This window comes from Zootoca vivipara, chromosome 2, assembly GCF_965207765.1.
Source record: "Zootoca vivipara chromosome 2, rZooViv2.hap1.1, whole genome shotgun sequence".
NCBI classification, from domain to species: Eukaryota; Metazoa; Chordata; class Lepidosauria; order Squamata; family Lacertidae; genus Zootoca; species Zootoca vivipara.
This window is the reverse complement of record NC_142584.1, coordinates 105,459,403-105,600,509: the sequence shown is the minus strand read 5'-3', so window position 1 is coordinate 105,600,509 and position 141,107 is coordinate 105,459,403. Positions and strand designations below refer to the sequence as shown.

Sequence of the window (141,107 nt, the reverse complement as noted above, 5' to 3'; positions counted from 1 at the left end):
GGGGCTAAGGGGGAGGCATTGACCATACGCAATAGGCTGTCATTGCCCTCCCCCTCCAGTGGCTGCAATCGATAAGGGGCGGGCTATCTGCTTGAACATATGTTCTCCAGAGCTAGCCCAACTCCCTCACATGCTGGATAACCCTGAAATTACCCAGATCCCCGACTGGGGGCTGGGAAGGATATACACCCAATGCCTGATCCAAGGTCTCCCTACATCTGAATTCTTAATAAAGTTGTGGCCAATTTTTATCCCATAGAATGTGGTCTTGTGTCAGCATTCCTCTCGGGGGCTGCCTGGGGCTTTGGCAGACTCCGCATGGCCGCGCAATGCTGAAAATCAGTACTCCTGATTGGTGGTCCGTGGACCCTATGGGATCCACGGCACCATTCACATAACAAAGGCTGCCATAGAGATATTTAAAAAATTCAAAAGTAAGGGCCCATTTGAAAAGCAGAGGGTCCACAGTCCTCAGTGCTGGATTACCAAATAGGCAGAGTAGTCACCGGCCTGTGGGCCCCATGTCCATAGTTTGAGCTCCCCTCGAACTAAATCCAGTTCTCTAAATGTGACACCACATGAGGTCTGCAAACAGCTAATTGGAATACTCGGAAATATCAATATGCAATGAAATAAATTTCTCCAACCAACTTTGAAAGTTTCCGCATAAATAGATAATCCAAAGACTTTTGCTCCCGAAGGAGTTAAGTAGTGTTTTCTTTTCCATCCCTTCCCTGGTGCAAGTCACAGCCTCCAGAGGACGCTGTGCAAGGGAAGAGGAGGCAGGTCCTTTGGGGCTTCTTTGCTCATGACTGAAGGGTAACATGTAGTTTCACCTTAATTATTGAGTCTGAGTTCTGGCCCTTATGGGGCTTCATGATGGTTCCTCAGAGAGCTGCTGAAGATGGGGAGAGAGAGCAATTTCCTCCACCTCTCCCACCCTCCTGGATAACATCGTAAAATCATTGAACCTCTCCCCTGAAGGCCCCTTTAGAGACAGAGAGATCATCTTACTATGGTCATGTAGATGTGCTGGTACCAACAGATAGTATGGGACACAATGCTGAGGCAGAAGAGCCCAGGCGCTGGACTGAATTAGGCAAGCTGCCCAGGGTAAGAGTTGCGGGGAGCATTTCTCTTTTCCTACCAACGTTTACACTGATCATTCTGGAGATGCCTCCAGATGTAAGAGAATCTGCATTTCTTTCTTTTTCAGTCTCCTCCTGTCCTTTTCCCCTTGACCCTCTCCCCCTTCAGATACACATACATACTGCTCTTTCTCTCTGCTTTTTTAAAAAAGATTTCTTATTATTTGATTTCATTGTTGTTGTTTAGTCGTGTCCGACTCTTCGTGACCCCATGGACCATAGCACGCCAGGCACTTCTGTCTTGCACTGCCTCCCGCAGTTTGGTCAAACTCATGTTCGTAGCTTCGAGAACACTGTCCAACCATCTCGTCCTCTGTCGTCCCCTTCTCCTAGTGCCCTCAATCTTTCCCAACATCAGGGTCTTTTCCAGGGAGTCTTCTCTTCTCATGAGGTGGCCAAAGTATTGGAGCCTCAGCTTCACGATCTGTCCTTCCAGGGAGCACTCAGGGCTGATTTCCTTCAGAATGGAGAGGTTTGATCTTCTTGCAGTCCATGGGACTCTCAAGAGTCTCCTCCAGCACCATAATTCAAAAGCATCAATTCTTCGGCGATCAGCCTTCTTTATGGTCCAGCTCTCACTTCCATACATCACTACTGGGAAAACCATAGCTTTAACTATACGGACCTTTGTCGGCAAGGTGATGTCTCTGCTTTTTAAGCTGCTGTCTAGGTTTGTCATTGCTTTTCTCCCAAGAAGCAGGCGTCTTTTAATTTCGTGACTGCTGTCACCATCTGCAGTGATCAAGGAGCCCAAGAAAGTAAAATCTCTCACTGCCTCCATTTCTTCCCCTTCTATTTGCCAGGAGGTGATGGGACCAGTGGCCATGATCTTGGTTTTTTTTGATGTTGAGCTTCAGACCATATTTTGCGCTCTCCTCTTTCACCCTCATTAAAAGGTTCTTTAATTCCTCCTCGCTTTCTGCCATCAAGGTTGTGTCATCTGCATATCTGAGGTTGTTGATATTTCTTCCGGCAATCTTAATTCCGGCTTGGGATTCATCTAGTCCAGCCTTTCGCATGATGAATTCTGCATATAAGTTAAATAAGCAGGGAGACAATATACAACCTTGTCGTACTCCTTTCCCAATTTTGAACCAATCAGTTGTTCCATATCCAGTTCTAACTGTAGCTTCTTGTCCCACATAGAGATTTCTCAGGAGACAGATGAGGTGATCAGGCACTCCCATTTCTTTAAGAACTTGCCATATTTTGCTGTGGTCGACACAGTCAAAGGCTTTTGCATAGTCAATGAAGCAGAAGTAGACGTTTTTCTGGAACTCTCTAGCTTTCTCCATAATCCAGCGCATGTTTGCTATTTGGTCTCTGGTTCCTCTGCCCTTTCGAAATCCAGCTTGCACTTCTGGGAGTTCTCGGTCCACATACTGCCTAAGCCTGCCTTGTAGAATTTTAAGCATGACCTTGCTAGCGTGTGAAATGAGCGCAATTGTGCGGTAGTTGGAGCATTCTTTGGCACTGCCCTTCTTTGGAATTGGGATGTAGACTGATCTTCTCCAATCCTCTGGCCATTGCTGAGTTTTCCAAACTTGCTGGCATATTGGGTGTAGCACCTTAACAGCATCATCTTTTAAAATTTTAAATAGTTCAGCTAGAATATCATCACTTCCACTGGCCTTGTTATTAGCAGTGCTTTCTAAGGCCCATTTGACTTCACTCTCCAAGATGTCTGGCTCAAGGTCAGCAACCACACTACCTGGGGTGTACGAGACCTCCATATCTTTCTGGTATAATTCCTCCAACCTTCCATTTCCTACCACACCACCACTCTTTAGTGCTCACCCTGCCTGTTGGACTTCAACTCCCATCGCCCATCACCATTGGCTAAGGTGTCTGAGGGGTGATGGGATAGTAGTCCAACAAAAGCCGGCAACTCAAGCATGGAGAATACTGTATAATACTGAGATAGCTGGACTAATGTTCTTATTGGCTATAAGGTAATTTAATGACTGGCCAGGCTACCCCTGGTATTTTCCACACAGTACCCTCTTAGAATCATAGAATCAGAGTTGAAAGAGGCCAAAAGGGCCGTTCAGTCCAACCCCCTGCCGAGCAGAAAACACCTTAAAAACATTCTTGACATATGCCTGTCAAACCTCTGCTTAAAGACCTCCAAAGAAGGAGACTCCACCACACTCCTTGGTAGCAAATTCCACTGCCGAACAGCTCTTACTGTCAGGAAGTTCTTCCTAATGTTTAGGTGGAATCTTCTTTCTTGTAGTTTGAATCCATTGCTCCGTGTCCGCTTCTCTGGAGCAGCAGAAAACAACCTTTCTCCTTCCTCTATATGACATCCTTTTATATATTTGAACATGGCTGTCATATCACCCCTTAACCTTCTCTTCTCCAGGCTAAACACGCCCAGCTCCCTAAGCCATTCCTCATAAGGCATCATTTCCAAGCCTTTGACCATTTTGGTTGCCCTCTTCTGGACACGTTCCAGCTTGTCAGTATCCTCCTTCAACTGTGGTGCCCAGAACTGGACACAGTACTCCAGGTAAAGGTCTGACCAGAGCAGGATACAGTGATGAATACAGAATACTATTGATGACCTGGACTACAGAGTTGCATCCAGAGTGAGCTCTGTGAGAGTTTCCTTGGCCCAAGGTGGAGCCACCTGCTCCCTCAACACAGACTGTCATAGCAGACCAAGAGTCAGGGGTGAGCTAATGAGCTAATTCCCAAAATGAGGGGTGCTAAAAGTCCTAACATGACAGGAATTCAAAAGATAATTTGGTTAAATTAATACAATTTCGTTTTGCTTGATAAGTAAAATGGGTGTAAAATTGCATAGATAGCATTCAAATTGATTGCAAAGTGCTTGCAGTTTTATATTTTATATGATAATATTCGACTTATTTGGTTTTCCAAAAGTAGTTTATGTGCTTCTTCATCAAACGGTGACTTACCAAACTAAATGTTGCCCAGTCACAAAAATAATACACACCTTCACACACCTTGCAAAAATTAAGTTTCAACCCAAAATGACACTCCCTACTGAGGTAGTGTGAGGAGTGTCATCTTGAGAAAGGGACCATAAAATATAGGATGGATGGAAGTGAAATGAAGAGAAGAACAGAGATAAAATATTGAATACACATTTTTCAGAATGAATTTACTTCTCCCTGAGACAGAGGTGAGCTAAATCCAAAAATAAGGGGTGCTAAAATGTTGTAAAATGACTTGGAAATTCAACAGCTCTTTTGGTTAAATTAATACAATTTCATTTTGCTTGATAAGTAAAATGGGTGCAAGATTGCATCGATATCATTCAAATTGATTGCCAAGTACTTGCAGTTATATGTTTTATATGATAAAATTAGAATTATTTGGTTGTTGTGTTTCTGTTACTTGCATTTGCAGCTGATACAATTAGGTTATTCAACCTTTGTTAAGTTTTTCTAAACAGATTTTCCTAATAGGGGAGGTCTCCAACCCTGGATCATTTTGTATACTCTTTGTCTTTATTTTTAACCGCAAGTCTACATTTTTCTGAGATTTGACCACCAGAATAGTACACAATATTCAAAATGTGGCTGACCACAGGTTTACATATGAGCGTATGATAGCTGGTACTTTATTTCAATCTAATTGATGGTGTTTCCTGCTTGGTAGGGGGTTGGACTGGATGGCCCTTGTTGTCTCTCCCAACTCTATGATTCTATGATTCTAATTATTTTCAACTTTGAATGCACCTTCTTTAGATCACTACAAAACATTATCATTTTCAGTAAGCATTCCAACCCTTACATGTCCTGTTCAGAGCCAAACAACATTTCCCTCTTTTAAAACAGGAATTGGCAAACTCCCAGCTTGTGGGTTCCTGTCAGAAGCCTAACCTGCTGTATTTTGTATGAACTAAACTTTTCTGGTATGTTCTAAAGGTAGCACCATCTAGAGCACATTTAAATGTTTGTTTGAAAATACTTATATACCGCTACTCATAAAAATACCAGAGTGGTTTTCCACAGCTCTGTATAAAAACCATACAATAAAAACCGCATAGCAATCTTAAAATCCAAGATCAGTTACGTATTCTGTTCCATTAGCGCTATACCCCCCATCATTCCTGATCATTTCCCAAGCTTTCTGGGAGTTGAAGTCCAGTGTTGGCTATCCCTGTGCTAGACCAACCCGGAGCAATAATGTATGCTCATCAACCCTTCTGCTTGTCTCCTGTGTAGAAAGCATGGGTCCAAGTGATTTTCCACTTGTCCCGTGCTTTCTAGGCAGAGGTTTTGCCTTTGCCCTGCTACTTCCCCTGGAAAGTCCACACTTTAGTGCTAAATCAGAGCACCCTAGTCTTCTGATTGTAACCTGGTATAACTCCTTTTAATCTTGAATATTAGATTACCCTTGGCCCTCTAGACATCGCTGAACTACAACTCCCAGCTTCTCATGCTTTGGCGATGCTTGATGGGGCCAAAGAGGGTTACTAGTTCAGGAAGAGGGTTGAAGGTTCTCCATCCGTGCATTGCCATGTGAAAGTTAGAAGGTTTTCTCATTGTACACATGGTACATGGGTGATCTCAGCCATACCAAGATGCTCCTAAGGCTTTTGTGCCAACTGTTTATTCCAGCTCCATTTTGAGTAGATGTTTTGCTATTTTCGTTTCTTCCTTTTCTAGATAATGTACAGGGAAGCATTGTGGGAAGAAGGCAATCAGAGCTATGAAGGAGAATTCATCTTACTGGGAGTGGCTGACCGCCCACGCTTGGAGATGTTGCTCTTTGGCCTTGTCCTGATGTGCTACACGATGACCTTGCTGGGCAACACAACCATCATTGTGGTGTCGCGGCTGGACCCCCATCTCCACACCCCCATGTATTTCTTCCTCACCAATCTCTCCTTCCTTGATCTTTGCTTCACCACCAGCCTCGGACCATGGATGCTGGTGAGCTTCTGGAAGAAAAACAAGTCCATCTCCTATGGCGGCTGTGTGGCTGAGTTGTACATCTCCCTTGCTCTGGGCTCCACAGAATGTGTCCTTTTGGCTGTCATGGCCTACGACCGATATGCTGCAGTCTGTCATCCGCTGCGCTACACTACCATTATGAGCCACTCTTTATGTTTCAAAATGGCTGCCATCGCCTGGCTTTTTGGCTCCGGTAATTCACTAGTGCACACAGTGATGACTCTTCGGCTCCCACGGTGTAGAGAGAACCGAATAGACAATTTTTTCTGTGAGGTTCCAGCCTTAATCAAACTGGCCTGTGTTGACACCTCCTTCAATGAGGCTTTGCTTGTTGGTTTTAGTGCAGTGTTCCTTATAGTACCACTAGGCCTCATTATGGTCTCTTATAGCTACGTTGTGGTTGCTGTGTTGAGGATCCGCTCAGCGGAGGGCAGGCAGAAGGCCTTCAGCACCTGTGCTTCCCACTTGATTGTGGTGTCGCTCTTTTATGGGACGGCCACCTTCAGCTACGTTCAGCCCGCGTCCAACTACTCCCGCGATCAGGGCAAGATGGTTTCCCTTTTCTATACATTTGTTGTCACCATGCTCAATCCCTTAATCTATACCCTGAGGAACAAAGAGGTACACAAAGCTCTGAGCAGACTGACAAAGAGAACTTAAGACCAATGTCTCCCAACTCCATGCAGAGGCTGTGTGGTTATATTTTAATAAACATAAATAAAACATCGCTGATGTTTTGGCAACCAGAGCTTCTTTTTTGTGTTGGATTGCCTGCACTTGATTGTGGTGTCACTCTTTTATGGGACGGCCATTTTTAGTTCTCTCCAACCTCCATCCAGCTACTCCAGGGAAGAATAATGAAGAAATCAACAACTTGAGTCCAATGGCTGGCAACATCAATAAAAATAAATTGTCCTTCATTCAATGGTGACTTGCAGTTTTGCTTCTGTTCGTTTGTTTATAATGATTATTATTATTTTTTACGGATGTTTTATTGGTGTTTGGAATATTTCAGTGCTGTAATGTTGCAATGTAATAATGACATTATTTTTATAGATAGGTGAGGTGGAAATGCTGTAGATTAGTGCGCCCGATTGGTGGTCCTTGGACCCCAGGGTATCCATGGCACCATTCACATAACAAAAGCTGCCAAAGAGATACACTGTATTTAAAAATTAAAAAGTAAGGGTCCACGGCTTATCTTTTGAAAAGTAGCGGGTCTGCAGTCCTCAGTGCCGGATTACCAAATAGGCAGAGTAGTTGTGAGGAATATGTTGCCTTTCCATTGTTTTTCTAATTTTAAGGATGCTTTTAGTAATGCTTTTCTATAAAAGCAGGTCTAGAGACCTCATAGCCTTGCCATTTCAAAAGGATGTTTTTAAGCAACTGACCTGCTGGGAGCCTGAAGGGCCCTGCCCTGCTTTTCTTCACCTGGCTTGGGGCAGGGCCTGACAGGCTCCATAAAGGACGGCTGCTGCTGCTGCTGGGCAGAGAGGGCTCACTTACTGTTTTCTAAATTGCTTTTATTTTTTTATCTATGTCATTTTAAATTGTGATTGATATTAATGCTGTATTCTTAGTTTTAGATTTTATTCTTCATGTGGAAATTGTTTTCCATTTGGCTGTGTACTTTTTGATATGTTTTATTTATTGTTTATGACTTTTGTTATGTTGGTAATTATGTAAATCTTGTCATGTTGTAAGCTGCCTTGAGCATTGTTTTAACTATGGAATGGCGGCATACAAATAAAATGAAGATGATGATGATGATGATGACTGCCTGATAGAACTAGGACACATACAATCTGATAAGAGTTGCAGATTAGTAGCTTCCTAGTAGAACAAGAGGATGAATGCAGTGGCGGAGTGGCACCGGGGGCAGAGAGCAGGCAGGGGTGGGGCTGGCGCGCATTCTGGGGGCGTGGTGCGCCGTCCATGGAGGCGGGGCACGCATTCTGGGGCGGGGTGCGCTGCCCGCGGAGGCAGGGCACCCAGCATGGGCAGGGGGCAGCCGCGATGGCACCCTCAGCGCCCCCAACGCACCCCTCTTCCTACACCCCCTTTCCCCCCCAAATAATTTTTATTAACATTTTTCCAAATAAACAAAACAAAAAGCAATTTTTTAAATACAATTCATCTTATGTTCACCCATCTCAGTTCATTTCGCTCTGCCGAGCTGTGACTTCCCTCCCTCCCGTCATTCGGCTTTGTTTCTCACTCTTAGCTCGCAGTTCCCTTTTACCCACATTTTAAACTAACTTGTAGGATTTATTTCAGTCCTGCAAGTGTCTTTAAACTTCTACAGTTCTTCTCCATATAGTCAATTAATTTACTCCATTCCCTTTGGAAATTTGTCTCTCCCTGGTTACGGATCCCGCAGGTCAACTTTGCTAACTCTGCATAGTCAATCATTTTCGTCTGCCACTCCTCAATCGTCGGTATCTCTTGTAGTTTCCATTTTGGGGCTAATAAAGTTCTTGCAGCGGTTGTAGCATACATAAATAATCTCTGGTCTCCTTTTCCTATTTTCTCTCCCATTAGTCCCAATAGAAAAGCTTCAGGCTTTGGGGGAAAGGTATACCTAAACATCTTTTTCAATTCATTAGATATCATTTCCTACACCCCTGGATGCATGGATTTTGACAAGGTTTGCAAAATTAGCCGAGCTTGTGATAACCACAAATGGCTACAGATAGGTATATACTGTACACTTTTAGCAAAACTGGTGGTTAGAATGCTCAGAAAGTCATATAGCTTGCGGTTAGGACCCAGACGCAAAGACCCTCTTACACCTAGGACTAGAACCTTTGGTAAGCAAATTGTGGTTTGCCATTTTAGCTTTATCAGATATGAAACTAACTTGTGCTCGCATTAAGAACAAATGAAGCGGTTAACACATGTAAATAGGACCGCTTGTGGTAAGAAAATAGATACTGCTCACGTCAACAGATTTTTGTAAGGGGGCTTTTGACCATATCTGTACAATGATTAACAAGGGGAAGTAGGATGGTAATACGTTAATAAGGCGGATGCGATACGCTGTAAACATTGCACGCCCCTTCCTGGTGGGCATGTAGAGGAGGGACTTTTGCGCTCGGGGAAAAGGATAAAATGCTAGTGACTCCCTGAACGAGGTGTGCCTGCATTGGTCAGCTATCTTGAAATGTTTTTCAATAAACCTTTTGGCTACTTCACCAATTTTGTTCAGAATTCATTTTAAAGGGCCACGGGACATTGTCTTCAGAACCAGTGTTTGTTTTTTTATCCTGCAGTACTGTGTTTCTCACATTTTAAGACACCGTCTTATATTTATTTTACTTAAGAAAATAAGCCTACGGCTTATTTTCGGGGGTGTCTTATTTTTAAAAAATTACCTCCCCTTCCTGCTGTGGTTTGGCGCCCAGAACTGGCTGCTGCTGCTGCTGCGCTGCTGGGCACTTTGTTGGCGCTTCAGCAGGGCACGCTGCAGGGTCCCGCCGCCGGGTCGGGGCTCCAAGCGGTGCACGCTGTTGCCTTTGCTGGCTCCCGCTCCGTCGGCTCCCGACCCAGCAGGACCCAGCAAGGGCGGCAGCGTGCGCTGCGCCGAGCCCCAACCCAGCGGGAGCCGGCAAAGGCAGCAGCGCGCGCTTTGCCAAGCCCCGACCCAGCGGGACCTGGCAAGGGCAGCAGCGCACACCTGGCCGCGACCCAGCAGGAGCCAGCAAAGGCAGCAGCGCGCGCTTTGCTGGCTCCCGCTCAGTCGGGGCTCGGCAAAGCGCGCGCTGCTGCCTTTGCCAGCTCCCGCTCCGTCGAGGCTCGGCACGGCGCGCACTGCTGCCCTTGCCGGGTCGCACAGGGTCCTGCTGGGTCGGGGCTCGGCGCGGGGCGTGCTGCAGCTTCTGCCGGCTCCCGCTCCATCTGAGCTCCACACGGCGCACGTTGCACATCCGCTTCCGGCAAGGACAGGCATCTTCCTTTTCCTGTTCCTTACGGAAGCGCCATCCGGAACTGCTCCCAGCACGGTATAGTACCGGTACCCCAGAATGTCTTATTTTAGGGGGATGCATGCCTTATATTTTATTGCCTTGAGAAAATCGTGCCATGGCTTATTTTATAGGCACATCTTAAAATGTGAGAAACACGGTAGTTACTGGCCTATGGGCCCCATGTCCATAGTTGGAGCTTCCCTTGAAAAATTCCAGTTCACCACATGAGGTCTCCAAACAGCTAATTGGAATCCTCGGAAATATCAATATGCAATGAAATAAATTTCTCCAACAAACTTTGAAAGTTTTTGCATAGCTAGTTAATTCAAAGACTTTTGCTCCCTAAGGAGTTAAGTAGTGTTTTCTTTTCCATCCCTCCCCTGGGGCAAGTCACAACCTCCCAGAGGACACTGTGCAAGGGAAGAGGAGGCAGGTCTTTTGGGGCTCTGCTCATGACTGAAGGGTAACATGTAGTTTCACCTTAATTATTGAGTCTGAGTTCTGGCCCTTACGGGGCTTCATGATGGTTCCTCAGAGAGCTGCTGAATAATATCATAAAATCATTTATCCTGACCCCTGGAGACCTCTTTTGAGATAGAGATATCATCTTACTATGGTCATGTACCGTGTTTCTCCTAAAATAAGACATGCCTCTAAAATAAGCCATGGCACAATCTTTTAAAGGCAAAAAAATATAAGACATCCCCCCAAAATAAGACATGTTGGGGGTACCGGTACCTACCCGACCCAGCGGGAGCCGGCAAACGCAGCAGCGCGCGCCGCGCCGCACCCCAACCCAGCGGGAGCCCCAGCACAGAGACGTGCCGAGCTCCGACTGAACGGGCCCCAGGACCCGGCAGCGGGCGGTGCGCGAAGCCGCAGCAGCCGGCAGCAGCCCCAGCCGCACCGCGCCGCACCGCACCAAGCCCAGGGACCCAGTAGTGGGCTCAGCGGGCGGCGCGCGAAGCCGCAGCTGCCGGCAGCAGCCCCAGCCGCGCCGCACCGCGTCAAGCCCAGGGACCCAGCAGTGGGCTCAGCGGGCGGCGCGCGAAGCCGCAGCAGCCAGCAGGAGCCGGCAGCAGCCCCAGCCGCGCCGCGCCGCGCCGCACCGCGTCAAGCCCAGGGACCTAGCAGTGGGCTCAGCGGGCGGCGCGCAAAGCCACAGCAGCCGGTGGGAGCCGGCAGCAGCCCCAGCCGCGCCGCGCCAAGCCCAGGGACCCAGCCGTGGGCTCAGCGGGCGGCGCACAAAGCCGCAGGACCCGGCAGGAGCCGGCAGCAGCCCCAGCCGCGCCGCGCCGCGTCAAGCCCAGGGACCCAGCAGTGGGCTCAGCGGGCGGCGCGCGAAGCCGCAGCCGCCAGCAGGAGCCGGCAGCAGCCCCAGCCGCGCCGTGCCGCACCGCGTCAAGCCCAGGGACCTAGCAGTGGGCTCAGCGGGCGGCGCGTGAAGCCACAGCAGCCGGCACTAGCCGGCAGCAGCCCCAGCCGCGCCGCGCCGCGCCAAGCCCAGGGACCCAGCAGTGGGCTCAGCGGGCGGCGCACAAAGCCGCAGGACCCGGCAGGAGCCGGCAGCAGCCGCACCGCGCCGCACCGCACCGCGTCAAGCCCAGGGACCCAGCAGTGGGCTCAGTGGGCGGCGCAAGAAAGCCCCGTACCATACTTACGGTAACAATGCTGTACCATGCTTAATAAAAAATAATACATCCCCCGAAAATAAGCCGCGATGTGTTTTTTTATAGGAAAAATAAATATAAGACGTGTCTTATTTTAGGAGAAACACGGTAGATGTGCCGGTACCAACAGATTGTATATGACACAATGTTGAGGCAGAAGAGCCAAGGTGCTGGACTGAATTAGGCAAGCCGCCCAGGGTAAGAGTTGCGGGGAGCATTTTTTTTTTGCTACCATAATTTACATTGATCATTATCATAATCACCATCATAAACTTTATTGCACTACCGAAGGCCATGGCATCATTCACAATGGGAACAAAAAGAAAAGCAACAATAAGCGTAAAAACCATAAAAACATCAGGCACTGCAGATACAGTACAATAAACCATGATCATTTCTCCTAAAAAATATTTGTTGCATACAATAGAATAGCAAGGGGTCATCAGGTAGAATGTGCCAGCTTAAATGTCTGAATCACCTTTGCAGTTGACCGCTATTTTATCTAGTTCTTTTCTCATGATCCTCTTAGCTGCCAACGCATATACTGCTACTTTATAAGTTACAAAGTCATCAGTATCACTCAGCAGCCATTTCACCCTTTCCACGCTGTTCGAGTGTGTTCCATTCGTGAGCAGGGTTTTTTATAAATCGGTCCTCTATAGTGGGCATTGCAATAATTAGTGGTACAGGTCCTCTATACAAGGTTGCCCGCACAGGCAAAGTCTCTCCTTGTACTGTACCGTACCGACCATCCACCACCACCGAGGGCATTGATTGAAATCATAATTCTGTAAAAGAAGAAGAAGAAGAGTTTGGATTTGATATCCCGCTTTATCATTACCCTAAGGAGTCTCAAAGCAGCTAACATTCTCCTTTCCTTTGTGAGGTGAGTGAGGCTGAGAGACTTCAGAGAAGTGTGACTAGCCCAAGGTCACCCAGCAGCTGCATGTGGAGGAGCGGAGACTCAAACCCGGTCCCCCGGATTACGAGTCTACAGCTCTTAACCACTACACCACACTGGCTCTGCAATTCTTAGTACAGCAAGTGGGAGCTTTGTCAAATCACTAGCTCAGATTTGCTCCGTTTTGATAAGTGGGAACCATGGTGAACTTTGGGTAGAGGCCATTGTGGTTAAATCCCTTTCTGCATCAGACCTGAAGAGACCATCTCTTAAGTGCCTCTTATCCATCTTCATGATCACCTGAAGTTCTTGTAACTGATATTGGGTCAAGAGGCATTGGATACATGGATCATTATGGAGATGCCTCCAGATGTGAGAGAATCTGCATCTCTTTCTCTTTCAGTCTCCTCCTGTCGTTTTCCCCTTGACCCTCTCCCCTTCACAAACACATACACATACTGAATGCTATTACACTCTTTTTTAAAAAAGAACATATCTTATCAGTGTGGCTCAGTGGGTGCTTCTTTTTGCTTGGCTCATCCTCTCTGGGTGTCTCCCCAGTCTTCATCTTCCCTTCTGCCCCCCCTCTAGTCACATAGGAAGGGCCATAGCTCAGTGGTGGAGCATCTGCTTTGCATGAAGAGGGTCCCAGGTTCAATCCTTGGCATCTCTCGAATGGGCTTGCAGAGAGCCGGGTCTGCAATCTTGCACAGCTGCTGCCTGTCAGCCTAGACCCGTGTCCTTCAAGCTTCAATCCCCAGAGCTGTTGGACTGCAACTCCCATTGTCCATCACCATTGGCTAAGGTGTCTGGGTCATGATGGGAACCCAAGCACAGAGAATACTGTGTAATCCTGAGATAGCTGGACTAATGCTCTTATTGGCTATAAGGCAATTTCATGTCTGCCCAGGCTACCCCAGGTATTTTCCACACAGTACCCTTTTGATGACCTGGACTACGGAGTTGCATCCAGAGTGAGCTCTGTGAGAGTTTCCTTGGCCCAAGGTGGAGCCACCTCTCCCTCAACACAGACTGCCATAGCAGACCAAGAAGCCAAGCCATGGGCCACTCCATGGGATAGATTTTTGTTGTTGTTAATATTCTTCATTGCAAATCTTATTTTATTTCCCGCACCCAGAGATCTCAGAATACAGTGTGGGCTATACAAATATTAAATAAATAAAAGGATATCCAGTGTGTAAAACTGACCTAGACATAATGAATTTACTTCTCACTGTGACAGGGGTGAGATAGTAGGGTATACTGAATTTTTCAAATTCCAAAAATGTGGGGTGTTAAAAAGTTTAATATGGCTTGGGAATTCAAAAGATATTTTGGTTAAACTAATACAACTTAGATTTGCTTGTTAAGCAAAATGGGTGTAAGATTGTATAGATATTATGAAAATTGATTGACAAGTAGTTGCAGTGTATATTATATGATCAAATTAGTATTACTGTATTTGGTTTTCCAAAAGTAGTTTATGTGCTTCTTCAGCAAAGGTCACCATCAAACTAGATGTTGTCCAGTCACAAAAAATAATAGCAGGTTTTAATTCCTCACACTCAGAAATAGCCCTCACTGAATAAATTTGCAAAAATTAAGTTTCACCCCCTAAAATGACATGCCCTAATGAGTTGGTGAGGAGTGTCATCTTGAAAAAGGGAGCAAAAATTATAGGATGGATGGATGGATGTGAAATGAAGAGAAGAATAGAGAAATAATATTGAATACACTTGTTTTTAGGAGGGAATTTAATTATTGTTTGATTTTATACTAATGTTATATATTTGATATTAGCCGCCCTGAGCCCAGTTTCGGCCAGGAACAGGGTGGGATACAAATAAATATTTTATTATTATTTTTATTATTTCATCATCATCATCATTATATTTATTATATTTATTATTATATTTATTATTATATTTATTATTATTATTATTATATTATTTCATTTTATTATTAGTATTATCATCATCATCATCATCATCATCATCATCATTTGCTTGGAAATGTATATGGGGAAAGTGCCTTGGATGGATATTTTAAGATGAAGTTGGGGGACAGATTAAGCATCTTTAACACAGATTCTTCCTCCCTCCTTAAATTGATCCTTCAAACAGCAATTCATTTTAAAGGGTCATGGGACAGCAACAAAAAAGCATATTTTGTGTTTCTGTTACTGTTCTTGCATTTACAGCTGATACAATTAGGTTATTCAACCTTTGTTAAGTTTTTCTAAACAGATTTTCCTAATAGGGGAGGTCTCCAACCCTGGATCATTTTATTGTATACTCTTTGTCTTTATTTTTAACTGCAAGTCTACATTTTTCTGAGATTTGACCACCAGAATAGTACACAGTATTCAAAGTGTGGCTGGTCACTGGTTTACATATGAGTATATGGTAGCTGGCACTTTATTTCAATCTTATTATTTTCAACTTTAAATTTGCCTTTTTTAGATCACTACAAAACATTATCATTTTCTGTAAGCATTCCAACCCTTATGTGCAGGTTCACCATGCCTACATTAAGCCGTGAAAAAATTAGGTTTTCTTATTGTACACATGGTACATGGGTGATCTGCATAGCTGCCAAGTCTCCCGTATTCCCCGGGAAATCCCTGTTTTTCCAGCTGTTCCTAGCTGAAAAAACAGATTTTTTTGGTTTTCCCCGGTTTCTTCTGGCGCAGCGGCCATTTTGGAACTGGGTAAAGCAGCATCAAAAGTCACTTCTGAGCATGCTCCGCCCAGTTCCAAAATGGCGGCAGCGCTACTTCCGGTCTGCTACTTCCGCCCGGTCTCTTATTTCTCCGACAGCAACTTGGCAGGTATGGTGATCTCTGTCATACCAAGATGCCACTATTGCTCTTCTGCCAGCGGTTTATTCCAGCTCCATTTTCTGTAGGTATTTTGCTATTTTTTCTTTCTTACTTTTCCAGATAATGTACAGGGAAGCAATGTGGGGAGATAATCAGAGCTATGAAGGAGAATTCATCTTACTGGGAGTGGCTGACCGCCCACGCTTGGAGATGTTGCTCTTTGGTCTTGTCCTGATGTGCTACACGATGACCTTGCTGGGCAACACAACCATCATTGTGGTGTCGCGGCTGGACCCCCATCTCCACACCCCCATGTATTTCTTCCTCAGCAACCTCTCCTTCCTTGATCTTTGCTTCACCACCAGTGTGGGCCCGCAGATGTTGGTGAACTTCTGGAGGAAAAGGAAGACCATCAGTTACGGTGCCTGCGTGCCCCAGCTCTACATCTTCCTTGCTTTGGGCTCCACAGAATGTGTCCTTTTGGCTGTCATGGCCTACGACCGATATGCTGCAGTCTGTCATCCGCTGCGCTACACTACCATTATGAGCCACTCTTTATGTTTCAAAATGGCTGCCATCGCCTGGCTTTTTGGCTTCGGCAATTCACTAGTGCACACAGTGATGACTCTTCGGCTCCCACGGTGTAGAGAGAACCGAATAGACAATTTTTTCTGTGAGGTTCCAGCCTTAATCAAACTGGCCTGTGTTGACACCTCCTTCAATGAGGCTTTGCTTGTTGGTTTTAGTGCAGTGTTCCTTATAGTACCACTAGGCCTCATTATGGTCTCTTATAGCTACGTTGTGGTTGCTGTGTTGAGGATCCGCTCAGCGGAGGGCAGGCAGAAGGCCTTCAGCACCTGTGCTTCCCACTTGATTGTGGTGTCGCTCTTTTATGGGACGGCCACCTTCAGCTACGTTCAGCCCGCGTCCAACTACTCCCGCGATCAGGGCAAGATGGTTTCCCTTTTCTATACATTTGTTGTCACCATGCTCAATCCCTTAATCTATACCCTGAGGAACAAAGAGGTACACAAAGCTCTAAGAAGACTGACGAAGAGAACTTAAGACCAATGTCTCCCAACTCCGTTCAGAGGCTGTGTGGTTATATTTTAATAATAAATAACTAAAACCTCACTGATCACTTATATGACACTTTTTTTTCTTAACCAGAGCTTCTTTTCAATTTTGAATTGACTGCCGGATATGCCAGTGAATCAGGCTGGACACTGCAGTCAGTACTGCACCCCTCTGAGGTCTGTGCCCTAGGCAGTTATCTAGTTTGCCCCATGATAGGGCCGGCCCTGTGTGCCGGCCTCAGTCAAATTGGCCTGTTCTGACACCTCACTGAATGAGGTGGTGCTCTTTGCTTCCAGTGTTGTATTCCTTGTTGCACCCTTAGGCCTCATTAGGGACTTTCATAGCTACACTGAGATGCTGTGTTAAGGTTCGCTCAGCTGAGGGCAGTCAAAAGGCCTTCAACACCTGTGCCTCCCACTTGATTGTGGTGTTGCTGTTTTATGGGGCGGCCATTTTCAGTTACCTTCAGCCCCCAGTCCAACTACTCTTGTGACTAGGCAAGATGGTTTCCCTTTTCTATGCATTGGGTGTCACCACGCTTATTGCACTAATCTATATCCTGAGGTATAATGGGCTTGCCCCGTTCATTCCAGGCACACGTCCGTGTTTTAAAACTTTGTGTTCATTTTTTAAAGGATATTATTTTTTACATTTGGAGTTGTGCATTGAGAACTAATATCCTTTAAAAAATAAAGATTAAAAAGACTGCCAATAATACGACCGTTGGGTTGATGGGAATAAAATGGAGGTTAAATCAGGTCCTCCCTCACAAGAGGGCACATGTTGCAGTGGGACCTGGCTGTAAGGGGGAGGGAGTACAGAGTACCCCCCCCCATCATCAAGAGTAGCTCCTCACAGAGTAGCGAAGGAAACACAGACTCCGGGGAGGGAAGTCAGGACACGGAGAGAGAGTGCCCGGGCTCAGGCAGGATGAAAGAGCCCAGACTCCACAGACGGGAGGAGAGCGAAGGGGACCAGGGGGAGAGGGAAAACATGGAACGCAGACCCTTTCCGCCGGTTCCGGAATTACGAAGGAGGAGAAAAGAAAAGAGATTCAGTGTCCCGCGCCTTTTATGTTGGGGGCGTTCGTGCCGAGGGGCACTTCCGGATTCTGCATCAGACTGAGGAGACATGTTTCTGCACCTGCTTCACTGTACATATCAGCACCAATAAACACGTTATGGAAAAGTAACCTGAGGAGCGTCGTTACTCGAGAGTAGTCACAAGAAACCCCTGACACTGGCAATCAGGCCTTGTGTTGTGGGTGGGAACATTGGAGCGGCCACAACACCCTACTGGTGGTCCCTCGATCGTGGGAGAATTGGGCTAGCGGGACGCCAGTGAAAGCGATGAAGGGACCACTATTTAAGCTGATGCACGTGCCCAGAGCTTCCTCTTTCGGGCTCAGTGCATCGGAACACCCGCCCACCTCTCCCTATATTTAGGGCTTGCGCTTGACCTTGCTATGCCGTCATGTGTTGCCTGTCGTTGGGACAGGGGCAAAACAGGAATTTTCCCCACCTGGCTGATTGGCTGGTGCCATTTGGGTTTCATCTGCCGCATAGCAAGTTGTCACAACTTGTAAGGTTGCGGATAGGTTCTGGTTCAGGTGATAGGGGTGGCAGGAAGCCCAGCCATTTATTGTAATCAATAAAGTTGTGGCCTAAATTCTGCCAAAAACCAAACCAAAAATTTGAGTCCTGTCTGAATTTATTTCCAGGCCTGGTTAAAAGGACTCCTGTTGAAATATTCTATACCACAAATGTTTGATATAGGGGGTTTCTCCCACATTTGTTATGCTATACCCCCAGCAGTTATGGGGTAACACTGAGGAAGCATCACAGAACAACCTGAAGCAAATTCTTTATGCTACCACTAATCGGTGCTTTTTTTCCTGGGGGGCACAGGGGCATGCATACCCCTAAACATTGTGTGAATCTAAGTTTGGCCTCATTGAGGGGCAGTATTTCAATATGAGTAGGAAATTGAGAATACCCCTCAACATTTTTAGGGGGGGAGCACTGCCACTAATACACAATGAAGGCGTCAAGAACATGTTGCAGAATATAACTGACAGGGCCTTGAATAGCAGTACATCACCACAAGTGGGAGTGAACTGTGTCGTATGAATAGCAAGGAGACAAAAAGCAGAGGGGAAGGAAAACCAAATCATAGCTGCCAAGTTATCCCCTTTTTAAGGGATTTTCCCTTATGCTGAATAGGCTTCCTCGTGAGAAAAGGGAAAACTTGGCAGCTATGAACCAAATGCGGATCAGTTCCTAGTGAATTTTGTGGCTATATGATGATGCGAACCCAGACCACCCCCCCTTGGACTAAAGCTAGTTCTCTAAATGTGACATCACACGAGGTGTCCAAAGAGCAAATTGGAATACTCAGAAATATCAATAGGCATTGAAATAAATTTATCCGACCAACTTTGACAGTTTACATATAGCTAGTTAATTCAAAGTCTTTTGCTCCCTAAGGAGTTAAGTAGTATTTTTCTTTCCATGCCTTCCCTCATGCAAGTCACAGACTCCAAATGACATTGCGCAAGCGAGGAGGAGGAGAGTCCTTTGAGGCTTCTCAACTCATGGCTCCAGCGTAAAATTTGTCCCTAATTATTGAGTCTGAGTTCTGTTCCTTCTGCGGCTCAATGATGGTTCTTCAGGGAGCTGCTGAAGATGGGGAGAGAGAGCAACTTCCTCCACCACCTCCCTGCTGGATAACATCATAAAATCAGTTCTCTTGTCTCCAGAAGGTCCCTTTTGAGAGAGATCCTGCTACTACGGTCATGTAGATGTGCAGGTACTAACAGATACTATGGGACACAGTGCTGAGCCAGAAGAGCCCAGGCACTGGACTGAATCAGGCAAGCCAACCCAAGTAAGGGTTTTTTGGGGGTAGCATTTCCCTTTTTCTTCCACCTTTTGCATTGATCATTATGCGGATGTCTCCAAATATATGAGATTCTGCATCCCTGTCTCCTGCTTTGAGCTGTCTCCCTTGACACTCTCCCCCTGAATGCTTTTTCTCTTTATTCAATCTTATTTCATTCTTCATCTGATTCAACTATTTCTGTACAGAACAGAGCGGTGCAAAGCAGCCTTCCCTGGTGTGGTGCCTGCCAGATGTTTTCAGCGACAACTCCCATCAATGCCAGTTGACAAGACTAATAGTTAAGAGGGAAGGGAGTTTTAGTCTTAAATATCTGTATAGGGCAGGGGTCCCCAAACTACGGCCCCCGGGCCGGATGCGGCCCAATCGGCCTTCCAATCCGGCCCGCGACGACTCCCGCCGCCCGCTGCCGCCGCCCGCTCTCACGGCGCGCGGCGCAGCGACGATCTAAAAAATCGGCAAAAAATCGCCGAAAATCCTTTGTGCGCATGCGTATGGGCCTCTCCCGACCCGGAAGAGGTCATTTCTGGTGCACTTCCGGGTCGGGGGAGGCCCATACGCATGCGCACAAGCGATTTTTTGCGATTTTTTCCCGCCCGTGTGCGTGTGCGCATGCGCACGGGCGCGCACTCCCCCGCCCTCCGGCCCGCTGCGCGCGCACTCCCCTGCCCTCCGGCCCACCGCGCGGTCGGCGCGGCGGGCACCGGCCCGCCGCGCAGAAAGTCTGGGGACCCCTGGTATAGGGCATCGGGTTGGGACGAGGAAGATGTAAAAGCTAAATGTTTAATTCATTCATTTTCTTTGCAAATCTAAACTAGGTGAACTGCTCGCTCTCCAGTCTCCGAGTCAGTCTTATAATTTCATCTCCCTGGCATCCTCCCCCCCCCCAAGCCTTTCCTTTACAGTGTAAGGATTGCCCAACAGGTCAGCCGCGATCAACTCGTAGATCACCTGACTGATTTCTCTTTTTCCCCCAAATAATTTTTATTGATTTTCATACATAAACATTTATACATTATACACTATTAATCATAATATACAATACAACAAAATACAGCAAATACCCCAACCCCTCGCCCCTTCATTATTAACATCTCTTTTCATCTTCTATTTCTATTAGTTCTGCCGAACCCGACTTCCTCCTTCTTTCACATCTGGTTTTCTATCCTCTTTTCCTTTTATCTGCTCCTTTTTCTTGTACATTTTCTCTTTTGTCTATGTCTCCATTACTTCCCTTTATTACAGTTGTAGGTATTATATCAAGCCAATTAGTGTTATTGTTGATTTACAATATATTTTCAGATATTCTGTAAATTTATTCCATTCTTTTTGAGATTTCTGGTCTTTTTGCTCTCTTACTTTTCCAGTCAGCTTTGCCAACTCTAGATACTCTACCATTTTTCACCTGACTGATTTCTGTTGACCGCAGTCCAGCTTCTCTCTGAGGCAGCCTGAGAGAGCTCAGCACACTCCTCTAGAATGACACACACGCATAACAAAGGCAGAAGAAGAACGAGAAGTGAGCAGGCAGAAGGCGGGAGGAGGCGGGAGGAGAGGCACGCGGACGGAGAGGCATGCGCTCCTACTGGCTTCTCAGAGAGAGAACTTTTGCCTCCCTTTCCTCCCCCCCCACTTAAACTCCCCCCCCCCCCCGGTGCAGTCAGTTGTTCCATATCCAGTTCTAACTGTAGCTTCTTGTCTCACATAGAGATTTCTCAGGAGACAGATGAGGTGATCAGCACTCCCATTTCTTTAAGAACTTGCCATAGTTTGCTGCGGTCCACACAATCAAAGGCTTTTGCATAGTCAATGAAGCAGAAGTAGATGTTTTTCTGGAACTCTCTAGCTTTCTCCATAATCCAGCGCATGTTTGCTATTTGGTCTCTGGTTCCTCTGCCCCTTCAAAATCCAGCTTGCACTTCTGGGAGTTCTCGGTCCACATACTGCCTAAGCCTGCCTTGTAGAATTTTAAGCATAACCTTGCTAGCGTGTGAAATGAGCGCAATTGTGCGGTAGTTGGAGCATTCTTTGGCACTGCCCTTCTTTGGAATTGGGATGTAGACTGATCTTCTCCAATCCTCTGGCCATTGCTGAGTTTTCCAAACTTGCTGGCATATTGGGTGTAGCACCTTAACAGCATCATCTTTTAAAATTTTAAATAGTTCAGCTGGAATATCATCACTTCAGCTTACCATTATCCATGGTTCTTACATTCCAGGTTCCTATGCAATATTTTTCTTTACAGCATCGGACTTTCCTTTCGCTTCCAGGCATATCCGCAACTGAGCGACCTTTTGGCTTTGGCCCAGCCGCTTCATCAGCTCTGAATCTACTTGTACTTGTCCTCCACTCTTCCTCAGTAGCATGTTGGACGCCTTCCGACCTGAGGGGCTCATCTTCCAGTGTCATAACTTTTATATGCCTGTTGTCTTTGTCCATGGAGTTTTCTTGGCAGGGATACTGGAGTGTCTTGCCAGTTCCTTCTCCAGGTGGATCACGTTTAGTCAAAACTCTCCACTATGACCTGTCCATCTTGGGTGGCCCTGCATGGCATAGCTCATAGCTTCTCTGAGTTATTCAAGCCCCTTCGCCACAACAAGGCATTGATCCACAAAGGGGGCTAGCGTGTGAAATGAGTGCAATTGTGTGGTAGTTGGAGCATTCTTTGGCACTGCCCTTCTTTGGGATTGGGATGTAGACTGATCTTCTCCAATCCTCTGGCCACTGCTGAGCTTTCCAAACTTGCTGGCATATTGAGTGTAGCACCTTAACAGCATCCTCTTTTAAAAATTTTAATAGTTCAGCTGGACTGTCATTACTTCCACTGGCCTTGTTATTAGCAGTGCTTTCTAAGGCCCATTTTACTTCACTCTCCAGGATGTCTGGCTCAAGGTCAGCAACCACACTACCTGGGGTGTACGAGACCTCCATATCTTTCTGGTGTAATTCCTCTGTGTATTCTTGCCACCTCTTCTTGATGTCTTCTGCTTCTGTTAGGTCCTTACCACTTTTGTCCTTTATTGTGGTAATCTTTGCACGAAATGTTCCTTTCATATCTCCAATTTTCTTGAACAGATCTCTGGTTTTCCCCATTCTATTGTTTTCCTCTATTTCTTTGCATTGCTCGTTTAAGAAGGCCCTTTTGTCTCTCCTTGCTATTCTTTGAAAATCTGCATTCAATTTCCTGTATCTTTCATTACCTCCCTCTCATTTTGCTTGCCTTCTCTCCCCCGCTATTTGTTAGGCTTCGTTGGGCAGCCACTTTGCTTCCTTGCATTTCCTTTTCCTTGGGATGGTTTTCATTGCTGCCTCCTGTAAGATAAGAGAAGAGAAGAGAAGAGAAGATAAGATGATAAGATAAGAGAAGATAAGATGATAAGATAAGATAAAAGATAAGATATCTTTATTGTATAATGTTACAAGCTTGCCTCCATAGTTCTGCAGGCACACTGTCCACCAAATCTAAATCCTTAAAACTGTTTCTCACTTCCACAGTGTATTCAACAGGGATTTGATTTAGATTGTATCTTACTGGCCCAGTGGTTTTCTTACTTTCTTCAGTTTAAGATTGAATTTTGCTATAAGAAGCTGATGATCTGAGCCACAGTCTGAGCCACAGTCAGCTCCAGGTCATGTTTTTGCTGGCTGTATAGAGCTTCTCCATCTTTGGCTGCAGAGAATATGTTCTTGTTGTTTAGTCGTTTAGTCGTGTCCGACTCTTCATGACCCCATGGACCATAGCACGCCAGGCACTCCTGTCTTGCACTGCCTCCTGCAGTTTGGTCAAACTCATGTTCGTAGCTTCGAGAACACTGTCTAACCATCTCGTCCTCTGTCGTCCTCCTTCTCCCTAGTGCCCTCAATCTTTCCCAACATCAGGGGCTTTTCCAGGGAGTCTTCTCTTCTCATGAGGTGGCCAAAGTATTGGAGCCCCAGCTTCAGGATTTGTCCTTCCAGTGAGCACTCAGGGCTGATTTCCTTCAGAATGGATAGGTTTGATCTTCTTGCAGTCCATGGGACTCTCAAGAGTCTCCTCCAGCACAATAATTCAAAAGCATCAATTCTTCGGCGATCATTCAATGCTGCCCATCTGGTGATGTCCATGTGTAGAGTCGTCTCGTGTTGTTGGAAAAGAGTGTTTGTGATGACCAGCTTGTTCTCTTGACAGAACTCTATTAGCCTTTGCCCTGCTTTGTTTTGAACTCCAAGGCCAAACTTGCCAGTTGTTCCTTTTATCTTTTGACTCCCCACTTTAGCATTCCAATCTCCTATAATAAGAAGAACATCCTTCTTTAGTTTGTGCTATTTGCCCACTGATGGCTGTCATTCTCTGGCTACATTGCTGGAGGTAACAGAAAACCATCAACACTAGTAGACAATGAATGTCTTATCATCCACACAGAGAATTAATCTCCTTTGAATGCTCACGAAGTTTGTGGCGATCAGTATATCTTGTTTTGCCGTGCTCTGTGTGAAAAAACTATTTATTTTGCTCTGTCCTAAATCTCCCACCATTTGGAGTCATTGGAAGACCCCAGTGAAAAGAAGGAAGGAAGGAAGGAAGGAAGGAAGGAAGGAAGGAAGGAAGGAAGGAAGGAAGGAAGGTCCCTCTATCCACTTTTTAACACAGCCTGTATTATGTCATAAATGTCAATCAAGTCCACCGCTTTAGGATCAAAAGCCCCAAATCTGCCACCCTGAGAACCATTGGAAAGAAGGGGTGGGTATTTCCTCCTCATATCATAGCCATGAATTCTGCAGCTGCTGCACTAGTCAAACTCATCCTAGATATGAAGAGCTGTTTGCTGCGGCTCTTGCCGGCTCCCGCTCAGTTGGGGCTCCACATGGTGCACGCTGCTGGGCGTTTTGGCGGGGCAGCAGCATCCGGTTCCGGGCGCCGACAGGCATCTTCCTCTTCCATGGCACCATCCAGACGTGCTCCCACCACTACGGCTTATTTTTGGGGTGTGTCTTATATTTTGTCAACACATGAAAATCCTGCCATGGCTTATTTTATAGGTACTTCTTATTTTATGAGAAACACGGTACTAACCTAAACATGGCCATTCTTTGAAATTCACACAGTGCAGCTCTCCAGCCAAGTAATGTGTATAAAACTGCATATATCTGCACCATATACTTCTGACAATCATCTGGTTTAAATGTTGTTTTTTAAAAGTAGTAGATTACCTTTGGCCCTCCAGATGTTGCTGAACGACAACTCCCATCATGCCATGATGGGGTGGAGCAGAATTGTGCTTCAGCAACACCTGGAGGGCTGAATGTTCCCCATCCCTACATTAAGCCATGTAAAAATGAGAAGGTTTCTCGTTGGACACATGGTTCCTGGTTCATATTCATACTGCATAGATCCAGAGGTAGTTTGGGTAGAGATTACACTTAACTGGAGCTTGGACTTGGAGAATGGGGACTAGTTTCATGTCCAAGAATGAGAATCATTGGGTGATCACAGTTTTGCAACCATGCCAATATTGCTCTTATGTCAACTGTTTATTCCAGCTCCATTTTAAGTAGGTATTCTGCTATTTTTGTTTCTTCCTTTTCTAGATAATGTACAGGGAAGCATTGTGGGAAGAAGGTAACCAGAGTTACCAAGGAGAATTCATTTTACTGGGAGTGGCTGACCGTCCACGCTTGGAGATGTTGCTCTTTGGTCTTGTCCTGATGTGCTACACAATTACGTTGCTGGGAAACACAACCATCATTGTGGTGTCGCGGCTGGACCCCCATCTCCACACCCCCATGTACTTCTTCCTCACCAATCTCTCTGTCCTTGATCTTTGCTTCACCACCAGTGTAGGCCCACAGATGCTGGTGAACTTCTGGCGGGAAAGGAAGACCATCAGTTATGGTGCCTGCGTGGCCCAGCTCTACATCTACCTTGCTTTGGGCTCCACAGAATGTATTATTTTGGTTTCCATGGCCTATGACCGCTATGCTGCCGTCTGCCACCCACTGCGTTACACCACCATTATGAGCCACTCTGTATGCTACAAAATGGCTGCTGTTGCCTGGATTAGTGGCCTTTGCAACCCAGTGGTAATAACAGTGATGACTCTTCGGCTCCCACGGTGTGGAGAGAACCGAATAGACAATTTTTTCTGTGAGGTACCTGCCTTAATCAAATTGGCCTGTGTTGACACCTCGTTCACTGAGGGTGTGCTCTTTATTTCCAGTGTGCTGTTCCTTGTAACACCCCTAGGGCTCATTACGGTCTCTTATAGTTTCATTGTGGCTGCTGAGTTAAGGATCCGCTCAGCTGAGGGCAGACGGAAGGCCTTCAACACCTGTGCTTCCCACTTAACAGTTGTGTCTCTCTTTTTTGGGACTGCCCTTTTCACCTACCTCCAGCCCACGTCCAGCAAAACCCATGACCAGGCCAAGATGGCCTCCCTTTTCTATACATTTGTCACCACTATGCTCAATCCACTCATTTATACCCTGAGGAACAAAGATGTGCACAAAGCTCTAAGAAGACTGATGAAGAGAACTTAAGGCCAATGTCTCCCAGCTTCATTCAGAGGCTCTGCAGTATATTTTAAGAAAAAGTCCTCATTGATCACTTATATGGCACTGTTCAAATGTACAAAGCTCCCCTTTCACTTTGTGTCACCCACAGAATAATCCAATGAATTAGGCTACTTTCAGCATTATTATAACTGTTATTCCTGAAGGCCGACTACAAGTTGCTTAAGATGAGCCAAGCTGGATCAGGCCAAAATCCTATCTAGTCTAGCATGGCCGTATGTCTGGAAATTCTCAGACATGCCCTCTTTTTGGGGCCCTACATGTCCATCTGGGGGAAATTTTATATTTTAAAGCAAATGTCCTTGTTTTGGTGGTTTTAAGAAAAAATGTGCACGGGTGACTGGTTCAAGCTCAGGTTCTGGTGCTTGCACCCCAGGCTCTGGCATAGGTAGCTAGGGCTTGGCAGCAGCGGAGCTGCTATTGGGCGATTGCTTTAAAAAAGCTCAACAAATTTTTGTGTCCAGAATTTTACCTCTTGAAATATGGCAACCCTAAGTCTAGCATCCTGTTTTCACAATGACCAATGAGATGTCTAGCCAGAAGCAAGAGCTAAGCACACTCTTCACTTTTGGATCTTGTCAACTGATATTTAGAGCCTCAACACAATGGCTGTGCATGTTTATAGTATCTTTTAATAATAATAAAAACCATTTTTGATCACTTTTGTGGCCCTCTTCACTTGCCTAAAACTTTATTTTTTCTTTCAGTATGACTGTCATTAATATGACCATTAGGTTGATGGGAATAAAAATGGAGGATCAAACTTCCTTCCCAAAGTTCCACTGTAAGCCAAACATGCAGGGTGGGGAGAGGGGAAACTGTGCCAAACCGGTTCTGCAGTACTGAAGCTACTCTCACCAGCAGTAATGCAACACTCTTGGTTCCCATGACATGATCGGCCATAGTAAAATGCCGTCATGGACTGGTTTGAAGTTGAGGAATGGTGGGAGGAACCAGTTCAGAGCTTGGGGATTGATGGTGGGACAACACTGAGTGATCAAAGGGAGAAGACTGGGAGGAGGTGTTGGAAGCTGAAGAGGTAGCAGGGCTTAGTGACTCAGAGGAGCCTGTAGCGGAGAGAAGTCCAGAATCAGAGACAGGAGCTGAAGCAAGAAAGGAGGGAGACCTTGAAGTAGAGATGAGTCTGGCTGGTGAAGAGTCTCCGCCACCTGCTGTGATGAGCTCCCCTCCCTGCTGGTCTTCCATAACCAGGAGTGGTATGAGAAGGGAGAAGAAGTTAGCTTCACCCAGGCGCAGTCTCAGATTGCTTGGGGAGGGGTAACCCTGGTGAGTAGGGGACATAGGCAACTATGGGGAGACTCAGCAACTGCTTCATGGGGGCAGGACCTGCTGGAGATGAGTTGCTGTGCTCATTAGGCCTGAGACTCCTCTACGGATCCTGTTTTTGCTAGTGAAGAGTTAACTCCAACCTTCTCAGTGTGATTTACTGCTGGCTCGCTCCTGTCATATGCATTAACTCAAAAAAGGTTGGTGTTCTGCCTAAGACAGTGGACCTTTAGGATTCAGGTGGACAACAAAGACCATCAAAATTGCTCTTTTACAAGTTTTATTAATGGAATGAGGAAAATAAAAAACGATGGAAGAGGAGACAGACATGATCTTATGGCCCCATTTGTTGCTGGAGAATCCCCCTTCTTGGGCAGGCAATGGGTCAAACGGGTCTACAGGAAGGTCTGCAATGAGATTACCTTCGGTGGGCTTGGACCTTATACACTCTATGGAAGTAGTGACCATCACCTTGCCAATTCCCATATACAGTAGCTAGTTAATTCAAAGACTTTTGCTCCCTAAGGAGTTAAGTAGTATTTTTCTTTCCATGTCTTCCCTTGTGCAAGTCACAGCCTCCAGAGTACATTATGCAAGCGAGGAGGAGGAGAGTCCTTTGAGCCTTCTTGCTCATGGGTGCCACATAAATTTTTCCCCTAATTATTGAGTCTGAGTTCTGTTCCTCATGCGGCTCCATGATGGTTCTTCAGGGAGCTGCTGAAGATGGGGAGAGAGAGTAATTTCGTCCACCACCTCCCTGCTGGATAACATCATAAAATCAGTTCTCCTGACTCCAGAAGGCCCCTTTTGAGAGAGATCCTGCTACTACGGTCATGTAGATGTGCAGGTACTAACAGATACTATGGGACACAGTGCTGAGCCAGAAGAGCCCAGGCGCTGGACTGAATTAGGCAAGCCAACCCAAGTAAGAGTTTTTTGGGGGGGAGTATTTCCCTTTTTCTTCCACATTTTACCTTGATCATTATGCAGATGTCTCTAAATATATGAGATTCCGTGTCCCTGTCTCCTACTTTGAGCTGTCTCCCTTCACCCTCCCTCTCTTAAACACACATAAGCACTGAATATGGTATCGTGTTTTGCCATGCTCTGTGTGAAAAACTATTTCTTTTGCTCTGTCCTAAATCTCCCACTATTTGGCGTCATTGGAAGACCCCAGCTTCTAGTAACATGACAGAGAAAGGAAGGAAGGAAAGAAGGAAGGAAGGAAGGAAGGAAGGTCTCTCTATCCACTTTCTCAACACAGCCTGTATTATGTCATAAACGCCAATCAAGTCCCCCCTTTAGGATCAATTTTCTAAGCATAACAGCCCCAAATCTGCCACCCTGAGAACCATTGGATATTCCTCCTCATATTGTTGCCATGTATTCTGCAGCTGCTGCACTAGTGAAACTCATCCTAGATATGAAGAGCCGTTTGCCCCAGTGAAGCCTGGAGAGATTCCATCTGGAGATCTCTGCTTACAGTCTTGCAATTCTGAATACTTCACAGCTACTAATATCAAAACAGAAAACCACACTATTCCCTCTGACTCCAGTCCACTTACAAAGAAGTTACTTACGTCACGAATGTCCAGCTTTTGAAAGAGTCTTTTCTAAGAGGTTTTGTTGAAGAAACCAAACCAAACAAAACGGATGCTTTAGTTGAGATTCCTACATTGCAGAGCTTGGACTAGATGACCCTCGGGGCTGTGGGAAGGTTTACTTTAGCAGAGTTAAACAATCCCCTTTATAAGTTAATGCAGCGATCAGCTTGTTGCTGACTCGTCTGAGTTCTACTAATAAAGATGCCTTCCTGGTTAAAAAATCCCTTTGAATCCCTCTTAAAGAATATATACATGAATCTAACTCATGTTAATATAAAACTATTTTGCTCTCAAATTCATTCAGGTTTACAGAACTGTACCTGAAGGCAGGCTTAGGTTACACAACAAGCAAATAAACTATACCAGAGGGAAGTTGGTCCTGAGGTGACTGCAACTGAGCAGTTATCTTTCAAAACTACCAGCAACTGACAAACTGGTTGTCACAGCAACCAGTTAGAACATGGAGGCCGTTAGTCCTCTGTCAGAATGTTGCACTTGACTGCACCTTTACATCTAACAGGGGTCCCTTCCAACACTACAGTTCTATTGTTGCAAGCCAAAATGTTGCAAGCCAAAAAATGGCTAATAATAATAATAATAATAATAATTTATTATTTATACCCTGCCCATCTGGCTGGGTTTCCCCAGCCACTCTGGGCGGCTTACAACAGAAAAATAAAATAAAACAATTAAACATTGTTTATCTTCTGACGTGCTACGGTCCATGGGGTCACGAAGAGTCGGACACGACTAAACGACTAAACAACAACAATCTTCTTAGTTAGGCCAATAAAACTCGGAGACAAGAGGAGTTCCGGGTCCATTTTGTTTATTGCAAAGCAATAGGTTACAGTCGAATCATTTCGCAAAACTGCAACCCCGCCCAACATGGAGCAGAGGAATTTACTGTATAACCTTTCAGACAAAGGATTTCAATATTAACCATTCAAATACATCATTACTTCATTGTAATTTAGTACGCATGTGCAATAAGCATTGCTACCAAAACCTTGATTCTCATCATGATCTGTTACATTGTGTTAGTAGCGTGTTAGGAACCTGTGTTACGTGTACCATGTATCAAATTATATTCTTAGCTTGTGAGCTGTATCTTTGTGATTTGCGTATTAGCTGACCTTCTATCCCAATAGGGACAGCTTCTTGCTGAATCATCAGTTTCTTTAAAGCATCAGGTTACCATAATTCTTCTAATATAAGCATATTCCAAGATTTATAAGGATTTACATTATCACCCTAATTGTGGCCCTTTGGGCCCCTGCTACACTATGATTCTATGAAGATACTGTTACGAGTTTGAGGGGGGACTGGCTGTATGCCTGGGCCCCTTCTAGTTCCTGGATCCAACATGGATTCAGTTCTTGGACTAGCTAGACCAGCCTGGTAACCGCCCGCTAAGTATGATTTAAGGTAACAAAGGCAGTGACTCTGTGCAAATGGGTGGGCCTCCCCCCTCAACTATCTGCTAGCTAGAAAGACCAAGGCCAAAGTGCAGAATTGAGTTAGGAGATCTAGAAGCTGGAGTAAAATGCTACAGGCTAGAAAGACAGAGGGGCAGTCATACCTGATTTCTATAGGAATCCAAGGCTTTAGCTATGGGAGAAGAAAGACCCTCTTGGAGGGTAATGCTGGCAACCCCTCCATCATAGGCTCAGGGTGTATATATGTGCAAAGAAACCATCTATCTTGAAGACACTACCGTCTCCGCTGTCTCTCAGTCCAAGGAAACGGAACCCTGGGTAAGCATCTGGGACTCTTTGAATATTCAGGGGGCATGCAACAATACTGTTGAAAGCAAAGTGACACCATGTCTTCATGTTGATTAAATGTGTATTGACCATGTATGGAGGAGACATTTGATTGAGCCAGTAATTTAAAATGAAGTTATGTAATTTGCTCCTTCTGGAAAAAAAGAGCAAATCTAAACATGACCATTCTTTGAAATTCACACAACGCAGCTCTCCAGCCAAGTAATGTGTATAAAACTGCATATGTCTGCACCATATACTACTTCTGACAATCATCTGGTTTAAATGTTGTTGTTGTTGTTTTAAAAAATAGTAGATCACTTTGGCCCTCCAGATGTTGCTGAACTACAACTCCCACCATCCCAGGCTTTTGGCCATGCTTGCTGGGGCTGAACAGAATTGTGCTTCAACAACATCTGGAGGGCTGGATGTTCCCCATCCCTGAATTAAGCGCCATGTAAAAATGAGAAGGTTTTCTCGTTGGACACATGGGTCCTGGTTCATATTCATACTGCATAGATTCAGAGGTAGTTTGGGTAGAGATTACACTTACCGGTAACAGGAGCTTGGACTTGGAGAATGGGTACTAACTAGTCTCATGTCCAAGAATGAGAATCATTGGGTGATCACAGTCTTGCAACCATGCCAATATTGCTTTTGTTCCAACTGTTTATTCCAGCTCCATTTTGAGTAGGTGTTTTGCTATTTTTGTTTCTTCTTTTCTAGATAATGTACAGGGAAGCATTGTGGGAAGAAGGTAATAAGAGCTATGAAGGAGAATTCATCTTACTGGGAGTGGCTGACCGCCCACGCTTGGAGATGTTGCTCTTTGGTCTTGTCTTGACCTGCTACACGATTACCTTGCTGGGCAACACAACCATCATTGTGGTGTCGCGGCTGGACCCCCATCTCCACACCCCCATGTATTTCTTCCTCACCAATCTCTCCTTCCTTGATCTTTGCTTCACCACCAGTGTGGGCCCTCAAATGCTGGTGAACTTCTGGCGGAAAAGCAAGACCATCAGTTACGGTGCCTGCGTGGCCCAGCTCTACATCTTCCTTGCTTTGGGCACCACAGAATGTGTTCTTTTGGTTGTCATGGCCTACGACCGCTATGCTGCCGTCTGCCACCCGCTGCGCTACACCACCATTATGAGCCACTCTGTATGCTACAAAATGGCTGCTGTTGCCTGGGTTTGTGGCCTTTGCAACCCAGTGATGGAGACAGTGATGACTCTTCGGCTCCCACGGTGTGGAGAGAACCGAATAGACAATTTCTTCTGTGAAGTGCCAGCCTTAATCAAACTGGCCTGCGCTGACACCTCGCTCACTGAGGCTGTGCTCTTTACTTCCAGTGTGTTGTTCCTTGTAGTACCCCTAGGCTTCATTACGGTCTCTTATAGCTTCATTGTGGCTGCTGTGTTAAGGATCCGCTCAGCTGAAGGCAGGCAGAAGGCCTTCAACACTTGTGCTTCCCACTTGACTGTCGTGTCTCTCTTTTTTGGGACTGCCCTTTTCACCTACCTCCAGCCCCCATCCAACAATGCCCATGACCAAGCCAAGATGGCCTCCCTTTTCTATACATTTGTCACCACTATGCTCAATCCACTCATTTATACCCTGAGGAACAAAGAGGTGCACAAAGCTCTAAGAAGACTGATGAAGAGAACTTAAGGCCAATGTCTCCCAGCTTCATTCAGAGGCTCTGCAGTATATTTTAAGAAAAAGTCCTCATTGATCACTTATATGGCACTGTTCAAATGTACAAAGCTCCCCTTTCCCTTTGTGTCACCCACAGAATAATCCAATGAATTAGGCTACTTTCTGCATTATTATAACGGTTATTCCTGAAGGCCGACTACAAGTTGCTTAAGATGAGCCAAGCTGGATCAGGCCAAAATCCTATCTAGTCTAGCATTGTCATAGGTCTGGGAATTCCCGGACATGCCCTCTTTTGGGGGTCCTACATGCCCATATGGTGGGAATTTTACATTTTAAAGCAAATGCCCTGGTTTGGGGGGTTTTTTGAGAGAGAAAATGTGCACGGGTAACTGGTTCAAGCTCAGGCTCTGGCGCTGGTGCCCCGGGCTGTGGCATAAGTAGCTAGGGCTCAGTGGCAGAGGACCTGCCATTGGGCGATTGCCCTAAAAAAGCTCAACAAATTTTTGTGTCCAGAATTTTACCTCTTGAAATATGGCAACCCTAAGTCTAGCATCCTGTTTTCACAATGACCAATGAGATGTCTAGCCAGAAGCAAGACCTATGGTAAGCACGCTCTTCACTTTTGGATCTTGTCAACTGATATTTAGAGCCTCAACACAATGGCTGTGCATGTTTACAGTATATTTTAATAATAATAAAAACCATCATTGATCACTTTTGTGGCCCTCTTCACTTGCCTAAAACTTAATTTTTTCTTTCAGTATGACTGTCATTGGGGACGCAGGTGGCACTGTGGTCTAAACCAGTGGTCTTCAACCCCCGGGCCACGGACCGGTAGTGGTCCGTGGATCAATTGGTACCGGGCCGCCTAAGGATCATTAAATACAATTAAATTAAAATTATTAAATCAAAACAATCTAAATAAAATATAAACAATAAACGCCCCCCCCTCAGCGGGCCACAGTAAAATTATCAAACGTTGACTGGTCCGCGGTGATAAAAAGGTTGGGGAGCACTGGTCTAAACCACTGAGCCTCTCGGGCTTGCCGATCAGAAGGTCGGTGGTTTGAATCCCCGTGACATGGTGAGCTCCCATTTCTCGGTCCCAGCTCCTGCCAACCTAGCAGTTCAAAAGCACACCAGTGCAAGTAGAAAAATAGGTACTGCTGTGGCAGGAAGGAAAGAATGTTTCCATGTGCTGCTCTGGTTTCCGTGTTCCGTTGCACCAGAAACAGCTTAGTCATGTTGGCCACATGACCCGGATAAACTGTCTGCAGAGCAGACAAACACTGGCTTCCTCAGCCTGTAAAGCAAGCAAGATGAGCGCCGCAACCCCAGAGTCGTTCGTGACTGGACTTAACTGTCAGGGGTCCTTTAGCCTTTTCTATGACTGTCATTAATACAGTATAACCATTAGGTAGATGGGAATAAAAATGGAGGATCAAACTTCCTTCACAAAGATCCACTGTAGGGCCAAACATGCAGGGTGGGGAGAGGGGAAGCAGTGCCAAACTGGTTCTGCAGTACTGAAGCTGCTCCCACCAGCAGTAATGCAACACTCTTGGTTCCCATGACATGATCGACCATAGTAAAATGCCGTCATGGACTGGTTTGAAATTGAGGAATGGTGCGAGGAACCAGTTCAGAGCTTGGGGATTGGTGGTGGGACAACACTGAGTGGTCAAAGGGAGAAGACTGGGAGGAGGTGTTGGAAGCTGAAGAGGTAGCAGGGCTTAGTGACTCAGAGGAACCTGTAGCGGAGAGAAGTCCAGAATCAGAGACAGGAGCTGAAGCAAGAAAGGAGGGGGACCTTGAAGTAGAGATGAGTCTGGCTGGTGAAGAGTCTCCCCCACTTGCTGTGATGAGCTCCCCTCCCTGCTGGTCTCCCATAACTATGAGAGGTATGAAAAGGAAGTTAGCTTCACCCAGGCGCAGTCTCTTGTTGCTTGGTGGGGGGGGGGTTAACCCTGGTGAGGAGGGGCATAGGCAGCTATGGGGAGGCTCAGCAACTGCTTCATGGGGGCAAGACCTGCTGGAGATGAGTTGCTGTGCTCATTAGGCCTGACACTCCTCTACAGATTCTGTTTTTGCTAGTAAAGAGTTAACTCCAACCTGCTCAGTGTGATTTACTGCTGGCTCAGTCCTGTCATATGCATTAACTCGAAAAAGGTTGATGTTCTGCCTAAGACTGTGGACCTTTAGGATTCAGATGGACAACAAAGACCATCAAAATTGCTCTTTTACGGGTTTTATTAACGGGATGAGGAAAATAAAAAACGATGGAAGAGGAGACAGACAAGATCTTATGGCCCCATCTGTTGCTGGAGAATCCCCCTTCTTGGGCAGGCAACGGGTTGAATGGGTCTACAGGAAGATCTGCAATGATACTCCCTTTGCTGGGCTTGGACCTTATACACTCTATGCAAGTAGTGACCATCACCTTGCCCATTCCCATATACAGTAGCTAGTTAATTCAAAGTCTTTTGCTCCCTAAGGAGTTAAGTAGTATTTTTCTTTCCATGCCTTCCCTTGTGCAAGTCACAGCCTCCAGAGGACATTATGCAAACAAGGAGGCGGAGAGTCCTTTGAGCCTTCTTGCTCATGGCTGCAGCTTAAAATTTTCCCCTAATTATTGAGTCTGAGGACCTTATACACTCTTTGGAAGTACTGACGACATTTGAGCACCCGTGCTTGAGGTCACCTTCGCATCACTTTGTCTACATTTAAGTCTGGAAGGGTAGGAGAGTAGCCATTACAAACAGTGGACTGTGGTGGCCTAGATTGTGATGGCCTAGACCAGGGGTGGCCAACTCCCAAGAGTCTGCGATTTACTCACAGAGTTAAAAACTGGCAGTGATCTACCCCCTTTTTGGGCTTCATTTCAAAGTTGTTGAGCTTTTCTTAGGAAGGAGGAGAACCCCGCTTTTTGGGGGGTGCAGCAAAAAAAAAACCTGAGCTTTTTTTTAGGTGACCCAAAGTTGTTGAGCTTCTTTGGGGGGAGCCAGTGATCTACCGGTGATGAACCACAGATGTCCAGTGATCTACCAGTACATCACAATCTACCTGTTGGACGTGCCTGGCCTAGATATTCCCATGCTATGCTACTTAGCAGTTAAAGTTCCAAGTCAGTTTCTTATGATGGGTGAGGACCCACCAGGTCCCATCTCTAAGGAACACAAGGTTCCAAGTCTACGACTGCTTTAGTCAGGTGGCATATCTATCTGACAGGTACCTGATTCTAACACACTGCAGTTGTTATTATATATTGATTTATACCTCACCTTTCTCCCTGACAGCAACTCTAGAGATGTCCACACAAAAAAAAGGTTCAGGAAAACGTGTTGTAAACATATAATGGGAAATCACGTTGCCAAAAGATGGAACTCCACATCGTCATCCGGTGTCACAGTGTTATAATGCATTTAAAATGCTTTTTCTTTACTAATGTAACTGAGTCCATGGTGGCTTAGATCATGTAAGAACAGCTAAAAATAGAGGGGGGAGGTCATTTTAAAAAACCCACAAACATTAATAGAATTAAAACCTATTTATTAAAAATTAATGTATCTCCTAAAGTTAACAATTAATACAATTAATTCTTAGAGGCTGCACTATTTTAACCACCAGCAAATGCTAGGTCCAGCCTATGCCTGGGCACCTCTGAAGCTATCAGCCCTTCCAGGTGCCTCTTATTATTATGTATCCCTAACTGTTTGTGCTCGGGATGCTATGAGCAGGGGTTATGTGCAATCCAGTTGCCCCCCGAAATAAAGTCAATAAATAAAAATACTTAACTAACTGACCAATCAGGTCCCAGATAACTCACCCAAACATAAAACTTGTCTATGCCCGTGGTGCAATCCCACTTTCAATACTCCTTGAACCTGCAACAGTTCTGGGAGAAGTCCCACGGCTACATCTCCATTCACTACAGATCCTATAACTTCCTGCCACAATCCCGTAACTTTTTAAAGCACAGATGTTTTGGGGTGGATGCAGTTGTCTCCAAACAGTAATTTGGAGTACTCAGGGGAAATCAATGTCTTCTAGCAACTTTTAAAGTTTACTTATTGCTTGAGGATTTAAATACTGGAACGGAACTCCTCCACTGCCCTTTGCCCTTAAAGGGTTAAGCAGCTCTTTTCCAGTGTGGTGTAGTGGTTAAGAACGGTAGACTTGTAATCTGGGGAACCGGGTTCGTGTCTCCGCTCCTCCACATGCAGCTGCTGGGTGACCTTGGGCTAGTCACACTTCTCTGAAGTCTCTCAGCCCCACCCACCTCACAGGGTGTCTGTTGTGGGGGAGGAGGGGAAAGGAGATTGTTAGCCGCTTTGAGACTCCTTCGGGTAGTGATAAAGCGGGATATCAAATCCAAACTCTTCTTCTTCCATCCCTTCTCTGGTGCAAGTCAACTCCTCCTGAGGATGCTGTGCAAGGGAGGAGGAGAAGGAGGGGGAGCCTTTGGGGCTTCCTTGCTCATTATAATGTGTATTTTCTCTCTCTAATGATTCAGTCTGAGCTCTGGTCTTTCTGGGGCCCCATGATAGGAGATCTGCTGAAAAGTGGAAAGAGACATTACTGCCCTTCTCCGTGATGTCATAATAAAATCATCTCTCCTGACCCCACCAGGCCCCTTTTGAGTTAGAGAAATCATGCTAGTGTGCCCATGCAGGTGGGCAGATACTTTTGGGTAGGTACTTTTGAAGACAATGCTGAGCCAGAGGAGCCAAGACGCTGGGCTGAATTAGGAAGGCCAACCAGGGTAAGAGCTGGCGAGGGAGCTCTCCTTCCCTCCCTCCACCATCAACGACCGTTACGAAGCTGGCTCGAAATGCATGGCATTTTGACTCTCTGCATTCAATTCCATTCTTCATCTGCTCCAGCTCTTTCTGTACGTAACACAGAGGTGTCAAGCAGCCTCCCCTGGCATGGGGGCCTTCCAGATGTTCCCATCAGCCCAGCTGACATGGCCAATAGTCAGGGAGGATGGGAGTTGTAGTCTTGAAACATCTGGAGGGCACCAGGTTGAGGACAGAAGGTGGGAAAAGGGCTATGTATTGAATGCTGTGATTTTCTTTGCAAATCTAAACTAGATCCACTCCTCCCTCCCTCTCCCCATCATCAGCTTGGCGGATTTCTCTCCCTAGCATCTTCCTCAAAGCCTTCCCTTTCCCACTGCTCCACTCTGCTTTAGTTCTCTGCCCCCCCCTCTCTCCATCTCTTTGCCTCTATCGGTCTACACAGTCTCCTCCTTTGCTTGGCTCCCCCTCCCTTGGGTGTCTCCCACAGTCTTTGTCTTTTCTCTCTGCCCCTCTTCTTCTAGTCACACAGGGAAGGCTCAGTGGCAGAACATCTGCTCTGCATACAGGTGCAATTGCTGGCATCTCCAGGAAGGGCTTGGAGAGACCCATGCTTGCGACCTTGGGCAGCTGCTGCCATCAGTATAGACCAATGTACTTCAAGCTTGGGGCACCAGATGTTGTAGGATTGCAAGTACCACCATCAGCTAAGGTGTCTGGGGATGATGGGAGTTGAGGTCCAACAACATCTGGGGATGGAAGGTGGATGAACATGGTACAATACTGAGATAGATGGACTAACGCTCTAACTTGGGGTAAGGCAGCTTTCTATCTTCTTCGTCCATAGGCACACCTAACCCTAACCCCTGGTATCTTAGTCACTGTAGCCTCATGACTGCATGGACCTATCTATGGACTGAAGAATCATGGAATCTTTGAATTGTAGAGCTGGAAGGGACTCTGAGGATCATCTAGTAGTCTAATCTCCTGCAAGTCAGGAATATGCAGCTGCTCATTCAGGGATCAATCCAGAAACCTTGGTATTATCAGCACCACACTCTAACCAACTGAGCTATCCAGGCTGACCTGAGAGTTCTATCCAGAGTTAGTCCAGTGAGAACTTCATTCGCCCAGGGTTGAGCCACCAGCTCCCTGAACAAAGGCTCTCCTAGCAGACCAAGAGACAAAACTATGGACCACTCCATGGAACCACTTCTGCTCACAGAAGGCAGTGACGGCCACCAACTTGGATGGCTTTAAAAGAAAAATCTGTAGAGGACAAGACTACCAATGGCTATGTTTTACCACTACTAAAAGGGCATCATTATGCCTCTGAATACCGGTTGCTGGGAATCACAGGAGGACAGAGTGCTGTTGTGCTGACTTCCTCTTGCGGGTTTCCCACAGAAAATCTGGTCAACCACTGGGCGAACAGGACGCTGGACTGGATGGGCCATTGGTTTGACCCAACGGGGCTCTTCTTCTTAAGTTCTTGTTAATTTTATTTATTGCAAATTGCTTGTGTTTCTATCCTTCTATCCCACCCAGACTATCTTGGAGATCTCGGAATGCAGTGGAGGCTACTCACATTTTAAAGAAATAAAATGATACCCGTAGCCCACGTGCAAAACTAAGCTGGACACAATGGATCTGCTTCTCACTGAGACAGAGGTGAGGTAGTATGAGGAACGTCTTGAGAAAGAAAGGGGCTGTGAAGTATAGAATTAAAGAGATTAGCAGAGATGAAATATTCAAAAGACATTTTTCCATTCATGGGATGTAGCACTTTTCGTGATATCCTGGTGTGTATTTTGCTGTGCTTTGCTTTCCTCCCTAAAGTTTCTTACCGTCACATTTTTGAGACATGTGCTTGGAAATGTATAGGAAAAAAATGTGTCAGAGGAAGGTAGTTTGAAAATGGAGGTGGGGAGCAGATTGAATATCTTTATTGCAACTTTCTCCCTCATTTTTTAAACAGATTTAGTGTTTCTGTTACTTGAGTTTGCAGCAAATGCGTATTTAGGTCAATAACAATCTTTAAAGTTTTTTTTTCTAAACTAAAAGGAATCCAAACTCTTAGATTTTCCTAGTCTAGAAGAGCTTCAAACCCAGTAACTTTCTAACGATGAAGATTCTCAAGCCATTTGTGATATTCAGCCTCAATCTGGAAGCACCTGCAAGAGTGAGGGGGTGGAGAACAAGGAGAGGGGCTGAGCTGCTGATGCCTAAAAGAAACGAGTTGGCTTTGTAGGTCATCAGACCTCTAAATGAGGCTGGATGTTAAGGAAACCACTACAACAATAAAAAGTGGGGAAAGCATGCCATGAGAAGTGAAAATTTCACCCCATTCCTTGTGACTGCTCAGTTCTGGGGTAGGGAAGACTTTCCCCCCCCAAGACATATTCCTTCTGGCAACCTTCTGAGGACCACTCATCAGTGGGAGGGGCCAAGGGCAAAATGGGTGGAACAGCAAATGTAAGCTTTACTTTCATACATTAGGCTAGTTTCTACACACATACAGTACACTCCAGACCCTACCCTCAAGCAAGAGACAAGCAAGCAAGAGACAGTAGCAGAATTCAAGGGCAGATTCCAGCCAGGGAGAAACACGGGGGGGGGAGGCAAAGCAGAGACAGTGGGGAGAGCTCTAAGAGACCTGGAAGGCTGTATTTCACTGCTGGGCGTGAGGTTTCCCAACCCTGGTTTAGTTGGTCAGATGGGACTCAGCTACACAGCTGCAAATCTAACGTTTTAAGTGTGTTTTAATTGCATTATACAAATGTGAAACTAGATGGTGCTGGTGAGCTAGTGGGAAATTCTATATATATTTTTAAATGGGTTTTTTAAAAGAGCATTTTTGCAGCGTTTTTTATATATGTCTAGATTCAGCCATGGTTTCATCTTACTCTTACCTCTGGATTCCCCACCCCCACCCCCCCATAATGCACAAACATAGCTATCCTCAACTACCGGTATGTATTATGCACCATAGCATAGACTTGACTTCTGTAACCCTTGAGGATATAGTTCATCCCATAGCTATGGTCTGGGTAGGAAAACCAGTCAGAAGAGCTAAAGAATCACCTTGGGGTCATATGTGGAGTTTCTCCCCACACATTACTATAGCAAGGTGTGATGTATTAAAGCAGGTGTGGGGAATCATTGGCCCTGCAGATGTTGCTGAACTAAAGCTCACATCGCCCATAACTATTGGCCATGCTTGCAGGGGCTAACAGGAGCTGTAGCTTGGCAACATCCAGAGAACCACAGTTAAGACATGTAGAAATAAGAATGTTTTATTGTTCTACACATGGTTCCTGGTTTATATTCATAGATTCAGCAGTCATTTGATAGAGGTGGCACTTACTAGAGCTTGAACATGGAATATGGTAGGGTTGCCATACATTGAAATTTCCCAGACATGCACAGAATCCTTCAGTCAGAAGTAGTATCCGGGCAAAATGTTTGGGAAACCCATGTCGGCAGTGTCATGTTTGCCGATTTCCCTTAAAAATAGCTCAAAAATGTCAAAAAAAAGCTCAACATTGCCATAAAAAGCAAACCTAGAATAGAATATGGATATTTTCTACATCCATAGATAGAATATTTTCTTTTCAAGTATGGGAATCATTGGGTGATCATGGTCTTAGAATGATACCACTAATCTTCTCAGGATGCAAGGGAGAAATGTGCTAAGAGGAAGGCACACCTGGCAAATCCACACCGTGATCAACTCCTGCCAGGAAACCAATGTCCCCACTGTGGAAGGACGTGTGGATCCAGAATTGGCCTCCACAGTCACTTACGGACCCATTGTTAAAACCGTGTTTATGGAAGACCATCTTACTCGGCTATGAGTGATAGCCAAAGAAGAAGAAGACTAGCTCTTGTGTTTCACTTGTGTTTCACTGTTTTCCTTTTTCCAGATAATGTACAAGAAAGCAGTATGGGAAGAAGGTAACCACAGTTACCAAGGAGAATTCATTTTATTGGGAGTGGCTGACCGTCCACGCTTGGAGATGTTGCTCTTTGCAATTCTGCTGCCCTGCTACATGATGGCCTTGCTGGGCAACACAACCATCATTGTGGTGTCGTGGCTGGACCCCCATCTCCACACCCCCATGTATTTCTTCCTCACCAATCTCTCCTTCCTTGATCTTTCCTTCACCACCAGTGTGGGCCCTCAGATGCTGGTGAACCTCTGGCAGAAAAGCAAGACCATCAGTTACGGTGCCTGCGTGGCCCAGCTCTACATCTTCCATGCTCTGGGCTCCACAGAATGTATTATTTTGGTTGCCATGGCCTATGACCGCTATGCTGCCATTTGCCACCCGCTGCGCTACAGTGCCCTCATGAGCCAATCCCTATGCTTCAAAATGGCTGCCGTCTCCTGGATTAGTGGCCTTACCACCTCATTGGTGGAGACTGTGATGACTCTTCGCCTTCCGCGGTGTGGACAAAACCGGGTGGATCACTTTTTCTGCGAGGTGCCAGCCTTAATCAAGTTGGTCTGTGTTGACACCTCACTCAATGAGGCTGTGCTCTTTGCTTCCGCCGTAGCGTTCCTTGTAATACCACTAGGCCTCATTATGGTCTCATACGGCTACATTGCAGTTGCCACGCTGGCAATCCGCTCAGCTGAGGGCAAGCGAAAGGCTCTAAACACCTGTGCTTCTCATTTGATTGTGGTGTCCCTCTTTTTTGGGACAACCATTTTCACCTACCTCCAGCCCCCATCCAACAATGCCCACGACCAGGCCAAGATGGCCTCCCTTTTCTATACATTTGTCACCACTATGCTCAATCCACTCATTTATACCCTGAGGAACAAAGAGGTGCACAAAGCTCTAAGAAGACTGACGAAGAGGAATTAAGCCCCATGTCTCCCAGCTTTATTCAGAGACTCCACAATATATTTTAATAATAATGAAAAACCCTTCAATGATCACTTCTATGGCAGTAATCGGTTGGTTACACAAAGCTTCTTTCTTGTCATCGCCCACACAATAATCCAGCAGACTAGCCTATATTGAGAATTATTAATGTGGGCAGCTCTGAGGAGGCATCGTAGAACAAACTAAATCAGAATAAATCCGCCACTGATGCCATAGCTGCCAAGTTCTCCCTTTTTTTAAGGGAAATTCCCTTATGCTGAATAGGCTTCCTCGTGAGAAAAGGGAAAACTTGGCAGCTATGCACTGATGCACAATTATTGTGTCAAGAACGTGTTGAAGAACAATAGAAAATAACTGGAAGGTCTCTGAGTAGCAGGATCAACACAAGTGAGGGGAGTGAACTGTGTAGTTTACATTGCAAGGAGACAAGCAATGGAAGAGGGGGGAGGAACCCCTGATGTGAATCATCTCCTAGTCACTAGTGCAATGGTTTTTAACCAGTCTCTTTCCTTTCCTCCCTCCTCTGATGCCCTTTCGCTTCTCTGCCTCTCAAAGGCTTGCACAGCTGTTTATGGCAGCAGCCCTGGCTACAAGCTACCCAGTGAATGGTGCCTCTGGGAGGCACCTCTCTGGGGGGGAAGCGCAGCTCAGAAACTGGGGCTGCCCATAGGACTCCCAAAGAGACGGGAGAGGAAAGGAGGCTGAGGGAGCCCTCCACAAGGGAGAGTGTTTGAAAAAGGGTGAGAGGCTGCCAGCTTTGCAGGCAAGGGTTGACATAACTGGGCTGCTGAGCCCCACAGGGGTATAGTAGTTGGTCAAGGGAGCCGGCAACTCAAAAAGGTCAAAAACCTCTGTCCTAGTGAATTTTGTGACTCAGTGGTGACATGAACCCAGATTCCCTTGGACCAAATCCTATTCTCTAACTGCTACAGCTCTCTGCATTTCCAATCAGCAATTTGGACTACTCTGAATATTAATAAGCAATAAAATATTTTTTGTTTGTTTGTTCTTCTTTACGTTCCCCTTCTAACAGCAGATCGTAGAGGCGTGAAATATATTTTATTAAAAAAAACAAAAACAATAATGATAAGATGGGCCCAAGATCTCGGGTATAATGTCCTAGTAGAACAATGGGAAAGATTGTGGAAGGAGGATATGAAATTTACCGCCTGTTATAATCTAAGGGAGAATATTCTAAAGATGATGTATAGGTGGTACCAAACACCAGAGAAAATTGCCAAAATGTATAAAAATAAATCTTCGGTGTGCTGGAGGTGTAGTGGAGAAAAGGGATCCTTTATGCACATGTGGTGGAGTTGCCCCATCATTTGTAACTATTGGAATATGATTTATGAAGAACTCAAAAAGCTACTAAAACATACATTCAGAAAAAAACCAGAAATATTCCTATTAAACATAATACCAGAGGATATTAAAACAACAAAAAGAACATTGTTAATGTATGGAATAGTAGCAGCAAGAGTCCTAGTGGCTCGAAATTGGAAATCCAAAAATTTACCCAGCATAACAGACTGGCAAACTCTGATGTTAGAATATTTACAGTTGGCAAAAATAACAGTAAGGATAAGAGGACAAACGAGACAAAAAGCACAGGAGGAATGGAAGATGTTCAAAGAATATTTATTGAAAAATGGAATATCTGAAACCATAATAGCAGACTTAGGCTGAACCTATTATAAATAGTAAGAAATGAAACAATAAGCAGATACAGTATTCACAAATGTGCGATAAAACAAGAATAATATAAATTACAGAGAGAATAATTGGAAGAGCTGTTTTTAAGGCTTTTTTTGTTTATGCTTTTTTTGTTTTCTGCTTTTTCTTCTTCTTCTTTTCTTTGCTCGGCAATTTTGGTGTGAGCTCTTGTATTTTGTGTATTTTCTTATATTTTGTGTATTTTGTGTATTTTTTTGGTAATTTTTGTATGCATTTTTGTTTTCGCTATCAAGTCTGTATTTTAAAACAATAAAATAATAAAAAATATACTAAAAAAAAGCAATAAAATAAATTTATTCAAGCAACTTTCTAAGTGTCCACATTGCTTGTTGATTCAAAGACGGCAGAGGCACTCTTCCTCCCTTTTCCTTAAAGGGTGCAGTAGCTCTTTCCCTCCCATCCCTTCTCTGGGGCTTCCTTGCTCATTGCTGCAGTGTAAGATGTAGCTTTCCCCTAATTATTCAGCCTGAGCTCTGGTCTTCTGGGACTCCATCGGAGAGCTGCTGGAAACTGGGGAGGCAGCTTCCTCCTCCTCCTTCAGGATGGAATCATAAAATCAGCTCCTCTGACCCCACCAGGCCCCTTTCGAGTTAGAGCAACCATGCTAGGGTGCCCGTGTAACTGTCTAGATGCATGCAGACACTATGAGAGATGATGCCAAGCCAGAAGTGTCAAGGCTGAATTAGGCAGACTGACCAGGGTAAGCATTGGAGAGGGGGGATACTTTCCTTCCGACCCCATCAACCGATTGATAATTCAGGATTCTAATTTGTGCTTTTATCAAAAAAATATTTCTGTATACACTGTATCATTTTATTGTTGCTATGGCCTTTGGCTAATGCGAATAAAGTTGTTTTATTTTTATTTTTATTTTTATTATTATTAGTAGTAGTAGTATTCCTTCTGACCCCCATCCTTTACATTAAACATGATGTAGCTGATTTCAAACGTATGCCATTGTGCCTCCACCTGTCTCCTGTTTTGTCCCTTAGTTTACCCTCTCCCCTTGACGCACAATTTTTTTAAATCTCTCTGCTTTTTAAAGACTTTTTGTTTATTCACTTTCCACCTCCATCTGCTTCATTCAGCTCCTTCTGCACAGACAGAGCAGAAAGGTGTAAAGCAGCCTTTCCCAGTGTGCTGCCCTCCTGGCGTTTTGAACAACTCCCACCAACTCCTGCAAGTCTTCAGTTGCCAGTGTGGTGTAGTGGTTAAGAGCGGTAGACTCGTAATCTGGGGGACCGGGTTCGCATCTCCGCTCCTCCACATGCAGCTGCTGGCTGACCTTGGGCGAGTCACACTTCTCTGAAGTCTCTCAGCCTAATTCATCTCACAGAGTGTTTGTTGTGGGGGAGGAAGGGAAAGGAGAATGTTAGCCACTTTGAGACTCCTTCGGGTAGTGATAAAGCGGGATATCAAATCCAAATCATCATCATCCTCCTCCTCTTCTTCTTCTTCTTCTTCTTCTTCTTCTTCTTCTTCTTCTTCTTCTTCTTCTTCTTCTTCTTCTTCTTCTTCTTCTTCTTCTTCTTCTTCTTCTCTTCGCTTTCCAACTGCACCACTCTTCTCTTTTGTGCTTTGCCTGCCCATGTCCAGAAAGAGCATGGCGAAAACATGTCTGCCATCATGGACAGCTGCTGCCAGTCAGCATAGTTCTGAGATCGGTGGACTAATGTTCTAACTTTGACTAAGGCAGTTTCCTGTCTTCCTTGGTTCACATATCTCCTCAGGATACACCTGGTGTCTTCCTCACTGTAGTCTCGTGGCTACATTGGTCCGTCTATGGTCTACAGAACTCATCCACAGTCAGTTCTGTAAGAGTTTCATGGGCCCAGGGTTGAGGAACCTGCTCCCCTATTAAAGATTCTCATAGCAGACCAAGAAGCCAACCTAGGGACCACTCCATGAGATTAATGGCTTGTGATCATTTTATTTACCGCAAATGGAGTATGTCTTATTTCTCCCGCCCAGAGATCTCAGAATGCAGTGCAGGGTATATACATTTTAAATGCAGTACAATAGATACCATTTGCAAGTGTGTAAGACTGACCTAGGCGTAATGAATGTGCTTCTTACTGAGACAGGGGTGAGTTAGTGTGAGGAGTGTCTGCTTGAGAAATAAAGGGGCCATAAATTATAGAATGGGTGAATGTGAAATGAGGAAAAGAATAGATATAAAATGGAACAAAATGAAGAGCAGAGCAGAGATTACATATTCAATATTCTCAATTCATGGGATGTACTGTAGCACTTTTCACAATACTTTGGTGAGTTATTTGCTTTTCTTCTCTCCCTCCCAAAAGTTTCTCACCCCCATATATTTGAGGCATATGCCTGGAAATGAACAACAACAACACTTTATTGTATTTAGCTAAAAGCCATTACAATCCAATTACAGATCCAACAAATAAAATACAAGTAAAACCTGTTAAAAGAGATCTGGAATGTATATACAGTGGTACTTTGGTTTACAACCATAATCCGTTCCGGAGGTCCGTTTGTAAACCAAAACAGGTCATAACCCAAGGTGCACTTTTGCCAATGGGGCCTCCCAAAAAAGTTGTTCGTAATCCCCCCAAATTGTTCGTAAACCAAACAAATTGTTCGTAATCCAAAAAAGGGGTCATAATCCAAAAAAAGTTTGCAAACTGGGACGCGCACTTCCGAGTTTGAATTGGTCATAATCCAAAATGGTCGTAAACTAGGCTGTTTGCAAACCAGGGTAACACTGTATTTGCAATAAATCAGATTATTGAATCCCCTACACAATCTACAGCATTGTCTTTAAGGAAACTAGCACAAATACTTTTAGCGGCTTTAGCAAATAAGGCATATTTTCACTTCAGGGGTCTGTCCCTGTAGCGGAGCCAGCAGCTGTTCCAAAAATCTCTTTCTGGGGTTTTGATCGAGCTGACAATGGAGTATATAATGAGGGAGCTCTTCTACTTCGCCTGACCTGCAAATACAAAATCTTAGATGCCTTGGGACAGGCATAGGCAAAACTCGGCCCTCCTGCTGTTTTGGGACTACAATTCCTATCATCCCTGACCACTGGTCCTGTTAGCTAGGAATGATGGGAGTTGTAGTCCCAAAACATCTGGAGGGCCGAGTTTGCCTATGCCTGTTCTTGGGACATTCCTTTATCTTCCATCTAAGACTGAAGTGGTCATTGTATGAAAACAGAGGGCTGTAAATGCAGTTCTCAGGGAGCAAAGGTAAGTGACTGCAGGTATGGCTAGGTTTCAGAAAGTGGTACCAGTAGGAAAATTTTGAGATATGGGTTAAAAATAGGTCTTGCTCATTATCCCGTTTATAAATCCAATTCCTGAGCAGTCTTTTAATTCCAGGTAAAGCAAAGATATCTGTTGTCAGGTGTTTTGAGGCTAGGAGGTCTTGTGCTATCTTAGCCCAGCCACACTTCTTCCGCTGTTCCTCCTGCCTGGAAATGAATAAGAGAAAAGCCTCTGGAGAGGGGATTTTGAAATTTCAGGTGGGACACTAATTGAGGATCTTTATTGCAAAATGCTCCCTTCTGAAGTTTCCCTTTAAACAAACAAACAAATGAAAGCACCTTTGTGTTTCTGTTACTTGAGTTTGCAGCTAATACGTAGTCAGGTCATTAATAATCTCTTAAACTTTCTTAAACTAAAAGGAACCCATTTTTTTAAAGATCTCTTTAGTAGCAAAAGCCTTCAATGCCGAATCATTTTTAGTTACTATATTTTGTCGTCTTTTTTTTTTTAACCTCTTTGAACTCTATGTTCTTTCTGAGATCTGGAAACCAGAATACTATTACACTATTTAAAATGTGGGTGATCGTATGTTCATATATTAGCGTATGATCACAGGTAGTTTATTTCATTGTAAAAGATTTTAACTGTGAATTTTTATTCTTTACTTTAACACAATACATTGTCTTTTTCAGTAAGCTTTGTAATCTGACTCCAAGATGTCCAGTTCAGAGTCAAACAGCATTTTACTATTTCCTTCCTTCCTTCCTTCCTTCCTTCCTTCCTTCCTTCCTTCCTTCCTTCCTTCCTTCCTTCCTTCCTCTATTTAAAACAGGTTTCTGGGTTCCTGTCAGCACTGTACCTGCTTCATTTTGTACTAACTAAACTTCTCTGCTGCGTTTTTAAAAAGCACCATTTAGCACATATTTATTTCTTTATGAAATATATACCGTATATTTATATACTGCTGTTAGATAAGTTTACAACAGTTACACATTAGACCAAACAATTAACACCATATTTTTTAAAAAATGAAACCAATGATATTGCACTGGTCCTATGACTTCCACCATCCTTGACTATTGGCCCTGCTGGCTGGCACTTGTGGGAGTTGGAGTCGAATCACATCTGGAGGGTGCCATGTTGGCTATCACTAGTGCTAGAATAAGCTGGAGTAACCACATTACAACATAGAAACAGCCCTGCTGGGTCAGAGCAAATGCCTCCATCCAGGCAAGCAAGTAGCAAGAGGAACTCAGCTATATAGCTGCAAATAAAACGTTTAAGGAATCCCCGTGACGGGGTGAGCTCCCGTTGTTCGGTCCCGGCTCCTGCACACCTAGCAGTTTGAAAGCACATCAAAGTGCAAGTAGATAAATAGGTACCGCTCCGGTGGGAAGGCAAACGGCGTTTCCGTGTGCTGCTCTGGTTCGCCAGAAGTGGCTTTGTCATGCTAGCCACATGACCCAGAAGCTGTCTGCGGACAAACGCCAGCTCCCTCGGCCAGTAAAGCGAGATGAGCGCCACAACCCCAGAGTAGTCCGTGACTGGACCTAATGGTCAGGGGTCCTTTTACCTTTGTTGTTTAGTCGTTTAGTCGTGTCCGACTCTTCATGACCCCATGGACCATAGCACGCCAGGCACTCCTGTCTTCCACTGCCTCCCGCAGTTTGGTCAAACTCATGTTCGTAGCTTCGAGAACACTGTCCAACCATCTCGTCCTCTGTCGTCCCCTTCTCCTAGTGCCCTCAATCTTTCCCAACATCAGGGTCTTTTCCAGGGAGTCTTCTCTTTTCATGAGGTGGCCAAAGTATTGGAGCCTCAGCTTCACGATCTGTCCTTCCAGTGAGCGCTCAGGGCTGATTTCCTTCAGAATGGATAGGTTTGATCTTCTTGCAGTCCATGGGACTCTCAAGAGTCTCCTCCACCACCATAATTCAAAAGCATCAATTCTTCGGCGATCAGCCTTCTTTATGGTCCAGCTCTCACTTCCATACATCACTACTGGGAAAACCATAGCTTTAACTATACGGACCTTTGTCGGCAAGGTAATGTCTCTGCTTTTTAAGATGCTGTCTAGGTTTGTCATTGCTTTTCTCCCAAGAAGCAGGCGTCTTTTAATTTCGTGACTGCTGTCACCATCTGCAGTGATCAAGGAGCCCAAGAAAGTAAAATCTCTCACTGCCTCCATTTCTTCCCCTTCTATTTGCCAGGAGGTGATGGGACCAGTGGCCATGATCTTGGGTTTTTTTTATGTTGAGCTTCAGACCATATTTGTTATGTTGAGCTTCAGACCCTTTACCTTTAAAGTGCATTATACAAATGAGACACAAGGTGGCGATGGTGAGCTATGGCAAATTCCATATATTTTTCAAAACTTTTTTTAGAAAGCGTTTTCACAATGTTTTTTTATATGTGTCTAGATTCCACCCAGCAGAGTTCAAGGGCACATCCCAGCCAAGCAAAAACAGTTGGGGTACAAAGTTGAGACAATGAAAAGCAGGGTAGGCAGACCTGTCAGAAGAGCTACAGAACCTCTGGAGAGCTGCGTGTCAGGTTGTTCTTCTCAAACATTGCTATAGCAAGGTGGGGTGAACTGAGCAGTAGTCTCTCCAAGCACCACCTTCCGGAATTGGTCCTTTGTGTAGAAACTGAACCAGAACATGTGGGATTCCAGATGTTTCTAAAAGACAACTCCCATCATCCCTTGCTATTTATTGCCTATGTTTTCAGGACTGATGGAGGCTAAAGGTTCCTCACCCCTGTACGAATCAAGTGTAGCACCTGTTCTTTCCTCTTGTGTGTGGTTCCTGGATCGTATTCCAACTGTGATTAGGTCCTCGGTCTTAGAAATTTGTCACTATGGCTCTTGTGTCAGCTGCTCATACCAGCTTCCATTTTGAAATGGTCTTTTGTTACTGTTTTTGCTTCTTATTCCAGATAATGTACAGGGGAGCAGTATGGGAAGAAGGTAACCACAGTTACCAAGGATAATTTGTCTTATTGGGAGTGGCTGACCGCCCACGCTTGGAGATGTTGCTCTTTGGTATCATTCTGATCTGCTACACGATGACCCTGCTAGGCAACACGGCCATCATTGTGGTGTCGCGGGTGGACCCCCATCTCCACACTCCCATGTATTTCTTCCTCAGCAACCTCTCCTTCCTTGATCTTTGCTTCACTACCAGTCTTGGTCCCCAGATGCTGGTGAACTTTTGGAGGAAAAGCAAGACCATTAGTTACGGTGCCTGCGTGGCCCAGCTCTACATCTCTCTCGCTCTGGGCTCCACAGAATGCATTCTGTTGTCTGCCATGGCTTGTGACCGCTATGCTGCTGTCTGCCACCCGCTGCGCTACACTGCCATTATGAGCCACTCCCTATGCTTCAAAATGGCTGCCGTCTCCTGGATTAGTGGCTTTAGCACCTCACTGGTGGAGACAGTGATGACTCTTCGGCTCCCACGGTGTGGACAAAACCGGGTGGATCACTTTTTCTGCGAAGTGCCAGCCTTAATAAAGTTGGCTTGTGTTGACACCTCAGTCAATGAGGCTGTGCTCTTTGCTTCCAGTGCAGTGTTCCTTTTAGTACCACTAGGCCTCATTATTATCTCATACGGCTTCATTGTGTCTGCCGTGCTGGGGATCCGCTCAGCGGAGGGCAGGCAAAAGGCCTTCAACACCTGTGCCTCCCACTTGATTGTGGTGTCGCTGTTTTATGGGACGGCCATTTTCAGTTACCTCCAGCCCCCGTCCAATTACTCCCGCGACCAGGGCAAGATGGTTTCCCTTTTCTATACATTTGTCACCACCATGCTTAATCCACTAATCTATACCCTGAGGAACAAAGAGGTACACAAAGCTCTGAGAAGAGTAATGAAGCGGAATTAAAGCTCCTGGCTTCCTTAAGAGGTTCTGCTGTTTTTGTTTTAAAAAAATAAAGATTCCTTGTCGATGACTTGCATGGAGCTGTTCACAGTACGAACGAAGCTTCCTTTTTATTTTGTACCACCCACAGTTGAATCCAATGAATTAGGCTGGATTGCGTATTGCATGATTATTACTGAAGTCCTTCTGGAAGTTCGATGAGGCAACTACCAAGGAGTGTGGTGGAGTCTCCTTCTTTGGAGGTCTTTAAGCAGAGGTTTGACAGGCATATGTCAAGAATGCTTTGATGGTGTTTCCTGCTTGGCAGGGGGTTGGACTGGATGGCCCTTGTGGTCTCTTCCAACTCTATGATTCTATGATTCTATGAACTATATGTCCGTGGGAAGCCAACAAGCAGGACTTGAGTTCAACAGTCCTCTACCCATGTGATTACGGCCCAACCCCAAACCCAAAGATCTCCAAATTCTCAACCTGGCATTCCTAGCATTTATTGCCCCTGCTCAGTAAGCCCTGTTACCTCCTCAGCTTCTGATCCTCCTCCCAGTCTTCTCCCTCTGTCCACTCATCATTGTCCCACCGCCACTCCCCAGGCTCTGAACCTTCTTCCCTTGCTGGTTCCCCAACAGGTTTCTCGGACAATTTCTCTGCATCCAACCAGTTTGTGCCACATAGATTTCTCAGCTTTGATTGTATCAAGCAGATCAACTCTAGCCCTGGTCACTAATGGTTGATAATAGAGGGAAGATGGTCCCATCTGTGTTGTGCTTCCAAATCCATCATCTCTTTTTCCAACACTTTCCCACCCCCCTGTGTTTCTTCTTTCCCCCCTGCAACTACAATCCTACGTATCACCACTTTGAAAGCACTCCACAATATACAGAGTTGTAGCATCTACCAATCCACAATCGAGTCTGAAATATTCATGTGTTGCCTTCTGAATCCGTTGTCTAGCTTCTCTTTTATCCACTATAGTAGGGTCAAAAGGACAAGTTATTTCACCTCGGTGTAAATTCCATTCTGACCATTGCAGAATCAACAGAGGAATGACCCAAAACCAACTCGAGATCAATTTTAGCTGCTGCCTCTGTTTAACATAATCTGGGATATATTAATATGAGGTTTTTCTTTGAATAAGAGTTGCAGCTTAGGGTGGCTGGGTAAAGGAAGAACAAAGCTGCTGGGCTTTACATTAGGAGTGTGCAGGGGGAGTATATGGGGAAAGAGAGGAGAGAAAAGGAGGGGGGAATACTTTTCTACATGCACCAAAAAGCTCCTCCCCTTAAGTCATATTAGAGGAGTGCTAGGAAATAGAACACAGTTTAAAGCAAATTACAGTCCCAAGAAGGCTATCAATGGCTGCTGGCCATGATAGCTACGCTCTGCCTCAAAGTTCAGAGGAAGTAATGCTTCTGGGTGCCATTTGCTGGAAACTGCAGGAGGCGGAGTGCTTTGTGCTTGAATCCCTGCTTGCAGGACATCTGGGTGGCCGCTGTAAGAACAGGATGCTGGACTAGAAGTGTCATTGGCCTGATCCTGCAGGGTTCTTCTCTTCTTCTTTTTTCAAATTTTTTTAATTCATTTTCCAAATACAAAATCACAAAAGACAAAACAAAAACTCAAAACAGGAAAAAACCAAAAACAAACAAAAAGAAAACAAACAAAAAGAAAAACATCTCAAATCTTATATTATTTGCTTAACATTGTTGACTTCCTCAATTCCCCCCTCACTGGGTCCATTTTAAAATTCCAATTAAGCAGTTTTCATCTTATGTCTTAAATCAGGGGTCCCCAAACTACGGCCCCCGGGCCGGATGCGGCCCAATCGGCCTTCCAATCCGGCCCGCGACGACCCCCGCCGCCCGCTGCCGCCGCCCGCTCTCACGGCGCGCGGCGCAGCGGCGATCTGAAAAATCGGCAAAAAATCGCCGAAAATCCTTTGTGCGCATGCGTACGGGCCTCTCCCGACCCGGAAGAGGTCATTTCTGGTGCACTTCCGGGTCGGGGGAGGCCCATACGCATGCGCACAAGCGATTTTCGCCGATTTTTTTTCCGCCCGTGTGCGTGTGCGCATGCGCACGGGCGAGCACTCCCCCGCCCTCCGGCCCGCTGCGCGCGCACTCCCCTGCAGTCCGGCCCACCGCGCGGTCGGCGCGGCGGGCACCGGCCCGCCGCTCCGTAAGTCTGGGGACCCCTGTCTTAAATTAATCCAACACATTTTATCATTAACACTCGGATATTCTATTCTTAAAAAATCATCTATTTTCCACCAATAATTAATCAATTTATCCAAATCAAAAATTATTTTCCCTTCCTTCTATCTTCTATCTTCTATTTCTCCCCTTATCCTCAATTTTTTTACCAAGAACTTTCCATAAATTTAAATATTAATTCTTCTATCATACTATCATTTAAACACATTACAACAAATTTAACCCCCCTTCCCCTGAACTCAGGGTCTCCCAGATTCTTCAGTGAGTTCCATAAGTCATTCCAGTTTCGGACCATCTAAATCAGTCGAGAAAGTTACATCCATTATTACCCCTCACCCCACTCCCACCCTGTCCCAGCCTACCCACCATTCTTCCTCAATCATCCCCTGATGCTTCCCCAATTTTTTTAAATGCTGTAGTACAAAACCATCCAGCAATAATTCCATTTTCCAGCCCTTTCTCAGTTTTTATTCCCTTTGGATTCTGACCCCAGCATGGATCCTGCCCTCCCTCTCTCACTGGGAGGCCATTACTCCATGCTGGTTCTTCTTTGGGGACTCCTTGGATCAAACAGATGTCCTGTTCCCCCCCCCCTCACTGGGGGAACAATGTTCCATGTATCTTCCTCCTTTTTTAAAGTTCAATTACACTGTCCAAGACTGATGATTGTTCTTCTTGCTCGACTTCGCTCTCTGTTAGTTAATCCTTTTTCTCTGTCCTGACAATTCTGATTCCTTTCACACCATTCACACCATTTCACGCAACAATATATTATTTTGCCACAGTTCATTTCTCAAATCCAAAAGCAATTCCAAAAGTTCCTTCTGAAAGTCCAGGCCATCAGGTGATGTTATGGCTACAGGCATCCTGTTCATCTCAGATTTCATGGGAACAGAGCAGAGCAGGAAGTGGTGCAGATTATATTTCCCAAAACATCAAAAACCAAGTTAATATCCAAACTGGTTATAGTCTCATTTTTTAATTCTTGTCTAAAAATGCTTGTGTCCATTTATGAAAAGAGCATTTGTCAAACTTCTTATACACAGCCTTATATTTTACACTCTCTTCACAATTGACAGTTCTCAGTCTCAAAGAGATAAACAAATTCCTTTCTATTGTGATGTCATAATGGCGGCTCGCTGCTTCCTCCCGGGACCTAACTTCAGTTTCCAGGGGGATTTTCCCCAATCCAAATTTAAAATGTTTTGCAGGGATTTTAATAAATTTAATCCTTCTCCCCTTTACCCTGCCTCCGGGGGAAGGTGTTGAGTCCAGTCCTCAATAATTAATAGGTTCCTTTCACTTTTCCGGATATAGGCAAATTAACTGCATTATGGTCCTCTCAATGGGGGAGATTGACTTCCTGTTTAAATCTCCTCCCGTGGCCAATTCATTCCAAATACGCAAAATAATTCTTAAATTTCTCCTTTTACTCACGGTATCCAATGTCTTCAAATTTTTTCAATTTTGAGGAAGAACCGATCGCTGTTGCCTGGCAGGATCGCAGCTTCGTGCCTCCGAGATAGCTATGCTCCGTTGCGCCGCATTAGCTCAAGACCCCCTGCTCTCTCGCTGCCCAAAAATAGGCTAGCCGAGGGAGGGGGGGCTCGCTTCTGGCGTCTGCGGGATCCACGTCCCCGAAACGCTCGATTCGGGGTTTCTTCTGGGAGGCCGCTGCGCTGGAGCAGTCCCCCCTTGCCTCAGAAGCACCACGTTCTCCTCAGCTGAGGAGAATGGCGTCCGCCATTGCTGTGCAATTGGCCGGAAGTTGGGTTCTTCTCAAGTTCTCAGGGTGGGTCCTAAAATCTCTCAGGTATAAAAGCATCCACATTATTGTGTGGACGAGTTGCAGAATACACCTGCAAAAGGCCACCATTCTGGAAGGGCCCTAGATGCTCCTCATATACTAGTGTCAGGCTTCAGGGAATCGGATCCCTCCCCCGATGGCAGTAAATAAGCATATCAAATGAAAGGAGCATTCTTACCAGTTAGTTTCTTTAATAATCACAGTGAGAGACAAAGGAATGCATATCTCTCTAGAAATGGCATTGCTCCCAGTACAGGTTCACCCCATCCGCCCCCCCTTAATCTACAAAACTCGTACATTGGGTAATCTGAGCTTGTTGCTGCTGAGCTCTCTGTTCTATCACTCTCAAAGCCTGTCTAGTCTTAGGCGGGGGTGGTGGTTCAGGAATGCTTTCCAAGGAAACTGAATCTGGCAGCTCTCTCTCTCTTGGTGTTTCCTCTTTTAGCTGTTCCTCACCCAGTATTTCGCAACTATTCCCCTCTGGACTATGCCCCTCTGCAAACCACTGTTCTAAATCAATAGTGTCTTCCTGCCCTTGGGAAGGTTCAGGAGAAGGGGGTCGGCCGCCACCATTCCTCCTCAGCCCTGCCCCTGACAACCAGCAGTCAAGTGTTGATGCTGACCTTTAAAGCCCTAAATGGCCTTGGTCCATAGCTGCCAAGTTTTCACTTTTCTCGCGAGGAAGCCTATTCAGCATAAGGGAAAATCCCTGTAAAAAAGGGATAACTTGGCAGCTATGCCTTGGTCCAGTATACCCGAAGGAGCATCTCCACCCCCATCATTCTACCCAGACACTGAGGTCCAGCGCCAGGGGCCTTCTGGCGCTTCCCTTGTTGCAAGAAGCCAAGTTGCAGGGAACCAGGCAGAGGGCCTTCTCGGTAGTGGCGTCTGCCCTGTGGAACGCCCTCCCATTAGATGTTAAAGAGAAAAACAGCTACCAGGTTTTTAGAAGACATCTGAAGGCAGCCCTGTTTAGGGAGGCTTTTAATGTTTAATAGATTACTATATTTTATCCCAGCCAGATGGGCGGGATATAAAAAAATAAATTATTATTATTATTATTATTATTATTATTATTATTATTATCATCATCTGTATTCTGCCACAAGGTGGCAACAGCCTCAGCTGAACCTCTGTAACTGGACTTGCAATTCTGCTGGACTGGTGTTTTAATGGCATCTACACTTCAAAAATATTTTTGCATAGATGAGAAGCACCCATCCCTTGATAAACATCCATCTGGAAGCAGCACCATAGTTATAATTGCAATGTGTTGCATTTAGGGAACTCTGTGGGGTTGTCACCAACCACCCTGTTCTGTTTGTACATGGGGAAGTGTGGGTTAACACTTGCTTTGACGCAGCATCATCTGACCTCCCGGCAAACAAATCAGGATGAATGCTCACTAAATAGCCAACATGGTCTAATTTCCCTGCAAATAAATCAGGATGAAAGCTCAACAAAACAAGCCATTTGTAAGTGCCTTGACCTTCATCTGCCAGGTTCCTCCCCCCCCCCCCAGTTTGAGGAGGTGCATTTAACTATCTCCAGTATCTCCTTAGGAAACACAAACACAGAGGCCACAGTCTCAGGACCCCAGACATATCATTAGCTGCCAGAAGCCCAAGGGTGTAAAACAGGCACCCCCAAACTGCGGCCCTCCAGATGTTTTGGCCTACAACTCCCATGATCCCTATCTAACAGGACCAGTGGTCAGGGATGATGGGAAATGTAGTCCAAAACATCTGGAGGGCCAAAGTTCAGGGGTGCCTGGTGTAAAATTATTTTAAGTATGGCGCCTAAACGACTGTAGGCTACTCAGGAGGTGGTGGCCTCTCCTTCCTTGGAGGTTTTTAAGTGGAGGTTTGATGGCCACCAGTCATGGATGATTTGGTTGAGATTCCTGCATTTCATAGGGTTAGACTAGTCCAGGCATAGGCAACCTTGGCTCTCCAGATGTTTTGGAACTACAACTCCCATGATCCCAGACCGCACTGGCCCTGTTAGCTAGGGATCATGGGAGTTGTAGTTCCAAAACATCTGGAGAGCCAAGGTTGCCTATGCCTGGACTAGGATGACCCTCAGAGTTCCACCCAACTGCATAATTCTATGATTCTGTGGCATGTGGGTCCTGCATGAATGTGGCCTTCAACAAGTGGGGGGGGGGGAGAGATAGAGATTGCTCATTCCTGCCCTCTTTTACTTCCCTGATCTAAACAGCTCCATGGAGTAAAGAGATGCGTATCTGCAGCATCATTGATGGCGATTTAGGCTGTGGAAACAGCACAACAGGAAGGAGTTAACAAACATACCCCCAATGTCTCTTCTCCTATTAAATTAATATCTGAGATGTTGCCGGTCCAATGACAGGTCTCCAGAGCCATGTCTGTTTAGACTATCTCTGTCTATAGAGCTGGGAGTGAAGGGACCCCTGGTCCCTACTGGAAGCCATCATTGCACCCCTTATTCTTACCAGTTAGTTTCTTTAATAATCACAGTGAGAGACAAAGGAATGCATATCTCTCTAGAAATGGCATTGCTCCCAGTACAGGTTCACCCCATCCGCCCCCCCTTAATCTACAAAACTCGTACATTGGGTAATCTGAGCTTGTTGCTGCTGAGCTCTCTGTTCTATCACTCTCAAAGCCTGTCTAGTCTTAGGCGGGGGTGGTGGTTCAGGAATGCTTTCCAAGGAAACTGAATCTGGCAGCTCTCTCTCTCTTGGTGTTTCCTCTTTTAGCTGTTCCTCACCCAGTATTTCGCAACTATTCCCCTCTGGACTATGCCCCTCTGCAAACCACTGTTCTAAATCAATAGTGTCTTCCTGCCCTTGGGAAGGTTCAGGAGAAGGGGGTCGGCCGCCACCATTCCTCCTCAGCCCTGCCCCTGACAACCAGCAGTCAAGTGTTGATGCTGACCTTTAAAGCCCTAAATGGCCTTGGTCCATAGCTGCCAAGTTTTCACTTTTCTCGCGAGGAAGCCTATTCAGCATAAGGGAAAATCCCTGTAAAAAAGGGATAACTTGGCAGCTATGCCTTGGTCCAGTATACCCGAAGGAGCATCTCCACCCCCATCATTCTACCCAGACACTGAGGTCCAGCGCCAGGGGCCTTCTGGCGCTTCCCTTGTTGCAAGAAGCCAAGTTGCAGGGAACCAGGCAGAGGGCCTTCTCGGTAGTGGCGTCTGCCCTGTGGAACGCCCTCCCATTAGATGTTAAAGAGAAAAACAGCTACCAGGTTTTTAGAAGACATCTGAAGGCAGCCCTGTTTAGGGAGGCTTTTAATGTTTAATAGATTACTATATTTTATCCCAGCCAGATGGGCGGGATATAAAAAAATAAATTATTATTATTATTATTATTATTATTATTATTATTATTATTATCATCATCTGTATTCTGCCACAAGGTGGCAACAGCCTCAGCTGAACCTCTGTAACTGGACTTGCAATTCTGCTGGACTGGTGTTTTAATGGCATCTACACTTCAAAAATATTTTTGCATAGATGAGAAGCACCCATCCCTTGATAAACATCCATCTGGAAGCAGCACCATAGTTATAATTGCAATGTGTTGCATTTAGGGAACTCTGTGGGGTTGTCACCAACCACCCTGTTCTGTTTGTACATGGGGAAGTGTGGGTTAACACTTGCTTTGACGCAGCATCATCTGACCTCCCGGCAAACAAATCAGGATGAATGCTCACTAAATAGCCAACATGGTCTAATTTCCCTGCAAATAAATCAGGATGAAAGCTCAACAAAACAAGCCATTTGTAAGTGCCTTGACCTTCATCTGCCAGGTTCCTCCCCCCCCCCCCAGTTTGAGGAGGTGCATTTAACTATCTCCAGTATCTCCTTAGGAAACACAAACACAGAGGCCACAGTCTCAGGACCCCAGACATATCATTAGCTGCCAGAAGCCCAAGGGTGTAAAACAGGCACCCCCAAACTGCGGCCCTCCAGATGTTTTGGCCTACAACTCCCATGATCCCTATCTAACAGGACCAGTGGTCAGGGATGATGGGAAATGTAGTCCAAAACATCTGGAGGGCCAAAGTTCAGGGGTGCCTGGTGTAAAATTATTTTAAGTATGGCGCCTAAACGACTGTAGGCTACTCAGGAGGTGGTGGCCTCTCCTTCCTTGGAGGTTTTTAAGTGGAGGTTTGATGGCCACCAGTCATGGATGATTTGGTTGAGATTCCTGCATTTCATAGGGTTAGACTAGTCCAGGCATAGGCAACCTTGGCTCTCCAGATGTTTTGGAACTACAACTCCCATGATCCCAGACCGCACTGGCCCTGTTAGCTAGGGATCATGGGAGTTGTAGTTCCAAAACATCTGGAGAGCCAAGGTTGCCTATGCCTGGACTAGGATGACCCTCAGAGTTCCACCCAACTGCATAATTCTATGATTCTGTGGCATGTGGGTCCTGCATGAATGTGGCCTTCAACAAGTGGGGGGGGGGAGAGATAGAGATTGCTCATTCCTGCCCTCTTTTACTTCCCTGATCTAAACAGCTCCATGGAGTAAAGAGATGCGTATCTGCAGCATCATTGATGGCGATTTAGGCTGTGGAAACAGCACAACAGGAAGGAGTTAACAAACATACCCCCAATGTCTCTTCTCCTATTAAATTAATATCTGAGATGTTGCCGGTCCAATGACAGGTCTCCAGAGCCATGTCTGTTTAGACTATCTCTGTCTATAGAGCTGGGAGTGAAGGGACCCCTGGTCCCTACTGGAAGCCATCATTGCACCCCACTCATTAATTGCCACCATGTGGCACAGCGGGCCTTGTTAGTGTCTCTCTGCTGGGGATGGCAACACAGGAGAGCCCTGTTTCTTCTTAACGCCGCTTGCTATTTATGAGAAGGGAGACTGACTGTAAACAAGCATTCGGTTCTTTAGCATGCGGGAGTCTCTTGATGAGCCCCAAAGGGAGAGCCAAGGAGTTACAAAGTCAGAGAGTGTTCGCAAAGTTTCAGGGAATCCATAGGGGAGCTGGCACTTCTACAAGTACCCAGAAAAACTCCAGCACCTTCAACAACTGCACGGAGCGATGGAGAAAATGTCCCCTGATAATGCAGCTCTTAGAACCTCGGGTTCAGGTGCTGAATAATAGATACCAATTGTATTCGCTTGATTGATTTCCATTCTGGATATGGGACAAATCTGCAGGCGTCAGCAGATTCCTGTTTCTCTTTTCGGTGGACATCCCTAGCTGCAACCACCTAGGATGGCCAGATGCAAAAGAAAGAACTGCGCTCTTGCACCTTGCATAATCTTCCGCACAACTACTAAAGGTGCAGAAGCCCCTTGTCCTCTTTAGCACCTGGGTACCTTAGACCGAGAGCATGTAGAGGATGGGCAGGGTGGCGCTGTGGGTTAAACCACTGAGCCTAGGGCTTGCCGATCAGAAGGTCGGCGGTTCAAATCCCCGCAACAGGGTGAGCTCCCGTTGTTCGGTCCCTGCTCTTGCCAACCTAGCAGTTCGAAAGCACATCAAAGTGCAAATAGATAAATAGGGAAGGTAAACGGTGTTTCCATGAGCTGCTCTGGTTCGCCAGAAGCGGCTTAGTCATGCTGGCCACATGACCCAGAAGCTGTACGCCGGCTCCCTCGGCCAGTAAAGCGAGATGAGCGCCGCAACCCCAGAGTCGTCTGCGACTGGACCTAATGGTCAGGGGTCCCTTTACCTGTTACCTTAGACTGAGAGCATGTAGATGATGGGCAGGGAAGACCAATATCGAACTGCCCCTATAACCCATGGCCCTCTAGATATTAGAAACCAAGCTAATTCCTTTTATGGGTGACACTGATAGGGTGGGGGGTTTTCTGTGTTTTTCTGTAGCTGTTCCAGGCAGGTGCATTGTTTTGAAGATGCCCGGAGCATCGTTGTTTGTTTTTCCTGCATGGCCCCAGATTATCATTTTCCTTCAGGGCTGAGCACACCCTTTGAGCACACAGAGAGGGAGAGAAAGAAGCAATAGTCCTCTTCAAGGGGAGCTTCATTCTTCAAACAGGAACGAAAGCCATCTGAGAGAGGTAGCGGCAGCTGCAACAGAAGGTAAAACCGGCTCCCTTATCTATCCCAGGAAAAGCAGAGAGAGAACTTTAGTCATTGCTGCACTATGTCAGGTGGTGTTGGTGGGGGACGACGACTCAAAAGTCTAAGTAGGAGAGAGGGGAGATCATGCAGGTCCTGTTTTTGATAATAAAGAGTAAACTCCAACATGCTCAGTGTGGTTTACTGCTGACACTGTTGGAAGGAGAGAACACAGGAAGAGACATGTAGATATCCAAAAGTTAGAGAGAAAACCATCTCATTGTCCTATTCTGGTCTGCACTGATAATGTTATTTTTAAATGTCCCCTAGGGACAAAAGGGAGATGTGGCCATAGAAATCATTTCAATGTATCTGTCCCTGGGCATAAATGTGTCGATTAGCAAACTCTCCAGTTCAAAATGGAGAGAGAAACCACCTTCTTCTTCTTCTTCTTCTTCTTCTTCTTCGATCACCCGTAGCTGAGTAAGATTGTCTTCCATGAACACAATTTTAACAGTAAGTCCGTAAGTGACTGTGGAGGACAATTCTGGATCCACACTTCCTTTGGAGACATAGGTTTCTGGGCGGAAGTTGATCACAGTGAGGGTCTGCCAAGCGTGCCTTCCTCTTAGCACGTTTCTCCTTTTCGTCCTGAGTTTGAGCGTCTTCAAAGCCCATGACACCTTTGGAAAAGACTGTTCTCCAATTGGAGTGCTCATAAGCCAGTGTTTCCCAGTTGTCGGTGTTTATACTGCATTTTTTAAAGATATGCCTTGAGAGAGTCTTTAAACCTCTTTTGTTGACCTAAACAGAAGAGGGAACCCCAAAACAGTCCAATGGAAACTGAGCATGATCATTGTGCTACTAATGCTGGTTGACTGACAGAGGATGGCAAAGAGGAAAATTGGGGAGGGGTGAGCGAAATCGATTTGCCTGGATCCCCCAAATGCAAAGCACTCCACACTGCAGCATTTTGTTGCAAGCCCCCCCTTCATATGTCTCTAACTCTCGTTCCGCCTCTCACCTGCAGGTCCCTCTCTTCCACCAGGAAAAATGCTCATCAGACTCAACACCGCCCAACTTCTCATTGTCTCGGCACTGCTGCTCCTCCTCTTGTTCTCATCCTGGAGAAGTCTCGAGCCCCAGGAGGGAGTCTCGGCTCCCACCAAGACCCACGTGCTGATCCTTTCCAGCTGGCGCTCCGGCTCGACCTTCGCAGGGCAGCTCTTCAGCCAGAACCCGTCGGTCTTCTACATGATGGAGCCAGCCAAGCACGTGTGGCATCGCATGCCCTGGGGCAGCCCCGAACTCCTCCAGGGGCCCATGAGGGACTTGCTGCGCTCCATCTTCCTCTGTGACATGGGGGCCCTCTGTGCCTACATCGAGGACCCCAGCATGGTCTACCAACTCTTCATGTGGTCCATGAGCAGGGCGCTCTGCTCCCCTCCGGCCTGCAAGGCCTTCAGACGCTCCGACATCATCGGGGTGAAGGAGTGCGAGGCCCGGTGTGGCCAAATGCCCTTTGAGATGATTTCTGAGGCCTGTCTCACCTACAGCCACGTGGTGGTGAAAGCCGTCCGCTTCTTCCAGATGGAAGCGCTTTACCCGCTCCTGATGGATCCCTCGCTCCATCTCCGGGTGATCCACTTGGTCAGGGACCCTCGTGCCGTGTACGCATCGCGCCAGGCCGTGTCTCTTCACCCCGACGACCTGGTCATCAGCAACGCCGTCAACGGCACTCTCAGCACCCTCGGAGTCATGCATAGGGTCTGCCGTGCCCAGGCCGAAATGTACCTCACGGCCTTGTACCGCATGCCTCCGGCCTTGAGGGGGCGATATCTCCTGACGCGGTATGAAGACCTGGTGAGGGACCCGCTGGAGCATCTGGCCAAGTGGTACCAGTTCACTGGCCTGACTTCCTCCCATAGTCTTGAGTCCTGGGTCTACAACATAACTCACTGGCCCACCGCCAACAGCGACCGGAAGCTTGGCATCTCCAGTGTGGACCCCTTGGAGATACAGAAAAATGCCAAGGTGGCTTCCCAAGCTTGGAGGAAGCACCTCAGTTTCCAGGAGGTGCAAGACGTTCAAAGCATCTGCAAGGAAGCCATGGAAGTGTTTGGCTACAAGCCAGCTGCATCAGAGGAGGAGCAGAGAGATTTGACGAAAGATCTTGTCCTTCCCAGGAAAAAAAATTAAGTCCCATGCAGGTGGAGAAGAGGAAGGATGAAATGGAACTCCATAGCCACAGCCTCCCCTTACACTGGGGGGGAATCTCTGGAGATATTTGCCCAAAGAATGCCCACTATATTCTACAATGGTAATGTGCTGCAATCTGTCCTCCAATTTCCTCTGAAATTTTATTCCTCTGGGAAAGAGGTTCTAACTCATTCTCACGGCACATGCCAATTCCATTCGCATTTTGGTGGGTGTGGGATTTTCAGGGTACCATGTTGTTGGGAGGTGGGTGGCTGAGGGTGATGTGTGTTTTTTTCCTTCTGTTTCTCCAGCACTTGCAGCCACCCTGGGTGCCTGCACTTCCTAATCTAAAAAAGCCCCTCCATCCTGGCCTTTCAACTAAAACACAAAAACACCTGGGAAGGCTGCCGAGAACAGACCGTTGATGAGATGATTTGCAGAATAAGAGAAAGAACATTGACAAACACCCCTTGGTCATCTCCAAAGGAAGGTAAGCACAGGGTGGGGAAGTGAGAACCTGTCTCCTGCCCATAAAGACTTCACCAAATTCTTCTCTCCCTTCTAATCATTTTCAGACGCAAGTTCTGATCTCATTAATTGATGGAGAATGGTTGAAAATACAGATTCACACACACCCCCAAACACCACACTAATTCTGCCATCGCAAAAGCAAGCCACGATCTTTGTGACAATCTAAAGACTATTTATTGCAGCAGGAGGTTCTGTAGGTATAATAATAATAATAATAATAATAATAATAATAATAATAATAATAATAATTTGTTATTTCTACCCCGCCCATCTGGCTGGGTTTCCCCAACCACTCTGGGCAGCTTTCAACAGAACAATAAAAACAGAATAAAACTTCAAACATTAAAAACTTCCCTGAACAGGGCTGCCTTCAGGTGTATTCAAAAGTCGAGTAGTTTTTTTTTTTTCCTTGACATCTGATGGGAGGGTGTTCCACAGGGCAGGCGCCACTACCAAGAAGGTCCTCCCTGTAACCTCACTTCTCGCAGTGAGGGAACCGCCAGAAGGCCCTTGGTGCTGGACCTCAGTGAACGATGGGGGTGGAGATGCTCCTTCAGGTATTCAGGGCTGAGGCTGTTTAGGGCTTTAAAGGTCAGCACCAACACTTTGAATTGTGCTCGGAAACGTACTGGGAGCCAATGTGGGTCTTTCAGGCCTTGGCGGCCACCTCGAGTCACCAATCTAGCTACCGCATTCTGGATTAGTTACAGTTTCCGGGTCACCTTCAAAGGTAGCCCCACGTAGAGCGCATTGTAGTTGTCCAAGCGGGAGATAAAACACCTCCTTCACTGGATGCAAACCTATGGAACATATGGAAAGAAGAGGCTTCTGGGGAAGCTGCTCCTTCCTTCCTTCTTGTAGGTACTTTCCTTGTTTGCCAGAAGAACCCTTAAACCAGGGGTGTCAAACTCAAATTCATCGGGGGCCGCATCAGCAGTTTGGTCACCCTCAAAGGGCCGGTTGTGTCTGTAGGACTATGTGTCCACTCTTTATTATCATAAATTATTGTCACTGCATTCAATTATTACTGTTTTTTGTAATAATGTAAGCTCATTCCCGCCCCCACGTGGATCACATTCCTGCATCGTGGCGCGTGTGTGGGAGGTGATATAAACGAGGGAAATTTGAACAAAAGGTGGGGATCGACGGCTTCCGGGGGGGGGCTCAACTAAACCTTCGGCAGGAAGGAGAAAGCCACTGCTGGGATTAAAAACCTGCAGATGGAAAGAGGGCTCCCCTCTCCCGCCCTGCGCACACCCAAACCCCGCTAGGCAGGATGCCACACGCTGCAACCCACCCCATGCTTTGGAGAGGGGCAGGAACATGCGGTGCAGCGCCAACTCCCTGCTTTGCTTTTGCATCCTCCCTCCTCAGCGCCAGAGTCCCTTCCCCTCACGCTGAGGGAGGGCAGTGGATTTCCCGAGGAGGAAGGCGGCGGCAGCCCCAGCGGACGTGCATCTTCGCCTCAGAGCTGCTCTTCCCCCCACCCGCGCTGTTGTCGTCTTCGCCGCCGCCTCTCCCTACCGGGACTGCAGGCAGAGGAGGCTTGAAAACCTCCCCCCCCAAAAAAAATCCCCTCCCACCTACTCAAACCGTGAGGCGACTCCATCTGGAGCCCTACATCACGAGGGGCTGAGGGGAGGCGGCGGCAGAGCGGGAAGAGCAGGAACCCGTGCCGTCGTCGCCGCCTCCCTCCTGACCCCCCCCTGGGGAGCTGCTCCGCCGGAACTGAGAAGCCAAAGGGCGGCTCGGGGGTGGGGGGGCAGAGCAAAATCCAGCCACCCTCCCGAGTGTCTATGAGGAGAAAACGGAGGAAGAGGGAAGAGAAACCCGGCTCCATCAAGAGAGTGGCTGTTGCGCTTCGCCTACTTTCCCCTCAGGCTCACTCCACGTCCCTTTCGCCCGCTCGCTCGCCCACCTCCCGGATGCAGCCGAGGAGAGGAAGGGAAGTGGCGGGCGGTGGCTCCCCAGTGCCACCTCACTCGCTCTTGGAGACAACAGCAAAGCCCGCCCCCCCCCAAAATCCAGCGCTGCTCCGTCCCGGCACCAACTTTGCTGGCGGCGCCTGTAGGGCTTTCCTACCTCCTCAGCGGGCTTCCTCCCCCTCCTCCTGCATCTCACTTCCCTGTCTGGCCGCTGTGCCACCGCCTCCCTCAGCCTCATTCGAAATTGAAATTCCCTGGCCAAGGCCGTCAGCGCGGCTCCAGCACCCCGGCCTCCGCCTGCAGCCCCGCCCTCGGTTTTGACCCTCGGCCAATCGCAGGCTCCAGAACTACTGTCAGTGGTATTGTCGGCGGCGGCTACGCGGGCCACATGACGAGGTCTGGCGGGCCGGATTAGGCCCCCGGGCCTTGTGTTTGACACCCGTGCCTTAAACCAATTAGGAAGCCTGCCAGGGAAAACTTAAGTGACGGGTAGCTTGGCTGCTCTCTCTTGACATTGAATGGGTTCCAAAACTGAAGCAGGCACTCCAAAACAGGAGAGAATCCCTTACATGTACACACACACACACACAACTGAAGAACCACTTTTGGGTCCCTTCCAGAAGAACATCACCCGCAGCCTCCCTGTTCAGGTTTCTGTCACACCCTTCTCCCACTTCCTTTAATGCTTTTGCCTGGCTGGAATGAGTCCTTGAACCTTGCTCATGCTTCCTGCTTGCCTGATGGAAAACAGAGAGGGGTGTTTGACCTTGAAGGAAGTCCCCTACTATACAAAGGACGAAAAATAACACCCATTGCACACACCCACTTTTACATTTGGCCCTGCCCACAAGCTGGCATGTGGTCCCCCCAGACGGTTCCTCCAAAGGGATTGCAGGTATTTATAGAGTTAGAAGACATCTGAAGGCAGCCCTGTTTAGGGAGGCTTTTAATGTTTAAGAAATTAGTGTATTTTAATGTTTCTGTTGTAAGCCGCCCAGAGTGGCTGGGGAAACCCAGCCAGATGGGCGGGGTATAAATAATAAATTATTATTATTATTATTATTATTATTATTATTATTACCGAGTCGGAAGAGGCCCCCATGGTCATCTAGTCCAGCCCCCTCCAACGTTGCTGGGCTCCATCTGCCATCCGCCCCAGCCAGCATGACCAATGGTCAGAGATGATGGGAGTTGCCCAGCAACATCTGAAGTTTCTACAGGGCCCTCTCACCTCTCTGCTATAAAGGTGCAGGGAGGTCCCTCCCTCCCTTTGTACCGCAATCATCCAACCACTAGCCTCTGCTTTAAAAGAACATAAAGACTTGCCCTGCTGGATCCAACCAAGACCCATCTGGCCAGCTGGAAGGTTCTGGCCACCCCCAAAGAGTGATGCTCTTTGTTCCTAGCGTGCAGGTTAGAGCTGGGGCCTGTCAGATGTTGATACACTGCAACTCCTGTCACCCATGACAATGGGCTATTCTGGCTGGGGCTGATGGGAGTCGGAGCCCAAAAACATCTCAAAGGCCACAGATTGACCATCCCTAATCAAGAGGCTGAGTCGTGGCTGGACTTGGAGGTTCCATTTAGCTACAAAGGCTAATCACTGTTGGCAGGCACTGTTGGCTATCGGAAGTCCATTCACATCACCCACATTTCAACCCCATGGCTTCCCCACACAAGAAACCTAGGAACCATAGTTTACCAATCTCAGGAACTGCAATTCCCAATAGCCTTAACAAACTACAGTTCCCAGAATTCTTTGGGAGAAGCCGTGCCCTTCAAATGTGCTTTAAATGTATGGTGGCGATGTGACCATTACACATAAGAAACACCATCTTTTTGTGCCAGTTGGCCGCCTAGGATTTTGAAGGAAGGAAGGAAGGAAGGAAGGAAGGAAGGAAGGAAGGAAGGAAGGAAGGAAGGAAGGAAGGAAGGAAGGAAGGAAGGAAGGAAGGAAGGAAGGAAGGGAAGGGAAGGGAAGGAAGGTAGGTAGGTAGGTAGGTAGGTAGGTAGGTAGGTAGGTAGGTAGGAAGGAAGGAAGGCATTCTCTCTCCTGCCCAACAACCACAAATAGATTTATAAACCCATCTCTCCCCATCAACCCCTCCTTTGTTGTCTTTTCTCTAAACTAAAAAGCCCCACAGACAAAAGCTGTTCCCACCCATTGATCCAAAGGAAGTTTGTCAAACGGCTTTTAAAAAAAATGCACACAGTTAATCCATGTACATAGTAAACAAAGAATAATAGCTGAGATTAAGCTTTTGGTTTCATGGGCCACTGCAAACTCTGGTATCACTCTACGGGTTCACTGGGAAGAAACCAGCCTGAGTTTTCCATTGCAAAAGCTTCTGCTAGCAATCATCTGGCCAATTAAAAACACCTGTCTTGTTAGAGGCTCTCTCCCATATCCGAGTAGAGAAACCCATGCCAATTTTTGTTTGCCTTTTAGAGAGAGGGCAAATGCACTACGGCTGCATCCCTTGTGGGGCTCTGTGCGACCACACGAAAGGTCTCTCTGGTCAGGCAACAGCCTAACTTCCCACAACAGCTAACTAGATGCCTCTAGGAAGGCAATATTCCTTTCCCCATCCCCTGCTGCTGCCACTAACCTGCGTGCCCCCCCCCCCCCGCCCAGCTAGACATATGCCCATTTGCTTCATATATAACAATGTTGGCTGGTGTCCATTGAAACTGGAAGGGTGGTGGGCAGGGAGCACAACAGTAGGTGGCTCCAGAGCCAATGACTCCCATATGGCAACTTTAAGTTTGCCAATGTGAAGAAGGACTATTGCAGGGGTCAGCAACCTAAGGACCATGGGCCACAAGCGGCCCACGGGGGTCGTTTAACTGGCCAACGACCCGCACAGCGAGTCCCTGCGCACTGCGCTAAACTGGCACACCGCGGTGCAGGGACTCGATTCCGCGATGCCGGAAATTGTGACTGCGCATGCGCAGACACTGGAAATTGCGTCTACGCAGACGCCAGAAATCGCGGGGCCGCGCTCATGCACGCGCACAATCCGGCCCATGGAGGGATCTCCGCTGGAGTGAACCGGCCCAGGCGAGGTAAACCTTGCCGACCCCTGGACTATTGCTACAAACAGGGGTGTCGTTGGCGCTGCAGTTTAAATCACTGAGCCTCTTGGGCATGCCAATCAGAAGGTTGGAGGTTTGAATCCCCATGATGGGGTGAGCTCCCGTTGTTCTATCTCGGCTCCTGCCAACCTAGCCGTTCGAAAGCATGCCGGTGCAAGTAGATAAATAGGTATCGCAGTGGCGGGAAGGTAAATGGCGTTTTCCGTGAGCTCTGGTTTCTGTCATGTTGTCCTGTTGATCTGGAAAGCTGTCTGTGGACAAATGCTGGCTCCCTCGGCCTGAAAGCGAGATGAGCGCCACAACCCCATAGTCGCCTTTGAACGGACTTAACCGTCTAGGGGTCCTTTGCCTCCCCCCCCCCCAAACAGAATATTGTAAGTTCAGCTGCCGATTTTCCTGCATCAGGCTCCTTCTCAACACATTACAGGCATACCTCATTTTAATGAGCAGCCTCCATAGCTCTATTGGTAGAAACTCTTAATCTGAGGTTTAAGCCCCACGTGGGACAGAAGATTCCTCCATTGCAAGGGGTTGGACCTCACGGTCCCGTCCGGCTCTATGTTGGAAGCTCTTTATTGCGCTTCGCAGATATTGCTTTTAAAAACACACACACACAAAATGAAGGAATGGATGAGTCAGCAGCCCTCAACATCAAGCAAAAAGATCATGACTTGCTGAAGGCTCAGGTGATGGTTACCATTTTTTAGCAATAAAGTATTTTTTAATTAAAATATATACATTGGTTTTTTAAAAAACAAACAAACACCACGATGCTATTGCACACTTAACAGACTACGGTATAGTGTAAACATAACTTTTATATGCACTGGTGGGGGGAATTATGCAACTTGCTTTATTGCAATATTTATTGAGGTGGTCAGGAATGGAACCCCGCAATATTTCGGAGGCATGCCTGCATTTACAAATATGACCAATGGACAGCGGGAACAATCCCTGTGGAACAAACATGCTATGGGCATAGCCAAAGGGGGAGTGGGGCAGCTGCCCACCCTAAATCAAGTAAATCAATAAAAATACTTAACTAACTGAGGTTCTACTCCCCTCAACATAAAGCCTGCCCTCTAACATACTGGTAAATCCTGGCTACGTCCATGAAACATGCCGAGGCTTAATTTGATTTCGCCCTGCTTCGCTTCTTATTCCTGAGCCGTCCCACTTTTCTAGTTATGGCCACATCTCACTTTTGTCCCTGGGGGACATTTAAAAACAAGTTAAGGGGGGGGGCAATTCTGAGGAACAAAGTGAGAACCAAAACAAGGCCATCCTTTGAAATTCACAGTTGCCTGAATTCTGTGGCGCACTTCTCCAACTAACCAATGCTCACAAAAATGCAGATTATATGGGGAAAGTGTGCGTAAAAAATGAATATTTTTGTAAAAGAAAAATAGCATACAAAAATGTGTTATATTGGGGGGAACTGCTTGCCCCTCAAAAAATTAGCAAATTTGCCACAGAGATGTGGAAAACTGATTAAGATTCGAAAAATGAGAAACAGAGAGGACCGAAATAGACAGATCCTTCCATCTCTAGTTTTGAGTGCTTGTGCTGGAATGAGCTTGAAATAATTTGATATTCCTTGCCTCCTGCTCATTATTGCTGCATTCCTTATTTTAATATTGTACATGCTTTCCATGGATTTTATCAGATATCATAAACCACCTTGGGAAAATGTTGCATTTTGAAAAGGAAGCTAACAATAAATAAATACATAAGCATGTTGATGTGAGATTACTGTTAATCTGATCAGCGCCGTCTTAAGCGCCCCTGTCGCCATGGTGCGCTGGATCTCTCCAGAGCCCTTCCGCCCCGTTTCCCAGCGCGGTGGGCGGGTGGGCGCGGCGCTGCTGCGCGGCGGGCGGGCATGCGGGCAGGCACAGCGCGATCTCTCCGGCGTCCTCCCGCCCCGTTTCCCAGCGCGGTGGGCAGGTGGGCGCCGCGCGCTGCTGCACGGCGGACCGGCTGGCCAGCGGGCGGGCGCAGCTCGCGGCGCCCTCCTGGCGGGCTGGCGCCATGGTGCCCTGCGCCACCGGGGGTCTATGTAGAGCCGGGCCTGAATCTGATGCCACGCACTGTTAAGAGTTGTATCTTTTGATTGTACTTGTACATCCTATGCATGTAACTGTGGCCTAGGATCCCACCAGGGCTACATGATGATGCTCACTCTAGGGCTTGTGGGAGTGGTTTGATGCAGGGAAACCAAAGAAGGATGCCAAAAGCGCCAGAATGGCCAGTTCTAGCAATTTATTAAAGAAGGTGTCAACGTGCAACACACTGTGCAGAGCCTTGCTACCTTTGCAGACGCAGGTCGAACACCACAGACAATCTGGGCAGCTTCCTATAAAAAACAGGATAAAACCAGGGCCGGCGCATCCATTTAGGCGAACTAAGCAGCCTGCCCGCCGCCCCTCGGTTCTGCCTCCACTGTGCCTGTCACCTGTTGAGCGGCTTCAGGCCGCTTTCCCGAGGTGCGCGCATGCTCTGGAGGCGCACAGGGAGTGCGAGCCTGGGGCCACCTCGCCGGGCCTCTCAGCTGTTTTTTTATGTTATTTTTCTATTTTCTACTTTTTATTTTTTCTATTTTCTATTTTTTTCTATTCTATTTTTATTTTTTCTATTTTCTATTTTTATTTTTTCTATTTTCTATTTCTATTTTTTATTAATGGGGGGGGGAGCGCCAGAAGGTGATCTCGCCTAGGGCGCAAAAAACCCTAGCACTGGCCCTGGATAAAACATTTTTAATTTTTTTTTGGTTTTTTTTTTAAAAAAACTTCCCTAGAGGGCTGCCTTCAGATGACTCCAGGTTGGATAACTCCATACCCTCCAACGTTTCTCTAATGAAAACATGGACATCCTACCATTGTTGTTGTTTAGTTGTGTCCGACTCTTCGTGACCGCATAGACCAGAGCACACCAGGCACTCCTGTCTTCCGCTGCCTCCCGCAGTTTGGTCAAACTCATGTTAGTAGCTTTGAGAACACTGTCCAACCCATGATATTGCCCCATGATATTCTTGTAAAGAAGCTGGTAAAATGCGGGCTAGACAATGCTACCATTCAGTGGATTTGTAACTGGCTGACTGACCGAAGCCAAAGGGTGCTCATCAATGGCTCCTCCTCATCCTGGAGAGTAGTGACTAGTGGGGTGCCACAGGGTTCTGTCTTGGGCCCAGTCTTGTTCAACATCTTTATCAATGACTTGGATGATGGGCTTGAGGGCATCCTGAGCAAGTTTGCAGATGACACCAAATTGGGAGGGGTGGCTAACACCCCAGAGGACAGGATCACACTTCAAAATAACCTTAACAGATTAGACAACTAGGCCAAAGCAAACAAGATGAATTTTAACAAGGAGAAATGTAAGGTACTACACTGGGGCAGAAAAAATGAAAGGCACAAATACAGGATGGGTGACACCTGGCTTGAGAGCAGTACATGTGAAAAGGATCTAGGAGTCTTGGTAGACCACAAACTTGACCTGAGTCAGCAGTGTGATGCAGCAGCTAAAAAAGCCAATGCAATTCTGGGCTGCATCAATAGGAGTATAGCATCTAGATCAAGGGAAGTAATAGTACCACTGTATTCTGCTCTGGTCGGATCTCACCTGGAGTACTGTGTCCAGTTCTGGGCACCACAGTTCAAGAAGGATACTGATAAGCTGGAACGTGTCCAGAAGAGGGCAACCAAAATGGTCAAAGGCCTGGAAACGATGCCTTATGAGGAACGGCTTAGGGAGCTGGGTATGTTTAGCCTGGAGAAGAGAAGGTTAAGGGGTGATATGATAACCATGTTCAAATATATAAAAGGATGTCATATAGAGGAGGGAGAAAGGTTGTTTTCTGCTGCTCCAGAGAAGCGGACACGGAGCAACGGATTCAAACTACAAGAAAGAAAATTCCACCTAAACATTAGGAAGAACTTCCTGACAGTAAGAGCTGTTCGGCAGTGGAATTTGCTGCCAAGGAGTGTGGTGGAGTCTCCTTCTTTGGAGGTCTTTAAGCAGAGGCTTGACAGCCATCTGTCAGGAATGCTTTGATGGTGTTTCCTGCTTGGCAGGGGGTTGGACTGGATGGCCCTTGTGGTCTCTTCCAACTCTATGATTCTATGATTCTATGATTCAACCATCTCCTCCTCTGTCGTCCCCTTCTCCTAGTGCCCTCAATCTTTCCCAACATCAGGGTCTTTTCCAGGGAGTCTTCTCTTCTCATGAGGTGGCCAGAATATTGGAGCCTCAGCTTCAGGATCCTACCATGCCCTCCAATATTTCTCTGATGAAAATAGGTACGTCCTAAGGAAAAGTGGGATATTCTGAGATCAAATCAGAAACTTGGGGGTGGCTTATGTAAATCCAGGACTGTCCCTGCCTGGAAAATAATAATAATAAATTTATTTATTTTTATTCCAACTGCGTCAGACCAACTGTGGTCCTCTCTGAGGCATGCTCTCTCTCGAGTTCCAGAGTTCCTTATGGATAGGCAGGAAGGAGCGAGAAGGGAGACAGATGCCAGGGACTGTGGGAGCCAGTGCCATCGGTACAATTTGGAGGCTCGTGATGCGTGCCAGTAAATGTTTAGTATGCATGGGCATATACACCATGCGGCCACAACTGGATATAAAAACGCAGAGTTCTTCTAGGGCCAATTGACGTTCTATGTAAGGAAGCTCTAGTTTTCCAATGATTATTCTGAACCGCCAGGGGGCGCAAGAGGCACACAGACGGAGACGCGACGGGGGGGGGGGGAACCAGCCTTGAAACCAAGTAGGAAGCGGGGGGGCGGTTCCCAAATGTGGGCGTGTCTGGTGCGGGCTGTTGGGCGGCGGATTGGAACAAAGCAAAAGGGGAGGGGCGACGAGTCCTACCTACGTCGTTTTACGTCCCTTCAAGCGCGCGCACGCATGAATATACATATTTCTGAGGCGAGAGCGACGTCACCCGCCGCGCTTCCCCCGTCCTCCCTACGGAAGAGGTGATGCTTTTGACGCGACGGGTCAAGGGCGAGGGGGGCGTGGCCGGCGCCGGATCGAACCATCCCACCTACCGCCTTGCGAGTCGTGTGTTGGTTAGGAGCGCCGCGGAGGGAGGGAGGAGGGCGTGGCCTCCGGCGAGAAAAGAAACCGCCCTCCAGTCTCCGCCCTCATTTTTGACTTGCATGAGGGAAGGGAGGCGTGGCCTCAATCAGAAAGCAGGGGGCTGAGGGGGGCGGGACGGCTGGTTGCCATGGGTTCGCTTCCGGCGCTGCCTGGCGGAAGTGGCTGGAATTCTGCTGCTGGCTGCCGTTTGCTGCCGTTGCCCTCGGTCAGTGCGCGGGAGGCGGGGGGCGCCCCTCTCGCCGGAGGAGTTGGGGGGCAGCGCCCCCCCCAGAGTGACGCGGGCGGGGGAGAGAGGGCCTGAGAGGGGTATGGAGGGGGAAGGGACGGAAGGCAGGGGGAACCGAAGGACACGAGGGAGGGAGCAGCCCTTCTCCGCTCCGCGCCCTATTTATCCGCGTATTTAGTAGCGCCTGTGCTTAGGGAGCGAGCCTGAGGGAAGCGAAGGGGCTTCTCGCAGTAGGCCAGGAGGTGGGCGCAGAGAAGGAGCCGCGAAAGGCCCTGTCACTTGACTTTTTAAAGGGGAGACCTCTTTCCTATAGGACCTCCATTCCCCTGATCAGTAAGGGTGCATATAAGCAGCACTGTCTTCACAATATATAGGTGAGCATAGGAGTCTGCCTGATACTGGGTATCGTTTTCTGTCACAGCTATTAGCTGTCCCAAATCTTAAAAGCTGCACTGGTGTTTGTATGTGTATACACTGTGTGCGTGCGTGCGCATGTGTGCGTGTGTATACACACAGAAACATACATATACACACGATATATATGTGTGCATGAGTTTATTTCGACCTGGGATCTGTTGTGATGAAGGGTGGGCTAGAAATGCGCCTAATAAAGAAAATTATTATGGCCATGCTTTTAATAATATATTGTTAATAATAGTTTATTTATAAGCCACCCATCTTGGCAGCTTCCAACAAATCAAAACACTAATTAATTTGTGACCCCTGCAACCTATGTGAGGGAATGTGTGTGACAAGCGGTCCCATCTCTCTTTCAGTGTCAGGCAAGAGGTTGCATTTTAGAGAAATGATTATATGACTGCCCTCCAGGGTGGTGTTTGCGTGAAACAATAGAGTTATTCATGGGAAAGTTCTGGTCTCAGTCTGTGTTTGTTATGTTTTTATAAGTGTTGGAAGCCACCCAGAATGGCTGGGGCAACCCAGTCAGATGGACGGGGTACAAATAAATAATAATAATTATTATTATTAGTGGTAGTGATCAAGGCTTTTGTTGCTTGAAAGGCAGGAGGTTTTTAATCCAGTTTTATATGCTTCACAGGGGCATGATGACTGAGGCCAGAACAATTGGTGACCCAGTAGTGTGCCTCCAGCCAGGGAATCCTACTGGGATTGTTTAAATCCAGCAAGAACTTGAGTCTTTTTTGAGATTGTGTCTGTAAAAAAAATCTACAGTCCTAAGAGATGTGAAACCAGGCTTAAGGACAACTGAGAAGAACAGCTAGACACTGAGGACAATGAGAATGCTGTTCTCCATGGGTTTTCTGTAGCAGAGTTTATGATCAATTGTGAAGACTGAACTTCCCCTCTGTGAAATGGAAGATTACACACGAGCCTTAAAAAAGACTTGAAGGGGATTATCCTGGCACCAGAAGACCATGCTGCCATTCATTTTAGTGGTGGCTAAGGCTGCAGGAACATTTCACCCCTACCTTTGAGCATAGTGGGGTCTGTGTAGGAAATTGAAGAAAGAAGACTTTTTCCGGCTTATCTCCCTCTACTGTTTCTTCAAGGTGGAGTCTTTGAAGGGGGAGGGGGGTGCCAAGAGACCCCCCTCCCCCAGGAGAGAAGAACATTAGGCTGGCCACCCTATATCTATGGCAATATGACATCTTCCAGGTGAGTAGTTAGGTGCAATTCACTCAAAGCTTATACTTGTTTTGCACTGTAACCATATTCTGTTTAGCTTGCAAGTGTTTGGATGTTATGCACTGTGTGTTCAGTGTATGAAAGTGCAAGTATGAAGTGAATGAATCAAACCCCATGTTTGTTACCTTTAATCTGTTGAAATCTGGGCTTGGTAGGTTATGTGAGTAGGTAGGATTTCATGTCCCTAATGTCTGCAGTGATCCATTTCTTTCCTAATAAAGTTAACTATCGGTAGACTTGTGTGCATCTGTTTGGCTTTCACAATTCATACTTGATGCAAAACTGCCAATTAGCTAGGTACACATAACCCTTCACAGTAATTGAATCTTGTGAGGGCCTTTTGAATGCACCCTGTAGTAGAACTGAGTTCTTTCCTGTATCGGTTAACTGCAGTCATTCAGAGACAGGGACCAGTATAAGTGTTGTGCATGTAGTGCCTGAGACCTGTGAAAGCACAAAAAATAATCATTGCAGGAACAAATTTGGATGTCCAGAAATGTGGTATGTATTTCTGAAGAAATCTCTTCGGTGTACAACACATATGCTAAAATATGCTGGGCACATTGATCATTCGTTTCTTTGTTTCTCTTTATCATCATAATATATGGTTGTGTTGGGTGTAATTTGCATTTATTTGATCTAGAGGGTTCATTTAGTTTGGATATGAGATATTTCTAGATTGACTTAATGGAGTGATTTTCCTTATTTCTTTAGCCAGATCTATATCTTATCATTATTTTTTTAATCACAGTATTATAATGGTTGTAATATGGATAGAATGCTTGTCAGAATGCTTCATATTACAAGGCCTTTGTAAGTTAATATTTCAATCTTACTGAGCATTTTTGTTCAGGGGTAGGGAACACCTGACAGGGGGCTGGCTATGCACCCTCTTGATCTCTGTCAATCTTGGCTAGTAAAGTCTTGTGGGAAGTAATGACTGGATGGTCCAGTAAGTGGTTAATGCGCTATTGGAGGTAGTTATGCCCACTGCCTTGAAAGAGGTGGTAGTGTGGCCCCTTTTGAAGAGGCCTTCATGGGTTCAGAGGTTTTAGAAAACCTTCGTGAGCAAGGTGATTGAGAGGGTGGTGACCAGCTAGCTACAGGTATACCTAGAGGAAGTAGTGTGAGATACCAGTCCTAACCAAGGTGTTATTAAAAGTGTAAAGTAAAGGTAAAGGAACCCCTGACCATTAGGTCCAGTTATGACCGACTCTGGGGTTGCGGCGCTCATCTCGCGTTATTGGCCGAGGGAGCTGGCATACAGCTTCCAGGTCATGTGGCCAGCATGACAAAGTCGCTTCTGGTGAACCATCCAGCACACGGAAACACCGTTTACCTTCCCGCTGTAGCGGTACCTATTTATCTACTTGCACTTTGACGTGCTTTCGAACTGCTAGGTTGGCAGGAGCTGGGACCAAGCAACGGGAGCTCACCCCATCACAGGGTTTCGAACTGCTGACCTTCTGATCGGCAAGCCCTAGGCTCTGGGGTTTAACCCACAGCGCCACCCGCATCCCATTAGTAAGAGTGTACAGAGCCTTAAACAAAGCTTGGGACTGATGTACAGTACCTAAATATGTGCCTTCCTCAACACCAACCATATTGGGCCCTATGAAGTGGCCCTGTTAGCAATACCACAGCTGTTGACTTCCTGGTTGGTGTTGACCTGTGGCAGAGCTTGGGCGGTTCCCTGTTTGTGGAATTACCTTCCTGCTGATGTGCAACCTGTCTCCCTCATTATTAACTTTCAGGAAGATCTTAAAAGCATTTCTGTTCACCCTGCCATTGGATGGCTCAAAGATACTGTTCCTTACAACCTTGAAATTGTTAACCGTGAGGGTATGTGATTGTTCTGCAAGTTTCTGTGTTATTCATAGTGCTTTTAGATGTTTTGAATTTGTTTTTTTAATAAATTTTTGCTACTTGGGTGTTTGCTGCTTTGGAATCATGGGATGGGATATGAAGGATGGGATAAAATTTAATACATAATAATAAATTTCCAATTTTGCCTGTGAGACCGCCCGCCCCGCAAACCACACCCACCTGATACTATATGTAATGCCAGGTGTGGGGAAGGTAGAGACGTGGCTGCCACGGAACTATCAGGAGCCTTGGAAGTGTGTTGAGGTTGTTCTTTAAACTGATTGGGTACATTACAGAGTTTCCAATTGGGAACTCAGTAACACAGCTGATCCCTCTCTAGCTATGTGGTACAGTATTTGAATCTGTGAGAGATACGGTAGTAGCTTACTGAGGGCCACCTAATGTCAGAAGTAAGATCTGGGCCAGAGGCTTCTAGTTCACAGATCATTCCCATGAATTGCAAACCTATGTATGTTTATCTAGAAGTCAGTCCCAATGTGCTCACTTGTACTCCCAGTAAGTGTGTGCAGGATTGCGGCCTTGGCGACAGTGAAGCAGTAGATAGGGAACTGGAAGTTCAATTTAATGGTTTCTGTGAAGGGTACTTGCTGAAACTGACACTTGATTCTAGGGCCCAGGGTTGTCTGTCCTGTCTGTTTAGTCTCTGAGTCCTGCCATACATCTGGTTACAGGTAGGTAGCCGTGTTGGTCTGGATCGAAGTAAAATAAAAAAATTCCTTCAGTAGCACCTTAAAGACCAACTAAGTTTTTATTTTGGTATGAGCTTTCGTGTGCATGCACACGAAAGCTCATACCAAAATAAAAACTTAGTTGGTCTTTAAGGTGCTACTGAAGGAATTTTTTTATTTTCCTGCCATTGAGTTCTTACTAGCATAATTTTGCACTGAGGGAAGGGTGGTTCAGCTGGCGTGGATAGGATAGTGCTTAGTGTGGCCACTGCCCTGCCTACGTGATGCCACTGTCTCTTGCCAAATCTGACTTGATCAGTTGCACCCCGATCAAGTTGTGGTATCATGAGCTGCTGCAGTGGTGCATGATCACAACGCATGATATTACACTGGAGCAAAAGCCCCAATTGCTTCCTTACATAGCAAATCACATGTCAGGCTATTAGTCTGACATGGGCAAAGCAGGGGCTGGCATGGGGTAATTTTGTAAAGTTCTGTTTATAGTGTCTATTTGCTCACTACTCAGTATACTAAATATTGCTTTCTGAGCACTATTTCTGGCACTTGACCCTCTTGCTTTGACGAGTCCCACAAGCCTCTGTCCTCCTTTTTTTTAAAAAAAAACACACGAAAAACAAAAACCTGTTTGATTACTTTGATCCTTGCTTTAAAAATTCAAACTTGTGAAAGCCCTGATCAGCTAGTCAGGGGATATTGTAGGCTTATTAAATCAACCTGCAGATTTCCATATATCTGAATACAGCAAGTCCAAACATGATTGTAATTTACTCCCAAGAGTTGTATATGGGCTTCCACAATACAGATGGTGCTTAGCTCTGATACAATGCTAAATTAGAGGGGAGGAGATATTAGGATGTCCCAGATGAAAGATGAAACAAATATGCAGAAAGTGCAGAAGGGAAGGGTGCACATGGAAATGCTTCTGTTTCACTGATCCCATAGAGCAGGAAAGATATGGAGCAAAATGGTTGTACTGCCTGCTGCATCGTGTCTACACAACAGGCAGAGTCATTAGGACTTTAGGGAGAAATTCAACCTTGCTCTAAAGTGATTGTTCTTTCATGGACTTGCCAGATGATTTGATCACCCCCTACCCACTCTGTGCACTGTTCCAGAGTTTGTATTTTCCCTTCCCCCCCTGAGCCCCCCCCCCCCGGTGAGGAGGGGAAAACTGGTGTCCCCCCTCCTCTGACAAGACTGCTGACAGAGCTTCCTCTAACAACTCATTAGTTGAATCCCAGTCTCCAATAAGCAGCCCCCATGCTTTTAACATTGCAAGATTGGCCTTGAATGGGGTCAAGTTGAATCCACCACAGTGTTTTACACTGTATATTCAGTATTCTATGCAGCATGTCCTAATTTAAAGTTAAATGTTGGCTCGTAAGGTCAGTGATGCTAAAGTAATTTAATAATGGTTGGCTAGGCTTGTATTATGGGGAAGATGTTTCAGCGACTCCCTGTTTAGTTCCAACGTCACGTACAGTATTCCCTGTGAATACTGAATTCCATCCATCTCTGGTTTTCTGAGATCATGACTGTACAAGTACTTTGAGGCCCTAATTAACTCAGTCTCTTCCAAATATGTTCAGCCTCTTATGACTTTGTGCAAATTAATGGAGGAAGAGAGAGACTCAGATCCAGGTGACCACAGACGCTAAACTGAAGATGTTATTCTGATGGTGGGTAGCTTTGGGTAGCAGCTCCAGGGTCTTTTCTGGGGGATCCATGTTATTCCCTTACCTGGAATGAGCCCAAGCAAAGCCTTAGATTTACACCTGTTCTTCACTTCCATGTGGCAAGGAGGAAGACTTTGCTTGCATTTACTTTTGGTTTCACAGAATCCTGCTGCCTTGTTGCATGCAATGTAATAATCTATGATTTGAAGTTGGCTTGTTTATTTGACCAGAGTTTGTTTTAAATTCCAATCTTTGATTGGTATGAAACAACAGATCTCTGTGAAAGTAAACACTAATGAATTCCTTCTCCCAACTGTTACAGGAGGAAAGGGGGAGCATGTGAGCTTTCGCTCACTTTGGCCTGTGAACATATCACTAAACAATGGTTTAGTGTTACACACAAACGAGGTAGCTGTCTGTTTGGCTACTCAGCATGCGCAGCATAATAGTTTATCCTGTCTGGCCAGAGGGTTGTTTAGACTGAAATGTGTGATTTGTGGTTTCTCTCTTCCTGAGAGTTGTGTTGTTATTGCCTTGATTGTGGGCAATCCCAAACTTGCTTAGCATGCCACTCTAAATCAGGATAAACTCTACTCAAGTATAGCCAGGACACTTCAACAAGCAGTGCCTTGGCTACATCTCTTACGCCATGGGTAGACAAACTAAGGCACGGGGGCCAGATCTGGCCCAATCGCCTTCTAAATCCGGCCCATGGATGGTCCGGGAATCAGCGTGTTTTTACATGAATAGAATGTGTATTTAAAATGCATCTCTGGGTTATTTGTGGGGCCTGCCTGGTGTTTTTACATGAGTAGAATGTGTGCTTTTATTTAAAATGCATCTCTGGATTATTTGTGGGGCATAGGAATTCGTTCATTTCCCCCCCCCCAAAAAAAATATATAGTCTGGCCCCCCCACAAGGTCCGAGGGACAGTGGACCGGCCCCCTGCTGAATTAGTTTGCTGACCCCTGACTTACTCCCTCACTTGGAAGTAGTTGTATGTTTTTACTGTGTAATTTTGGTTCCTGGGAATCCACCCAATAGAAGCATAAAAGCCAGTGGAGAAATAGTCTTGGCCAGCCAGGTCAATGGGAAGGGACATCCTGGATGAAATGTGATACAAACTGGAATGGATGTGAAGCTTGCCTTCCCCCATAGAAACTATTTGTGCTTCATGAGGGTGGCCCCTCTCACAGCTGGAGAACTCTTAACATTTCACTCCATCTGTGAGCTGCTTGTCTCCATTCTGAAACCAATGATTTGTTTTCCTGCAAGATTATTGCTTAAATTACATTATTTCTGTTTACAGCTAAGCCCAGTATTACATGTTTGTAGTAAGTAGACACAGGTACCTGCTATATGTTCTGTGCTAAGAAAGGAAGCCTGTAGCTTCCGGCTCCTGCTCCCATCAGACCCAGGCCAGGAGTTGTAGGCCAATAACCCTGGGATTTCCAATCCTTGTTCTGCAGTGGATCCTTACAACCTCAGGAAGAAGTCACAATGGGGCCTGGCCTGTAGAATCTAACAAGATTGCAGGTAGAAACATCTCAACCTCTCATTAGACCTACAAGAATTCCCTGGCATTCACTTTCTAACAGGAATCAGCCAGATGTTTCTGGGGAGCCCACTAACAAGTCATGAATGTGATGGCTCTCTCTATAATTTACTCTCCAGCAACTGGTATACAGATCTGTACAGCCTCCATCTGTGGTACTTTCATTTTAGTTTTCATGGCTAACAGTAATTGATAGGCCTATCCTCTGTAAATTGGTTTGGGCATTTTAAAAAGCCATTTAAGCTGCTGGCCATCGTACATTCTGTGAGGTGAGACTGACTTGAATGAGTGTTCAGAACTCAGTGATGGCTTCTGTGTTCTGGGGAAGAGCTCTTTTCATTAGTGTTAAATATTGAAAGCCATTCAATTAAGTCTCTGTTGCTTGGCAGAACCCAAGAAACATTGCAAAGGTCAGACACGTGTTTTCTGACAGATTGCTGTTATCTGCAGATCTAGAAACCTTGGCTGGCTCTGTTGAGATTTCTGGTTGCCATTTCACTGGTGGTAATACTGATAACATATTTTAAGAGCTTATTTTTAGGAAGAGTAGCAAAACTGCTAATTGCAGAAATGTCTGCCTTATAGAAGACAGAAGATTTCTATTCTACTTACAACAGACATGTCCAAAGTCTGTTTCGGGAGCCTAATCTGGCCCCCGTGGCAGTATATGTCCTGGGGTAAAAAATCCTTTAAAAAAGCTCAACAACTTCAATCCTTAAAAAAGCTCAACAACTTTGGTCAGCCCCCTCATGCATATTCATTTCATCAAATCTGACCCCCTTTGAAAAAAGTTTGGGTACACCCTGACTTACAACCTTTACAGGTCAACAAGCCAGGTTAGTGTGATGTAACAGCTAGGGTTTCGTTTGTAGAACAGGGAGCTCAGCTTCAAAAAGCAGCTCCGCCAAAAAGTGACTAGCGCAAGGTTTCCCAGTACTATCTCTCAATCTAACCTCCCTCAAAGGGTGGCAAGCAAATAAAAGGTGGTAGTTCTGTAGGTAGTTCTGAATTCCTGGAGAAAATATGGAATGGAAATTGAGCACCTTTCTCACCTCCCCAAATGCAGTTAACTTGGTAATAATCTTGACTTCAGGACACTTGTGGCCTGTGCTGTGTTTTGCTTAAGTGAGCGCCTCTGAGAATGGCCAACTTCACCTTCTGTATGTTCACCACCTGAAATTCTTTCAGGTAAGGGCTCAAGGGCAAGTGTGCTCCCAAGCATGTTCAGAGGGCCTTTCCTTTGTGAGGATAATGCTTCCCTGTCTTGGGGGGGGGGGGTAGTATAATTTGGTGTCCTCCTCTCTCCTGCCTCCACGGACTGCAGCTTCACAACTGCAGCACTGTCTGAGAAGTGACCCAGTGTGAGATGGTGGTTCAGCTGAGAGGGAGAGGTTTGGCCCCTCTGCTGCACTTGCTCACTTGCCGTTACCCATCAAGACAACCACTACCGTATATACATATTCATGTGGTCTTTCCAAGTGCACTCTACAAAATGGTGCCTGCCACTTCTCTGGCAGCCTCTTATTGAGAGGCAGAGCTGAACAGAGCAATGCAATGTTCATTGCAGTAGCAGCACAAAGCTTTCAGTGCTTTCACATGTGTACCCCACTACAAATGCAGTTACTGCCCCCATGTGATGCCTCAGCGCTTGCTATAAACGGCGCATGTGGGCACAATAATAGCACAAACTGCTCAGCTGGAACTTTTTGGCTTTGCGTTCTCTCGTGATGGCAATTGGCCAATCCGTAAAATTCTCTCTAGTTGGCAACACTAGACCCATCCCCTCTGCGACTGCTTGTGTGTTTCTTTTTGTTTTGCTCCTAACCTCTCTCTTCCTGTTTCTGTTCAGATATGTCAGTAGGAGAAGCTGGGTTGTGTAATTTTAATTGTGGCAGTAGAACCGGAGGGAGAGTTTTTGGGCAGATGGTGGCAGATACTATAGGAAGGGTGGAGTGCATGACTGGGCAGCATGGAGACCTTACTCCTGCCGTTGAGAATGGATGGCACTGTTGCAAGAATGCCAGTTTCACATTGGCATTATTTTTTCATATGGAATGCTTAGCCACAATTGGACACTATTATGAGATAGGCTGTTGGTTGACATTTGGTCTGTCACTTGGTCAGCATTACAATTCTAACCAGGTAAGGCTGGAATCTGTTGGAGTAGTCTATCATTCTGAAGAACTTTCTCTAGGTTTCGAGGCTTCAGTCGTTAAGCCTGGAAACCAAGAGAATGCCAGTCAAAGATGGGGCTTTTAAGAATCATGGGGGAGGCATCATGTGTGAATGTAAGTCTCTGACATATTGACTGACATTCCAAAAGCAACACAGTAGGCTAATAATAGAATTACAGTACTTTTGTATCACTATTGAATTATGTCTTAATTTACAATCAGATAACGTATAACATATACACGGTGACACCAACTAACGTGAGTTAAGAAAATGTCCCAAAATAAGGGATTTTTAGGTTGATATAATGTCATGAAGAATCACTAAAGCTTGAGGCAAATATGCAGTATTTGCCAAGAGTAAGCTGAAGAATGTTGGTGCTCCAAACACAGCAACAGGACAGTCCTTCCAGGATGACTGACTGTTTCAATCAATGTTCTTCCTCAGCTCTGAACATTCTGTAAATGGTTATTACACAATAAGAAATATATTACCAAGTAAAACGGCCAAAAGGGTACACAGGATACATATGTTGGTGTCACCGTGTGTGTGTGTGTGTGTGTGTAATATTTATTTATTTATGCATACCCCGCCCATCTGACTGGGTTTCCCCAGCCACTCTGGGCGGTTTCCAACAGAATATTAAAATACAATAATCTATTAAGCATTAAAAGCTTCCCTAAACAGGGCTGCCTTCAGATGTCTTCTAAATGTCAGGTACTGTAGTTGTTTTTCTCTTTGACATCTGATGGGAGGGCGTTCTACAGGGCGGGTGCCACTACCAAGAAGCCCCTCTGCCTGGTTCCCTGTAACTTGGCTTCTTGCAACGAGGGACGTGCCAGAAGGCCCTTGGCGCTGGACCGCAGTGTCCGGGCAGAACAAAGGGGGTGGAGACGCTCTTTCAGGTATACTGGACCAAGGCCGTTTAGGGCTTTAAAGGTCAGCACCAACACTTTGAATTATGCTCAGAAACGTACTGGGAGCCAATGTAGGTCTTTCAAGACCGGTGATATGTGGTCTCGGCGGCCGCTCCCAGTCACCAGTCTAGCTGCCACATTCTGGATTAGTTGTAGTTTCCGGGTCACCTTCAAAGGTAGCCCTACATAAAGCGCATTGTACGTTATCTGATTGTCAATTAAGACATAATTCAATAGTGATATAAAAGTATTGTAATTATATTATTAGCCTACCATGCTGCTTTTGGATTGTCAGCAACACAGGGGTTCTTTTTTGTTTAGTCTCTGACATATTGTCAGGTAGGAACCCTCAGTGCCTGCTGTTGTGTAGAAATGTTGGCACATCTGAAAAAGAATCTGAATTACATCACTTGTGTTTTTATTTTATTTTTTATTAAAACCTAAAATGCATTACTCCTTTTGATGTAAAGACCCATATTTTATTATATGAAGTCTCCTGCCTATTCCCCCTGCACCCCCTCCCAATCTGCTTCCACTATGTTACACAGTTTATAAGGCTGTTTATTTGCATGTCCTGGGAGTACATCATGACTGCAAAAGTTGTGTGAAAGCTGCATTTTTAAAAATTTGAGCAGGAAATCCAAGTTTCACCATCCAGAGCAGGGAGATTAAGCTTTCTGAAAAAAACGAACTTGGTCTTCTGACATCTCTCTCCTGATCTTTGTGCCATGCCTCATCTATCAGTGGTGAAGTACAGAGATCCTAATGATTTATCAACTTATACTAGTTATATTTGAATGTTTCTTTGGCAGCAAGTATCAGACTTACCGTACTTTTTCTTTTTAATTAGGTGACTTCTAGGAGTCTTGAGTCTTTCACAAAGTGGATATAACGTCTGCACACATGTCATCATGGGAGTTGTCTTACACGCTATACTTGCGTTTAAAAATATAAGGAGCTTTTTGTGCCTGCTTCTGAGAAAAAGGTAGGTGGGGACTCAATGAGCATGGGTCTGTTGTGGAAGTGCGGAGGGGGGGTCAAACTTTACCAGCTTAACAATTGTTAGATGTGGGAGTGCCAAGCATCAACTATCACTAATCTTTAAAACAGGCTGCTTTAGAAGAAGTATTAAAATTTGATTCGGGTCACTTATTTAGATGTGCATCTTGCATTTTTATGTTATGAAAAGCAGTATGCAACTTTAATAAATAAATAAATAATATTATTGAAATCAGTGTGAAGGTGGCTTGTTCACAAGTTAGCTTTGCATTTGAGATAACCAAGTTTATTACCAGATAAATTTCCTGTATTTTGTCATGGCCTATGACTTTGAGCATATGACTTTATAACCCTGTTGTTGTAGAGACCTTTTGCCCCGAAAGGCTTTCATTTTCTCACAGGATGGCTGGGAATGAGTTCCCACATAGCAGTTAACAAGGGTTGCCATATTTCCAAAAGTGAAAATCCGGACAGAGTTGTTGTTGTTGTTGTTGTTGTTTTGGGTGGACCCTGCCACCTTCCCAAACCCTGCCTGATTTTGAGAAGGCAGCGTAAGGCCTCTTGGATGCTCCCACAGACCTGGCACTGCTTCTCTAAAGCGAGACCCGCCTGCATCTCCCTTCCCATCACTGCAAACTAAGCTGCTTGAAAGGAGTCTGCTCTAGGAAGCGGAGAAAGGGAGAGAATGGAAGAGGGATCCTGGCAGAAGGAGAGAGAGGGGAGGAAAAGAGGGTCTGGAGGAAGAGGAGACGGTGCTGGGGGGAGGGGTGTCCAGACAGGAGGCAGGATGTGGGTAAAGGAGGGGTGGGGGGGATTAAATCAGTAAGTCCCAGTTGGAGGCAAGGAGAGTCTCCCTGAGCCAAATATATCCTCATTTTCTGGAGGGAGCCCTGCAAAAGGGGAGAGAAGGGTGTTTGTGGGGGGCAATTGGTTGGAAATTGAGAGGAGAGGGGATGCAGAAGAGGCGTGCTGGGGAGGAAGGGGAGGGAGCCGGGGGGGGGCTGTTACTTGTTTTGTCCTGGGGGGCTTGGGTTGGGATGTGATGACAGTTGGGTGCTGAGGGAAAATGCAGCAATTCTTATTTGTGATTTGGCAGCGGGGTAGGAGAGGCATGTGCAGTGGCTTAAATGCTAGAAGTCCCCAATCAATGCAGTGTCAAAAGTATCTCTTTAGGGTCCAGTTTTTAAATTGCTCAAGGTATTAGAACAATTTTATCTATGCCTCTCTCATTTTTATTCTTTCTGTTAAATGCAGGTATGCTAACAATCCTGCCCTATATTTGCTGTTTGATCTTTCATGTCCATTTTATTTTTCTTCTGGCTCAGTGGTACCATCTCTCTCCTGGAGTCAGGCATGACATTTCTTCCCTTCTTTTGATGCTCAACCTTTGTGGATGTCTCTATTCATCTTAAAACGTGCCCTAGAAAGAGAGGCAGCTGCTGAAGGTAGATAGAATAAAGCACAGGGAGAAATGTTGCTTTCAAGTGTAAAATGAAATAGAATAGCATCCCATAATAAGGTGGCAAAATATTGGGGGCCTATAAGGGGTGCTATTTCATTCTGTGTTGCTTTAAAAAAAAACACTATTTTAAAACCTTCCTGAGGCTTCCAGCAGACAATAGTATTTCTGACCAATAATCTTAGTTATTAGCAAGTGTTGCACATCACTTTAAAGTGCTTCACAAAAATTACTTGCCAGCCTGGTGGCTATTAGTCCTTTCCTGGCATACTGGCAATCTGAAAGAGACTCCAGCTCTTCCTTCCCTGTTTCCCCATCAGGTGGCAAATTTTCCTTAACACGGACAGCCGATGCAAACCATTTACACCAGGCATCCCCAAACTTTGGCCCTCCAGATGTTTTGGACTACAATTCCCATCTTCCCTGACCACTGGTCCTGTTAGCTAGGGATCATGGGAGTTGTAGGCCAAAACATCTGGAGGGCCGCAGTTTGGGGATGCCTGATTTACACGGTTAGCCAAATGAGAAGGCAAGCCATGGGGGGATTATTCAAGTAACTTCTGCTTTTGTACATGAGGATAGCCACTCCAAAACCAACACATTGTTTTATGAAGAGGTGTCTGCCCACTATAATGTGGCAGGTTTCTGGTTTTAGAAAACAGTGTGCAAATTGCAGTAATTTGCTTGAAACTGAGACAGGCAAATAGGATGCACGCATCTGGCACAGGAAGTTATTTTACTGATGCGATCAAAGTTGTCCATCCATGTCCTAGACTAATACTGGGGTCAGATTCCTTTATTAAAGGTGTGTATCCTTAAAATGCAGCAGAATGCCAGCTTGGCATAGATAGAGCCATACTGGACTTATTTATTTAACAACATTTTATATAGGTAAAAAATAAAGATAAAGGATGATTAAGTCCAGTCAAAGGTGACTATGGGGTGCAGTGCTCATCTCGCTTCAGGCCGAGGGAACCAGCGTTTGTCCACAGACAACTTTCCGGGTCATATAGCCAGCATGACTAAATCACTTCTGGTTCAATGGGACACCATGACAAGGGCCAGAGCACACAGAAACATCATTTACCTTCCCGCCACAGCGGTACCTATTTATCTACTTGCACTGGTGTGCTTTTGAACTGCTAGGTTGGTAGAAGCTGAGACAGAGTAATGGGAGCTCACTCCATCACAAGGATTCGAACTGCCGACCTTCCAATTGACAAACCCAAGAGGTTTAGGCCACCCACGCCCCTTTAACATTTTCTATACCACTTGATTGTAATAAAACCTCTAAATGGTTTCCAAGAAATACTAAAAATATCAGAAAAACTATTTAAAACAATATTAAAATAATTTTTAAAAAACTGTGGAAAATATTGAAACACATCAACATTTACGAGTCGGGGTAGGATTGCCTAAACCTGTTACAAGCAAGTGCCAAAAAGATTGTAGTAAGGGCATTTGCCCAATGTCAAGAGGCAGGTAAATGTAAAGTATGGGTGCTGCTATACTCAAAGGCTTGATTCCTCAGAACTGTGGAGTGGGTATTATGTTGCTACCTGTAACAGTGCCAGTTCTGTAGATCAAAGTGGTTTAGAGGGCACATATTGGGTAAGGCGATCCCACAAGTAAACTAGTCTCAAGCCATTAAGGGCTTTGTATACTAATAGTAACACCTTGAACTCTGCCCGGTAAGAAATCAGCAACCAGTGCAGATATTTGAGCAGGGTCTCACACCAACAGCAGTTTCCAGGTCAGGCACAATGCAGCGCCACTTAGAGTACATTGCAGCAATCCAGACTTGAAGTCACCAGTGTCTGAACTATTGTAGTCAAGTTTTCCCAGTCCAGGAAGAATAAAAGCTGTTGTACCAAGCGCAGCTGGTAAAAGGCGCTTCCAGCCACTGAGTCACCTGCGGCTCCAGTGACAAAGCTGGACCCAGAAGCACCCCTGACTGCATATCTTCTCCTTTAGAGGGAGTGCAGCCCCATTTAGGGCAGACAGTTGACCAGTTTCCCAGACAACAGAACCACTCACCCGCAGTGCCTTTTCCTTGCCTAGATTCAAGTTCAACTTGTTCAATCAAGCTCAGCTCATTGCATAGTCTGAGGAGAAAGACAGCAGGGGGTTACATTCGTTACATTCGTTATTAGCATGTCCCATTGTGTCTTACATTAACTGTGATCCAACCTTGGCTCACCAATTGTCCACTTCTACCACTCCTTATTAGTATTACTTAGCCTAATAACCGATTATGACTCTACCACAGTTGTCACGTTTTTGTTTTTTTTAATTCACGTGCATAAGCTTGTGTCTTAGCCAAGATCTCAAAGGTGGCTCACATTGGAATGCAGCATAAAGTACAATGAGACAATGGAACCCCATCAGGGAAAAAAATGTGTTCTAAATTAACAGCCAACAAGGAAAACAAATGAGTAATAATTTTTTAAAAAAAATCTGTAGGTAGATTCTGACGTTGTTCCAAGAGGACGAAAGCTTTACCTTCTAAACTGTTTGTAGAATTGGTCAGGTGAGCTTTTCTGGATAAAGAGCTCCCATAATTGGGGCACCACTGTGGAGGAAACCATACATCTTAGGTGCATGGACTATGCTTCATGGTGGAGGTACTTACAGCTAGCCTTCCTTCGAATATTTTTAAATCCTCTGGTGATGTGGAAAGCAAAAGAGCTGAAAGCAACACCACCCCTCATTCATCTATGATCTGATTACTTCCTTCCTTAAACCTTTTGATTTCCCTCTTTATGCAGAGATGGGACTCTGTCTCTTGTGCCCTGCCTGTAGCCCTTTATCATGCTGGGTCACTGTGTCCCAAGCAAGGCAGATTGTTTACAGTGCCCATTATGCCCAGGGAAGGTATCTGTCGCCAGTTCTCCTGAAGGATAAAGGAGAGGCTGCAAAGCAAGACAATGGGTGTTAAAAACAAGTCTGCAGATCAGATTCTCTCAGAATAATTTCCAGGGATTTCTGCCCATGGTGTGCATTATTCCTATATTTTTACAATTTTTGTTTTGCCTTTTCTTTCCAAAAGAAAGAGGCTACCTTACAAAATGCCTGAAGTAACAATCAGGATAGTTTATTTGTTGTTTATATTTATTGATTTAAATTTTACTTTATATCTCACCTCTTTTCCATTATATCCCATCTCTCTTTCCAAGGGAGTAAACATCCAGGCACTGAATAGACCCAGAGCTTCTTAGCTTCAGCAAGGCCTCGTGTGTGTCCCTTCAGATCATACACTAGGACCGTATCTACAACATAGTGGTGCTTATTTCCAAGTAAATGTGTTTACCATTCCGTTAGCAAAAGCAAACAGCATTTATTCATGTAGTCATGATACTGTTTTCAGTTTGAAATCCAAATTTCACATGCTTAAGAGTATTTCTTTCTGTTGGAGTGGTATCTAATGCATGCCATCAGCACAAGCGTTTCTACTCGGATAATGGGACTTCCCTACTTCCCCACACCCTTGGTTCTGATTTAAGCCCATGAATACAGTCAAACCTGCTGGTAAATGCTATTCAACCATTTCATGCTGGATTCTCCCTTGGAAGTTTTTTTGCATGAAAAATATTATGTTTAGGTCAGTGGCAGAGTATCCTGGAAGGCTGAAATGTTCTCCTGCTGGTTTCTAAATGTACATGGGATTTATATGTCTGGCTTGTATCCATTTACACTCCTGCATAGTGACTGATCTATTTGCGTCATATAGTATCAGAAGGGCTTTGTTGGCAAGTGATGGCTTCCATCACATGTTGAAGATGGGGGGGGCTGTGCTGGATCACACCAAAGACCCATCTAGTCCAGCCTCCTTTTCTTACAGTGGCCACCCAGATGCCAGTGAGACACCGGCAAGCAAGACCTGAGTGCAAGGCACTCTCCCTATCCTTCCCATTTGTTATTCCCAGCAACTGATATCCAGCAGTGGAGGTAGAAGAATAAGCAGTTGAATGAGCCCCTGGTGGTGTGGCGAATATTATTAAGGATGGGTGACACCTGCCTTGAGAGCAGTACATGTGAAAAGGATCTAGGAGTCTTGGTAGACCACAAACTTGACATGAGTCAGCAGTGTGATGCAGCAGCTAAAAAAGCCAATGCAATTCTGGGCTGCATCAATAGGAGTATAGCATCTAGATCCAGGGAAGTAGATCTGGTCAGACCTCACCTGGAGTACTGTGTCCAGTTCTGGGTACCACAGTTCAAAAAGGATTCTGACAAGCTGGAACGTGTCCAGAGGAGGGCAACAAAAATGGTCAAAGGCCTGGAAACGATGCCTTATGAGGAACGGCTTAGGGAGCTGGGTATGTTTGGCCTGGAGAAGAGAAGGTTAAGGGGTGATATGATAGCCATGTTCAAATATATGAAAGGATGTCATATGGAGGAGGGAGAAAGATTGTTTTCTGCTGCTCCAGAGAAGCGGACATGGAGCAATGGATTCAAACTTCAAGAAAGAAGATTCCACCTAAACATTAGGAAGAACTTCCTGACAGTAAGAGCTGTTCTGCAGTGGAATTTGCTACCAAGGAGTGTGGTGGAGTCTCCTTCTTTGGAGGTCTTTAAGCAGAGGCTTTATGGGCAAAGATTGTTGTTGTTGTTGTTGTTTAGTCATTTAGTTGTGTCTGACTCTTCGTGACCGCATAGACCAGAGCACACCAGGCACTCCTGTCTTCCACTGCCTCCCGCAGTTTGGTCAAACTCATCTTGGTAGCTTCGAGAACACTGTCCAACCATCTTGTCCTCTGTCGTCCCCTTCTCCTTGTGCCCTCAATCTTTCCCAGCATCAGGGTCTTTTCCAGGGAGTCTTCTCTTCTCATGAGGTGGCCAAAGTATATTGGAGCCTCAGCTTCAGGATCTGTCCTTCCAGTGAGCACACAGGGCTGATTTCCTTCAGAATGGATAAGTTTGATCTTCTTGCAGTCCATGGGACTCTCAAGAGTCTCCTCCAACACCATAATTCAAAAGCATCAATCCTTTGGCACTCAGTCTTCTTTATGGTCCAGCTCTCACTACATTAAAAAACACAATAAATTGCAGCAACATACAAAACATAACTGGGATCCTTTCTGTGGTGGTGGTGGTAGTCCTGTGGAGTCCAGCCAGAGCAGGTCCTGATGTTGTTGCCTTTGCCTGTCTCCCTGTCTCCAACCTTGAATCCTTCCTACAATTGATGCTGAAACAGGCTCTAAGGAATCCTTCCTGTTGCCAGCTAAGCCTTCAGCCTTCTCCTCATCATCCCACCCCTTTTCCACCTGAAGGTGGCACTTCCTGAAAAGGGACAAATTGTGCCCGAGGGCATGCGTATTGTGTGCTATGCCACAGAGCACAGAACCTGTCATGGGATTTGGCTCTTTGAGCATTGCACTTGCATGCTTTCCAAGTGACACAGGCTTTTGGTCTCCACAGCTTTGAAGTTTTAAAGCTGCGCAGATGGGGCGAATGAAAGGCTTACAAAGCAAAAGGGACTTTCTATGAGGTCTTCAAGTGGCAAGGTTTCCCTGGCTCCGGAGCTTTTTATTTCTCTTTCTGTGGCTTGCATTCCTTAGCTCTGGTGGTCCCAATTCTGACAGACTTGGTCAGCAGCCAAGCCTCAAGAGTCTGTTTCCGTTTTTCCAGCTTAGTGCTGCCTCTTCTTGGTGGGAGAGTGATGTACCGTATTGCTCAATTCCACTCAACAAGCAAGCAAAGCCACTGAGCAAAACATTATCAATTTACTCACCGAGTTCTCTCTCTTCCTCTCACTACTTCCTCACACACCTCTCTTTAGATGGGAAAGGTTAATCCTCCCTGATCTGGTAGCTGATGCTCACAGAGGATGGAGTTAGGTATCATGAGGGAACCAGCTGGACTAGAATATCTCCATCCTGGAGTCTCAAGGGAAGGCATGTTTAAATATCTCCATCCTGGAGTCTCAAGGGAAGGCATGTTTTTTTGTACACCTGTGAAACAAGGCTTCCTGGCTGCCTTCTTAACTCTGTGCGAGTTCACATGTCTTTCTCCTCTTAAGTGTTCAGAAAACGATCATGAAAATTGTTGACTCGTATTCCGGCAAGTGAAACTGAGAGGCAAAAGGTGAGGTCATCTTCGTCTGCTGCTGCTTCATCACCATCAGGGTGGAGAATGTGGCATTGGAGTTTTTCCCTTTGGGCTCCTATAGTTGCTGTTCCTCCAGTCCCTGGGATTTGGAGACTTCAAGATTGGGGGTTGGTCTCAGTGGGGAGCTTTCTCTGATTTCCATCTGCCTGCTCTGCTCCTCTTTTCTTGCTTTAGGACTTTCAGTTTGAGATATTTATCCTCTAGAGCCCTCCAGATGTTTTGGGACTACAACTCTCATCATCCCTAGCTAACAGGACCAGTGGTCAGGGATGATGGGAATTGTAGTCCCAAAACATCTGGAGGGCCAAGTTTGACCATGCCTGCTCTAGAGCTGTGGCTAGAACAAAGGAGTCCTGATCGAGCCTGAGCAAAATACTTGAACTACCGTAGTGGCCTGGTTGACAATTAGCTTCATACTGGGGGCTGTATAACTGAGCAACGGTGAAAAGGCCAGCAGTTTTAGACCTGCCTGCTGACTTACTCCAGTACAATGTATGGGCCAATGGTTCTTTAATCCCCTCCTCTTCCTCAGTGCACAACATAGACTTGGACAGAGCTCTCCCCTGAAGATGTATCACAGCTGCACAGTCCCCTGTGTGAGTCAAAACACAGGCAAATGGGAGTGAGCAGCTGAGGAGTATCTGAATGCTGCCAATGTTTCTGTTGCTGTTGGCACAGGGAGATTTTTTTTGCAATATGTGAGCTCCCATAGGAGAAAGTGACCGAGTTGCCTAACGAAGAGCTGCCTAAGCAACAAGGAGGGTTCTATCTTGGAGGCCAAATGAGAAGCCCTGTGGGCCAAACTTTGGTTTGCTGCTAGCCTGTTTCAGGACTACTGAGAAACTACCGTAGGAACTGTGTCCTTGCACAGATATGAGACTATTTCTCATCTCTAGGCTCAGACCACAGCTCGACAGCATGACCTTTCCAGCCATCCTTCAGCCTTCCTTCTGTAATTGACTTGGCTATATGCACATTAGCTTGGGAGGGAATAGATCATAGGAATATAGTTGCCCAGACCTGTCTGCCCTCTGCTGTGGAAATGCATGTTGTTTCCATAGTCAGAAGGCACGGGATATAGCAACTTTGCTAAAGCTAAACAGGTTTGTGTCTGGTCAGCGCCTGGTTTGGAGACTGCCTTGGATACCCTCTGTATGCTACTTGGAATTACATTGTGGAAGCAAGGTGAGAAATTAAATTAAAAACCCATGTTTTGAACCTTCCTCAGCCTGGTGCCATTCAGAAGTCATCTGGAGAATACCAGGTTAAGGGATGTAGAGTTCCTTCAATGGTTCTGAGCTATTAAGTAGAAATTTATTTTTGTAAAAGTTGCATATGAAGGATTATCAGTGACAAGATGACTATATGTTACCTCTGCTATCCAAAGTAGCATGCTTCTGAGGATCTGTTACTGAGGATCATCAGCAGGAGTGTTCTTGTGCTTATGTCCTGTCTGTGGGCTTCACTTAGGCATTTGGTTTTAGGAGCATAATGCTGGACTAGTAGGGCTTTGGCCTGATCTACCAAGGCTGCTCTTAATTGTCTGCCTTGATTTTGTTGATGGCTTCCTTTTTGTTTGTTTTTTGTCCATTCTGTTCATTTCCCCTCCCCCCCAACATAATTACGCAGAAGATCAGGCAGGCTGGGACAGAGTTCTGTTTCCTATTAGTGAGTAGGCAGCTGTGGTGGGGATGGAGTTGAGTGATCTGGTCCTAATTTTGCGTCTGGCTCTCCCCGTGTTCAATTGCAGCCTTGATCTTCTGATGCAAACTTGATCCAAATCATCCAATAAATGATTTTGTTGTTTGGTGTTACAGATATAACACCAAACTCCAATTTGTCCTCCAAACAATCATAAAATCAGTGAGAGTAAGAGAGTTTGGTGGACTCAATGTGTCTGATTAGGAATTTTAACCATCTTTGCCTTCTGTGTCAAGCTGAATCCTGCCCTCATAATTAAACTGGTTCCCAATTCAGTAAAGATTTTCTTCTTTCTCTCCCGCCATCCCCCAGCAGCCTCTTTGGTTGAGGAGAATTTTAAAGTGCTCCAAGGCACATTACCATTGTATCTCTTTTCCTTCCTCCCCACCAGGCTCTTCCCTTCTCTCACAGTTTCATTGTGCTGGTGTGGGAAACAAAAGTACACACCCAGCCACAGGTAACACTTCACTTTTCCCCTTGCTGTCCCATTGAGACTTCTGAGTGGTCTGAGATCATGCTCCTGTTTCTTGTCCCTTAATCCCCTTCCCATGATGGGACTCTGAGTGGTGGGGTACATTGCACCCTTAATGCACAGCTCGCCTAAATTAGGTCTTCCTAATTTCCCCACAATTATCCCCTTCCTCTTCTGTATCCTGTTTACCTCTAAACCAGCACATTCTCTCTCTCTCTCTCTCTCTCTCTCTCTCTCTCTCTCTCTCTCTCTCTCTCTCTCTCTCTCTCTCTCTCTCTCTCTCTCACACACACACACACACACACACACACACACATGCACTTCCCCCAACACCAGAAACAGGCAACCAGCTGGCTGGGAAGAGAGCAGTTAATGGTTAATGCTCCTCTGTGGGGAAATGTCGCAGGAGAAATTGGCTCATTGCGGTCATTGCTTGCTTTGCTTAGCTAATCATCTCCAGGAGAGCTGTTTTCTCTTCCAGACCTATTCCTAGTATTTTACCAAGAATATTGTACCTTTTGCCTGTGCTTCTTTGCTGATACTCTTCTTCAACTCCAGCAAAGCCCACTTTTAGCAAGAGAGTCGTGTTGATCTGTTTCCTTGGCATAAATGCAGTATTGGGGGGGGGGAGCTTGGCATCCACTTCTGTCACTTAGATCAGTATCTGATCCCAGCTTTGACTCAGTGGAATCATCCAGACTGGGCTAAAGCTAGTAACTGAGGTCAGAATCCAGCCCTCACCTTTCCCATATTGGCCACAGCAACAGTTTCAGGATTGTATTAGCTTCACCGCACTCGCTGTAAGATGCAGACTTGAGAATCCAATCCTTTTATCTTCAGTCTACCTATGGATGTTCTGGGTGTGTGAGAGTTAAGCCTTCCCTCTTCAGGTTGAAGGAGGAGAGGGGCCCTGACTTCCTGATAGAGAGGGCTGCCCTGTGGCAACCTCTTAACCCTGCCCCCTTCCCTCCTACAAAGGAGGGGCTCCGTTTCCTGATTTCCCCGGGGAAGTGAAACTAGCTCTCTGGGTTCAAAACTTTGCAGCAGGGCAGCGTGCCTTGCCGTGTTTGTTTTTTTCTCAATTCGGGCATCTAGCGAATCTGTCAGATTCTGCCCTGCCGCTCTCCTGCCACTGGAAATTGGATACCGGAGGAAAGATCTTTTTCAAGCGATTAAAACTGCCAGAGAGACAGAAGGCAAGTTTATAACACTGGACTTGGGCTGTTGATCGGAGAGCAGGACAGAGAGGGGAGGTAAAAGCTGAACATAGCAGCAGCGGCAGGGTGCTCTTGAAGTGGACTTATTTGTCGAGGCGCACAAGGAATGTCTCCTGAGCTGGACTTGCTAATCTGCTCGGGACAAATGCTGTGTGTTAACTCCACAGAGCTTCAGATAGAGGGGAAAGTGCTGGCACCATGTGGCAACAGCAGCTTAATGGTGACGGTGGGTACAAGTTGAACTTCTAAGGCACTATGGAGAGGGGATTTAGGAACACTTTACAGTGGTGTGGCCTTTTAAAAAGGAACAAATTCTAGGCTGTTCTGGTAATTCTACGTTTACTTGTTTATATCTGATGAATTTGGTGCAAAAGAACAGTCCTGCATGTGTTGAATGTGTTTCCTTTGTAGTAGTCTCTGTACAGTTCTGTGGTGGGTATTAGACATGGGAGCAAAACTGTTGAGAGACCTTATCTGACCGGTTTTAGATCCGGGAGTGTTTGTGTCTGTTGTGGCTCATGAGTACATGTACTTTTCCAGCAGGGCTCTTTGGATAGCAGTGCTCTTTCCAGCAGGGCCTCTTTGTCCTGCCTTCTGTGTCTTTACTTGCTCAAACAGCACTTACAGCAAGGAATTAGGTGATAGAATGGTCTGCATCTCTTAGAATCACTTGGAAGGAACAATTTTGCATGGTCATGGCCTCTCTCCTGTTGTCACCTTGTATTTTCCCATCACGTTTGTATCCCTCATCTTACCGCGCAGCTGGATCCTTATGGTGGTTTATAGACAAAATATACAAAATAACTGCACAGGCTGTCTTAAGAGCTGGCTATTTAATACACTGAGATGCCTTTGGCGGCTGAGCCACTATCTGAACACACTTCCTTGAGCCTCTGGCACTCTGTGTGTTTAACTGTAACTAGTTCTAAGTCCAAGGTTAAAGCATGGAGCCGGTCATACTGATATCCTGTCTTGCTAGGCTACCTCGTGATTAGTTGCTGGACGTTTCTGTTTGCTGAACAGCTGAGACTGTCTCATGTTTTTTCTTTTTTCTTTTCAGTCTTTAGGTAGTTCTGCTTCCCATTAACCTTCTGTCTTCACACTTTATAACCTCAAATGCTTCTCTTCTCATGCTCCATTTAGAGCAGGTGTAGATAATTTATGGCCCTCCGAATGTTAGTGAACTACAACTCCCATCAGTCCCAGCAAGTGTGGCTGATGGCCAAGGATGATGGGAATTGCAGTCTGGAGGGCCAAAGCTTGCCCGTGTCTGTTACAGAGTTTGTGAAGCTTTCACAACCAACTATTGTGGCTTCAACTGTTTTTATGAGCCTGGCAGAGTAGAAAGTGGGACCTAGTTCCTGTGAGCATTAAACCCAGATGAAGAGAAGAGTGTTTCCATCACTTTGCCTTCTGAACGTTAGCACGAGTAACCATGAGACTGGCAGCTGCGCTGACTTCCTGAAAGGTTCAGTTCTGCATTTAGCTTCACGAAAGTACAAAAACAGAATTTACTTCCTCTGGGCAGGGCAAAGTGTTATCTAAGCTGTCACCTAACAATGATGAACTGACCTAGAATTTGCCTAGAGGCTACCTTTCAGGCAAGATCAAAACCCTACATCTATTCTGTTTTAGTAAATATGTTATCCTTTTGCTTGTGGATACACACAACTAGAAAGAGTACTTTAACTCTCTCTTGGGGGGGGCAGGATGGGGAAAGAATATGCTCAATTCTGGCAGGGCTGGAAAACTTGAGCCATGAAGGAGTAGGATTCATTATATTTGGGGTTAGTCTCTTGCTTGTCTGAATAAGATGCACAGGGCTGAATGTGTTGAGGTTTGGGTTGTTTTCCCAATGTAGCCTCAGGCTTGTTGCGCGTAGTGTAGTTTGTCCTCAAATCCTGAGACGACCTTTGTGAAAATGTGAACCCCCAGATTTCACTGTCGTTGCAGACAGTTCCATTGCATTGTCTGATGCATGGTTGTGGGTCATTGTGACAGTCAAGGCATTTACCAGGCACCTTCTCAGTATATGCATTACAACGCCAATATCAGTAACCTTGTGCCAATTGCAAAGGTAAAAATGGAGGCCTTGATCATCCAAAGTTCCTTGCATACTACTTTCTGATTTGCTTTTTATCTCCAGTTTACCCATTGATTGTATACTCCAGTAAGCAATAAGCATAGGTAAAAGACACAAGCCCAGAGAGAGTGATTTGCATGAGGTTTCTGCTTCAAAATCTCCACCCTTTCCTTAGTAAGCATGACTTCTTCATGTTGTATCTGAACACCACCGTGCCCAGACCCGATCTTCTCAGTGTCTCCTCTGTAAATGCAATAGTGATAGGAAGTTTGTAAACCTTAGTCTGTAGTTTGGAATGTGAAATGCCTCCTCTTCATATTTAATGTGTTTGTTTTTTTAATGAGAATTGAATTGTTAGAACTGATTGGTTTCTTGGAACAGCATTGTGTAGGCTTCTAAGATTTAAGGCCTCAGAGCCCATTGCTTAGAGGTGCCACGTCAAGCCAAAGGCATGTTTCATGAATCTATTGCTAGGATCAGCCAGTTGTATATTCCTTCCCAGCAGCATGAGGAAATAGAACTAGTCATAGCTCTCCAATGGAACAGGAATTTCTATTCATGCTGCCAAGAACCCTTTTCTTCCCCCTTCCTGTGTTAACCTAGCAAACGTTTGAAAAATCATTCTGCAGTGACTTTGCCCTGTGTACCTCCCAGATTTCAGCAGAGAAGCACTATAAAATAGGAGCAGGTCCCAATTAGCTTACAAGATCAGTCCCCATCTCTGATATAGAAATGGCACATATTTTTGGTGAGATCCCTATTACTTTGTGTCCTTCATATCTAGAGGGCTGAAGTGTCAACATATGAATTTGAGGGAGTGCTGTTTTGCCATAAGGGGAACAAATGTGTAAGACCACAGACACTATAAAACCCTGAGCAGCACCCACAATTGTTACCCAGTATTTCAACGATCCAATCCAGAGCTAAAATCCCATTATTCTAATGTGAGGCCTGTATGCATACATATACATCTAATACAGAAGAAATGTTTCAGTACCCCCTGCATTTTTGAAGGAACCAATTTCTCCACTGATGCAAATATTGTGACTGATATCTGGTGCTTTGACAATATTTAGTTGTGCATGTGGGGCTGTGAGGAATTTGACTGAAACTCAGCAGTATCTGTTCCTAGGTTCCCTTTGGGAACCAAGGCTTTTCTCATGTGGATAGAGCTGGAGCCAGAAAAAACAGGGAGCACCTGGGATTTGTTGACCTTCCACCTTTGATTTTCTAATCCAGGCCAGGGCTCAGCGTTGGACAGTCAAACAAGTTTGGCTGGGAGTTTTCCACTGACAGCTTGACAGATGCTTTGGAAGTTTCGGCATAGCTATTAGTCTGCTGGTGGGGGTGGGTGAGGGAGTTCCTGGCTTTGGCTGGATGGACTTGACTGGACCTCAGCTCCTGGTGGAAAGAAATGCTCAAGGTGTTTTGATTTGGAAAGTGGTAGGTCTGGAAGAGGTCCCTCTTATTTGAAGTCCCCATGCTGAAGAAGCCACTATCGACACATAAATAACTCTCATTCATTGACTGAATTTACTTTGCCTGACATTCATTTACTTCAGTAGACCAGGCTGAGGCACTTGGTTGTGGGTTCCGTCCGCCCAGCCATGACTGGGAAGTGGGGAGGCTTAGAAGTTACTGTGGCCTGCAGCTCCCAAAGGAAATACCTGTTTGGATTCTGCTGTGCCTGTGTTGGGGGTTGGAATGGGGGGGGGAAAGGAGGGGTGTTGGGTATAAAACAGACCCGTTGGGTATAAAACAGACCCGATGCTCCAATGTTCTTGAAACATGGAACTGAAAACAGGAGGGGGTCGAATCCTGCAAATCTCACTGAGTCTAGTTGTGGGCATGACTAATCCATGTGACGTGTGTTCATGCACTTGGAATGTTTTCTTTTGCTAGGAGCTGAAGGGAATATATGAGGCAGCCCCGAGGAAGTCTTATTCAGCCCAAAGAAAGAAGAGGCCTGTTGAAGCTAACTTTGTGTTTGGATTTGGTCATGAGATCCCAGAGTTATCACCCCAACCCAGCTGGAGGATTTGTAGTTGCCTCAAAATTATTTGATGATGGTGTGCTTTGTGAGATGAACGAGTTGGTTGAAGCATTTTGAAAACTAGGGCTGAATTCCTGAACACACTTACCTGGGAGAAATTGAGTTTCATCCATTTTAAAAATGAGATCAGTAAACATCAAGCTGGCCAAACTTTGGATATTATGGTTAATACAGGCCAGGTTCTTCGCAGTTATTACATGGAGGCATCTCATTCCATCATTCTCTTGGGGGATGGGTTTCCTTGCCATGTTTGCAAGCACAGCAATCATGGCCTACAGTGTTAATAAATGTCAGTCAGCTCTTTAACTTCAAAGACTTAACTCGGGAGTTAACACTCCTGGCTTGGTCTGAACCAAGGGAAGCAGTCTGCAAGATGTCTTGGTCCCAAATTGTTTAGTGCTTTAAGTGTCTGTATCGAAATATGGACTTGACTGGGTAGCTTATTAGCAGCCACTGCAGATCTTTCAATGCAAGTGGAATATGCATAAAGATGCCTCGATAATTTATTTTATGAGGTGTCATAGAAAAAGCAAACAAAGAAATAGAAGAGTGCCCTAGCAGCTGTATTTTGAACTAGCAGGAGCTTTCAAACCAGGTGCAAATGTAGCCCCACATACAGTGCATTGCAGTACTCTAATTGTGAGGTTACCATTGTATGGACCACTGTAGCCAACGCTATCCCTGTCTAGGAATGGTTCTAGTTGACACACCAACGGAGGTTGATGGGCACACCTAGCCACTGAGGGCCCCTGGACCCCTAGTGACAAATTAAATCCAGATCCCTTGGGAACATTGGATCACTTTTACAGTTTCTGTAGGTGTGTGTATTCTGTGTGTATATTTGTGTTCATGCTGAAGGTCCTTTAAAAGGTTTTATAGACCTGGCACACATTACATTTTGAAAAAGCACATCTTTCACAATCCAAACTTCATCCCACATCTTTTTAGTGGTGGGGAATGAGAATGAGTTGCTCTGTGGTGGTTTTTTAGGGCATGAGGAGTCCTCATGCTAATTTTATAGAGGATGTTGTGTTTGGACTAGCAGAATCTGGGGTCAGTGGAGTTCGTCAAGTAATTGGGAAAGGAAGGAGTGTTTGGAAGATAAGACAAGAAAAGGAAGTTGAATTGGAGTACCGATTTTACATTAGGCGAGGGGTCCTTCACCACCATCTCTCACACACACACGAAAGTAGTAGAAGTTGGCAGGATACTTCTCGGTAATTGGGATTGTGCTGCTGCTGCACCTCTTTAAAATGCATCCTGTTTGAGGATTCTGAAGGGGAAGGGCCTATTCTGCTCAGAGCCTATTCTGCTCAGGTTATGAGGATGATGGAATTTTACTGTACTGATACTACCGGTACTATGGTGTAAGCTGCCCTGATCCTAAGGTATATTATATAGGATGTGAATCTGAAGAGGGCTTTACCTGCAAGCTTGCATATGTTTGCATAGAATACAGTAACTGTTGCTTTCTCATCCCTTACTTATTAAACAAACATATGGGGGGGAATCAAAACTTCTGCTCAAGGTATAGACAAATTTGGCGGCTACTATGCAGAATGGCTATGTTATTCCACCACTTTGGGATCAATAGCCCCCTGAATGCTAGTTGCTGGAAGCAGCAAGTGGGGAGGGCTCTGTTGGAGGCATCCCATAAACATTTGGTTGACTACAGTGAGAGATCTTTTTATTGGTTGTAGAGGGGAGTATTATCCCTCCTCCCCCCTTTTTTGCCTCCCTAGAAGAATTCTAAATTTATTCTCCACCTATGTTCCCTAAATTATCTCAATGGACAACTTTGATTAGAGCCTAGAATTGAAATGGAAAGAGGTGGGATCTGTCCTACACATCTGAGGTTCTCCATGCATTTTAGAGGGTGTTTTGTCACCAGGGTAGAATTCCCCTGCTTAGACATTATCCCCTTTCCCTTTGTTGCTCTTTCCCTGTCCCTTCTCTGCCTTCTACTTCCTGCCTTCTGTAATTTGGCCCTTTCTCAGTGCTTGTTCTGAATCTGGCACAAGGGGATGCTTTAATATTTTTGTGGTTTCCAGTGTTGTAGTGCAGGACAACAGTTTAAGAACTTTCTTTGTATTCTTGCATTTGAGGTGGCTTTGCAAACTTTTTGAACCTGCCTGCTCAACCTACCCTACATTCTGTCCCTTGCCTCAGCTTACCCAATGCTAACCCTCTGCTCTACAGTAGAGTGCACAGCAGCCCTTCAGCACAGTACAAAGATCTGTGAAGGACACATGACACTCACGTGACATACCTTGCAGGGGGTTGGACTAGATGACCCTTGGATCCCTTCTAACTCTGAAGATTCTATGATTAGAAAAGGAGTAGAATAAGACACCTCTGTGATCCCCTCCTAAAGCTACTTTTCCCAAATCTGATTGGGATGGTGGTGTAAATTTGAGAGAAGGCATCCCTCAGTCCAGTATTACTCAGAGAGGATCCTCTTGGTTGATAGGCAGAGGAAGGGTACAGTTTTCTCAGTCATATTCTTCCCTGGACATTTGTTTCCTCTTCCAGGTTTTCCACCTATTTCCTACCCAATCTTTCCTGCAGTTCAAAAGCCACTGTTCTAAAGAAATATAAAATGACTTTGAGTTGAAGTGGCCCCCTTGAGTAGGACTTCTACTGCTTAGGAGCTGCCCCTTGTCCTCCACCTTTGGTTCCATTCCTTTTCATGTGTCCTAGTTTCCCTTTCTCTTGAACATACGAAACTGACTTACACTGAGTCCATCCAAAGGTCTATTTGGCCAGGGCTGTCTACTCAAACTAGCATCAGTTCTCCAATGTCTCAGATCTTTCCTAGTGCTGCCTTTCAGTTGGAGCTATTGAGGATGGCTCCTGGAGCTTCTTCTATGCAAAGCATCTGCTGAGCTGTGGTTCCTATGGCTACTGCCTTGGTGTTCATAACAAAGCTCTTTCTGTTTTACCCCAGGAAAAATGCAAACCTGTAGGATATTTATTTTGACCCATTTGTTTATTATGCAAAAACTCTAATACAGCGTTCAGAATTTGGAGAAGATTGACAAGGAGAAATTTGGTGCCAGGAAAGATACCGAAAGTTAATACCAGTTAGTGCCAGTACATGCAGGAGACGGCAGGTAACAAAGCAGACACTCTTTCAAATTTCACTCATCTAGCAGATTGGGTTATGAACAGCACAGCTTGCTGTAAGTTGTAGAATATGAGCTGGAACACTGACTAGTAAGTCTTGAGATAAGTTATAAGTATTGCTAGTTATTAAAGGTTAAACCCACAACTGCATCCCATGGATGGTGAAGCCCATAGCTGCCAAGTTATCCCTTATTTTAAGGGATTTTCCCTTATGCTGAATAGGCTTCCTCGTGAGAAAAGGGAAAACTTGGCAGCTATGGTGAAGCCTTCTCGTCCCATCATCACCCTGTGGTTTGTTTGCACATGATGTGTCTCAGTGACCATTGGGAAATAAAAATGAGACTCCAGGCAGATAAAAGCCCATACCAGAAATGTCCATAGATCTCATTCCACAGCTCCCTTTCTTTGCTTTCCACCATGGCCACATGAGCTGGAAGCTATACGCTGGCTCCCTCGGCCAATAATGCGAGATGAGCGCGCAACCCCAGAGTCCGTCACGACTGGACCTAATGGTCAGGGGTCCCTTTACCCTTTACCTTTTTATGCTGCCCATGCTATGGTAGTACAATCAACATTCTTGGGGGGGGGAGTAATGGGGTTGGAATAAATCATGCAACTTAACTCAAAAATTTGCATAATTCCTATTCTGGGTGCAAGGTATCTGTCTGCGTGTTACAGACCTTGCACTTCTTTGTTGGGAGTACATGGTTGTCTGGCTTTGCATGAATATGAGTGCTTCTTCTCCATTAAGACCTTGACAGATACAGTTGGACTTTCTCCTCATTTATATCAGTGGCTTAGTGAACTTGGCTTTTGAGATCAGTGTGATGCTGTGATAATCTGCTTTAAAGCTGACTTGGTTCTCGTATGCCTTGCAGATAAGGAAGGAGTGTGGTGCTGTGGCAAGAAAACATTCTCTGCAAGCAGAAGATTGCATGTTCAGTCCCAGGCATCTCCAGGTTTGGCTCAGAAAGACCCCTCTACAACCCTGGAGAACTGTTGCCAGTTGGTGTAGAGTGATTGGTATTAAGCTAGGCAGACAAATGGTCTGACCTGGCATCAGCCAACTTTCTGTGTTCTGTCACAGAGGGATGTAGGAAGAAGACGAGCATGTGTGGTGGTGCTTGGGAATGCCATCCTGAAAACTCTACCTCACTCAAGGCTCTTTTGTGACTTGCTCACTGCTGATTTAGGCAATCCTCTGCTTTCTCTTGTTTCTGGCATCCATGGGTGGAATGCAAAATATATGCAGTCTTTGGTTTTGCGGAGTGCAAAGATAGAGTTGTTCTCTCATCTCTCTGCTTTGCTGAATCAGAAATGTGTGCCTGCTTCTACTTCTGGCTCATTCTTAAGGTGGCTGCCCTTGCAAGAGTGTCAGGCCCTCTTTGTTCACAGGCCAGCAAGTTAATTCTGCCAGTGCCCACGTCACTGAAAACATTTAGGGGACTTTCTCTTCAGACTCTGTTGACACTGATGTTGTAATGTTCTAAGAACAATGATACTGCTAAGAGTTCTCTTTTGTATCACCATATCCTTCCCCCAACCCCCTTCTAAATTCCTGACTAATATTTATTTTTGCAAGGCATGTGGAAAAAACACAACTTCCTGTTCTAAACTGCCCTCAGTTTTTTAGCCAGGCGAATACAGTTCCTCTGAAACAGTTAAAAGCAAACCTGTTCTTCTGCATGACGCTTGCCTAGTTTGGCATTCAAGCACACAACTGTTTTCGGCCAGATTCATGAGGCCCTCTAAAGTTGCATCCAGAGCTGTTTATACTATGCAGTTAATACCTGAGCAGACCTTTTGCAGAACATGCACTCTGGAATAGAATCCAGGCACTGGAGATTGTAATCCTCATGGCTGTGAAGAAATGCAAGTAACATGTATGTGACTGGTGCAAGGCTGGGAGTGAGTGCCTTTTGAGTGCCCTAGTTGAGGGTATTGTTGCCGCGGGCGGGGGGGTGTCTTCTGTGTTCTGCTTTTAGCAATGTGTTCCTGTGGGATCAATCGTTGCAACTGGGTAGCCAGAGGTGGGAAGTAACTAGATTTCCTTCCTTGACTGCCCCACCTTAGTTTTGTTTTTCTGCTTCATTTTTAAGCTCCCCATTCAAACTATAGCCATGTTTGGTGCTACTTCAGTTGAATGGTCAGGCATAGGGTAGGGCGTGGGCGTTCCCATTTGTCATGTGCGTGTTGTGACAGAGATATGGCAGTGGTGGCTGGGCTTGCCAGGTGAGATAAGGAGGTGTTGAGCAAAAAGCAAACTTCGCTTTTTACTCTACCTTCTTTACTGGGGACTCTAATTGCCAAGTCAGCTTCTCTTTGCCTGTTCCTGTTAAATGCCAGATCAGTCTTAAAAGGAACAGCGGTAATTCAGCATTTGATCCTGGATAACGAAGCCACTCTGGCGTGGATCACAGAGCTGGTGGGATGAGGCGGCTGACCCTGCAACTGTCCTACTTTCTCCAGCCAGGTATTTGATCTAGCATCAGTGTAGTGGTGGTGGAAGCAGAGGAATCTATAAAGATTTTATCACTCTCACCAGACACCTTGTCCTGCAGAGGGTTTTATTTAGTACATTTATCTTGTATGGCAGGGACAGCCTGGGGGCTTGGTCGTCATTCCACCCATCATAGTGCCTGACTCCCTGATTGACTGTGCAGATGTGATCTCAAATTTGGTGTTTAGCCATCTCAAAGCGATTCCTCCTTCTTTTTTAGTGCAGTCCAAGACAACCAAGAGGCCAGTGTATTTTGAGCTCGACACAGTCTACCAGTCATAGATTCATTTTGGGTTTTGCATAGCCTATGAGAGCTGTTTCTGGTGTCTTAGCCATAAACCGTGAAGGGTCAGTATCACAGGGTTTAGTTATTTTCTGCAGGGGACCTGTTGAAATGGTCTGTCCCTAGGAGCAGTTGAATCTGTTGGCTTTCCAAGCTACTCTTTGGGTTTTTCCAGCAGACCTTGCAAGCTCTCCTGTCAAATCGCTGGTCTGTTCCTAGCATAAGGTATTAACATGGGGGGCTGACTATTGCTCCTTTAGTCCAGTGACTAAAACAAAGGCTGCTCCTTAGTTTTTTGAGCTGTAGGAGATTAAGCAGTTGGGATAGCAGCAAGAGTGCAAGTGGTAGACTATTCAAGGAAAATCCAACTGAAGACTTATTAACACTTTCCTATTGCCCCTCTCTTTCCAGGCACAAGTCTGAAATTAAAAGCTCCGTGTACAAGCATTTTTTAAAATTTTGGCCCAGAGCTTTCCCCACAAAAACCCATACTTTAGCACTCAATTGAAGCAAGTATCATTTCGGGTTTTCTGTGGATTGCTGTTTACTTCAATAAAGCTTTAAAGGGTACTTACTGGTTGTTTTCAGCACCTGTCGCTCCAGGTTCTCTTCGGTGAAGCTATCCCCCCCACCCCCATCTTTAGCAGTCTGATTTTAGCACCCAGTGTTGCAATAAAGGAAACAACCGTGGTAGCTCTGGCTGATGACTTCTCCCAAGAGAAGTATGAGGGAGTGTGACCACGTTTCATAGAGAAGTTATCTTTCCAGATTCCCTTTGTGGATTGGTGTTTGGAGACACCATATTGTGGCAGTTTTGCTCTTATGTGGAGGGTAGAATTCAGAAGGCAGTGCTAGAGAATAGTTACTCCTGTGAGTTTCCACAGGGATCAGTGTCATCTTCTGTTGTATTTGGTGCCGCGCTGACTGAAGCTATCTGGGGATGTGGTGTCATCAGCAGGCAAACTGGTCACTTGTTCAGGCCATCCAGTTTTCTCCAGAACACAGACAATAAACTGATGCTAAGCTGCTTCTATCTGTTGGGTGGACTAGCCTGCTTCATGTATCTTGGATCTGATCCAGTAAAACCTTCTGTATTCCTCTGCAGTCTTCTTGGATAGTTAACATGGATAGTCTGGGTCCCAAGGGCCACAGCTTCTGTGCTTTTCCTTTCTGCTGCCAAACGTTTGGAAGAAGGCAGTGACTATTGGAGGGGAGGAAAGGGAGTGAGAGATCTGTGTTGCTGGGTAGATCCACTGGAGCTTCTGCCTTAATTGTTTCTTTCAAGTACTGGATCTGCTTTTTAAAAAAATCTTACCCATGAAAACTGTGGAACCTTTCCTTGAGATCATCATCCAATGTCCTCTGGCAGCTTGAATTTTTTATTGTACTGCCTGAGTGCTTGCTATCCTGACCGTGTTCTTTCTAACCCCTACCTGGACAAGAGGTGGTCATTTCAGGAATCTGACTGACTTAAACAGATGTTGAAGGAAACATCTTGAGAGCACTGCTGAGCAGCACAGAGGGACACCAGACAAGCACATAAATGTAACTTCTGCCTGCCTTCCTTGATCTCAGGGACCCCAAACAATTGCCTCTCCTTTTTTCTGCATACCACACAAGCTGCAGGCCACCACAGGGCATTTTTATTTGTTTCAGGAGTTGAATTATATATGGGCAAGCCAGTCAATATTGATTGTCATCTCCTGTAAGAAGCTGAGGTTCCCTCAGAGTAGTCTGGCTATTAAGTGGGATTCCAGGGCCTCAGAATGACTAGGTTTTGCACAAGCCTGGCTGCAAAGTCCATATCAAACCCTGCAATGTTAAATGTCTATGTCTGGTTCTCTTACTGAGTGGGGATTAGGAAGGTTGCCCATGCAGCTGCTAAGCAGCAGGGGCCAAAGGGAGTCAAGAAGATTGGAGGATTGAGGATTAGTGTTTAAGGGGACAAGTGGTTATGGGGGTCAGCTGCAGAGTTGTGGGGGGTTAAATCGGAGGGATTTACAGGTCACTCACACTACAGACCCATAGCATGAAGTGTGAAGGTTTAGATGTAAGCCTATTGAACCATACTTTTATGCCTTTTCAAAAAGTCCCTATCTGCAACCTCACATTCATGAAACCTACAGCTCCATAGGTAATATATGCTATCAACTTTGTTATGCTGTGTGGTTTTTGCCAGTATTTTCCATTTTCCCATAACTGGGTTTATGGCTGCTGTTCCCCTATATCACATGACAAGCAAATTATGAGCAGGGATGCTTTTAAGCCCTTGATAATTTACTGCTGCGAACTCTTGAAGTTGATGCCACTGGAGACTTGACACGTAGAACAAACTACCTTTACTTACTACTATGAAACTCTTACTGCTGCAGCTGATCTCAAAACACTTCTTTCATCAGCTTTCAGTTCACTTTTCACATTACCTCTGCACCCACCCACTCATGAAATGTGTTGTATTATTATAATAATTTATTCATTTATATCCCCATCTTTCTACTTACCAAGGTAGTGCTTGGTAAGATGACTACTGGCCATATCCAAAATTCCTACTATCATTGAGCGGGAGAGAGGCTGATCTGAACCTTGGTTGCTCACAGAGGAACTTGTGGATATAACTATACTACAGGAGTGGTCTTGGTTAGGCAGGGCCTTGCTCTCTTTCCCATTCTGAGTGTGCTGGTTTCAATGACTAGGTTCATTGCTGGGTATGGCAGCACTGATTCATTGTGGAATAGTCAAGTTCCAAGGTAGCCAACAAGGGTCCCTTCAAATGTTCTTGGATTTTAATCCCCACCAGCCCTAGTTGGCATAGCCAATGCTCAAGGGCAATGGGAGTTGTAGTCCAACAACATCTGGAGGTCACCATTTTGGCTCTCCTAAGTCTAGCAACACTCAAGCCCCTCCGTCCTAATTGAACTGTGCACCCTTAGGTGTGCGTAAGTTGGTCATCTGCTTAGGACGTGTGCCTAGGGGAAAGTGTTTCACTTAGATCAGAGTTCAGATTACAGCCTCCTTAAGGCTTTTCCAGTTGCAGCCTAGTGGGGAGTCTAAGCAGAATTCCAGTGGACAGGGGTATGTGATTTCAGGGCTCCCTGTTCCTTTGTCTCGCTATCCGAGACCCGAAACAGCAAATGTGTGCATCGTAATAGGGCCGCCTACCACAAAATGAAACCTGGTTGATAATCAGCTACTTCTGTCCGAGCTAGGAAGAGAGCAGAGGGAATTGTCGCAGATCCTTTGCATCCTGGCCATCATCTGTTTGATTTACTTCCATCTGGACATCGCTACAGAACTCTATACACGAAAACGGCTAGACACAGGAAAAGTTTTTCCCCTTGTGCCATCAAATTGTTAAATTTGTAGTTGTGTAGCAGAAGAGGAGGCCAGTTATAGGTGGGGTTTCTTTGCTCTGCTATTGTATTGTGAGTGGAACAGTGTTTGTATAAGGTATGTTTATATTGTAATGTAGTCGAAGCAAAATTCCAAGTATGTTTGGTACTTCGCCAATAAATTATTCCTTATTCCTTCTTAACTGATCAGCTGGTTGGTTAATAAAATAAATGTGCATGTTCTAGATTTCTCTTAAGAGCTTACATTTTTAATAAAGGCTGCCACTCACTATTAGAAAGCTGTCTCAAATATTTCCTCTTTTCTTCCTTACTGCGGTGGTGATACCTGTAGCCAAAGAAAGACAGGCCTGGCTTTGATTCACCCTGGTCTGTAGCAAACTGCTGCTGGATACTCTAGTCATGGCTCTGCAGTGCTGGGTTGGGCTTCGTGCCAGTCCGTGCCGTGCTTGGGTAGTCTCCATTCAGTTTTGTGGTTTCCTCAAGAAGTTAATTGTGCTCTTTCTTTGCCCTGAAAGGAGACCTGTCCGTGCTTTGTTCTCCCCAAAGATCGGATTCTGCTTTCCAAATAAATTATGCAAATGAGAGTGATACAAAATTGTCTTGTGCTCAACAAGCTCATGTTACTTGCTTTGTTCTGAACTCAAGTTCTTGAGGCTTTCTGGAGGGAGAAGCATGGTGAAAATGGACTGAGCTGAGCAAAGGAACATGGGGACTGAATGGAGAAGGGGCAGGAGATTTCAAGGCCACGGCTCCAAACACACACAGCAGGCCAGTCAGCACATGTTGTGCAGCATAATTGCTCAGCAAAGTGAATTGTTCAGTCGAAGCAGGGATATAACTGATGTGCCCTTCCCCAGCATTTGGGATGTTGCCTAGTGGTAGGAAAGGAGATTCCCCCCTCAAGCTTTTAAATCTCCCTCTGCCAAAAAACTATTGTCAAAAGAAGTGTTTGTGTTTGCTTCTACTGGTTGGTGGAGATGAAAGGCTGGCTGGGGGTATAAAGAAGTGTGTTTGTCTTCTGCCCAACCCAAGCAGTGAATGACAATATGCATTTTTGATTTTGTCATTGAATTGTTTTATGTGGACACTGAAAAAAATGTATAGCTTTACTCATCTTTTGTACGCAGCCTTTGCCCCGAAACACAAAATGCAAGGGCTTTAAACATAAGTGTCGGCCTTCAGCAAGGAATGAGGGGAGATGGGAAGGCCTTAATTCATTGTTTAAGCCTGTTGGTCTGCTTTGCCTTAGGGCAGGAGGGTGTGGCTTGACCAAACTGGCCTGTTGGGCCTAATTCAGCCTGTGGGGCAGAGTGTGGGGCACATTTCCTATGAAGAATTAGCTGATTAGTGTTTTGCAGGCAAAATAAAGGCTCATCTGGTGTCATTGTGATGCCTGGTGATTGACAGATGAGCAGTACTATCCACCTGTCATACTTAGCCCACCACAGGTGGGGGAGATAAGCTGGCCAGATTCAGTTCCCCACCCCTGCATTAGATGCTAAGGCTGTCCTAACTCCATTTACCTGGGAATAAGTCCCACTGAGTTCAGCAGGACTTACTTTTGAGTAGGCATGACTAGAAATGTGCCTTAAGTCAGTGTTTCTCAACCTTTTTTGGGCCACGGCACACTTGTTCCGTCAAAAAAATCACGCGGCACACCACCATTAAAAGACGGGGCAAATCCTGGGGGTTGGGAATGGGTGGGGGACTGAGGAATAGGGAGGATGAGGTTGGTGTACTTGCTGAGAGAGCCCTCGAGCACCGCCTCCGTCGTCCTGCCTGCCGCCAGCCCCCCGCTCCCTCCTGGGCTGGCCGCGGCTGAGCTGGGGCTGCTGCTGCTGCTGCCGCCACCGCCGCCTCCCTCCGGCCTCCCCGCTGGTGTAGCCGCCGCCGCCGCTGCTCCTTGGCGGCCCGAGAGCCCTCCCCGGCTGGCGGAGGAGGACGGCGAGGAGCCCACCGAGGTGGGGCTGCTGCTGCTGCGGCTGCTACTGTTACTGCCGCCGTTGGACGGGGCTGCTGCTGCTCCAGAGTCCCCGCCGCCCTGCGCCGCTGCCTTCTCCATTGAGCGCGCGGGGAGAGCGCGAGGAGGCGGCCTCGGCCATGAAGCACTGCCTCGCTCAGGAAGCGAGCGCGAGGAGATGACGGAGGAACACCCCTCGCGCCCTCCAGACTGACCCGGCCGGCTTCCTTTCCGGCGGGTCAGCGCTCCCTATTGGCAGCCGCAAATCGCCCTTCTCGTTGCCTCACGTTGCCTTCTCGTTGCAGCCACCGTCTCGCAGCACAGTAGTGTGCCGCGGAACAGTGATTGAGAAACGCTGCCTTAAGTTTTCAGGTCTCTTCTGGGTAGTACACAGAACGGGAAAGGGGTTTATGTAGGGCACAAAACCAAGAAACCCTGAGTGGCAGCTGCTGCTGTTAGCCAATACAGTACTCCTGCTTTGAAAATAGGCAGAGATTTTTCCACCCCACCCTGGTCTGTTAAACACTCTTTAATTCAGAAAAGAATGGAACTGGAGTGTATTTATAGGGCAGATGTTGGGATCGCTTTCTCTTCTACCCAACTGAGGACAAGACTGTAGCAAGAAGCAGTGATTGTCCCAAAGCTGCTACATTGAGCATTTGTATTCTTTGTGGTTTTCCCTCTATAAATTCAGATACAGTAGTTTGCTCAGAACCTCCAAGTGTCCCTATTTTCCAAGGACGTCCCTGATTTAGAGAAGCCGTCTTGGTTTCTGATTTGATTCCGGAATGTCCCGCTTTTCCTTAGGATGTCCCTATTTTCTTTGGAGAATTGTTGGAGGGTATGACTTTGCTATGCTTTAAAGTTTTCTTATTTCAAGAATGCTGCACTGTAGAGAAGCTACTGTAATTGCAGGCATGCAAATACCCATTTAGCAGATTGCCTGTGGTAGAAGAACCGTCTCCAAATGCCCAGACAGGGAACTTAACAAAAGTCTTTTTTAATTTACAAAATTACTGACATAGTAAAAAAAAAAATGTATGTGGGCTTGTAACGTTTTCTGGACTTGCTGGTACAGCTGCTTTGTCTACAGTGAGCAGTATAATCTCTGTGCTGGGCAGGACCATGCCCTCAGCTGACTCTTTTTCTCTGCAAAACTATGGTTCTCAGTGATTGGTCATAGGAGCCCTGTTGGACTTCATCAAATGGATATTTATATATAGGGCAATCAGTGCCAGTCCAAGCAAGCTAGATTGTGTAGGCCTCTGATTTGATGTGACCATGTTTTCTTGCCACAATGACTCTGGCATTGTGTTTGTTTCCTTGCAACAGTTCTGTATTTCAAGTAGCCCAAACATTTAGCATAACTGGTTTGCTTCCATTGCCCTCCTCCAATACGGCTAAAATAAATGGTGAGGCCTATATGGAGCACGGGAGTAAGGTGGAGTAGACTTCAAAGTAAAAGTGATGCTGAAGGTAGATGATGAATCGATACTGAATATACCTCTGATGTTTCTCTTGTTGAAATATCTGGAAAGCACTGAGAGCGCAGGCCCATTAAATCTCTGCTACCTACTGCAGATCCTGCCAACATAGCAGTTCAAAAGCACGCCAAAAAGTGCAAGTAGATAAATAGGTACCACTCCGGCGGGAAGGTAAACGGCATTTCCATGCGCCAGAAGCTGTCTGCGGACAAACGGCGGCTCCCTTGGCCAGTAAAGCGAGATGAGCACCGCAACCCCGGAGTCTTCCGCGACTGGACCCTAGTGGTCAGGGGTCCCTTTACCTTTACCTACTGCAGAATTGCTCCTTCCATTTAGAGACCTGTGTTAAGCATTGCATGTATCATCTTCTTTTTAACAGCCTGGGTTGGTAGAGGGCAAGCAGTGATGTGGGGTAAAAATAATGAATAGATGCCAACTGCAAATGCAATTTTATGCAAGCTTGGCAGTTTTCATTGTTGTAATAGTTGTTTTTCAAGTAATTATCTCTGGCAGTGAGATAGTCAGCATATCATGCACAAGCCTTTGGATTGCTAAAATGGATTAGTGTGTCAACAGTTTTCAGCACCTCTGTTTTTTTGCTTGAATTTTAACGGTATAAGGAAAGCGCATGCTATTAACTGTCTCTCCCAGTAATTCTTTCCCCACCCCCATAATGCAACATTTAAACCACATTAATTTAATAAATGATGATGATGATGATAAAACAAGGCTTTGATTTTCATTCCCTCAAATATATCGAGTCAAACTTTTGTGGTGTGTTGGGAAAAATTAACATGGGGTTAAAAACAAATAAACTAATGTTTACTAAATACAAGCAAAATACACGTGATAAATTAGTTCATTCTCTAAGGTATATAAAACAACTTTTGTTTACTAAATACACGCACAATAAACGTGATAAATTAGTTCATTCTCTAAGGTATCGGAACTTGCCTACAAGCAAATTATCCTAATTTGCATAGGATTTTTATGTTTGGAAAATCCACATCACTGAGGGCAAGGAAGGAGGAGGAAAAAGAGATGGAACATGTTGTGGCCTCCCCTAACACCCTTTTATTTCTCCCCACTTGTTGTGCAGGTCCATGGTGGTATTGTGACGCCCATCAGAGGGGAAAGCGAGCACGAGAAGACAGGGTGGGGCCTGCGCCTGTGAAGGATGCTGAAGAAAAGCAACCTGGTTCTCTGGGGCGTGGTGCTTTTTGTGGCCTGGAACGCCCTGATCCTCTTCTTCCTGTGGACTCGGCCTCAGTCCTCCTCTGACCACAGCCGCCTCACTGAAGAGGTCATCCGACTGGCCCAGGACGCAGAGGTGGAGCTGGAGCACCAGAAGGAGCTCCTGCATCAAATCTACCGCTACAGTGCTCTCTGGAACAGGAGGAAGGCTACCGAAGCCAAAAAACTCCACCTCTCGGTTGCGTCCTCCGCCCTGCCTTCAACAGCTGCCCCCTTGTCCCGTCGCAGCCAAATCTCTCCGGACGCCGTCTTGCCGGTGCTGGTGATTGCCTGTGACCGCAGCACGGTCCGCCGTTGCCTCGACAAGCTGCTGCATTACCGCCCCTCCAAGGAGCGCTTCCCCATCATCGTGAGCCAGGACTGCGGACACGAGGAGACCGCCAGGGTCATCGCCTCCTATGGAGACGCCATCATGCACATCAAGCAGCCCAACCTGAGCGACATCCCTGTGCCCACCGACCACCGCAAGTTCCAAGGCTACTACAAGATCGCCCGACACTATCGCTGGGCCCTGAGCCAGGTTTTCCGGAACTTCAAGTACCAGGCGGCCATTGTGGTGGAAGATGACCTGGAAGTCGCTCCAGACTTCTTTGAATACTTCCAGGCCGCTTTTCCACTCCTGCTCGCCGACCCCACCCTTTGGTGTCTCTCCGCCTGGAATGACAACGGCAAAGAGCAGATGGTAGACGCCAGCCACCCGGAGCTCCTCTACCGTACGGATTTTTTCCCCGGGCTGGGCTGGCTTTTGCTGTCTGACCTGTGGGACGAGCTGGAGCCCAAGTGGCCCAAGGCCTTCTGGGATGATTGGATGCGACACCCTGAGCAACGGCAGGGCCGTTCGTGCATCAGGCCCGAAGTGTCGCGCACCATGACTTTCGGCCGCAAGGGCGTGAGCCACGGTCAGTTCTTTGACCAGTACCTGAAGTTCATCAAGCTCAACGACCGCTTCGTGCCTTTCACCCAGATGGACCTCTCTTACCTCAAGAAGGATGAGTACGAGCGCTCATTCCTAGCCCAGGTCTACGGGGCCCCTGAGCTACGGGTCGAGGAGCTGCAGGGTAACCAGCGCCGGGAGCTGGGCACTGTCCGAGTGCAGTACACCACTCGCGACTCCTTCAAGGCCTTCGCCAAGGCCTTAGGGGTCATGGACGACCTCAAGTCCGGAGTGCCCCGTGCCGGCTACCAGGGCATTGTCAGCTTCCTCTTCAGAGGACGCCGCGTTTACTTAGCACCTCCTTCGGACTGGACAGGCTACGACCCTAGCTGGAGTTAGCAGCTGACAACCCTTAAGCATGTTGGACCCTGTTGTCAAAGGGGTGCTTGGAGTTGGGAGTGGGGGGCGGGGACAAAACTCTGTATTTTTCTTTTCCTGTGTGGCATTCGAGTGCATTCCAGGGATGAGGGTGGTTTTGTGCACTTAAAATTATGGGGTAGGAGGGGCGGGGTTGCGGGGGTTATTCCGATGCCCCAAAGAGGGGGTGAGGTGGAGCGTTTTGAGTGCTCTCTCCGTTCTACCCTCCAGTGCCTATTCTCCTTTTTTTGACGTGGTGGTCTGTTCACTCATTAGATCCTTGGTGGCTTCTCCAAGTCGGTGTGTTTTTGAGGTCAAAGCCCGTGCTAAACCAAAGCAGCAACCCATCGAGGTTTTCCCAGCTTCGCTGAGCTCACGGAGGCCTGTGCAGCTTGCGGCCCAGCAAGCCAGGTGCAGCTCCGCAGGCACACAACATGGCTTGATAACTTCCCTGTTCCAAGCAAAAAAGTTGCTGACCTCCTGTTAGGTCGCTTTGCTTGGCTGGTGTGTTGCATTCTGCCTGATGGGTCGCAGTTTGTTCAGGCCTGAGCAATAGGGAGGAAATGAGGGCCTTTTCTCCCCTCTTGACTGCCTGTTCCTTTCTCATTTGGACATAGTTGAATGCTAGCATTGCAAACAGGAAACTCCTTTGGACGTTCAGTGAGTCCCTTAGAAGGACCACTTTTATTGACCATATTGGCCATTTTTACTTGGGTCTCCTGAATAACTCATTCTTGAACTGTGTTCGATGGGAGGTAAGGTGCGTGCACTGATAAAGGTGATGTAAGGATTGCTCAGGTGAGGCGAGTGTCTAAATCTCCGGTTGTTTTTACCTGGGTAATAAGGAAACGGTGGCATGGGGGGAGATGTAGTCGGTTGCCAAAACTGGTTCTTGTCAGCTGGTCCTTTCTGTAAGCTACGGCGACTGAAATCTGGACCATTTCAGATGGCAGGTGGGGGATTAAATTTGAAAACTCACCCACATGAAATTCCCCTTATATGTGCAAGGCTAGCATGTCCAGGAGAAGGTCTTGGGCTAGCTTTTTCCGTGACGTGTGTGAAGGAGCATTCGAACTCCCACTTAGTCAGAAATGGTACCGTCCTGAACGCCTATTTGCTCTCAGTTATGTTTTGTAGCCACCATTATATAATAGCTACATGACATTTAAGGAGAGGTTGGCTTAATTATGGCGTGATGCCACGTTCTCTTCCCAGATTGAGTGAGGAAACTTGTCCCCAATGGCTGCCTTAATTCGCCTTGGGTTTTGGGGGGAGGGGCAGTCTCTAAATTCAGCCCCAGCACAGAGGTGGCTTATCCCTGAGTAGCTTTCTTGCAACTGGTTGCCATATTAGCACTGATCCACCACCAGGTCTGTGGGAGCAACGGGGCAGAGGGAGAATCCCCGAGTCAGCAGAACACACCATGGGAGGAGCCCAGCCTTACTCAGCGGTGCAGAAGCTTCTTTCCCCATTCTTGCCTCTAGAAGGCGCTGCTGAGCTGCTCCAGAGCCACTAGATAAAATAAGCATGGAGGAGTTTCGGACCTCATATGGCCAAATTCAGACCACACCAAAGGGTAGTATTTTGTTTCTTTCTTTGGATGCTGTATTACTTTCTGTCTTTTTTTAAAAAAACAACACAAAACTCTCCATGGTGAATGAAGAAAGAAATACGGGGTTGTATTCAACTTAGCACTAAGGAGATCATTCTGTCAGCGCAGCGGTTTCTTCTGGTCCAACAGAATGATCTCCCCTGTTCTCCTCCATCCCTGTGTGCTGTTCTGGGTTTTCCTAACCCTCTGGAGCAGATATGGAAAGGGCGTGGGGAGGAGAGGGGAGAAAGTCCTATTGTGCTAGCTGGGATCCTTCCATTGGCTTTCACTGGTTCCACAATTTCGTTGAATACGGCCCCTTGTCTCTGCTTTGGAATTCCACTTCAGTAAGGAATTTCTCTCCTGCGGCCAAGTTCAGCGAAATGGGTGTGGGAGGCCTTCCTTCCGCATCTGTTTTCCTAGCTGGTGCAGATGGAAGAACAGGAGATGATGCCTCTGGGGAACCGCATTTGAATGATCTTGTTGCATCTATTTAATTATGTTTCATTATTACTTCCTTGAAAATGCAGTATTGCTACTGGGATCGTGAGAGAAAGATGTCTCTTCCGTTGAAAACCCTGATCATGAGATTATTATTTTCTTTTTCAAAGGGTGATCCATCTCGGTTTTCTCTGAGGTGGAACCTCTGTGAGGGGATACATATTGGTGAGGTTTTGGGGAAAATATTCCGTTCGAAAGGGTGTTCACTTATGAATGGGAGATTCTTCATTGAAGGCAAAGGCCTTCTCTTCTCCCCTTGAATGGGTACCTGTGGACAGACCATAGGAGGGTGAAAGAGAGCCTGTGGTGATGGCGAGTTGCACTCTCGGTAGGTCCTGCACCCTTCTTTGAAATTTGCCTGAATTGGGAGTGGCAGGGAGACATCAAGATGAAAATGAGGAGTAGCTCCAGGACTCTTTAGTTCGGGGTTCACATTCCTAGACTCAAACTGATTTCCAGTGCAGGGAAGGAAGCACTTGAAAGATGACCTCTTTGACCAGTGAAAGGCAGTTAGTGAGGTTGGAGGAAGGAGGAGCACATTCTGCCCCTATGCTTCCCCTTTCTGTCTTTAGGGGCACAGGCAAAGTCCCCTGAATTAGAATGGGAAGGAGAGAACTGGTCTCCATCCTCTCCCTTTTACCGCAGTTGCTCACCTTGCCTGTGTATCTACCCTTCTTCCTCCCGTCCAGGCAGGAGTTGGTATTATTACCCACCTGTAGAATTCTGAAGATTCAGCCAGTGGGTGGGACAGTGTTTTTAGGGAACTGACTCTACCTTTAACACCAGTGCAAGGGCCTGACATTAAGGACTTTCTCTGTCCTTCCCACCCAACCCATTGTTTTGGGTGGCACAGTTCTGTCCATCCAAGTCATCTATTGCCTGAACTCTTTCTTGTGGCATGTGGTCCGTGTTTTGTGTGAATGTCCTAGCTCACAGTGCTACTACCTCCCTTTCCATTCCCAGGGAGTGCTTCAGGTGAAGGGACTTGAGATCAGCTGAGATGGCATTGGCCCCGGAAGAACATTTTGGGTCAGTTGGGGAGAATCCACCAGCATCTTCAGTTCCCCCCTTCTCTCCCAAGCTCCCTTTCCGCTCCTGGAATGGTCCATTTTGAAATTCCAACTGAAAGTAAAAGCTTGTGAAATTTCGGGGTGGTTGAACTCTTAAGGTGTTTGCTAGAGAGATGCTGTTTTTAATGTCCAAATTTCAATTGGTGAAATGTTTGAAGATGCAAAAACTTATTTTCCACAGCAAAATAAAAGCCGGTCCTTTTCAAACAGCTCCTGTCTTTTGTGTCTTTGATCTTGCAGAATCGCTCGGTGTCAATTCTTCCGCGTTTCACGAGAGTCTGTAACAAAGGTCTGGCAGGGAGCAGGCAGAGAATGAGCATTGCCTTATTGGTTCATACCAGAGATTCATTCTAGTTCATTGTTCTGTCCCAAAGTGGCTGGCTAGTTGCTCCTGGACAGTTCAGAAGCAGGATGCAATGGTGATTTATTACACCTGCCCTCTTGTTCATTGGCAGCATAATGGGTCCAGAGGCAGCATACATCTTAACCTGACAGCTCCATTATACTTTGAATATGGAGTTTACATACCTAGTTAACATAGCTAACAAGAGCCATTGGCTAACCTATTCTCTAGCCTCCTATTGAGTAAATACGCCTCAGGTGGAAGAGGCATCTGTATAATTGGCACTGACGTTTGAAATGTGATGTAACATGAATAAAACCTGCAGCTTTCTCACTCATGTGGCTACACGTTGAGGTTAGCTATGTGGGCAGCTCCTTTCTCATACTTTTTTCACTGGAAATTTATTTAAGAAAAGAAAAACATGCACAAGGGGACAATGAAACAACAGAAGAATTGCCATCTACAGTCACAATAAATATAGATCTATTCATATTTACACTTAACGTATTGACATAGGCTCTCCAACTCATAGAACTGTAGAGTTGGGATGTCTGAATAGGTATTCAAACGATGTTGGTGTTTATAGAAAATAAGTTTGAATGTAACAAGGGCATTAAGGTGAATATTTACCCTTCTCAATCTCTTAGCACCTGCAAAGGTTTGTAATTTACATTTTTCTGTCGTGCTGTTTGCTCCCATATTACAAGAATATAATGTAAAAGTATATGAATACCTGCAAAAATCAAGGATTTCACTGATAATCAGGAGGTAGTATGGACAGCAACTTCAGACCAAAACAGTACCAACAATAGAGTCATGAGACCTGGGGCAGCATCTATCTTGGCCAGCTTTTTCTTCATGTGTTTCTCTAGAATACCCACCGTATCCTAAGAAGATGTGGCAGCTGTCCATGAAATACCAGTAGGATACGACAAATGCTTTGCAACACTCAATGACTCCCTGGCCTAGAAGGAGAGGTTGTAATTCCGGGTCTGTCCTTGGGAAATAAGGCTACTTGGAGGGTATGAATTCCTTGCAGTGATGGAACCATTGCCTTAGCTGGGTTCGCCCTGCTGTGTGCTTCTTGCTACTTAGCAGGTGCATATAGCAGAGCAGACTATGCTACATAGGTTGGTGGTGGTCTTTGAACTCTTCAAATACAAGAGTATTTTGTGGCTAATAATAATAATAATAATAATAATAATAATATCTGGCTGGGTATAAGCTCAAACAGCTTAGCTGCTTTCCGTATCTCACAGTGTTGCGAAGTGGTGGTGATTCTAACTTATAGTACACTAGTGTAATTCAGCCCGTTGAATAAATGAGCGCTAGAACATCCCGGGGTTCGGAGAAGCGCTTGCGCAGCGCTTCTCCGAACCCCGGGACCTGTCCTTGTAGTTGGCGGCAGGGGGACAGGAACGAAGGAGGAGAAAGCAACCCTTTCTCCTTCCTTCCTTCCTCTCCCCCAGCCGCCGATAGGAAGGAGACATCCCGGGCAGCGCTTCTCCGAACCCCGGGACCTGTCCTTGTCGGCGGCAGGGGGACAGGAACGAAGGAGGAGAAAGCAGCCCTTTCTGCTCCTTCCTTCCTCTCCCCCAGCCGCCGATAGGAAGGAGACATCCTGGGGTTCGGAGAAGCGCTTGCGCAGCGCTTCTCCGAACCCCGGGACCTGTCCTTGCTGGACACACTCTCTCTCTCTCTCCCCCCCCCAACGCTCAGTCTGGCTGGGAGCAGCAGTTGACGGCCACAGGGAAACGGTAGGTGGGGGTGGGGAGAGTGTGTGTGTGTGTGTGTGCAGTCTCTGCATCCAATCCCTGTGTCCGTGGGGCACATGCGCAGTAGCGCGGACACAGGGAATCTGGACGCAGAGACACTTGCACTTTATTATATAGGATAACCTTCCTACTGCCCCAAACTGTTCACCTACCAGTGCTTCTTAAGGTGACCTTAACTGTACCACCAGCAGATCACTACAAAGAGAGCAAAAGGCTCAAATGACTCGTGCAGGTGAGCCAGTCTCCTCACTGAATAGGATGGAACCCCCTCCCCACTCCCCAGAACAAACTCACAGCGCATGCCTTCCTCAACTGAAACTGGATCAGCTGGACAATGATCACAGTTAAATTCGGCAAGTTGCCTTAATCTTACAGCTGGAGTCGCAGAATCGCAGTCGGAAAGGACGCTGAGGATCATCTAGATCAGGCACCCCCAAACTCGGCCATCCAGATGTTTTGGGACTACAACTCCCATCATCCCTAGCTAACAGGACCAGTGGTCAGGGATGATGGGAGTTGTAGTCCCAAAACATCTGGAGGGCAGAGTTTGGGGTGCCTGATCTAGTCCAATCCCCTGCAATGCAGGAATATGCAGCTCTCCCATACAAGGATCAAACCTGCAACCTGCTCTCTAATCAACTGAGTTATCCAGGTCCTACAATATTATTCAGTCAATGTGTGGTGGTTCCTGATAGGTTCAATATGTTTCTATATTTGTGCTCCCATTGAGTGGAAAGGAGCAGGTGAATTGTGTGGAAAAACAGTGATATCATCAGTGTAAACTTTATGTGGAACCATTATGGTGGAGCTTGCAAGTCCTGTCTTTTGCTACTTTTTTATTTTTTACTTGCTTTCCTGCTTGATTAAGTGGCCTGGGATATTGTCTGATCTGAATGGTCACAGCAGTGCCATTGTTACTATTCTATATATCTTTTTTAAGGAGAGAAATCAGAGCGGGGCAGGGGGAGAATGAGAAAAGAGGAAGAAGAAAAATTGACAGGTGGGTTTTTAAAAAGGAAATGAGATGGGAGAGAAAAACAAGCTTAGGCCTGAAGGTGAGCCCTGCTGCTGTTTTTATAAAAGAGAGAAGAACCAACTGTGATTTAAGGAAAAGAGTTCCTTGTTCTGCACCAGGAAGGACCAGCATAGGGGATCAAGAACATTTCAAATTAAAACCAGTTATTCTCTTACACGCATACCCCACAACAAAATGCAGAGGGAACAGATGTAGGTAATGATTGCTTTGCCAACAACAGCAAAAACTTCCTGGAATGGCTCCTGTTGGATCTTCCAGCAAATTCTTTTGTTTCCTTCCTCTGTGCATTTAAGTGACAGTTCAGGAGAGAGGGCTGCACTTTTTCCCCTCTTTCCTGCCAAACTCCTGCGTGCTTGAAAGCAGGCCTGCCCAAACAGCCTGCCAGTCACCTAAGGCAGCCAACCAGAATCTCAATAATTCAAAAGACAATAAAAACAAGTCAGTCAGTGAGATGTTGCCGATGCTGATGTGGCAGGCGACCTTCAGCTTGACAGCCTGTTTTATTTTTTATTTTATTTCATAAAAAGTTATGCACCGCTTGATTGTTTAAAAAGCCCCCATAGCTGTTTGCAAAAAGATAAAACCATAAAAATCCACAAAATTTTCCACCCATGCTATAATAAAGCATTACAAAAGTTACAAAATTAAAACTTATTAAAATTGCCACCACTTTCTAAGCACCTGCATAGACTTCTCACCAGGAATGTTTTTAATCAGGTGCCAAAAGTATAGTGAAGGTGCCTGCTTGATCTCAATAGGCAGGGAGTTCCAAAGTTTAGGCGCCGCCACACTCTAGCCCTGGAATCTCCAGTCTGGCTCCACGAAAATCTTGCTGGTGTGAACAAAATAGAATAGAAATAGAAGTGGGCCAGAAGAGGAAAGTATCAAGATTCCCAGCGTGAGAGTTGGAACCACTGGAAGAATCGGACCAGCCTCGGCGCTGACCTACCGCCACCGTGTGGCGGATCCAAGGTAGGGCAGCTGTTTTGCTTGGGAAGCTGAGCTGCAAATACTGTATGCAAAAGCACACGCGCGCGCACAAAGGAAGGTTCACACGTTACGCGCGCCTACCTATATGCACACGCGCGCCCATTTGTACACGTTCCTGTGCCTCTCTCCGCGTCTGTCCTTCACGCCCTGCCGCCGCCTCCCAGTCCGATTGGCAGGATTGCCACCCTGCGCGCATTAATCTGAGAGTAATCCCTTCTGAACACGGAGGAGCTTCCAAGTCAACGTGGATAGCATCGACCAGTAGCTGCTGCACGACGACCAGCGTTCCCATCAAAAAGCAAAAAAAATATATGATACATAGCTGCCAAGTTCTCCCTTTTCTCGCGAGGAAGCCTATTCAGCATAAGGGGAAATCCCTTAAAATAAGGGATAACTTGGCAGCTATGATATGATAGCTTCCCCCACCATGCTAAATTGGTCAGCTTTACAGAATGTGGTTGGAATGCATTGCTTTAGCGTTAGCAACGTGCCGATCAATTGCCTTCAACGTCATCTTTTCTGTTACGTCGACATATGTGTAATTTGGAAGGCGGAAAAGCAAAGAAACGAAACTCTGATCGCGGAGGCACTTATTTGCTGTGACTAAAAGCTGCGAGTGCGCTCCTTCGATAGCTCAGCTGGTAGAGCGGAGGACTGTAGAATGTAAAAAGCCGTCATCCTTAGGTCGCTGGTTCGATTCCGGCTCGAAGGACATTGTGTTTTTTTCCCTTTTCTATTATAAATCTCCCACCAAATTTCAGATGCATTCTCAATTTAATTCACAGGTAATCAGAGTGCACTGGAGGCTGAGGGCATCAATGTCTCCCCCCCCAAAAAAGGCCCCGCCACTGGAATGCATTTTCTTTTAAAGGTGTTACGACCAGAGAACCTGGTACAGTATACAGTTAGGCTCCGCTGTGTCAGATCTCACATGTTTCTCGTGCAATACTAGACAGACAGACAGACAGACAAATAGATAATGGAAGTTTTAATCTGTTTCTCTGCTTTCTGATCGTGGACTTGGCTTGGGTTGCACGTGTGAGCTTTGACTGCAATCCTATATTTACTTGGGAAGATGCTCGTTGAACTAATGGGTGTTACTCGAGAGTAGGCATGCACAGGATCGCGCTGTTTGTCTTCCTTTTTTTTAAAAAAAGTACTGTAACTCCAAATCCCAAGATCGGGTAATAATACCGTTAGTGGCACAATCTAAAAGGTCACAAAAGCATGGCAAGCTTTCCGAGTCTGCAAAACGCTGCAGAACGCAAAGGATCGGGCAAGAAGGGTAACCGCAACAATGATGGAGAGGGTCTGTTATTAGGCTGCACCTGGAATGAATTTCCTTACGTAAAAACAGTACAGTACGGGGTAGGAATAGAACTTCTGGGGAAATGCTTAAGTACGGAACTGGAACTAAGCTCCGCGATTGGCTCGTTGAAATTGTAAAGAGGTCACACTATTGGGTGCAAACTCCTATGGAAGCAGCGAGCGCTATTGGTTGGTCTATTGACTTGGGCCACCCCATTGGTTACTACTTTTTTAAGTTAGACATCCCACTTTCTGCTTTTTTCTCTTTAGCCTTGACTCTCTGCTCATCCGCTTTGAACACATGGAACCGAAAATGCCATATTTTTCTTGTTAGCACACGTTGGAGAAGCCACAGCGATCTCACTGAGTAACAAGGCACAGAATTCTAGAACAACTGTTGATCACTGTGGACTAGAATCTTGTCCTGAAGTGATTAGGCAAAATACAACGCCGTCTTATATACCGGACCTTCGTCCGCCCAGCTCAGCGTTGTCCACACTGTCTGGCAGCAGCTACCGGTATCTCTCTCAGCCCTCACTGGAAATGCCGACCTTCGGCCTTTCCGCAAAAGGTAATGTCCTTCGAGCCGGAATCGAACCAGCGACCTAAGGATGACTCTCTTATGCATTCTACAGTCCTCCGCTCTACCAGCTGAGCTATCGAAGGAGCGTACTCAGGTATCAAAGGAACATCATTTAAACCAACTTGCTCAAGAGTGCTTTGCCTTGTGCATTTGTCCCTATAAAAAAATAATGTAAAACTCAACAGGTACCTTTAAAGTTCTGCTAATTTAAACACGTCAGCAGTGCAAATGATCAAGAATCAAAGTGTAGTCGCACACAGGCAAATCAGCCCACGTTAGTCATCCTGTTAAATAAATCTTACTTGCTTGATCAAATGAATTTTAATGGATTGATTAAGTCTGCATGGATTTGCACCCTAATGCAGAAACAGGGTTTTTATTTTTAAAGTAGTTTCTTTTGAAATGATCGTGTATTGCAGCAGGTACAGATTGGAAGAGGAATTCCATACAAGGGGGGTGTTGTCAGAAGGATGATGTGAAGGGAATAATAGAATCATAGAACCCCAAGGGTCATTTGTTCCAAATTCTTGCAATGCAGGAATCTCAGTACAAAAATGGCATGAATATCTCTCCATCCATCACAACTTGCATTAAGTTTAAAACCCACCTCAAATTTACGTTTCTTTGTGTTTGCTGCCACCTGGTGGCCCTCTTGAGGCAATTTCACTAAAGATCACTTTGTTATGCAAACTGCTGCCAAAAGGGATCACCAAAGTCAGGCGGAGTCCAGTGCAAGATTTGTTGTGTTTAGTCATGTCCGACTCTTCGTGACCCCATGGACCATAGCACGCCAGGCACTCCTGTCTTGCACTGCCTCCCGCAGTTTGGTCAGATTCATGTTCGTAGCTTTGAGAACACTGTCCAACCATATTGTCCTCTGTCGTCCCCTTCTCCTTGTGCCCTCCATCTTTCCCAACATCAGGGTCTTTTCCAGGGCTCTTCTCATGAGGTGGCCAAAGTATTGGAGCCTCAACTTCAGGATCTGTCCTTCCAGTGAGCACTCAGGGCTGATTTCCTTCAGAATGGATAGGTTTGATCTTCTTGCAGTCCATACCAACCTCCAATTTTCTAAGATGAAGCCGCCCCATCTTCCCTCAGCAGGGTTTGCCAGGGATTTGAACCTGTGATCTCTGGTGCTTCTTCTCCCCTCAGATAGCCCCTGAGACATGGTGTGGTTGTTGTCTTAGGAGAGAACTGCAGTAAACTAAAAACAGGTGTTTAAGAACATAAGAGCTCTGCTGGATCAGGCCAATGGCCCACCTACTTCAGCATCCTGTTCTCACAGTGGCCAACCAGATGCCTATGGGGAAAACCATAACCAGGCCCCGCGCACAAGATCCCTCTTCTCTCTTGCCCTTTCCAGCTTAGCCAAAATTGGGCTTCTAATTGTGTCCATTCGAGATCGCCTGGGTGATCAGATTGATTTATTCAGTGGCTATCTTTGTCTATTCTGTGCCTAAGTGCTTCTAAGCTCACCAGCTGCTGCAGAGTAGAAAGCCTGGAGAGATTTTATACCAAATCATTGCTTCCCAGGCTCAGAGAATCCTTGCTGTTTCAGTTTGGTGATGGTGCCAATAACTCTGTAACAGGCCTCCAGCTCTCCTTACAGAACTTTAAATCCCGGGATTCCTTGGCCTGGGGAGAGATAATATTAAAATTATGTCTAGCGCAGGAGATGTGCCCTTTCATAACAGTGCTCTCACAGGCATGGCAGCCTCACTTTCTTAAGGATGGTTTCTTTTTAAATGGCCTCAAGTTACTGTTAAGTTGTGGTTAAGTTGTGGGTAAGCATAGCAGACGACACAGCAATCTCTCCAAAGCAGCTCTTTATTTGGAAGCTGGAACAGAACTGAACTGCATTGCCGAGCTGGCCTGCTTTTATAGAGGCTGGCTCAAACAATGTATCAAACATAATTCAAAGTTCCCCCCTAAAGTTCCCTCCTAAAACAACTGTCAAGGACCTGAGGGAAAACTATATACACTAATACATAACAGTTACCATCTTATCTCACTAACCTTTCTCCTATGCATTCAAAAGCTGTCTCATTAACTGTTGCTTTTTCTGCATTTGCAGCACTGAAGTGACCTCCCTGGGCTGCAAGCCTGGGCAGTGTATATGCAGGTCCTGGGCTGCCCAGATAACAAGACCCCCCTCTTGGCCTTGCTGATGTGGTTCAAAGGAAAGGAAAGAAATATTTTTGGCTGCAAAGCAATAACAAACCTAGAAAGCATCTTAAAAAGCAGATACATCACCTTGCCGACGAAGGTCTGTATAGTTAAAGCTATGGTTTTCTCAGTAGTGATGTATGGAAGTGAGAGCTGGACCATGAAGAAGGCTGAACGCCAAAGAATGGATGCTTTTGAATTATGGTGCTGGGGGAGACCCTTGAGAGTCCCGTGGACTGCAAGAAGATCAAACCTATCCGTTCTGAAGGAAATCAGCCCTGAGTGCTCACTGGAAGGACAGATCCTGAAGCTGAGGCCACATGAGAAGAGAAGACTCCCTGGAAAAGACCCTGATGTTGGGAAAGAATTGAGGGTACAAGGAGAAGGGGACGACAGAGGACGAGATGGTTGGACAGTGTTCTCGAAGCTACGAACATGAGTTTGACCAAACTGCGGGAGGCAGTGGAAGACAGGAGTGCCTAGCATGCTCTGGTACATGGAGTCACAAAGAGTCAGACACGACTAAACTAAACAAGAACAACGTTTGGCTGCAGGAGTTGCCAGAAGGAGGCGTACAAGGCAACACCTGACCCTTTTAGGGGCTCCACTCCTGATATGTGTACGGTTTACTCCTTAGCCGTTTCTTCTCCTGAAGATGTCCCACATGCCAGCAGGTATGAATTTTTCCTCGGGGTTCAAAAATGAGTATATCCACAAGGCAGCGGAGGTTTAGGATCAGAGTTTTGCATCTCCTAGATGCATAGCTGCCAAGTTATCCCTTTTTTTAAGGGATTTTCCATTATGCTGAATAGGCTTCCGCGCGAGAAAAGGGAAAACTTGGCAGCTATGCCTAGATGGGCTACCTTTCCAGGTTGATGGGCCTCATCTGTTCTACAGCAGGTGCAGAAGCCACCTTCTTGATCACTGAATCCACTATTGACCTCATCCACTCAATCCGCCATCTTCGCATTCAGAAGTTCCTAACTCATGGAGAGTTTGAGACCCATCGGCTACCCTCACCTGGTTTAGCCGGCGAGCCAAAGCCATTCCCAGTGTGTGACTACTGCCACATGCTGATTGATGTACATTGTACATCATTTCTGCAAGCGAAGCCGCACCCTACCCCAGCATACAAATGAAGTGCAGGTGAAAGCTTCACTGGAAAGGTATTTGTCTGTTTAGGTGTTGTTGAAGGTGCAGGATGGAAGGGAGCAGGCAGGTGAACAGTCCTCAGCAATCCTAATAGTGCATGCTTATACAGAAGCCCAACTGAATTCAGTGGGGCTTAAAGGTAAAGGGACCCCTGACCGTTAGGTCCAGTCGCGGACGACTCTGGGGTTGCGGCACTCATCTCGCTTTACTGGCCAAGGCAGCCGGCGTACAACTTCCGGGTCATATGGCCAGCATGACAAAGCTGCTTCTGGCGAACCAGAGCAGCACACGGAAACGCTGTTTACCTTCCCGCTGGAGCGATACCTATTTATCTACTTGCACTTTGACGTGCTTTCTGCAGGAGCTGGGACCGAGCAACGGGAGCTCACCCCGTCACAGAGATTCGAACCGCTGATCTTCTGATCGGCAAGCCCTAGGCTCTGTGGTTTAACCCACAGCTCCCAGGTAAACGTGCAAAGGGCAGCAGCAATCCTGCATGTTTACTCAGAGGTAAACCCTACCAAGCATCTTAGTAAGCATGTTTGGAATTGCAGCCTGCAGATCCCATCTTATACAGACATCCCAGAGACTAAATCACATTGAATTCAACGGGGCTGACTTCCGAGTAGCCATGCAGAGGCTTGCCACAACAAATCTATTTCAAAATGTTTGTTCATTTTTTTCCCATGTAATTTATACACTGCTTCATTGCAAAACAAAGAAACAACACACTCAAAGCGGTTTACAAAACAGGACAAAACAATAAAATTATCAATAAGGAAAAGTTACAATATTTTTATTACATATTTTTTTTTTCTAATCTTGAATGTTGTGTGTGTGAACCACCCTGAGATCTGCGGGTGGATGGCCACATACAAAATAAATTAATAGAATAACTCCCCCCCCCATTAAAACAATAGACTAAAAACGGATTAAAACTTGCATCAACTTTCTAAACATCTGCCGAAACAAAAGCGTTCCTTCCAGGCTCCATAAAGCCTCCAGGAACAAAATCACAACTTAAAACAAACACACACACCCCCACAATCAGCCATGCAAATTTGGCTTCTCAGCTCTCGGTAAAATATATATGTATTTTGAAACCCACATCGCATCCACCCCACCCACCCCCTCCATTCCAAGGCGTTGGTCGCTGCTTGCTCCTCTCGGCATCTGCACTACAAACACAAACCGGTTCAAAAACTAGTTCAGCTAGTCCGGGTCCGCTCTCTCCCAGGGAACTCTGGGAGTTGTAGTTCTGGCGGGGAACAGAGAGACTCCGGCGAAGAGAGGCGCGGCCTCTGGCGGAACTACAGTACCCGGGCTGCCTTGCAAGGGAAGCCACGACAGCTCCGAGTGCCTGGGTCCTCTTTTTTTTTCCATGTTTCCCCGCTCGGTACCGCGAAGTGTGCGGACGTGCTGGCGAGTCTCCTCCGCCTCCTTTCCTCGGAAGCAGCAGCCGGAGCCATTGCCACCGAGGCTGCCTCCTCCTCGCCGCGTTACAAACGCGCTCCAGGATCGCGGAGGCTTTGCAGACGCGTCACTTTTGCAGAAACCAAACACCCAGCAGGTAGGAAGGTAAAAAAAAGGGGAAAGGTGCGTCTCTAGGACCTGACCGGAGTTGGGCGAAGTGTGTGAGTCATTCTGGCAGGTCGGGGTGGCCCTGGAAGTGCATCAGAGTTTGGGGTGCTCTCCAGAATAATGCGAGTGGAGAGACCCCCCCAACTCCCGTGATCGCGCGTTCTCACATGCTTTTTTATGCTTCCGCGCTGTTCCTGCTTCTCTTGCAGGTCTTGGGGCTTGGGAGTGGGTGTGGGTGTGCGGTGGATCGGGCGAGGAAACAGCAGAAACTTTGCAGAAAGAGCAATCCCCCCCCAATAATGATTTCTGCCTCCCACTGAAACACAAGAAGTGGAGAAGGCGATTAGGGAGCTGAGATCCTCCCCCCTCTCCTGCTAAGAACGACTTGTCTGGGCTTAAGGTAGACCTGGGGAAAGTAGGATGGTGGTCCGTGCTGGCCGACGTTTTCCCTGGGGCTGTGTAAGCGCAACATGATGGAACTCAGTGGAACTTGTTTCTGAGAAGACAGCAATAAACTGGTGGGAGGCTGGGGGCGGGGGGGGGTGTCGTTGTTCCTGTTTATGCCTGCATAAATCCACCCGGATGAGGAAGAGAAGGTTGAGAAGTCCTGGGCAAGAAGCGAGGTGCTTCTACCCCTGGTTTCTTCAAATTCCCTAAAGAAAATTGAGATCAGTACCACCACTCCCACTGAAACTCCAATGTCTTTCTCTTTTTTTTAGTCCTGGGATCCTCAGTTGACACCCTCACCCCTGCGTCCCTCTGTGTGTGGCCTCAGCTGCACGATATTATTATTATTACTGTATTATTATTATTTACCTGCCCTTCACACCATGGTCCCAGGGTGGGTTTCATCATTAAAGCGTAACATAAAAACTTACAATCAAGAGAGGTCAATATACACCTCTGGGGTCAAAAGCTAGGATAAAGAGCCTTCACAGCACTTTAAACAATCATGGCTCCCCCCCCCCCAGAATTCTGGGAGTTGTAGTTTGTTAAGGGTGCTGGAAGTGGTTAGGAGAACCCTGTCCCCCTCTTAGAGCTACGATTCCTACGGTTTAACAATCACTTCCTCTTCTGCAAGCTGAAGCTCTGTGAGGGGAATAGGGGTCTCCTTCAACAGCTCTCAGCACCCATAACAAACTACAGTTCCCAGGATTCTTTAGGGGAAGCTATGACGGTTTGTATGGTATGATACTGTCCACAAACAACAATATTCTGGAGATCCCGAGCCATAAGGTGGCTAGATTGGCCTCAACTAGGGCCAGGGCCTTTTCAGTATTGGCCCCAACTTGGTGGAACGCTCTTTCACAGGAGACCAGGGCCCTGCGGGATTTGTCATCTTTCCGCAGGGCCTGCAAGACAGAGCTGTTCCGCCTGGCCTTTGGGTTGGATTCAGTCTGATCCCTGTGTTTTCCTCCCTCGTGGTTTGGATTTATGGACTACTTAAAATGAGGCTGCATTTTAAATTTTAAATTTTAATATTGTATTTTAATCTGTATTTTAATTAATTGTTTTCTTTTCTTTTATGTCTTATTGTAATTTTATTGGTGTTAGCCGCCCTGAGCCTGGTTTTGACTGGGGAGGGCGGGGTATAAATACAAATAATTTATTATTATTATTATTATTCAAATTTATACACCACCTTTCATCCAAAAATCTCAGGGCGATTCACAAGATAATGTATAGGGCCCGAGTTCTGATTTTTATTTTTAGCATGTCACTACTTTAATTATTTACTTTTAAGAGAGAGTTGCAGGTGGCATGAGAGAGGCAGTGTTCTCCAGGTGTGTGTGCGTGCATTGTTAGTATCCCCAGGTACGTTATGCTACATTTGCTACTTTGATTTCCTTCTGTCTCGGGACAGTTTCCCAAGCGGTGGCTCTTATTTTTAAACAAATCAACAAGGCATTTGGAATCTGGTTTCAGCCACCTTCCTCTCTAGGCAGACACGACTTGCCCATCGTACTCCAAAAAGCATCAGGCAAGATTCCTGGCTGGGCTTCCAATTAAGATCTCACCTGTTTTAAAGCAGCTGGATTGGTTGCCGGTTCATTTCCAGGCCCAATATAAGGTGCTCAAAATAAGCCCTAAATGCCTTAGACCAGGCATCCCCAAACTGCGGCCCTCCAGATGTTTTGGCCTACAACTCCCATGATCCCTAGCTAACAGGACCAGTGGTCAGGGATGATGGGAATTGTAGTCCAAAACATCTGGAGGGCCAAAGTTTGGGGATGCCTGCCTTAGACCCCCCCCCCAACTATCTGGAAGACCTTCCTTTCCTGGAGTCCTTCCCGGGTGCTGTGATAGACAGAAGGGCCCCTCCTGGCAGTTCCTCCACCCTCAGTGGGTGGCAGCCTGGGAGAGGGCATTCTCGGTGGCAACCTCTAAGTCAGGCATATGCAAACTCCGGCCCTCCAGATGTTTGGGACTACAATTCTCATCATCCCTAGCTAACAGGACCAGGGGTCAGGGATGATGGGAATTGTAGTTCCAAACATCTGGAGGGCCGGAGTTTGCCTATGCCTGCTCTACGTTGTGGGGGTCTCTCCCCACAGAGTGGCACCTCTACTGCACAGCTTCTGGTGGTGGCTAAAGAAATAGCTCTCTACCCTTGCTTTTGAGGTGTACATTTTTAGCACCTGCCTTATTTTTGTGACTATAAAACTGTTTTTAATATTGCAGTTTGGTGTTGCAATTCCCCAGGACCTTAGGGTGAAGGGTGGGCAAGGAATAATAAGACCAACCACAGAGACAGGCTCTCAGCACAGAAAATAATCTCTCCTGAGATTCAGAGGTGGCATCTTAGAGCCATTGTCGTTGCTCAACGTATGCATACTCGCGGTCTCTTTCCCCAACCCCACCAGCAGCTGGGATCTCTGTTCAAACTAGTTTTGCGGGTTTTGATGGTGCTTTTGACGCAGGACCCAGGGAGGAAAAAGCCACCCTGAAATTGCCAGGGTCGGGTGTCCCGGAAGGCTCAGAGCAGCTTCCGAAACCTGGTGGCTCTCTCAGGGGTGCTGTAGTTGCATCCCTGTATTGTCGATCCTGTATGGAGCAGTGGGGTTGGGCTAGAGCAGACCATGGCTGATTATCGGTTAAACATCTGGCAAGTTTAGATGACAGATGTTTAACCGATAATCAGCCATGGTCAGTCCAGGAGAAGATGGCAAGTATCAGGCAGGAAGTTCCAAGGACAATCAATATATTTTGATTTTGGGAATGATTCACGTTCTTATGTAGCTGCATCATTTTATACTTTCTGGCTGTCCCATGATCATATTATAAAGCAGTTGTGTTCTGCAGGTGAAACTCGGAAAATTAGAATATCGTCGAAAAGTGCATTTATCTCAGTAATGCAACTTAAAAGGTGAAACCAATATATGAGATAGATGCATGACATGCAAAGCAAGATATGTCAAGCCTTTATTTGTTGTAATTGTAATTATTTGTCGTTAGGCGGGTCAATTATAAATGGAATGTAATTAATGAAATGTAATAGCGATGTTTATTTTTGTATTACCGTATTGTAACTACAGGTATTTGTTTTATTACTGTGGAATTTCCAAAAGAAAGTATTTGTAAAAATTAATAATAATAATAATAATAATAATAAGTTGCATTACTGAAATAAATGCACTTTTCGATGATATTCTAATTTTCCAAGTTTCACCTGTATGTTATAAATCAAACGCTGCTAGAAGTTGTTGCATTCCCCCCTCCCCAATGTATTTCTTAGCAATAAAATACTTTGTGGTATTTGCAAGCAAATTTTTATTCTGAAAGTGTGGCCCAGAGAAAAAAGTTTCAGAACCACTGGTCTAAAGCAACTAATATAAACAATGTGATAAACATCAATAGTTAAAAATGGCACCAATTCACAGACAGTGACACCTGGTATAATAGAACGAGCTGTGCAGAGCCAAAGGCTCCAGAAAAAAAATGACAAATTTTAAAGAGAGCTTTGAACATATGGAGTGAGGGGGCAACTCACCACTGCTTCCTGGAAGGTGATTCCAAGCATATGGAGCATAAAAAGTAAAAGGACCAAGATACGCTAGAGAACAAGAAACTCTTGAATGAGTTAGAAGCACAGAATCAGAAAGAAAACAGACCAGGCGACCAGGCTTTGGCTTCAACCTTGTTGCGGCATTGAGTGCTCCCAAATGATTCACCTTTTCCTCTGCTTTCCCCCTACATGTCACAGTTCCTTGGTAGAAACCGTGGGAAGAGAAATTTGACCCCGTGTATTTCTTCTGGATGGTGGTGACTCTTGAGCCCAACGGTGGTGGGACTTCATCAGGGAGCTGTTTTGGACCAGAACCAAAGAGCCCTGCGCTGGGGGTGTTGTCATGCAGAACAACTTTGCAAGGATGGCCTTGCTGGGTAAGAACCCCAAATCCTGCCCCCTCCCCACCCCCAACCTTTCCATCCAGTAATGATGGAATTCTTTTTAGCGTGGACTCTGGAGAACGTCTCCCTAGCCAGTGATGGGTAGAATGGCCAACTCACCTGGGCCTTGCTGCTCTTCTGCTCCTTCCTGCGCAGGGTTGCCTGTTGAAGAGCCGGAGGTGATCTGCAAGATTGAGTCCGAGGAAGAGCCGTGGATCCCAAGCGAGCAAGCCGCGAGAGGGAGGCGGATCCTGCCTGGAAGCAGGAAGTTAGGTGAGGGGCCAACTCCACCTGGAAGGGCTAGGGCATGCCTTCTAACCAGGAATTCTACTCTCTCTCTCTCTCTCTCTCTCTCTCTCTCTCTCTCTCTCTAATTTTTATTAAACTTTCTGTTTTACAATTTAGAGAATACTCATTTAAGCAACCTGAAAATGTCAGTGGTTTCCCTTCTTTTCTTTCCATGGTTCATTTTGCATATCATAAATCCCTGCATATTTTACATAAACTAAACCATTCAGTATTCCATTATTACATGCACCAAAACTGGTTTACACTGTTGAATTTATCTTAATGCTGCCAACCTTTTCAACCTTTTCCCCCATACATTCAATAAACATTTTCCAATCTTTAAACATATGTTCTTCTTGTTCTCTTATGTTAGGTCCGCAAGCTGCACTTATTCCATCAGTTTAACCTTTTTTGACACCTAGGAATTTCCGTCTGGATTATCCCCAGCAAAAAGGACTCTGGTTTCTTTTTTTAAAAAAGTACTTTGAAACATTTTTTCCCCCAATTCATTATGAATTATTTCCCAATGCTCTTTTACCATTTTACAGTTCCACCACATATGAAAGAATGTTCCCTCAACCTCAATGCAGGGAAGTCTATTCTCCCTCTGTCTGCCCAGAGTTTGAATGAGCAGGTTACGCTCACCCAGCGTTGAGGAAGATGCACCCTCCTTATTCAAAGCATCAAAGAAGAATCAAAGAATCGTAGAGTTTGAAGGAACCACGAGGGTCATCTAGTCCAACCCCATGCAATGCATGAATCTCTTGCCCAATGTAGGGCTCGAACCCACGACCCTGAGATTAACAGTCTCATGCTCTCCCAACTGAGCTATCCCAGGGGATTCGTGCATTGTGTGCCTCAAGCCTGGCTGCACAGCAGAGTCCACTTGAGGAATGCTGAAAACCTTCTAGTTTCTTAGTTTCAGATCTAGCGCAGTCCTTATTTTTGTTGAAACAAAATAAAAAAAATCCTTCCAGTAGCACCTTAGAGACCAACTAAGTTTGTCATTGGTATGAGCTTTCGTGTGCATGCACACTCCTTCAGATTTCGTGCATGCACACAAAAGCTCATACCAATGACAAACTTAGTTGGTCTCTAAGGTGCTACTGGAAGGATTTTTTTTATTTTGTTTTGAGTACGGCAGACCAACATGGCTACCTACCTGTAACTTATTTTTGTTGATACCTCCTTCTGTTTCAAGAGTTTAAAAATTATTGTACTGTAATTGTGATGCTTCAGGACACACATGCCCAAAAAAAAAAGAATTAAATTTTCTCAGCTCTTTTCTCCCCACCCTGTCCTGTCTGAGTTAACCTTTCTCTCTCTTTCTCTCTTCACCTCCCTCCCACTTGGCTTCACCTCCATCCCACTTGGCTTTCCAGCTGCCGAAACGCCCGAGCCGGCCATTGCCCCCTACAGGCAGTATCGCGGCACCACGTGGACCTACCCCGAGATCATAGACCTGCTGGTCATTTGGCGCGAGCGGGAGATCCAGCAGGAGCTGCAGCGGAGCCACCGGAACATCGAGACTTTCCAAGTGGTGGCCAGCAAGATGGCGCAGAGAGGCCACAAGCGCTCTGCCCTGGAGTGCCGCTCCAAGATCAAGACTCTGAAGAGGGACTACCGGATAGCCAAGGCCAACAACTCCCCGGGGAAAGGACATTTGGCCTGGCTCTTCTACGACCAGCTCGACCACCTGTTGGCCAACGAGGCGGACCTCTCACCCCCAGAGGCGCTGCCCGCCTTGAGCCGCCGCGGGGCGTCTGTCGCCGACTCGATGTCTCAGTGCTCCACCGAGGAGGAAGCTGTGGCGGAGGGGGCCAAAGCGGGCAGCCAGGAAACGCTGCCTCTAAGGACGCGCTCGCCTCCCCAGGTCCCCAGCCTGGGGGGTGGCTTCCCTATACTGTACATAAAGGAGGAAGCCCCCGACGAAATGCCCGTGACATCTCCCATGGGTCAGTAGCGGCATTTGGTGTCTGAGGAGACCCCTGTGGAATGAGGTTTTCGAAATAGCCTTTTTTTAAAAAAAAAAAAGGAATCCCTGGGAGACAGTGTCTTTCATTTTATTTTCTTGCATTTAGATTCCGCCTTTTCTTCCAAGAAGGCTGAGGTAGGGTACATGGTTGTCCTCCTCATTTAATCCCCCACAACAACCCTGCGAAGTGTCTAAAGGTCCTTTACCTTTACCTTTTACCATGAGATGTAGTGACAGCCGGCCAGCTTAGATGAGTTTACTGGATAAATTCACGGAGGATAAAAAAAAAAACACCAGTGACTACCTGCCACAATGGCTCCGTAATACCTGCAGCGTTACAGACAGTGAGTCCTATCCAAAGTAGCAATCAAACCTTGCAAGAGCAGAGCTACTTCCGCTTGTACAGTGAGACTTCCCACCCCCACAGTGAGCTCCCTAAATCTGTTCTGCGGTTGCCTCCGTGCCTCCAGAACAGATTCGGGGAGGGCATGAAGCATGTGCACGTCCTTCCTCTCATGCAGTTGTTTAGTTATGGGATGTTTAGTCAGAATCTCCTTTCTTGCAACTTGGTTTTGGTCCTACCCTCTAAATTGCGAGGAAAAAAAAGCTTGCTCCATCGTCCATGTGACAGCCCTTGAGATATTTGAAGATGGATATCCTATCTCTTCTTTTCCAGGGTAAACATACCCATCTCCTTCAACTGGTCCTCATAAGGCTTGGTTGCCTTTGGCTGCCAGGATTAGTGCTTGAAGACAACAACACTGTTATATGATGTTCTTGAACTCGATAATCAAAATGCAAGGGCTGGGTTAATGCCCAAGGGACTGCGGTGTGTTTTGTATATAATGATCATTTCATTCTGATGCTTTCTGCATTCACACATCTGCCCCAAGCATTTCCTCAGCCCATTCTGCGCAACAACATTGTGTAGCCTGCAAGTGGTTTGTGATACAATAGACCAGAAGCTTGGGGGGGGGGGCTAGGATTGTTGCTGTGGACAAAGGCCAGCTATGCTCCTGAAATTAATCAATGTTATGTCTGTCTTCAGGAATAGCAGAAGCCAGCAGTCCGGCTCCACCTCTGCTGTCTACTCCCTGCGATAAACCGGGCAGCTCTGCCTCAACAGTAGGTAAGAACAGGACAAAACAATTACTGTAGATAAGAACTGCCAGTTCCTGAGGTTAATCGTTTGAATGACTGGATGTAAATTAGATGCTCACCTGGGGCAAGGAAGAATCCTTTCTAATAGGTGGAGTTAGGTTAATAGGTAGCCTTACTAATTTATAAATCACTTTTTACATACTGTCTCAAGGCAATTTGCAGGCAGGCCACAGAAGGAGCGGAACACACAGACACACACGCAAAAGCTATTAAAAGCAGCACCAAAAGCCAACGTTTGAAAAAGTTGACGTTTTCATTTTGTATTGTTAAACCTAAGGCCGTTTCTGTGTTGAAACAAATTTGTCTTCAGTGTTTCCAGAAATGTTATTCGTTTCCAGAAAGTACTGGTAGCGAGTGCTTGTCTCATGTCAACAGGGACGCTGTTCGAGGGAACAGCCTTGCAGGTTGGTCTTGCAGCCCACAATTTGCAGCAAGGGATGGATAGGAGCCAACATGTTTGTCTTTACTTCGCACTGTGGCTCAGTTGAACCAACCCATAGTAGAGAGAGCTTACAGATCAATTTTTTAAAAAATCAAGCTATACCAAAAAATGACACAACACAAAAGGATAATAGGAGGAGAAAGGAGGGGGGGGGGAGAAGCAAACTCATGCACTGCTTCTTAAAGTTAACACTGAAAATCCGAATCATGTTGACTCAGAAAGTCCCACTTTGTTCAATGGGACTTGCTGTTGAGGAAGTGAGTTCTAAGCATAGTTTTGTTTCGTGCTTTTCAGACGGGGCCATAACCCCCTCCCCAAGTCCCTTGCCTGACCCCGCCAGGTCGTACGCCGCAGAGCGCCTCGCCAACATCCGGAAGCGGAAGAGGAAAAACAGGCAGGATCTGGCGCTGGAAATCACCCACGCGGCTGACAGGAGGGTGCAGACGGCCACCGACCGGATCCTGGCGGCCCTGGGCGAGTACGCGAAGGCCGATCTGGAGGAGCGGGAGCGGGACCGCGTAGACACTGAACAGATCATTGCGCTCATGAACCGCCAGACGGAACTGCTAGAGTCGCTCGTGCGAAAGCAGGCAGAGGCGCAGGCTCCCCCGGCCCCGGCCTTAACCCGGCAGGCCCGGCTACCCCGGCTCGGGCAGCCCGGTCACGCGGCAGACGCTTCTCCCTTGCGCTTGGGGTCCGCCAGGCGGCCCATGGCGCGGGCGAGGTACCGGAGGTGACTCCCAAGACGGCTGTGGCGGCGATGTGGCTGTGGCGGCACTCTTTGGCTGTAGTTCCATTAGCGTGCGGGGCATCCGGGCTACGTTTGTAACGGGTTGTAGTTTTCTTTTTCAGGAATTTAAAAAACTTTTTTTGCAGTTAATGATTTTGTAATTAGGAAGGGGGGCGGGATAAAAGTTGGAGGGTGGGGTTCTTTTCCCCCTACTCTTTTTTCTCCCCACATTACTAGTTCTGGTAAATAAGGGGTGGGAGGAAAATGTTGTAGCACAGAGACTCACGTGCCACTCAACACAAAACCATTTTGTTCGATCTTCATAGTTCTCTGTATACACACAAACACACACCCATATATATATACAGGTGAAACTCTGAAAAATAAAATATTGTCGAAAAGTGCATTTATTTCAGTAATGCAACTTTTTATTTTTTTATTTTTCTTTTAATTTTTACAAATGCTTTCTTTTGGAAATTCCACAGTAATAAAACATATAGATACAATAATACAAAATAAACATCGCTATAACATTTCATTAATTACATTCCATTTATAATTGACCCTCCTAACGAGAAATAATTACAATTACAACAAATAAAGGCTTGACATATCTTGCTTTGCATGTTATGCATCTATGCCATATATTGGTTTCACATTTAAGTTGCATTACTGAAATAAATGCACTTTTTTACGATATTCTAATTTTCCAAGCTTCACCTGTGTATGTATATATATGTGTGTGTGTGTGTCACATATATGGGACCTTAGGTTGAATGGTTTTTTGTTGGCATCTGTCTGTCTCGGGAGACAATGGAGGAGTGCGCTTTTTGGGGTGAAGTCAAACCATTAGAGAATCACAGCACCTGCTGTGGCCGTAGAGGCCGATACAGGAGAGACATGTTTTGTTGCAGCTGGGGCAGATGAAGGCATCTGGTTGTGTTGCTGCAGATGCACCATGGCATTTCTTCTCTTTGTACTTGCCCCAGTGGTCATCATTCCTCCTCTGGTCACTGCTACGGATACACAACCTGTCTGTCTCCAGGCACATTTTTACAATGATGAATGGCCTGGAGAACGTGGATAGGGAAAAGTTGGTGGCAGCGTCTTCTATGATCTCAGATGCACCTCTTGGGGAACACAAAAGACATAATAAAACAGGAGCAAAACAGACCCCTCCCACAATCTATCTGAGTGGGTGGGAGCCAACATACATAAACCTACAGGCAATTTCTTCAATGTATGGTTCCTATATGCCGGTTCTACTGTGGGATCCATACGCAGGAAGTTGTAAGCTCCATGCTGGAGAATGACTTACTAGGATAGGTTAAAAGAATAGGCTGGTGTTTGAAATAACCCCCAGCCATTGGCTAAGCTGCTGCAACATCACGGAATGTTGTCGAGTATTCTTAAGTGCAGAAGAGGAAGTGATAGTTACATACTGTTGACAAATCACCTGGGAAGGAAATGAAAATAGATTGGGCTGGAAGAAAACTCTCCGCGTATGTGTGTGTTGAAAAGAGGGTTGGCGGGGTTAGAACTGGGGAGTGGAAGGGAGCCCAGAGGACGGGAGGATAAAGGGCAGGGTGGCTGAAAGATGGAGACAAAAGCAAGCAATAATGAATAAGAGCGCAATGGGTCAGTGCACCTGGGTGTTAACCAGAAGGTCGGTGTTTCGAGCCCACCCAGAGATGGCTGTGGGCTGGATTCCTGCATTGCAGGGGGGTGGGCTAGATGACCCATGGGGTACCTTCCAACTCTTATGAGTTTGTGCTGGGGGGGGGCAAGAAGAAGACTCTGGGAGGCAGGGTTGAGTAAATTGCTGTGGATGAGAAGGAGGATGGACAAGGCAGGAAAACGGGTTCTGGGATGGTCTGTCTCAGGAGTTAGCAAACTTTTTCAGCAGGGGGCCGGTCCACTGTCCCCTCAGACCTTGTGGGGGGGGCAGACTATATTTTGAGGGTGGGAGATTGAATTCCTATGCCCCACAAATAACCCAGAGACGCATTTTAAATAAAAGGACACATTTTACTCATGTAAAAACATGCTGATTCCCGAACTGTCCGTGGGCCAGATTTAGCAGGTGATTGGGCCGGATCCGGCCCCCGGACCTTAGTTTGCCTACCCATGGCCTTTCTGCAAGCTTCT

The 141,107-nt window shown here is 46.1% G+C and overlaps 9 protein-coding genes, 1 long non-coding RNA gene and 2 other non-coding genes across 23 annotated transcripts; 10 read left to right on the top strand and 2 right to left on the bottom strand.

Moving 5' to 3' along the window:
• Positions 1 to 5,794: 5,794 nt before the first annotated feature.
• LOC118080101 (olfactory receptor 2G3-like) lies at positions 5,795 to 6,739 on the top strand. The gene has a single exon (XM_035105029.2). The coding sequence runs from the start codon at positions 5,795 to 5,797 to the stop codon at positions 6,737 to 6,739; it is 945 nt and encodes a 314-aa protein (XP_034960920.1).
• An 8,820-nt stretch (positions 6,740 to 15,559) lies between these two features.
• On the top strand, positions 15,560 to 16,501 carry LOC118080100 (olfactory receptor 2G3-like). The gene has a single exon (XM_035105028.2). The coding sequence runs from the start codon at positions 15,560 to 15,562 to the stop codon at positions 16,499 to 16,501; it is 942 nt and encodes a 313-aa protein (XP_034960919.2).
• Positions 16,502 to 24,982: 8,481 nt separating this feature from the next.
• Positions 24,983 to 25,927, top strand: LOC118076036 (olfactory receptor 2G3-like). The gene has a single exon (XM_035098540.2). It carries the CDS (start codon positions 24,983 to 24,985, stop codon positions 25,925 to 25,927), a length of 945 nt encoding a protein of 314 aa, XP_034954431.2.
• A 4,606-nt stretch (positions 25,928 to 30,533) lies between these two features.
• Positions 30,534 to 32,291, top strand: LOC118076029 (olfactory receptor 2G3-like). Its single transcript, XM_035098526.3, has 2 exons — positions 30,534 to 30,608; positions 31,344 to 32,291. The coding sequence occupies exons 1-2, from the start codon at positions 30,534 to 30,536 to the stop codon at positions 32,289 to 32,291; spliced, it is 1,023 nt and encodes a 340-aa protein (XP_034954417.3).
• Positions 32,292 to 41,007: 8,716 nt separating this feature from the next.
• LOC118076022 (olfactory receptor 2G3-like) lies at positions 41,008 to 41,952 on the top strand. The gene has a single exon (XM_035098516.2). It carries the CDS (start codon positions 41,008 to 41,010, stop codon positions 41,950 to 41,952), a length of 945 nt encoding a protein of 314 aa, XP_034954407.2.
• A 7,931-nt stretch (positions 41,953 to 49,883) lies between these two features.
• LOC118076015 (olfactory receptor 2G3-like) lies at positions 49,884 to 50,828 on the top strand. The gene is given in 1 exon segment (XM_060270871.2): positions 49,884 to 50,828. A coding segment is annotated over 1 exon segment (945 nt).
• Positions 50,829 to 61,360: 10,532 nt separating this feature from the next.
• LOC118076007 (carbohydrate sulfotransferase 6-like) lies at positions 61,361 to 63,110 on the top strand. The gene has a single exon (XM_035098490.3). It carries the CDS (start codon positions 61,942 to 61,944, stop codon positions 63,085 to 63,087), a length of 1,146 nt encoding a protein of 381 aa, XP_034954381.2. The 5' UTR covers positions 61,361 to 61,941; the 3' UTR covers positions 63,088 to 63,110.
• A 10,743-nt stretch (positions 63,111 to 73,853) lies between these two features.
• Positions 73,854 to 119,249, top strand: MGAT1 (alpha-1,3-mannosyl-glycoprotein 2-beta-N-acetylglucosaminyltransferase). Of its 10 annotated transcripts, none has more exons than XM_035107005.3 (4): positions 73,854 to 73,952; positions 75,031 to 75,608; positions 85,386 to 85,520; positions 114,433 to 119,249. In XM_035107005.3, the coding sequence occupies exon 4, from the start codon at positions 114,511 to 114,513 to the stop codon at positions 115,858 to 115,860; it is 1,350 nt and encodes a 449-aa protein (XP_034962896.3). In that variant the 5' UTR covers positions 73,854 to 73,952; positions 75,031 to 75,608; positions 85,386 to 85,520; positions 114,433 to 114,510; the 3' UTR covers positions 115,861 to 119,249. The 10 variants fall into 10 exon arrangements, with proteins under 10 accessions (XP_034962896.3, XP_088519516.1, XP_088519515.1 ...); XM_088663389.1 differs by lacking the exon at positions 73,854 to 73,952 and adding an exon at positions 74,037 to 74,053; XM_035107006.3 differs by lacking the exon at positions 73,854 to 73,952 and adding an exon at positions 74,115 to 74,347.
• On the bottom strand, positions 86,699 to 96,160 carry LOC148687011 (uncharacterized). 2 transcript variants are annotated; one of them, XR_015948480.1, is made up of 3 exons: positions 96,019 to 96,160; positions 89,031 to 89,098; positions 86,699 to 86,954 (listed from the first exon to the last, which is right to left on the bottom strand). It is a non-coding gene; the product is annotated as an uncharacterized LOC148687011 (long non-coding RNA). The 2 variants fall into 2 exon arrangements; XR_015948479.1 differs by having other exon boundaries at positions 95,793 to 96,147.
• A 4,558-nt stretch (positions 119,250 to 123,807) lies between the features above and the next one.
• On the top strand, positions 123,808 to 123,896 carry TRNAY-GUA (transfer RNA tyrosine (anticodon GUA)). Its single transcript is given in 2 exon segments — positions 123,808 to 123,844; positions 123,861 to 123,896. It is a non-coding gene; the product is annotated as a tRNA-Tyr (tRNA).
• A 1,173-nt stretch (positions 123,897 to 125,069) lies between these two features.
• On the bottom strand, positions 125,070 to 125,158 carry TRNAY-GUA (transfer RNA tyrosine (anticodon GUA)). Its single transcript is given in 2 exon segments — positions 125,070 to 125,105; positions 125,122 to 125,158. It is a non-coding gene; the product is annotated as a tRNA-Tyr (tRNA).
• Positions 125,159 to 129,672: 4,514 nt separating this feature from the next.
• LOC118080950 (uncharacterized) lies at positions 129,673 to 139,104 on the top strand. Of its 2 annotated transcripts, none has more exons than XM_088662687.1 (6): positions 129,673 to 129,963; positions 134,179 to 134,357; positions 134,429 to 134,636; positions 136,034 to 136,606; positions 137,675 to 137,755; positions 138,524 to 139,104. In XM_088662687.1, the coding sequence occupies exons 3-6, from the start codon at positions 134,462 to 134,464 to the stop codon at positions 138,964 to 138,966; spliced, it is 1,272 nt and encodes a 423-aa protein (XP_088518813.1). In that variant the 5' UTR covers positions 129,673 to 129,963; positions 134,179 to 134,357; positions 134,429 to 134,461; the 3' UTR covers positions 138,967 to 139,104. The 2 variants fall into 2 exon arrangements, with proteins under 2 accessions (XP_088518813.1, XP_034962895.1); XM_035107004.3 differs by having other exon boundaries at positions 129,706 to 129,963; positions 134,520 to 134,636.
• The last annotated feature ends 2,003 nt before the right edge of the window (positions 139,105 to 141,107 follow it).

Excerpts from the sequence above, each read along its gene's own strand:
- LOC118080100 (XM_035105028.2), top strand. The coding sequence starts at position 15,560 with ATGTACAGGGAAGCAATGTGGGGAGATAATCAGAGCTATGAAGGAGAA.
- LOC118080950 (XM_088662687.1), top strand. The coding sequence starts at position 134,462 with ATGGGTAGAATGGCCAACTCACCTGGGCCTTGCTGCTCTTCTGCTCCT. Across the intron at positions 134,637-136,033 it reads GCCTGGAAGCAGGAAGTTAG|CTGCCGAAACGCCCGAGCCG; the intron begins GTGAGGGGCCAA and ends TTGGCTTTCCAG. Across the intron at positions 136,607-137,674 it reads GCCCGTGACATCTCCCATGG|GAATAGCAGAAGCCAGCAGT; the intron begins GTCAGTAGCGGC and ends GTCTGTCTTCAG.
- LOC118080101 (XM_035105029.2), top strand. The coding sequence starts at position 5,795 with ATGTACAGGGAAGCATTGTGGGAAGAAGGCAATCAGAGCTATGAAGGA.
- MGAT1 (XM_088663390.1), top strand. The coding sequence starts at position 114,511 with ATGCTGAAGAAAAGCAACCTGGTTCTCTGGGGCGTGGTGCTTTTTGTG.
- LOC118076007 (XM_035098490.3), top strand. The coding sequence starts at position 61,942 with ATGCTCATCAGACTCAACACCGCCCAACTTCTCATTGTCTCGGCACTG.
- LOC118076036 (XM_035098540.2), top strand. The coding sequence starts at position 24,983 with ATGTACAGGGAAGCATTGTGGGAAGAAGGTAACCAGAGTTACCAAGGA.
- LOC118076029 (XM_035098526.3), top strand. The coding sequence starts at position 30,534 with ATGTGCAAAGAAACCATCTATCTTGAAGACACTACCGTCTCCGCTGTC. Across the intron at positions 30,609-31,343 it reads CCAAGGAAACGGAACCCTGG|ATAATGTACAGGGAAGCATT; the intron begins GTAAGCATCTGG and ends CTTCTTTTCTAG.
- LOC118076022 (XM_035098516.2), top strand. The coding sequence starts at position 41,008 with ATGTACAAGAAAGCAGTATGGGAAGAAGGTAACCACAGTTACCAAGGA.